We start from the raw sequence: 129659 nt of genomic DNA on the forward strand, positions 1-129659 counted from the left end.
ATGGATTTGCTTGTTCTGGACATTTCATATAAACGGAATTGTACAATATGTGGTCTTTTGTTACCTAGCTTCTTTCACTTGGCATAACGTTTTCAAGGTTCACCCATGTTGTAACATGTATCAGTATTTCATTGTTTTTTATGGATGAATAATATTCCATTGTATAGATATGCAGCATTTGGCCTATCCCATTTATCAGTTCATTGACATTTGGGTTTTTTCTGCCTCTTGGCTATTATAAATAATGCTGCTGCGAAAATTCATATACAAGGTTTTCTGTGACTGTATGTTTACAATTCTCTTGTGTACCTAGGAGTGGAATTGCTGGGTCATTTGGTAACTCTGTGTAACTTTTCCAGGTACTGTTGAAATGATTTCCAGAATGGCTGCACCATTTGACCTTCCCATCAACAATGTATGGAAGTTCCACTTTCTCAGCATCCTCACCAACACTTACTTCCTTTTTAAAAATATATTAGTAGTAGTAGTAGTAGTAATATAATCATTGCCAGGTACTACATTAAATGTCACCTTTTCAGAGAGGCCTTCCCCGATGACCCTGTCCACAGTGGGAAATCCACCCTGGCCCTGCAGTATTATATTATTCCACCCTGTTTATGTTCTTTATAGCACTTGTTACAATTTTTAGTTACTGTCTGTCTCCTTCATTAGGCTGTAAACTCCATGGAGCACGATCAGGTCTATCTGGTTCATTGTTTTATTCCCGTGCCAAATACAGGACCTGGCACACACCAGGTGGTTAATAAACATTCTGTTGAATGAATGAGTGAACGAACGAACAAATGAACGAATATTAAGGGAGGAGGAATGGATTGGGAACAACGTGCTCAGCAATGTCCCATTTGCCTCATCCGTGAAAAGCTCTCTAGCAGGCAGCCAAAAGCTGACTCCAGGGACCAGGAGAGAGAAGGGCTGCAGCTCTGGGAGTTATTTGTACAATCAGACACTGAGAACGAATTGAGCGCCTAGGCTACCTTGTCAGAGAATTACCACCATGAAACTTCTTTAAGCACGCAGATTCCTGGGCTCCACCCCAGCCACACTGGATCAAACCTCTGGGACTGGGTTCCAGGAATCTGCATGGATAACACGTTCCACAGGTGACTTTGATGCACCTTGAGGTTGGAGAGTTTGACTCTAGAGAATGGGAGGCGCAGAAGAGAGGAGGGACTAAGGCGGTGACTTCTAGTGACCAGGTGACAGGAGGCGAGGGAGGGGCCTGAAGCCAACGCCAGCCCAGCGAAGACCTTTGGTCTCACTTGGCGTCGGGCCGCGCCCCGCCCCGCCCCCGCCCCGCCCCAGCCACGCCTCTGCGCCTTTCGATTGGCCGCTCTTGGCCCCCGTCTCCGGGCCTCAGCCAATGAGGCCGGCGAGCGCCGGAAGACGGAAGCACGGCGGCAGCGGTGGTGGCATCTTCTGGATAGTTGCCACCTGTCGCCATGCGAGGCCTTGGGCCAGGTCTGGCGGTGCGGCGACTCCTCCCGCTGCGGCTTCCCCGGCAGCCGCAGCGGCCGCCTGGACCCCGGCTGTCGAGCGGGCCGGCGGCGGCGGGCACCCTGGAGCGGGCCATGGACGAGCTGCTACGGCGCGCCGTACCCTCAGTGCCGGCCTACGAGCTTCGGGAGAAGACGCCGGCGCCAGCCGAGGGCCAGTGCGCGGACTTCGTGAGCTTCTACGGCGGCCTGGCCGAGGTGGCCGAGCGCGCCGAGCTGCTGGGCCGTCTGGCGCAGGGCTTCGGCGTGGACCACGGCCAGGTGGCCGAACAGAGCGCCAGTGTGCTCCAGCTGCGCCAGCAGCCGCGGGAGGTAGCCGTTCTACTGCAGGCCGAGGACCGGCTGCGCTACGCCCTAGTTCCGCGCTACCGCGGCCTCTTCCACCACATCAGCAAGCTGGACGGCGGCGTGCGCTTCCTGGTGCAGCTGCGGGCCGACCTGCTCGAGGCGCAGGCCCTCAAGCTGGTGGAGGGGCCGCACGTCCGGGTAAGGCCCCGCCCGGGCCGCCCTGAACCCTTGGGAGCAGGGAAAGCCCGGGTCTCGCCCACGCTTTGCGCCCAAGTCCGCGGGCCCTTGGCAGTCTCTATATAGCCCTCACTGCCCCTCAAGCCCCAAACACTCCGCCTTCCCTGCCTGAAGCCGTTCACACATCACCATGAGTTACAGAGCCCCAAACCCTGTCCCCATCCTTACAGGATTTTCTGAATCCTTACCTCGGTCTAGTCGTGTCTTGCTCTAGTCCGTACTATGTAGTGCTTATTAGATAAGGCAATTGCCTACCTTTAAGATAACTGTCATGCCCCATTCGTGATTAGTATACTTCACAAAGACTTACTATTTTAGGTGAGAGGTTTCGCCTATGTGGTGTACTTGAACGAGTATCAAGCTCAGCATCAGGCAGCCTTTCTAAGAAACCTGGGTTGTGTCCGCAAAAGTTGATTGTGCACCCACTAGCTGTAAGCCATTGTCATAAGAGATCCCGTCAAACGTACAGAAATGACTAGAACTTGAGTTCTCCACTGTCTTAGATTCTGGGTGCCTTCTGGAACTTGACTCTTATTGCATAGGAATCTGGAGAATTAGGTAGAATGTCACCTGTCTCAGAATGAAATCATCCACCTGTCCACCCATCCTTCGACATGCAACCATCCAGCGTTTATCTTGTATGGGGCATGCCCTAGGCTCCAGGTCACTTGGTCCACGGGCTTCTGATCTCGAATGGGAAGAGTTAAGTAGAGGCATGGTAGTTGGTAAGCACTTTTCATACATTTGCTCATTTCCTCCTCAGCAAGTCATAGGAACTGTGCTATAGATGAGGTGATTAAAGCTTGTTGAGGTTAAGTGCAATGCCCAGAGTGGAGAGCTGGTAAGAGAGCCCCAACTCAAGCCAGGCTCAATGATTCCACAGTGAAGTACTTCATCACTACACAGTGACTCTTGAAGTTGACCATTTAACTAGATCTAAAATGGATTTGTTCTCTTAGAATTTGCTCTTTTCTCTAAAGTGGAGGGCAGACAAAGCGATCCAGTTAATGGGTGGCTTTGTTTTATTGAGTTTCACTGAATCAGGAGTTCAGTATTCTCTAGTCGTGGCTGTATTTACTTTCTGTGCAAGCTTCTGTCTTACCAGCAATCTCAGTGCCGATCTTTCTCTAAAGCCACAGGTCAGTCTTTACTCCCTTTTGAAAAATCATCAAGCCTCACAGGCCAGAAGGATTGCATTTAGTGTCTTTCCTTTGTCATTTATGAGGCACACCAAACCATCCTGGACAACATTCCCATCTTTAGTCTCCATTACTTGCTCCTCTCCATAGACTCACCTCCAGCCAAGCTGGCTCTTGGATGGAAAGTCCCAGAACCCACATCCCTGTGTGATTTCCACTTGGAAGGCCTGGTAGAATAAGAGCTGCACCCACCCTTAGCTCATGCACTCAGCTTTTCCAGTCACTCCAGCTCAAAGTTGTCTCACTCAGGTTTGAGCTTCATGGCATACATTTTTATCTGCACCCCTCACTTAGATTTTTATACATCAACCACAGAATTTAGGGTTTACAATGTATATTCCCCTTACCCCCAAGTAAATGAACAGCTCCTTGAAAACTGGGAACCCTGTCTTAAATTTCTTGCATAGCGAAGTGATGAATGACACATTAAGATAGACTCCTGGGTGCCCCGCTATAAGGCAAAGGCAGCGCACTAATCATTCCCATTTGTCTTGATGTCAGATTGCTCCACTCAGAGTTCTGAGCCTGGAAGGAAGCCCAGAGGGTCTGGGAGGTTTCTGCACAGCCAAGAGAGACATCGAATCAGACATTCAGACTGCCCGTAGCAGATTTCAGTGAGTGTTGGCCCTGGGTGATTTCTAATGCCTCAACCAGGTCTAAATCCTCTGGTTCTCTGACACATTACTGACTGTGTCCCCTCACTGTTGCCCACACGAGAAAATATGAGGTTCCCGGGCAGTGGAAAGGAATATCGTGGCAGCTGAAAGCTGTGACATTGAGGTTGGAAGAGCGGAGCTGGCCCTGGGGAAATCCAGAGCTGCCAGCAAGCCAGGCCCTCAGATGTTCAGGGTTCCCTTGTTCTTTTAACCAACTGTTCGCACGCATGAGGGGAAAAAGGTGGTATATCTACGGGCAAAAGGCCACATGGAACAAAGATATTTTTTTCAGAAAGGATAAATAACCGTAGCCTGGCCTTTGCCTCTGCACATGGTCTGGACACAGTAGGTCCAAAAGCCTTTTTTAGTGTCTATCATGCCTCTTCCGTTTTCTCTCCCTAGAAATTTTTTCCTTATATTTAGTGTGTCTGTTAGTGGTTGGTGATTCCCTTCTCTGTTGGTCTGCATAGTTGCATCCCTTTTTTAAAGCTCCCCATCATTGGAATCACTCAGAGAATAGTTCTCTTATATCCATAGATGTTGTCACTGGGGTCTGATCCTCTACTCTATCACCAGAGTCGTGTAGTTTCCCATCTTGATTCTTTTCTACCTCATTCTGGATTTTGCATCCAAGTTACAGAGGTGACACAGCCAGAACTTTTTGCTTTTAGGAATTCAGTGTTAGAAACCACCAGTTTGGCATGTGAAGCTTTAGGGCAGGAGTCGCAGACTCCCGGGGGCCTGTGTTGCCCCGTGATGCTGGGGGAGTGGGGAACTCCTCTGCAGTTGTCCCAGATGTCAGCACCCCTTACTGTGTGCACACAGCAGGTGCCCTGTCACAGACATGCTACTTGCCTGGGCCCCACTGATCTTAGGACTCGCTAGGTACATTCAGGTGCATACGCCCTGGTTTACATGAGCTGCTGTGGGCTTGGTCCTGAGCATTCACCTCGGAATGGATTCGGTCCACCATGTGTGTGGCAGGGGTTCTTGTTTACTGGAGCTGGTAGGGTGCAAAGGCACTTTAGAATAACCAGCACCGTGCGGCCCAACGTGCTGATTCAGCCTTAGAGCAGACAGTGAGTAGAGTGGAAGAGGCACTGGATGAGACAGGAGGCAGGTTCCCAGTCCTGTCTTTGCCATCCCGTTTAGAGACATGACTTTAGGTGACCTTAGCCAAGTCACTCTCCCTGGGCCAATTGGCCCTGCACGGAGGTGGGAAAGTGAGCTGGCAGTTGATTTGCTCCAGGTCAGCCTGCTTCTCTCCTAAGAAATGCCCGGAGGGATGTGGGGGAGCTTTGCTAAAAATTCATTTTACAAACGAGGGCAGGTTTGTCAAGACCTTGGCTCTGACCAAGGGTTGTGATTATCGGAACTGTGGGGAGAGTCTGGAAGGCTGACACCTCCATTTCAAGTGTAGCCCAGCGTGAAGACCAAAGGCAGGAGGCTAGGTGGGTGTCTGTCTCTCTTCCGGGGCGTTTTGAGTCAGACAGGTTTCCTTTCGCTCCCATGGGCGTCTTAGTCCTTTTTGAAAAGAGGTTCAGAGTCAGTTTCAAGTCTCTCCTGGGAACATACCAGTGCCACCTTGAAGAAAGTTTCTACAGCCTGGCAAAGGTCAAGTATCCGTGTTGTTTTTTGAGACAGCAGATCCAATACACAGATGCTTCCTGAACAAAATGCCCTGAGAATTTGTAGGAGTGTGCCCAGCTCTGCTTATGGGGTTGTCGGGGGAGGGTATGTGGTTTGTGCGTATTGGTTTATAGGCTTTCTCTTTTCTCCAGAGACATTCCCAAAGGCCCACTTGGGTTACAGAGTTCGGTTTCTTAGATAAAATTCCTGATGGAACTGAGCTGACCCCCATTACAGCAGGTCTGAGCACTGTTGAGGAGTCGTGGGCACAAGAGGGAAGTCGGCATTTAGAAAATGGAGGGTTTCTTGATGGGCAATTTAAGCACAGAAATTCCGGTGAAAGACAGGTGCGCAAGCCTTCAAGGAACTTAGATAGAACATAAGAGAAGGGACTGAATACGTGTCAGACACGGTCAGCATCCCCGCTGTTGCGTGCCCAGCCCTGGTGGACACTGTCGCACAACTTTTTTTGGTGGCTTGTCCTGCTTTTAAGTTAGTATAGGGGTCCTTCTTGGTTCTACTGAAGTCTGTGCTTAGCCAGACTTAAAAAGGCCTTATCTGTAGGTAGGAAAGTGTGCCCCAGCCACCTGGGGGTAGCAGCTTGCAGGAGTTGGAACTGCACCTAAAATGTAACCTCGGCACCATGGCCCTTTCTGATAGCTTTCTTCATCCTTCCCTGGGGCTTCTGAGCGACGAAAAGTAATTCTTCACATGCCAAAACTGGGAAGATCTTGATAGCCAAAAACTCCCGAGGGGAGTGTGGGAGACAGCCTTCTGCCTGCTGAGAGAGCGTTGGCTGGCCTCCTCAGCAGAATCGGCAGTATGGGAAAAACAGACCTAACACAACTTTGACATCGCCGCAGTATTCCCAGCAGTTGTATTGCGGAGTCTTGGGCGGTTGGTAAATGATTGCAGGATTAATGGGCAGAAAGCGTAAGTGATTTCTTTCCCTCCTGTTCTCTGTGATCCAGTAACCTTGCCACATGGGGTGGCTAATTCCGCCTGAACAGCTGTGGAGACTTGCAACCTTTAACCCAGATTCCCAGTTCTTGTGACCAGTGTCACATTTTATAGCTGTCAATAGCCCAAAATAGAATGAAGAGACTTTTAGACAGGGAGCTTTCTTCAGCCAAACCATTTCTTTAATAATTAATGCTGAATTAATACTGAAACTAGATAGTTCCAGCTTTTCTATAATGAATGTAATGGAGATGCCAGTACACCTTACGTGGAGCTGGACTCATCTATTTCTAACCATTCAGTGCAGATGTTCCTAAACCCGGGGTCCATGAACCCCTCGGGATAACCCAAAGATGTATCTCAAAGGCTCTATGAACCCCAGGCAGTTGTATGCAAAAGCTAATCAATGTGTTTAGCACCTACCCAAGAGGAGCTGCAGACCCCAGGAAGATTAAGAACCGTTGTAGTCAAATGAAGTAAATAGTTTTGTAAGGGGCCATTCTGTATTCCCTAGCAAATGATGTCTCGTATCCTCCCTTCCTGCTACTTCCTAATTCTCCAGTTTTTCCTCTCTTTTTTCTTTTTATTCTTTTTAAGATTTTATTTATTTTTAGGGAGAGGGGAAGGGAGAGAGAGAGGGAGAGAAACAACAATGTGTGGTTGCCTCTCGTGCGCCCCCTACTGGGTACCTGGCCTGCAACCCAGGCATGTGCCTTGACTGGGAATCGAACTGGTGACCCCCTTTGGTTCACAGGCCGGCACTCAATCCACTGAGCCACACCAGCCAGGGCTCTTCTCTTTTTTGTTTGCTATCAATCTGTTAGCCATCTTCCATATGGAAGGTCCCACTGAATGCTTTGGGAACTAGAGAAATAAAGTAGAAATGACCTCTGCCCTTTGAGAGCTTAGAGCCGAGTAAAGGAGACTAGATTACGGAATCCATCGAGAGTTCAAAGATATCGCAAAGGTAATTCTGTCCAACCACTATCGGATACTTAAATCCCTTTTAAAACAGCTTCACCGAGTTCTTGTTGACCCTGTGCCCGGTCACTTCCCGTGGGGTGGTTCCCACTCTCCCAGGATGACATCTAGCTATTCAGAAGCTCTTTCAGTTCAGTCCGAGTCTGACTCTGTGTGTCCCCCGGTTAGTCCTAGAGTTTCCCCCGCTCCTCACCACTCTGGCAATGAAAGGGTTACTGCTGTTAAATGTTCGGCGTGGTCACAGCAGGACAAACCAAGCGTTCTGCTCCTGTCCTTTCCTCAAGCACTTTCAAGCTCTTCTTGCTCAAAAGGTTTCAGTGCAAATGTATCTTTGATGGTAAAGTTGACTCAAACAATTTTCAGAAATAGGCTAGATATAAGTAAATGAAGTGAAATTAGAATAATTTTATCAAATCTGAGCACACTGATTGCCAGATACAATATTCTTTTGTGTCCCATTAAAGGAGAAAAAAAGCTACCAAGTAAATTGTGACCTGCCATCATTTGAAAGATGCATCTGACTTCAGAGATGTTAAAATGCAAAAATGGGGACCTTAGAGCAGATGAAGTACAGTACCTGGTCCCAGTACTTGCTTCTCCTGGGAAACCAGGAGTGACGTTCTGGCACATCCAAAACTGTTCTGCGGGGTGAGGGCTTGAGCTCTGTGCTGTCTGTGCCGGTGCTTCCCGTGCACCGTTCATCCTCGTGTTAACTTCAGGTGTTCAGCTGCGTTCGCTGCGGTGAATGAATTGGACCATATGATTTGATGTGGGAGACTTAATTCAAGTGGACTGCTCCCACTCAGGTATCTTACAGATTGAAGTAGTAAAGTCTGAATGGAGCACTGAATTCAGTGGGACTTGACTGAGATACAAGCTCAGTAGCGATATTTCACAGAAGGCCATTTAGAGAAGCATCTTGCACAGCCTCCTTTGATCTCACCTCTTGGTGCTTTAACTCACTGCTCTGAGGTTGCAGAGATGGGCTTGGAAAGCTGACGCTTTCTCCTCTCCCTTCCAGGAAATGAATGGAGTGCTGAAAGGCATGCTCACAGAATGGTTTTCCTCAGGGTTCCTAAACCTGGAGCGGGTGACCTGGCATTCACCGTGTGAAGTGCTGCAGAAAGTCAGTGAGTAAGTATTCAGGTTTTCACATTAGCTGAAAGCCAGTCTCCCTTTACATGTCCATTCTGTTCCAAGCCTACACAGCACTCACAAACATTGTGGCTGTCCAAGCAGGTGATGTCGAGATCATGGGGGGGCGGGGAGGTCACAGACAGAACCTGGTCATTCTACTGGCACACCTGTATACACAGGGTGTCACTTACGTCCTCATATTTAAAGCTCACGGCCCCCCTTTTCCCAGGACCCTGTTACCGGAGCTGTATGAATTCACTGGGCCAAGTGTTTGCAGTTGTCATCCAAACAGCACCTACCTCGTCTAGGTGTAGATATTTCCCCCTTGGATATAATCTCTAAATTACCAGTATCGTGCACAATTCCAGCATGTCCCACACACAAGAAAATGCAGGCTAGCACGGCGCAGTTGTTCTCACAAGTAGGGGGAGCTCTTCCACCTCAGGATCTTCACATTCCACGTTGTCTTACACTGCCTAAGGCTGGGGAGTGTGCCGGTATTGGCAGTGTAACCGCTGGAGGGGCTGACGGTGCCTGCTGCCGCTGCATGTGCCGGAAGGAAAATAGTGGGTGGCCGAGGTCGCCAGCCACACGGAACCAAGAGATGGGTGTCTGCCACATTGACTACAAGCTGCGGAGACTTAAAGGAAATAAAAGACATAGAATGTTCAACCACTAAGCATCTGGCTAGGCTTCTGCGTTACGGCCTGCTGCGTAACTGCTTCCCCAGGGCCTCGCAAACTAGTCTTAAGACCAGGTATTAAAAATCAGAGCACAATTTTGTGTGTAAAATGGTCATCAATTGTAGTTCCTTTCAGGCAGTAGTTTCACATTTAAATGATTTTCTTTAAATTTTCCTGAGGAGGCAATTGAAGCTGCATTTAAGGGATTTATTTGACTTGAGTGAATAATATGAATCAGAATCAGCGATGGTTATTTAACGTGTAAATTGAACATTTGTCTTACCTCTTCATAATCTTCTGGTCAGGTCGGAGGCTGTGCACCCTGTAAAAAATTGGATGGATATGAAACGGCGGGTCGGCCCGTACAGAAGGTGTTACTTCTTTTCTCACTGTGCGAGCCCCGGGGAGCCCCTGGTGGTCCTGCACGTGGCGCTGACCAGTGACGTCTCCAGCAACATCCAGGTACCTGCGGGCGCCCGCAGAGCCCCTCACGGTTTTTAAAACTTGGTTTTATGCCCCCTTTTCAAAAGCTTCAGGCTTTTGTGGGTGTTTGAACAGGCGATGTAAAATCTCTAATGTTACAGCTACACAGTGTAGAGGTGTGGTACACAGACAGTTCTGAAATGAGGAGAGCATTCACCTGGGTCTACTGGCTTCTAGTCTGTCACAGACTAGTCTGTCACAGAATGCTTTTGTGAGGCAGAAGAATTTTGAGGGCCCAAGAGAAGGAAGGGCGCATGGTTCAACTTTGCCGCATTTGCTAAGTGCCTGTGGGCAGTTTTAAATGACACGTGACTGGGAAGCAGACTCGGTGCCCTGGCCTCATACAGGCGCAGAGCTCTGCCCGATGAGTGGAAGCGATGGGAGCCAGGCTGACGGGCCTGCCTGTGGCGCACTCGGCTGCTCCCTGAGGAGGTGGCGAGAAGGTCTGAAACGCTCCTGCAGGCTCACGGGAGGCAGAAGAACCAGCACAGGGACTGGGAGTGGGAGAGCAGATCGCAGTGAAGGTTAAGACAGGTGAGGGGACATGGGGACACCTGGGTCACAGTGGGTTTGCTTAAACCAGGAGGCCGAGGTGGACAAGGACGTTGGCCTGGGAATGGCCTGTGTGGCAGCTAGAGAGAGGACAGCCCGTCACAGGATGGGCCCTCTGGGCAGCATGCCTGGTATCAGAAGGGAGAGAAAGCAAGTGGGCAAACCTTCATCACCAGGGAGAAATCCCTTACGATTTTGTGTCCGAAAGAGTCGGCACACTGCCGCACTAGAATGTATTACAGCCTTTCTGAGGACGGTTTGCTGATATCTATTAAACTGTCAAACGTGCATTCCTTTGGCCTAAAAATGCCACTCTCAGGAATTCATCCTAGAGAGATGCTCGGACCCGAGCGTTCAGGTGGCTGCAGCACTGTCTGTAGTTTTGAAGGCTAGAAGGGAGAGCCTGGGCGTCCACAGCAGGGCGTGTGTTAAGGAAGGGACGGTGTGCACATCCGATGCATCCACACGGGCACTGGGTTTCCACGAGTGTACTTAAGGGTTGGTTTGGTTGTATGTTTTTGACATGGAAAGCCAGCCTGGACAAACTAGTGCGTGAAAAATCAGGTTACAGGATGGCATGTTCAGTATGATCTTGTTGATAATATTAGTAATATCGATTGAGCATTTGCCCTGTGTCCATTAGCCTGTGAAGCACATTCCACGTATTACTGCTCGTAGTAATAGCCAATGAGACGGACCAAAAAGGTGTTCGTCAGACGGTTAACAGCAGGACTTGGGGTTAGGTTTTGGTCATTTCTTCTTCCTGCAGTTGTTTTTGCCTCTTGCACATTATGCATATCTCATTTGTATAACCAAAGAAAGGTTCATTTTTATTTTTGAAAACTTTAAAAAAAAAGATTTGCTGGAAATTTTTTAACAGGGAACCCACAAGGTAACCTGCAGACCTCTTGAAAAACAAAGGCAGTAGTTCACCAAGATGAAGGCAGCAATGAGGGCAGCTGAGCTCTGCCCTCTGAGGCACAGAGTTCTTCCGCTGGAGCCAGTGTGAGGGAGGGGCCCAGCCTAGCAAGTGCAGCTCGCCCGAGATGGTGTCTGTCTCACCGTCTGGCCCACTACCTTACGGCAGCAGTTCTTAACTTTTCAGGAGTCACAGAAAAGACCCTTTGAGCATCTGAAGAGGGTGAAAGCTGAGGACCCAGGCGATGTGTGCAGAGCCGCACGTTCCGTCCACAGTTTCAGAAAGTGTGTGAACTCCGGGCCTCATCGTGGGCTCTAGGCCAACCACCACAACCTCCAGAGTCCCATGTAGCTGGTGGAAGTTAGAGTAGTGTAAATGTGCCCTTCAGAAGCAAGCTGGCGTGCCCACATCAAAGCAAACTGAAAGGTAACCACCTGCTACTCCACTGTGGTCAAGTGACCTGCAGAGTATGAAGGTTCAAAAAACACTGCAGTCAAAACTCAGCGCTAATAAAATCAGACTTGACTGAGGGACTTCTGGTGCAAGTCCTATCTTAGGTTGCTTTGTGGATGTGTATTTTCACTGAGGAAAAACAGGAATGTGTCACAAAATCAAAAACGTACACACAAAGGTCAGGAAAAGGTAAATTTCCTCAAAGAAAAAATTATATAGGATTCACAGGTCTCTTCAGAAGTCTAAGAGTAGAGTTCAGAGAAGAGGAGTGAAAATAACCAAAGGGGGGCAGACAGGTCTTTGCAGAGAGCGGAGCCCTGTGGCCCAGACAAGGGTGGGGGCCTTCGCTCTGAGGGTTGAACGGAGAGAATTAATCAAGTTGCAGTTTGCACAAAGGCCTGAAGAAGACAAAAAGGACATGAATTGCCACTCACCAAAGTTTGCAGACTTTCAAAGAGGTGGAAATGACACAGCCTCGAGCAAACCGCCGGGGGGGGGGGGGGGGGGGGGGGGGGGAGCTGTGGAGATTTCCGAGCAGACCAGGCAGTGTTTGGTCCTTGAGCAGAGGGGACGAGGAGGTCTTTCAGCTCCCACCCCAGGAGGATTTTCTTGTGGCCTGAAGTGAAAGGGTGAGGTGCAGGGACGAGAACATCCAACCCCCTCACCGCCAGTGTTCATGTTTTGCAGGCAATAGTGAAGGATTGTCCTCCCTCGGAAACAGAGGAGAAGAACAAAATTGCCGCCGCCATCTTTTATTCCATCAGCCTGACCCAGCAAGGCCTGCAGGGGGTGGAGCTGGGGACCTTCCTCATAAAGCGGGTGGTGAAGGAGCTGCAGGTGAGTGAGGCACCACCGTGGGACCATTGGGTCAGAGCCCCCCGCTTACCCTGCTGCTGCAGTGCGGTCGGTTCCAGGTCAGGACTGGCGATATCACGGGGTGATGGTTTGAGCTGGGAGGAAGAAGGGTGGGAGAGAACACAGACACAGCTTTCTTCTCCTCATTGCCCTGGGAAGGACACTTTAACCATTCTGCGGCAGCAACGCTGAGGTTCGCTCTGGGTCTAGACTCTTTGAAACCATCTCATAAGGGGCTAGGGTAAACTGTAATAAGCAGAATCTAATTATTAGGTAAAATAATTAGATTGTTAATAATTGGCTCTGAGACTGGTGTTCTCTGCTTTGGGTTGTTTCAACACAGCTGCAGCCAAAGTTCTTCCTTAGAGTGGCAGAGTGGAATTAAAACATTTATGTGCTTTGTATTAAATTCATAATCAATTTCAGCCTAAGAACTCTAGATTCAATTGGCTATCAGCTTCATTAGAATCACTCTCTGCCCCTTTTCCCCAGAGGTGGTAAGAAGCCACATCTAATTAATACCAGTTCCTTCTTATTTCCTCCTCCTTTGCTGAAGGCCCAGATGAACTGAGCAGAGAGAGGGTGACTGTGTGACAGGTGATCACAGGGGAGCGGACCTGGGGTTCTGGGTCACTCGCCTGCAGGCTCTGTTTCTCAGTCAGAGTGGCCCCCGGGCCCGGCAGCCACCCAGACAGCTGGGCTGCGAGCCGGGCGGTCATCAGAGAGAACTCGAAGGGCGCGCGGTCCTCTCCTGCACAGAAGCGCCCGTGGGGTTTTGTAAAGCCAACGCTAACGGCCACGCCCAATGTCCGATGCAAAGAACATATTAGGAAAACAATGGTATAGTTTCATCTTTAGATATTATTCTGTTAAAGTTGTTTCTGAATTTTAGTGATAATGGGGAAATGGTCATGATGCAAGCTCCTGAAGCAGGATACGAAATAAATGTCTCGCCCATGTAAAAACTGCCTAGAGAAGACCAGGAGTTATACTTTAGTGAACTATTCAGAGCAGTTAGAGTAGAGGAGTGTTATGGTTTTCTTTGCTTCTGTCATAAATCTTTAAAAATTGTTTCTATAGCGAGCATATGCATTACATTTATAAACCACAACCCTGGGTTTTTTAAATGATCATTGAGAGCTCTATAATTTGAATAATGATTGAGCTGATGTAGAGAAAGACCCATTGCCTCCCCTTCTATCCCATCCTCTGCACCCACTGCTTTATAGCTGGGCAGTCAGTTATTCATTCAACAAACAGCCACTGGGCACTTGTGTGCCAGGCACCAAACCAGACTGTGTGGCCGCAAGGATGTCCACAGGAGGGGAATGTGTGCCAGAAAGGCAGGATCTGTATCAGGAGACGGCAGGCCCAGTCCCACCGCGCAGCGGCGAGCTCTGGTGCCTCTGATCAGTGGTGCGGATGGAGACCCCACGGGAAGGGCTTGCCTGGCGGCCTCAGGGTGCCTCCAGGGCCTGGCACACATCAAATTCTTAATAGAGGTTCCTTGAAAGAAGAAAAATGAATGCATCTCAAATACCGCTTCGTGAAGCAGCATGCACAGTTTAGTGACACATAGATGATAAATGGAGGTGTTTCTGTGTCCGTGACACACCTGCTAAACTGTCTGTGTGTTCTCGCTGCCTTCCTTTCCCCACCTCAACCGTGCCTTACAGAAAGAGTTTCCTCACCTTGGGACGTTTTCCAGTCTGTCACCTATACCTGGCTTCACCAAGTGGCTCCTGGGGCTCCTGAACTCACAAGCAAAGGATCATGGGAGGAATGAATTATTTACAGATTCTGAGTGTAAAGAAATCTCTGAGATCACAGGGGGTCCTACTAATGAGACCCTCAAGGTCTTTCTCAGCAGCAACGAATGGGTGAAGTCTGAAAAGCTGGTCAGGGCGCTCCAGGCCCCCTTGATGCGGCTCTGTGCCTGGTACCTGTACGGAGAGAAGCACCGGGGCTACGCCCTCAACCCCGTGGCAAACTTCCACCTGCAGAACGGTGCCGTGATGTGGCGCATCAACTGGATGGCCGACCTCAGCCTCAAGGGCATCACCGGCTCATGCGGCCTGATGGTCAACTACCGGTACTACCTGGAGGAGACGGCCACCAACAGCACCGCCTACCTTAGCTCAAAGAGCATCAAAGCCTCCGAGCAGGTGCTCAGCCTGGTGGCCCAGTTCCAGAAGAACAGCAAACTCTGAACCTTTCCCGAAGCAGACTGAGACGTCCCTGGCTCGGAAAAACATAGCTTTCTGGGTGTGTCGGGGTGGGGGGTCAGAAGGAGCACTGAGTCAAGCAGTCACACTGCGTTCTCTGCCGCAGCAGGGCTGCGTGGGCAGGCCGGGCCTCAGAGTTCATTTTGCATGGAAAGGTGCGATACCTGGCTGTAAGGCAGTGGCAGGTAACGTGGACATGGACCAGGTGGGGAGGCAGCGTTCTCTCCAGAAGATTCTGTTGTTGCCCTTGAGCTGGCTGCCTGCCCAGGGTCGGTGCTATGGTGCCTCTGTCTTCAGAAAGCCCAGAGCCTCAGCCGGCTGTCATCCCAGGTGGATCCGGCAGCCTCACAAGGACCCGGGCAGACGGCCCAGGTGCAAATGGATTTTCCTTCAAGCCTAGAACATAATTCAGCTGTGGCAACTCTCACCCAACGTCGCTCTCCAGCCACTGCAAAGGGACAGAGGGCTCTGCTCCATTTTACTGGTCGTGTTTCAGAGATCACAAATGTATGGGAAGGTTCATGACTTTATACACAATTTTCCAAGCAAAATCACTGCACACAAAAAGTTGCTTAGGGCTTCAATTCAGTTATGGACTTCTAAATTTTTAGTGACTCAAGTTCATAATGAACTTAATAGTAAAGAACAAGTGTGTTCTGCGAAGCATTAAATACATGGTTATTTAAGATGGCATGGTGGTTGTCTTTGAGACCCAAGACCGCACAAGCTGGAGCCTGCTCCGAAATGCCAGCTGCGCCTTGGGCCCCCAGCCCACCTGTGCACCCGTTTGGGTGCCCCATGGAGGAGGCCTGGAGTGTGCTGCCTTCTTCAGAGATGAGGGGAGGAATGATGCTGCGGTTAGGGGAAGGAGGGCATAGGTGTGTCTCTGCATGTCTGTTCGCCATGCTTGCACTGGCCCCAGTTCGGCAGACAGGTCGCCTTGCATCCTTTGGTTTTCATCCTCCACACTCGTCTCCTGGTCCTTTTCTGTCATCTCCTGCGTGTGACTTGTGGCCCAGTAACAATCAGCACGGTGGTGGTCACTAGCAGAACTTCTGCTTTTTCTGAATCCTGGTTGAAGCTGTCTCATGCTTCTTCGCAGTGCATTGAGCTAATTCTGAAAGCCCTTGGGCTCTGGAGTTACTCCAGGACCCTGGTCAGCAGCCCCGGCCTCCTGTTGGGCCCCTTTTACAGACAGAATTCCTGCTGGTGGATGAGGGGGCCTGCTAATGATCTTCACTGCATCCAGATAGATGGCAGCTAAGGGTTGTGTAGCTCTGCCCTCTCTTGGTCACCTGAGGGCATTACACTCCTGCAAATGGGCCACTGTCTCCTTGTTCTGTATGTGGCTTAAAAGAGGTTGGGGTATCTCTGTAACATTTTGCAAGCATCAGCTTATTCTGGGCTTTGTTTGAAATTAAGCATTAGATGCACTTAAGACTTAAATGGAGTGAACATCTCTTTCTGATTTTTAATTGGATTCTAAGACATTCATTGGAATATGAAATCCATTCTTATCTTTTCTTAGAAACAAACGCCTCCCAATGGTTTCTGTTCACCACAGAAATTCCTGCATTATCTGCAGTTTAGCGAAATTGATAGAGGTAAACCCAAGTCTCTTTCTCGCCTTTGCTTTTCTTTGTTTTTTTATGAATTACATTTGCATTTCTCAAATACCTAATATTTAATGATCGAGGAAAAAACAAAGAGACAGCATGTATCTCTGCTCTGGGCTGAGTGTTTTCCACTCCGTATTCTGAGGAGTGTTTCTCACTGACGGGTGAGGAGACTGAGGCTCAGAGAAGACTGAGCAGCGGCGAGGGCAGACCGGCACCTGGGCGTGCTTTCCACCACTGGGACCTGCCTCCCAACCAGAGGGCAGCAGAGCTGCAGAGGAGCCCAGAGGGACAGGCTCCAGAGCTGCTGCCCTCACAGAACTGCTGTGTGACCTGAGGCCTATCAGGGAAGTCCCCTTCAAACATAAAAAAGGGAAGTTAAAAAGCCACACTTCCAGTCTCACTTACACTTCTCCCAAGCAAGATAGTGTCCCCAACTCCTCCCCAGGTTAAGTGGGGCTCCCCCCCCCACCCCCTGTGAATGCAGGTCCGAAGCCTCACGTGGTGCCTGCTGCACAGCAGGTGGCTCCTTGGGTAGTGCCTTAGTTGGAGAGACCAGGAACTTGCAAATCCCCCCCGCTGCCTAGGGTCACTGTCGCAGGGGTCAGAGACTCATTCTGATGCTAAAAATGTTTCTGAGTAGGAACTGGATCCGGAACTGCCATCATGGGTGCTGTCCAACCCATCTGCCACTAGATGGCAGTGTTGTCTCTTCCTTTCCTCACCTTGGAGGTTAACCTAAGTTCTAAACCCAGTAACAAAGCGACCTTGGTGTGAAACCTGTTGCCCAGATCCCACACGTCAGGCTCCCTGTTCTCTCACAAGGGCAGGAATCTGAGCCGCCCGCCCAAGTCTGGCTTTCACATAACTTCCCCAACATGATCCTGGGAGCTTCCCTAACCGGCGCCACAAATTCAAAAGGTCCTCAAAAGATTTGAATGAACAAGAATTGGAAAAGGATGAAATGGGATGATCACTTTGTCCAAGAGCCACCAGACTAGCACACATCTCACAGAGGAAATGCTTTGAAGGGTCTGTCTCTGGGCACACAGAGTGAATTTTTCCCCTGGGCTTCTGAGGCAGGTTCTTCAGATACGTTCTCGAGAGCCCAGCGGTAAGTCCAAGGACCAGAAGGAAAGCCACTTGCAGGCAGAACTCAGAACCCAGTGTCCTGGCCTGGGGAGCTGCCCTCGGTGGCCAGGCGGTGGCAGCTTCCCAGTGTGACCTGGGAACTGCTTGGCATGGCGATGTTGGGAGCCTGGCTGGTCTCGTGGGCCTTTCGGAACTCCACCAATACTTCATTAAGCTTTCATATAAGACACGTATTTGTAACTATTTAACTGCAGAGAAACAATCTATTTGTCAGTGTGATGAATCGAAATACCAGCACACTGGCACCACCAACCTGTTGGCTTGCGGTCCAAGCTGATCTCAACTGCAGCCCTCAGAATACCCCAGCTTCTCCCAAAATCGCTGAGTTGAAGCACACTGAGAGACTGCATAAAACTGTGACACTTGGCAGCTTGTTATCAGCGTGACTCAGAGCTCACCCCCTGCACTGTGCAGTCACAGTGTGATCAGCCTGTCGAAGCGAGCACCGGACATCCCAAACCCCTCATTTCCAACCTTTGCTATTTTCAAAACAGCTTTGTTACTGAAAGTTAAGGTTTTTACCCAAGATCTCAGGATCATGCAGACCACATCCAGTGAAGCAGCTGAGAGCTGAACCTCTGGCGAGGAGTGTGATGTCTTAAAAGCAACAATGATCAGGATCCTGGCCTGAGACCTGGCAGGAGGGGCCTTACATACCACAAAACACACAGAAGAGAAGTTGGTTAGCAAGCACGTGGCACCGTGGCCCCTGCAAACTAAACCTCCACTCGAGCACCAACATCAGTCAGGGCCAGAGAAACACTCCACATCTCCTCCTTTCTGTTCTTGACTCGAAGGCCCGGGTGCCCAAACGGGGGAGGTTTGCTGCCGCCATCAGACACCAGGAGACGAACACTGCTTCAGGGCAGAGGTGGGATGTGAATGTCGGAAGAGGTAGGTGAGTGGGAAGTCACATCCATTCAGTCGTCAGGTCCTTCCTTTCCGTGAGAGGCAATCCGAGAGATTCTTATAAGACAAGGCATAGCTTCCCCCGAAGCCAGTACAGTTGATGAACTATGCATGCCTGTGCTTTATTACTCACCCCGACACCCCGGCCCAGCCACAGAACCCCCAGACATGACACCTGCGGACATACAGCAACCGTAGCTTTCACACAGCCGTTGTCCTCAATGTTGTCGTTACAAAGGACTACTTGTTTTTTTATTATATTTTACTGATTATCTTATAGTTGTCCCAATGTTTTCCCCTTTGCCCCCTCCACCTAGCTCCCCCCACTGCCTCAGGCAATCCCCACACCATTGTTCCTGTCCATGGGTCATGTGTATTAGTTCTGTGGCTACTCCATTTCCTATACTGCACTTTACATCCCCAGGGCTCTTCTGTAACTACCTACCTGTACTTCTTAATCCCCTCACCTCTTCACCCATCTCCCCATATCCCCCTCCCATCTGGCAACCATCAGAATGCTCTCTGTATCAATGATTCTGTCTCTATTCTTGTTTTCTTAGTTTGTTTTTTAGATTCAATTGTTGATAGATTTATATTTGTTGCCATTTTATTGTTCATGGTTTTGATTTTCTTCTTTTTCTTAAATAAGTCCCTTTAACATTTCATATAATAATGGTTCGGTGATGATGCACTCCTTTAGTCTTTTCTCCTCTAGGAAGCTCTTTATCTGCCTTTCGATTTTAAATGACATCTTTGCTGGGTAGAGCAATCTTGGCTATAGGTCCCCACTTTTCGTGACTTGCCAATATTTCTTGCCAATCCCTTCTAGCCTGCAAAGTTTCTTTTGAGAAATCAGATGACAATCTTATGGGAACTCCTCTGTAGGTAACTGCTTTTTTCTTCCTGCTTTTAAGATTCTTTATTTATCTTTAACCTTTGGCATTTTCATTATAATGTGTCTTGGAGTGGGTCTCTTTGCATCCATTGTGTTTGGGACTCTCTCTGCTTCATGGGCTTTCCTTCACCAAATTAGAGAAGTTTTCTTTCATTATTTTTTCAAATAGGTTTCCAATTTCTTGCTCTTTCTCTTCTCCATCTGGCACCCCTATGATGTGAATATTGGAACACTTGAAGTTGTCTCAGAGGCTGCTTACACTCTTTGTTTTTTTTGGATTCTTTTCTCTTCTTGTTCTGATTTGTTGTTTTTTGCTTCCTTATGTTCCAAATCAGTTAGTTACCTACTGGGGATTCTCAGCTTCATCCACTCTACTGTTGTTTCCTTGTAAATTGTTCTTTATTTTAATTAGTGTGTCTTTCATTTCTGACTGCATCTTTTTTATGCTGTTGAAGTCCTCACTAAGTTCCTTGAGCATCCTTATAACCAGCGTTCTGAACTCTGCATCTGAGAGACTGCTTATCTCCATTTTGTTTAGTTCTTTTTCTGGAGCTTTGATCTGTTCTTTCATTTGGGTCATGTTTCTTTGTCTCCTCATTTTGGCAGCCTCCCTGTGTTTGTTTCTATGTATTAGGTAGAGCTGCTTTGACTCTGTGTGTTGGTAGCATGGCCTATAGGGTCTGGTGGCACAGCCTCCCCTTCACCCAAGCTGGTTACTCAAGGTGCACCCTTCGTGTGGGCTGAGTACACCTCCTCTTGTAGTTGAGCCTTGGTTGCTGTTGGCAGATCAATGGGAGAGATTTACTCAGGCCAGTCAGCTGCAAGGATTGTCTGTGACCACTGACCACTAACCTCTGCCCTCCGTGGTGGATCAGCTGTGCAGGAGCAGGGTGGTGGTGTTCCAACGTGGTCTTTAGCTGTGCACTGGGTACGCAGGCTCTGGGGTTTCCTGGGTGGTGCAGGCCAAGGTCAGACCCTGCCTGTGTTGCCTGGGGCCACCCTGCCTGAGCTGTAAAGCAACCTGAGATGGCTGCTGCATGTGCTGGGCTTGGAGGTTCCCAGGTGAAACCAAGCTGTAAACTTAGGCTGACGGCTGCTAGTGCTGCACCTGGGGCCACTTAGCAAGAGGTACAGGGGCTGGGGGCTGGCTCGGGACCACTTGTTATGATAGAGGCTCGGACATATTTTATTTCAACCCAGATAGGGATTCTAATCATGGCTTCATTACTTACAAGCTGTGTGGCCATTACTGCATTTACAATAAGTAAATGTATTTATTTTAATTTATAAAATTGATATAAATCAGTGAAATACTTTTTTTTTACTTTAGAATTTTCATACTGGCACTCCCAAGTGAGATTTTTTGTTTATTAAAAGCCTCTGCAGCCCTGGCTGGTGTGGCTCAGTGGAATGAGCACCGGCCTGTGCACCAAAGTGTTGCAGGTTCGATTCCAGTCAGGGCACATGCCTGGGTTATGGGCCAGGTCCCCAGTAGGGGGCGTGCAACAAACAACCACACATTGATGCTTCTCTCCCTTTTTCCTTCCCTTCTCCTCTCTAAAAATAAATAAATAAAATATATATTTTTTAAACTAAATTAAATTTTTTAAAAAGCCTCTGCATCTGCTGGGGGAACAAGTTTGGAAATGTTGGACGAGATGCTTTGCGGGCCCTGAGTGGCAGCAACGACCCTGCCCTCTGGGCAGCCTCCTCCCCATACCCGGTCTGTTCTCACTTCTGCCCTCTGGGCAGCTGCTGGCTCCGGCCTGCTTTTGGAATGCTCCGTGATCTGGTTCTCCATTGCACCTCTGTCCAGACAGCTCCAGTAAATAGAGAATGGAACCTGCCCTGTCACAGGTGTGGAGGGCGCATAGGCCTGGCGTCCTGGGTACGGTCCCATGGGACAGATGAGGAGACTGCACCTGGCAGAGCTCAGACCTTGGCCCCAGACCTCACATCAAGGAGGCGGTGGCGCTGGCTGCCCCTAGTGATGCCTGCCCCCAGGCCGGAGTTCTGAGCACCCAGTTGCAGGGCCTCTCACCAGGCAACCTCCTGCCTTGGGCTCAACTTGGCACGGTGTGCCCACTGTCAAGGTGCCCCCATGGAGGCTGCCAGTGGTCTGGTGGAGCCACTGCGGGCAGGAGCTGGGCCTGGCCAGGCCCCTAGGGCAGAACCTCTCTGAGCCTTCCCCCTGCTGACCCCCAGCCAGACCAGGGCAGGACTTTGTGATGCAACAAACAAGCCAGCCTGGCCTCCAGTCCCACCACCCCCTTTCCTGTTGCCACATCTGAGTAGGGGGTCCCCTGGGGGCCAGCCAGCTCCGCTGTGCCTGCTCCTCTCCATCTAGCACTGGTCACCTCAGCCCCACAGCACCGGCCTGTTTGTTACCAGGTAAGGGGGGCAGGGCCTTCTCCAGGGGAGCCGTGGGGTCTGGTGTGGGGGCCTGATGGGGCAGAGAGGACGAGGGTCTCCAGAGAGGTTGCCCTCTGGCCCTGGAGTGATGATGGTTAAGCATGTGGGCTATGGAGTCAGGGAGCCTGGGTGGGAATCCCAGCACCACACTTGCCATCCTGCCATCTTGGAAAAGTGCTGTGACCCCTGAGCCTCAGTCTCCCCAGTAGTACAATGGGCTAACTCTGGTTCCTCCCTGAAAACACTGCCTGAAGGGCAAAGGGCACCCCTCCCTGGGAGGCCCCAGCACATACCCCATACAGAAGCTGATGAAAACCTGCCATCCGCCATTGTCATCAAGCCCCTTAAGTGACTCCACTCACTCCCATTGCAGCTCGGAGTGGGGGCTTTCAGAGCACTGGGCCCAGCACCACAGCCTGCCTGAGGAGCAGCCCTCCCCAGCGCCCTACCCACTTGCCACCCTGAGGCCAGTGAGAGGGAGGTGCTCCCCTTTGCACTGGGTCAGGCTGACCAAGATAGGCCTTAGGTTTTTTGACTCTACTGGCAGTCTCTAGGGTGTGGCCAGAATCTGACAGATGGTGAACAGTGAAGGAGCCGCCCCCAGCTCCTCTTCACATGCACCCCCACCCCACCTGCAACCTGTGCTTCCCAGTGTGGGCCTCTATCCCTGCAGAGGAATAGCAGACCTGGCAGAGATGACCAAGGCCCCAGCCCGCCTCACTGCAGCCGTGCTGAGCTTCTAGCTCTCAAAGGCTCACACCTGACCTTTGCTCACGCTGTTCCCTAAGCCCAGACTTCTCTGTCCAGCTAACGCCATTCAAGGCTCAGCCCAGACCCCACTTCCCCCATCCTTCAAATGAGGGCAGGGCTACAGTTTGAACCCTGATTTCTCTGGGTCCTCCACAACCCTGGGCTGCTCGCGAGAACCACCTGGAACTCAGCTGCCATGCCCAGACCCAATTAGAGTCCCATCCAGCCTTGTCACCCCAGTCTCCCCCAGGAGAACACACAGTAGGCTGGGCAGTAGCCCTGTCCCTGTAGGGTCACTCCAGCCCCGCTCCCACCCCTCCCAACTTTGGCCACTGCTCCCCCTGAACCCTCGGCCTCTGCTGTCCCACCCCAGGTCCTGGGCTTGGTCAGGAGCCCTTTTCATGCCTTCTCAGCTACCCTGCCAAGATTGGGCTCCTCCAGGTTCTGAGTCGGGCCCTGCCACTCACACACCTTGGGAAGGAAGCTGAGATGCCCTGTCTTGGAATGCATGTGGTGTGCTGAGCAATGTGGGCAAGGTGAATGCTCCGTACATAAATGGTGCCCCCATTTCTCACCCCTGGCCTCGCGGCACCCTCCCATCACCTTCCCAGGGAGCAGCATGATCCCTGGAATGCTCGGGTTCAGCCAGGAGCCGGGCGCCTCCCCCATGATTGGTAGGACAGCACTCCCCTGTGATCTGTTTTCCTGCTTTAAATGGCCTCCAGGGCTAACAGCGAAACTGCTGGGCTTCCAGGCCACAGCCATGGGCAGAAAAGGTCGAGCTGAGCCAGGCTGCCCGTCACACACTGCCCTGTGTGCCCTGGCCCCTTGTGAGTCCTCCTTGGGCAAACTAGAAGCCAGGATCTGGGTGGGAAGGGACACCTTGCTGCAGGGGACCTCAGGAGGAACCTCATCCTCTACCTGTGGATGCACCCCACCTCCCCGACTCCCAGGAGGGGGAGCTGGGTGCACAGCTGGGTGGCAACCATGGCAACCACACTTAAGCCCAGAAACTTGGAAGGAAAGATAACCCTAAACAAGATCACCTTTCAGTCAGGTTTAATCCCCCTGCAGTCCTTCCTGTAGGAGGTCCTGGGGCTGCTGTCACAAATGGCCAAAAACTGGGAGCTTAAAACAGCAAACATTTATTCTCTCTTGGTTCTAGAGGCTGCAGCATCCTAAATCGAGGTGTGGGCAGGGCTGTGCCCCCTCCAGAGGCTCTAGGGGAGGAGCCTCCTTGCCTCTTCCAGCCCCAGGCTTTCTGGCTTGGGACCGCATCTCTCCAGTCTCTGCCTCCTTTGTCTGCAGCCTCCCCTGTGTCTCCAGTCTCCCTCTCTCTTGTAAGGCCCTTAACTCGATTATGTCTGCAAAGACCCTCTTTCCCAATAAGGTCACACTCACAGGTTCCCGAGGTTAGGGCTTCCACATATCTTTTGGGGGTCACCATTTAACCCAGTGCTCCCCGTCTCCTCTCTCTCCAAGATGTGAAGATGTCTGAACACCAGCCAGGAGCCGCATGGGGTTTGCACTGTAACAGTTCACATGGATAAGCTTACACTCTTGACCAATAATTCCTATCACATACTCCCACCACTCCCCTAGCCACCTGATACCAAACAGGGGCAGAGAGCGGGAAGGGCAGATTTCCCGGATATCTGAGGTGGAAAGTCCCGTGGAGAGAACCCGGGCCGGCTCTGCTGTCCCCGCCCCTCCCAGGAGGCGGTCTCCCTCTCCCGCTCTCTTCGGCTTGCACTTCCCAGTCTTTACTCTTCACTCTTGAAGAAAGTGTCTCAACTCTGCTAGCTGGATCAGAGTCTTCCTCATCTGTTTTTCATTTGCCTTTTGCTGGTCGCAGTCCCCTCCCCCATCGGGGAGCTCCCCCAGCATTGCTCCCTGTTTTATCCCTGGCGCTGCCTGCGAGGAGCACTAGCCTTGCTGGCTGGATGGATGAAATGGGACCTGCCCAACCGGTGGCCGTGGCTGGAAAGAAGCCCAGCTTCTCCCTCCCGGCTCCCACTCTAGCAGTCTCCTGGGCCTCTGCTGGAGGGTGAGCCAGGGCTTCGGATGCACCCTCTGACATTGTGTCACTAGGGACAGAAAGGCCAGTCCCAGAGGAAGGAGCCCAGGGAACATGGCCCCAGCGGTGTCTTGTTTAGGGAATGCCAGTGGCTCAATTCATGGAGTAGTATTTGTTGAGCAGCTACTATGTGTCAGGCCCTATACTAGGCTTGAGATGGACCAGGGGACAGAACTGAAAGTAGCCTGCCCTCTGGGCACTTGCACCCCATTGTGGGGATTCAAACACCGAACAAGTAAGCACGCAGTCTGTAAAGTGGGGTTAGGGGCCATGCAGGAGCACAGCTGGCTCAGGAGGGTCGAGTTACTGTTTTACGAGCGGTGCTCTGGCCCCTGAGAATTCATGTGGGCGCAGACCTGAATGAACTGAGGAATGAGTCACGTGGCAATCTGAGGGAAGAGTGGTCTAGGCCGCAGGAGCAGCATGTGCCATGGCCCTGTGGTGGTGGAGTGTTTGGGCATGGTGGGGGCCCCGGAAGGCCAAAGTGGGAGGGGTCAGACCAGACGGGTTTACACCCTGGGTAAGAGGGAAGTCACTGCAGGGCCGGGGAGCAGCTGCGTGGAGGGTGGGCTGAGGTTAGGAGGCTTTGCAGCGATCCAGGACGGATCATGGCAGCAGCAGGTGTGGTGCAGAGGGCCGAATTCCAGATACATGAGCAGGTGGTTGGTGGGGTCTGTTGCTGGGCTGGGGTGTGAATGAAGAGGAGTCATGGCTGACTCTTTGAGCAGCTGGGAGGAAGAAAGAGCAATTCAGGGGGCCAGCTTTGGCACTCAGACAGAAGCGGGCTTCCTGATGCAAGGAGTGGAGGCACCTGGTAGGTCCTGCCTCCAAGTCTCCCCTTCTCCTCCTGGCCGCATCTTCCCTCTGCCAGTTGTTGCCTGCCCCGAGCCAGCAGGTCAGGCCAGGGCGTCAGGCACCCACCCAGCACTCAGCCCCACCCAGTGCCTGAGGGAACTCGGAGGATCATGCAAAGGGGCATGGTGTTCTTGAGCACCTGAGAGTCCTCCCCACTGCCCCAGAGCCCCAGCAAGGCCCCCGGGGCCCCTTAGCCCTCATGCCATCAGCACACAGCCTGGGGCCACTCTCCAGCTCCTTCCCACTCTGAGCAGGAAGCAGCAGGCCGACCTGCCAGGGCACTGGCGGGTAGGCACAGTGAGCCCTCTTTCCAAGAATGTGGTCATAGTGTTAGAGACACAGAAGCTCCCAATTAAGGGCTTGGACAGCATCCAGACCCTGGGCCTTGCCCAGCTGCAGACTCTTCCAAATTGGGGTGTGTGCAGGGAGAGGTGGGAAGGAGCAGTCAGAATGGAAAAAATACACAACCCCCAGTCAGGTGACTTGGTTTCTAGGCCTGGCTTTGTCTCCTGGGATCCTCCATTAATAATGATGATGATGATGATGATGATGATGATGATGATGATGATGATGGCAGCTGGCATTTCTGCAGAGCTTACCATGCACCAGGCACAGTTCTCAGTGAGATGCATCATTCCCAGTCCTGTGCAGTGGTCCTACTTTCATCCCCATTTCACCCTGAAGCAAACTAAGGCCCAGATCAGTAAAATCACTAGCCTGAGTTCACACAGCTGGGAAGTGGCTCCTGAGGCAAGTTCCTCACCACAAGCCATGTGGCTGGCCCTCTGTCTACCTTTTCAACTCCCCCCACCACCACCCCCATCCTCACCCCCTGAGTTTGGAACCCTGGGCCCTGCTGCTGTCTCACACACACCCACCCTTCCAGCCCCAGGGCCTTTGCCCATGCTGTATTCTCTGTCTGGAATGCTCTTCCCATGGCTGGCTTCTCACCCATTCCTCAGGTCTAGGTCTCAATGGAAAGGTCACTTCTTCAGAGAAGCCTCCCCTGACCACCCTAGGCCCAAACCCAGACTTCTTCTGCTCCTTCCACACCCCAGGCATTCAGGGAAGCCCCGCTCCTGGAGCTAGGAATGCAACAGTGAGCAGGAGAGCGGCCCCTCATCCAGCCTGTGCGGGGAAGCAAACTCCACCCCATCCTGATGTCCTGCCTTCACTCGTGACCGTGGAGCACCTTTCATGTCATTATGTAAAGAGTGACTGCAAAATGTTCCGTTTAAGAATGTGCCAGAACCTATTTAAGAATGTGCCAGAGTCTCTTCATGATTGACACTTGGGTTGTATTTGTTTTCAGCTCTTCTAAACAGTGCTGTAATGAATAACTTTAGGCAGACATCATTTCATACAGGTGTGAGTCGGTCTCTAAGACAAAGAGCTCACAAGGTATGCCAGGTCCAAGGCCATGTGCATTGTGATCATGGCAGATGAGGCCACAGCACCTCCCAACATGGCCTCGCCTGTTGGCCATGCCTGGGGTGCAGTCACCTTTGCTGAGTACCTTTGTCCTCCAGAGTCCGCCATGCCCCCATGGGTTTCTGGTCTCAGGATCATTCCTTCCAACGACATCTTCTGCAGAAGGTCGATAAGTTAAAGAAAATGGGAGCAGGCACCTGCTCTGCTATCCCCCACCCCTGGGATGCCACCTTTGCTCCTTGTTCCAACAAAGGAACGAGGAGCGCCCTTGAGGCACACTGGGGATAGCGCAGCAGGAAGCCAGTTCTGCCCAGCCTGGAGGGACAAGGGGGAGCACGTAAGCAGAGCCCGTGCAAGGCAGCCCGGGGCGGGGAGGAATCGCAGGGCTGGAGCAGGCACAGACGTCCCCCAGACAGGACAGCCCGGGCCTGCCTGGCCCAGTGGGGTGCCCAAACAGGCTCCTGCCCGTTTGCAAAAGCCGACTGTTGGCATTTCAGTAGTTTTGTGAGCCAGTTGTTAAATACACCCTTTATTAAAAATTAAACTATGTAAACCTACAATTAATAAATTATATTCAAAACAAAGATAATACTCAAAAGTCATTGCTCAGTGATTTTGCTAATTTTCTACTAGCTGTGGTCGTGAAACTATCCGTATCTGAGCATCCGTGTGGTGGAAATGCTTCTGTGTGTCTATTCACACCACAGAACTGGGCGAACGCCGCATATCAGGACTTTCCACGGCCCTCCCTCGAACCTGGTTGTGTAAAGTTTGCCGGCACACCACTGCACTTGCCACCCTGTCCTCCTGCCCTCTGACCCCTGCCACTGTCTCCCATGACCAAACCCAACCAGAAGCCAGCTGGCCAGGGCGCCAGCCTCCCTCAGCTCAGAATGGGGCCGGGCCGCATCAGCTCTGGCCCAGGTGGTCCGCCAGGACCTAGCTGGGCCACCACGAGGTCAGACCACATCAGCCCCGCGCACCAGAGCTGCTCCGCGTTCTGTAGAACGAGAACAGTGAACTTCTATCTACAGAAAGTGATGTTCCCATTTTGATTGGCTGGTCACCATCATGTTCCTTCTCATACTCCGAGTCAGCGGTTCTCACACTTGAGCTGCGTCAGAACCCCTGGAGGTTTTGTGGAGCACGTGTGCCGGGCCCCACCCCCAAGTTTCTGACTCAGTGAGTGTGATATTGTCACATAATAAGAATACGTAATTTGGTCACCATCCCCAGCTCCTGGCCAGAGCTCCAAAAATCTTTGTAATTTCCTAAATGATAAAGGTGCTTGGAGCACCTTTTATTCTAAGAGTTGATCTCAGACCCCAGTTCCTGACACGCAGCTCCTAAATCCCTTAGAATTCCCTGGTGACCATGTCTTTTGTTCGAATGAGGTAGCTGTGGGCTCACAGACCTTGATTAGAAACGCAGGACTTTCAGCCCCATTCCCAACCTGCAGGGAGCGGGGGAGGGGAGGGAGGCTGGAGGCTGAGTAACAACCAGTCATGCCCGAGCGCTGAAGCCTCCATAAACATCCCTAGAGCCCGAGCTTTAGAGCGCTTCCAGGCTTGAACAGACGGAAGTGATGGGCGGGTGGTGCACACCAAGTCCACGGGGACAGAAGCTCCAGTGCTCAGTCCCTCACCCTGTGTATCTTCATCTAGCTGCTCACTCGTCTCCTTTAAAATACCCCTCGTTGTAAATCAACAATAGCGAGTAAACTGTTTTCTTCCGCTCTGTGAGCCACTCTATGGCAAATTAGTGACCCTGAGGACAGCGTCGTGGGAACCTCCGATTTAAAGCCAAGTCGGACAGAAGTGAGGGTAACCTGGGCACCCGCTACTCGTGATGGGCACTTGAAGTGGAGACAATTGTTAAACACCTGCAAGGCCTGTGCCAAGTCCAGTTAGGGTCAGGATTGGCTTGTAGGACACCCAGCTGGTGTCTGAGACTTGGTCAGCGTGGGGAAAAACAGCCACACCTCAGCTTTCAGAAGAATTGTGAGCGTGAACGTAAATGAAAGAAACACTGAGTTTTTTCTAGACAATAAGTCTGGGGTGGAGCTCAAGAACCTGCATTTCTAAGTTCTCAGGTGGTGCCAATGCTGCTGGTCTGGGGACCGCACTTTAAGAATTCAGTGCTCAGAGTGTGCTGGCCTGTAAGCCCCACCCCCTGCAATAAAGTGTCTCACCACATTATCACACCGACAGGCCTGGAAGTGAGGGAAGTTGGACCGAGGTGACTGAAAGACTAAGTTGTTGCAAAGAGGAGACACGGGAGGCACAGGAAACAAGGCCGTCCCGACCCAGTGCTGGGCCATCTGTCAGCAGCTCCAGGGCAGTGCCCCCTGCATTTCAGGAATAACTTGCTGGTAACAGGAAGAGGTTAAGCCTGCACCTGGGCTGAGGACAGAAACAAGAAGTGGGAAAAGAAGTGTTGGCAGAGAGAGGGAAATGCTCACTTCGGGGCTGTCAGAGACACCAACCACCAAGGCAGAGGCGTTTGGGCCCAGGATGTGCCTCTCTGAGCAGGAGTCTGAAATGAGTAAAGAGAGCACCTGTGTGATGCCTTTCAGAGCAAGTTCAAGAGCAGGCAGCACTGATCAGGGACAAAGATCAGAGCGAGAGCTGGGCATTTCCACGTCTGGACCTGGTGGTGGTCACACCAGCATGCTCATCTGCACAACTTCACCAGGCCGCATACTTAGGATGCCTGGGCCCTGCCATTGGGGGGCCACACCCCTGCATGTGTCCCCTGCATTCGGCCTCACTGACAGACAAATTTCTCGCACGTCCACCAAGGCCTCCTGCGGACCAGGCATCTGCTAGGCTGTGCAGACAAGGCTGGGAGAAAGAGCCCCCTTCCTGCCCAGCCTACAGGTCTCTCCACCACAGTGCAGACCAGGTGCGCTCGGGAGAGCTCTAGCAAAGACGGCTTAGAGGGGATGGATGTGTGTGGGCCTGAGGACCCAGGTCAGGGCCTGGGAGACATCAGCAGGTCACCGAAATGTGACAGGAGGCCGTCCCCAGGAGGGGAGCGAGCAACATGTGCTCCAGGCAGAGAGGACAGTTCATGCAAAAGGACAGAACTGACGAGTGTTCCGTTGTGGACCTTCAGTATGGCTGGAATGTGAGGTTCAGGGAGGATGAAAGCCGGAGAGATGGTTGGGAGATAGCAGGACTGCTGGTGGAGGGCCCGGTGGGGCTGCTGGGTTTGAGCGTTTCCCCTAATGGAAGGGGCTGCCTTCGAAGCCTGGAGGGGCCGCCAGAAGGGGGAGGCTGCAGAAACCCAGATGGGGGCAGGGTGCACACCTCTGGAAGGCAGTGCGCAGTTTCTCGTAAACTCACGCGCTTGCCTTCCCATGACCTGGCAGTCCTACCTCAAGGCATTTACTTGAAAAAATGATAGCAGATGTCCACACAAAGCAACAAGATGGAAGCGGCCAAACATCCAGAAAACGGACAAACACACTGGTGGACGGTCGACTCTGTTCAGTAAGGAAAGGGAGGGGAGCACCCCACACCACAGCACAGGTGATCCCAGAGCGACGATGTCGAGCAAAAGATCCGGACATGAAAGAGCATTCTGTGTGATTCCATCACCATCAAGATCAAGAACAAGCACATGTTAGTATGCAGACAAAAGCCAGGATAAGGGGTGGCTGGGGAGATAGTGTGTTTCGTGTCTCCACTTGGGTGTGTTCACAGGGCGTGCATACCTGTACACTTAGGAGGTGTGCACTGCAACCCTGACCATTGTAGCTCAGTGGGTTGGGTATCTTCCCGCAAAGCGAAAGGTCACCAGTTCGATTCTCCATCAGGGCATGGCCTGGGTTGCAGGTTTGGTCCCCGGTCGGGGCAGGTGCAGAGGCAACCAACCGATGTTTCTCTGCCACATCAATGTTTCTCTCTCTTTCTCCTTCCCTCCCCCCTCTAAAAAATAAAAATAAAAATAAAATCTTTTAAAAAGAGGTATGCCCTATACTCTACATAAATTACAAATTATACCTCCTTTATTCAATGATGTTAATGCAGGCAAGAGATGAAGGGTCCTCAGGGAGCAGACGGATGGGGGGATGTGAAGGCTGAGGAAGCAACAGGACTCTGTGCTCCACTGGGGGAGGGCCGCCTGGGAGCAGTGCGTTCAGCCATTGAGTCCCAGGCACCCAAACTGCACTGTGCTTGGGAAGATGCCCAGTGAGTGCTCTGGGCTGGGTGGGGGTTGGGAGGCCGCTGAGGAGAGGCCATAGAAACCTGGTGTGGGGGGTGCTCAGCCAAGGCTGGCACAGAGTCAGACCCTGTATATCTCAGGTGTCTGGGCCTCAGCGGATTGTAGTGCCTAGCAGGCAGGAGCTTAGAACATGAATGAATGAATGTGCAAACGAATGAATAAGAGAAGGAGGTCAGGACCATCTTCTTCGAGGCATTTCTTGCCCTAAAAATGACTTCCTGGCAGGTGCCTCTAAATGGGCTCCAGCCAGGGCTGGCTTCACCGTGTGCAGCTCTCCTGCAAGCTCCTCGCCCACCCAATACACACAGAACATCCTGGAATCTGGCCTGTCCCAAATGGAGCATCTTCCTAGGGAGGAGAAGTGGCCGTGGCCTTGATGCTTTCTTGGGACAGCTGCCACAGCCCCTGGCCCACGCTTGCCCACATCCTCCCCAACATCTTTCAAGATGCAGGTCTGACCCTGTCACCCTCCTCTGGTGTCTTCCCTTTGCTCTTGGGACAAAAGACCCAACTCCTTCCACAGCCACTGAGTCTTGGCAATCCGGCTGCTGTTGGCCTCTCTAGCCTCAGCTGGAGCCCTGGCTCAGGCCCACACCCCTTCCCATTTCTCAGACTCCCACCAACTCCAGGGCCTGCGCTCCTGCTATTGTCCTCACCTGGGAGGCCTTTTCTTGCAAAGTCAATCCCTACCCTCCATCCATTCTCAGCTCAGTTGTCTCTCTCAGGATGGAATGTCCCCAACATGACCACACGGGTCAGTTAATGACAGGACATTATTCATGTGCTTTTCGTTCATCTCCTCCCTGGATCATCACCTTGAAGGGAAGACCTGTGTCTTTTTCTCCACCATCATAGGTCCCCCTCCTAGCACAGCGCCAGTGCGTCAGTTCCTGCTGACTGGGGCACAGAAGACGGGAGTTTTGAGCCCCCTCCCCACAGATCACAGCCATTTCAAGAGGGGCAGCAAGGGGCTGGATTCCAAGGCATATTCCTACGTGTGACCCTGGATGAACCACTTCCCCTTGCTGGACCTCAGCTTCTCCACCTAGGAAACGGGGCACTGGGCTGCTGAGACACCTCCCTCCTGGCACAGATGACCACGTGCCCAGGATTCTGTGCCTGATCACTCTGGAAATGTCTAGGTTCCAAGTAGGCCTCAGAGATCCCAGGATAAGAGGAGCACAGGAGCGGGCGAAGGTCTGGCCCTGCCCCTGGCCGGGGAGACAGAGACGGCCCACCCTGATCACATGCCGGAAGGAGGAAAAAAGCCATGGTGGCCTGGCGTCAGGTTGGGAACCCTCAGTGGCCAGCGGCAGACCGGCCTATCCTTGCACAGACTTTTGAGGACAGCAGAGCCAGGCCCAGGCTGACGATGTTGTGGCCTCGGATGCGACCATTCAAGCGTCATCGCCTGTAGTGCAGGAACTGCCCTGAGATGGGGACGGCCGAGGCCCCTGCTCCTGCAGCAGCCATCTCAGCAACTCTTCTCTCCACACCCAGTCAGGCCGCTCCTCCACCTGCACTCATGCCCAAACACGCAGCATCGCCAAGGCCCTGCCCAGCCTGACTGTGCGCACTGGCGGCACCCCAGCACCGCAGGGGGCAGGCAGCAGCAGGGTCTGCTGGCAGGTGGCCCAGCATGTAGGAGAGACGTCAGCCCAAGGGCCCCGGGCCTATCAGACCCCACTGGTGCGGCCCAGTGAGCAAAGCGGGGCCCTTGTCTACTCAGACAGGCATCCCCTTGTCCTGCAGGCCCCTTACCCAGCACTTGTCACAGCGCCTCCACACCAGCATCGGATGGCATCTTCTCTAAAAATGCACAAGTGGTATTTGGTCACAGCAGAAAACTAGGAGATACAGACAAGGAACAGCCCCCTGTTATCCCACTATCCAGTGATGCTACTGATGAAGATGATGGTGATGAAGATGACTATGAAGATGATGATGACCTGATGATGACAACTAACCAGAAGCTAGCTGTGGTTCAGTCTGGTCTCAACTCAGGGCAGTATGGAGGGAGACTAACTAGGTGCCATTTCCTCAGAAACCAAAACCACTCACAGAGGTGGCTCTGTCTCATGTTAGGGAAAAATTTGGGAAAACCAGTAAGAGAGGCTGCAGGGGGTGCTGCCAGCGCACTGCCTGGCTGGGCCCCTCGCTGTCCCTTCATTTTCTCATCTGTAAACGTGCTGATAGTACCACCTGCCTCTGAGAAAGCTGTGAACATCAATTTTACACAAAGTGCTGACCACAGGCCTGGCCTTTGGTTAGGATGTAGTAAGTCATAACTTCCGTGATTATCATTTTTATTCCAGCCCCTCCATTCTTCCTGGCTCACCCGCTGTCTGCCAGAGGTCCCAGTCCTCCCTCCCTCCCTGGGCTGCCTGCCCCTCTCACCTCGGCCCCAAGCCAGTGGGGCCTCTGAACTGGTTTGCAAGGTCTTCACGGGTTCTGCCTGTGGTCCAGGTAGCTCCAGAGTCAAAACCAAAAGGGGGAAGTCACCACCCTGTGAAAATGCAGCTGCTCAGCCGTGCTGGGCTCCAACAGGGAGCAGGACTGCTTCCTTACAGATCCGGCTGTGTGAGCACCCAAACAGGTGATTAGGATGAATCCATTTCTCTCGGCTTCATCCTGGTCTCTTCCCTCCTCCTTCTCCTCCTCTTCCTCCTCCTCCTCTGATCCCCAGGCTTTCAACATCATCTCTTTGCCAGCAGTTCTCACACTTATATCCCAGCCAGGACACCTTGATCCCCACACCCCAACCTCTGTACCCAGCCAGAGAGATCTACAGGCATCTGTTGAGGCCAGTGGCTTGAAATCCATTGTGGAAGGAACATTTACACCTCAGGAATTGGCAGACGGTACAAATCAGGGCTCTTGTTTTGGGGAAGTCAGTCAGTTGTTTCACATTTAGCAGGACGCCATTGCTCACTCTCCAATTTCAGTGTCTCACCAAGTCCCATTGATGCCAGCCCCCAAATGGGACAAGAACACCACTTCACTCTCTGCCTAAACCACCAGCATCTTGGTCCAAGGGGCTGCCAACTCCTGCTGAAGAGCCACCATGCCTGCCACCTCTCTCTGCTTCACTCTGCCCAGTCCCCCACTCCTGCAATTAAGACCCTGCAGGGCTCCCACCACAGCCCAGTAATACCCAAGGTTGTCTCTCAGCCTCCAAGGCTCCGCGTGGCCCAGCCTGGGCCAGCCCCTCGGAGCTCTGTCCACACCCCTTCCCTCCTTCCTCCATTTCCTCAAGGAAACAGCCCCATGCTCCTACCCTGTCTGGGGCCTCCTACCCAGCACTGTGAGTGTCTGCTCTGTTCTCCCTCACCTCCCCACCCCAACACTCAGGGGATCAAGCCCACCTGAGCTGAAGTGCCACCCCTCTGGGAGAGCTTCCATGACACCCATCATCCCAACCCCCTCTTATTTTTTTCACTCTAACTCAAGACACTCGGGTGTCAAGCACTTGTTGGCTTGTCTGGTCTGGGTCATGGGGACAGGGTCCCCATTCATTAACCAAGAACATGCTTATAAAGCCCTTAGTATAAACCCAGTACACAGCAGGGCTCAGGAAATGCAGGTAATCCCGCTTCATCTGAACAAACGAGAATCAGACGGATCTAGAGAGTTCTGCCCAGAAACAGGAATGCAAGGCAGGGTGTCTCAGACAGAACAGGGAGGCGGCAGGTGAGAATGGTCTCTCGAGCTCAGGCGCCTGCACCTGCAGGAGGCCGATGAGAGGCCGAGAGGCCGATGGGAGATGCCCTTCAGCTCAGCACCTGCAGGGCCTGTCGGGAACCTGAGGGCAGTGAGAAGCCCCTGGAGTTGGGCCAGCAGGGAGTGCACAGTCTACTTTGCAGTCTGCATGTTTGGAAGAGACTCTGGAGGCATGTAGGGCCTCAGTAGAAAAGGACAGGGCTCTGGAACCCTGCCGCTCACAACAACAGGACCCAAAGCCTTTCCAAAGCCCTCTTCCTGGGACTTCACTGCCGGGCACAGGTGCTCGTCCTGTCGCTGGGGAAAGGCATGGCTCACATGACACTGGACTAGCTCACCGAGGCCCTGACCCCACCTGCCCCAAAAGTCAAGGCCTGCAAGGTTTATAAAACTAGGTAAAGATGGCAAATGGCCTTTTTAAAAAGCAGAATGTAGGGCAAATAAATAAAGAAAGGGATGCCCCTGCTCCCAGGGCCAAGGAATAAACCTCCAATGTCAGAATGTAGCTCAGCAGCCCCAGGGCTGCTCCTGGCCTCTCTATTGAGGGCAATGAACTTGGAATAGATTGGACCACATGCCTCTTAGAAGGGTCTGGAAGCAGGGACCAATCGGACACCCTGGCAGCCTGGAGCCTGCAGGCCTCCTCATGTTGCAAAACATCTGAGTGCTGAGGAGCCTGGGACAAGCCCTCAGAGGAACCACAGGTCCGGGAAAGGTCTCCCATGCTGTGTTGCAGGGCTGTCTTCAGTCTTGACCACTTCAAAATTGTCATCCAAGATTTAAATAAATGAGAGGCATGCCAATCCATACGCATGAGATATAGAGCCGAGGGGCCATTCATGACCAACGACGTCTTAAGAGTCTATCAGGGAAGTTTGAAAGCAGCAAGAGTGATTCACTCATTCAGTTAATATTTATTGAGCCACTACTGTGTCCCAGGCACTGGGCTAGGCACTTGCGGTACATCAGTGAATAGAACATGTAAAAATCCTGGTCTCGAATTGTTTTTACTTATGATCATTATTTTTGTTCATTATATGAAGATATGGAGATTAGAATTTTAAAAATCTAAACTAAAACAATTCCCGGGCCCTGGCAATCATTCCAGCTTCCTTTTCTTTTTGTTTCTGATCCCCTTCCAGTCCCTGCCCACAGGCCCACTCATCAAGCATGCATCCCCATAATCTTGTAATCTGCTTCCCTCAGTTCTGTCCTAAAGAGTTCCCGCCTTGCCCCCTGGCTCTGCCACGGCCATGCCCAAAGGCTGCAGAATAGCCCTGCCTGAGCATTCGCCATCGTTTACCGAACAGTTCTCAGTAGCTGGGCACAGGAATTGCAGAGCTTACAGAACCGAGTCGGGGAAACCTAGTCACAGTAAATGAGCAAGATGACGTTGAGGTCACCCTAGTTAGTCAAGTTGATTATGCTTTGGGCTTCTCCTGAGACCTCCACCAGGGTCACCCGCTGGCCCCTGCTGGCCCAGTGGTCTGGCTTTTCTGCAGATATATTTCTCTTTTTTCTTTTTTTACTCTTGTTTGTTCTATTACAGGTGTCTCAATTTTTCCCCCTTTGCCCTCCTCTGTCCAGCCCACCTGCCTGCTCCCACAATCCATCCCCACACCTTTGTCCATGTCCATGGGTCATTCATACATGTTCTTTGACTAGTCCCTTCCTCTTCTTTCCACCATTAACCCCCTCCACCCCCCACCTCTGGCCACTATCAGTCTGTTCCAGGTTTCATGCCTCTGGTTCAATTTTGCTCATTAGTTTATTTTGTTCATTAGATTCCTCTTATAGGTGAGATCATATGGTATTTGTCTTTCACCAACTGGCTTATTTCACTTAGCATAATAGTCTCCAGCTCCATCCATGCTGTCACAAAAGGTAGGAATTCCTTCCTCTTTCTTTCTGCTATGTAGTATTCCATTGTGTAAATGAACCAGTTTTTTGATCCATTCAGCTACTGTTGGGCACTTAAGCTGTTTCCAACACTTGGCTATTGTAAATAGCGCTGCTATGAACATAGGGGTGCATGAGTTCTTTTGAATTGGTGTTTGGGGATTCTTAGGGTATATTCCCAGCAGTGGAATCACTGAGTCAAAAGGCAGTTCCACTTTTAATTTTTTGAGGAAATTCCATACTGTTCTCCACAGTGGCTGCACCAGTCTGCATTCCCACCAACAGTGCACTAGGGCTCTCTTATCTCCACATCCTCGCCAGCACTTGTTTTTGTTGATTTATTGATGATAGCCATGCTGACAGGTGTGAGGTGATATCTCATTGTGGTTTTAATTTGCATCTCTCTGATGGCTAGTGATTTTTCATATGACTGTGGGCCATCTGTACATCCTCCTCAGAGAAGTGTGGATTCAGGTCCTTTGCTCATTTTTTAATTGGATTGTTTATCTTCCTGGTGTTGAATTGTATGAGTTCTTTACATATTTTGGAGATCAAACCCTTGTCCAGTGTAGCATTAGTAAATATGTTCTCCCATATAGCCAGTTCATTTTCCTTTTTGATGCTGATTTCTTTAGCTATGCAGAAGCTTTTTAATTTGATGTAGTGTTATTTGTTTATTTTTTCCATTTATTTCCCTTGCCTTAGGAGATATACTAGCAAAAATATTGCTGTGTGGGATATCTGAAATTTTACTGCCTATGTTATTCACTAAGACTTTTATGGTATCATGATTTATATTTGTCTTTTACCCATTTTGAGTTTATTCTGGTCTATGGTGTAAGTTGGTGGTCTAGTTTCTTTCTTTTCTTTTTTCTGTCTTTTTTTTTTTTTTTTTTTTTGCATGTACCAGTCCAGTTCTCCCAACACCATTTATTGAAGAGGCTATTTTTACTCCATTTTACACTTGTGCCTCCTTTGTCAAATATTAATTGACCATAGAGACATGGTTTTATTTCTGGGCTCCCTGTTTTGTTCCATTGATCTATGTGTCTGTTCTTATGCCAGTACCAGACTGTTTTGATTACAGTGGCTTTATAGTATAGTTTGATGTCAGGTATTGTGATCTCTCCTACTTTGTTCTTCTTCCCCAAGATTGCTGTGGCTTATGGGGTCTTTTTTGGTTCCATATAAAATTTGTAATATATTTCATTGATTATGCTATTACAGTTGTCCCATTTTTTTCTCCCCTTTATTCCTTTCCTCCTTGTGCCCCCCTCCCACCATCATTCTCCCACCTTAGTCCATGTCCATGGGTCATACATATAAGTTCTTTGGCTTCTCCATTTCCCATACTATTCTTAACCTCCCCCTGTCTATTTTGTACCTACCATTTATGCCTCTTATTCCCTGTACCTTTTCCCCCATTCTCCTCCCTCCCCTTTCCTAATGATAACCCTCTACGTGATCTCCATTTCTGTGATTCTGTTCCTGTTCTAGTTGTTTGCTTAGTTTTAGTTTTTGTTTTTTAGGCTCAGTTGTTGATAGTTGTGAGTTTTTTATCATTTTACTTTTCATAGTTTTGTTCTTCTTTTTCTTAGATAAGTTCCTTTAACATTTCATATAACAAGGACTTGGTGATGATGAACTCCTTTAACTTGACCTTATCTGGAAAGCACTTTATCTGCTCTTCCCGTCTAAATGATAGCTTTGCTGGATGGAGTAATCTTGGATGTAAGTCCTTGCCTTTCATGAATTCAAATACTTCTTCCCAATCCCTTCTTGCCTGCAAGGTTTCTTTTGAGAAATCATCTGATAGTCTCATGGGAACTCCTTTGTAGATAACTGTCTCCTTTTCTCTTGATGCTTTTAACATTCTCCCCTTATCTTTAATCTTGGGTAATGTAATTATGATGTGCCTTGGTGTGTGCTTCCTTGGGTCCAACTTCTTTAGGACTCTCTGAGCTTCCTGGGGTTCTTGGAAGTCTATTTCCTTTGCCAGATTGGGGAAGTTCTCCTTCATTATTTTTTCAAATAAGTTTTCAATTTCTTGCTCTTCCTCTTCTCTTTCTGGCACCCCTATGATTCGGATGCTGGAATGTTTAAAGTTGTCCTGGAGATTCCTAAGCCTCTCCTCATTCTTTTGAATTCTTGTTTCTTCATTCTGTTCTAGTTGAATGTTTATTTCTTCCTTCTGCTCCAAACCATTGATTTGAGTCCCAGTTTCCTTCCCATCACTTTTGGTTCCCTGTACATTTTCCTTTATTTCACTTTTCATAGCCTTCACTTTTTCCTTTATTTTGCAACCATACTCAACCATTTCTGTGAGCATCCTGATTACCAGTGTTTTGAACTCTGCATCTGATAGGCTGGCTATCTCTTCATCACTTAGTTGTATTTTTTCTGGAGCTTTGATCCATTCTTTCATTTCAGCCATATTTTTTTGTCTTGGCACGCCTGTTACGTAGTTATGGGCAGGCCCTTAGGTGTTCACCAGGGTGGGGTAACTCACATCGCTGCATTGTGGTGCCGCATGTGGGGGAGGGGTCCAAGAGGGAACAATGCTGCTTGCTCAGCTCTCAGCCAGCTTTCAGTCACTTCCTCTGCTACCCACAAGCAAATTGGGCCCTTCTGGTGCTAATTCCCCAGTGGGTGGTTTTGTGTACATTCTAGGACCCTGTGGGTCTCTCCAACAAACTCTCCTGCAAGGCTGGGAGTTTCTCCTGCTGCCTCAACCCCTACAGATTTTTCCAGTCAGAAGTTTTCAGGCTTTATTTCCCTGCTCTGGAACGGTGGGATGTGCAGTCTGTCTCACTCCCCAGTTGTCCCTCCCGGTTTATCCACATGCAAATGTGGGACCTCCCAGTCCTCCAGCCACAGCCTTGCCATTAGTCCTCTCTGCCCCAGCTGCCCATCTCCACCCCTCCTAATGGTCTGGATCACAGGTGGCAAACACAAGGCCCGTGGGCCGAATCCGGGCCTCCACCTTGTTTTATCCGGCCTGGCACCTTGTTTCTACCTGTAGGCAGTACCATGCTCTCGCTTAACTGTTAAGGAGTAGTTACATTTATACAGTCCTGAAATTACATTCACCCCTTTGAAGGCAACTGTGAGGCTGATGTGGCCCCTGGTTAAAATGAGTTTGACACCCCTGGTGTGGATGAATGTTTCTTCTTTAACTCTTTGGTTGTCGGATTTCCATACAGTTTGATTTCCTAGCAGTTCTGGTTATTTTTTGTTTTTAAATTTGTTATTGTCCTTCTTTTGGTTGTGCAAGGAGGCAAAGTGTATATACCTTTGCCTCCATCTTGGCCTGAAATCTGGTGCCATGTAAATTTTTGAAGTACTTATTCTAGATCTGTGAAATACGCCCTTGGTATTTTAACAGTAATTGTGTTGAATCCATAGATTACTTTAAGTAGTATGGACATTTTGTCAATTCTTCCAAACCATGAACAGAGTATGTGCTTCCATTTATTTGTATCTTTCTCCATTTCTTTCTTCAGTGTTCTATAGTTTTGCGGGTATAGGTCTTTTACTTCCTTGGTTAAATTTATTCCTAGGTACTTTTTAATTTTTTGCTGCTATAGTAAATGTTGTTGTTGTTGTTGTTGTTGTTGTTTTAGTTTCTCTTTCTGGTAGTTCATTAGTGGTATACAAAAATGCCAACAATTTCTGAATATTGACTTTGTTTCCTGCTACTTTGCCAAATTCACTTATTAGGTCAAGTGGTTTTTTGGTGAAACTTATAGGGTTTTCTATATACACTATCATGTCATCTGCAAATAATAAGTTTTACTTCCTCCTTTCCAATTTGGATGCCTCTTATTTCTTTTTCTTGTCTGATCACTGTGGCTAGGATTTCCAGTACTATGTTGAGTAGAAGTGGTGAAAGTGGACACCCTTGCCTTGTTCCCGATCTTAAGGGAAACACTTTTAGTTTTTGCCCATTGAGTATGATGTTGGCTGTAGGTCTCTCATATATGACTTTATTATGTTGAGGTATGCTCCCTCTATTCCCACTTTGCTGAGCATTTTTATCATAAATGGGTGCTGGATTTTATCAAATGCTTTTTCTGCATCTATTGATATGATCGTGTGATTTTTGTCTTTCATTTTGTTTATATGGTGTATTGTGTTTATTTTTTTGCAGATATTGTACCATCCTTGCATCCCTGGACTAAATCCCACTTGATCATGGTGTATGATCTTTTTAATGTGTTGTTGGATTTGATTTACTAGTATTTTTTTGAGAATTTTAGCATCTGTGTTCATCAGAGATATTGGCCTATGATTTTCTTTCTTGTGTCTTTACCTGATTTGGGGGTTAGGATAATACTGGCCTTGTAAAAAGAGTTTGGGAGTCTTTCCTCCTCTTGAATTTTATGAAATAGTTTAAGAAGGAGAGTTGTCAGTTCTTCTTTGAATGTTTGGTAAAATTCACCTGTGAAGCCATCTGGACCAGGGCTTTTGTATGCCAGGAGATTTTTGATTACTGCTTCAATTTTGCTAGTTGCTGTTGGTCTATTAAGGTTTTCTGCTTCTTCCTGGTTCAGTTTTGGAAGATTGTATGTTTCTAGAACTTTATCCATTTCACCCAGGTTGTCCAATTTCTTGGCATATACCATAGTTGTTCATAGTAACTTCTTACAATCCTTTGTATTTCTGTGGTATCGGTTGTTACTTCTCCTCTTTCATTTCTGATTTTATTTGGATCCTCTCTCTTTTTTTTCTTGATGAGTCGGGTTAATAGTTTGTTAATTTTGTTTATCTTTTCAAAGAACAAGCTCCTGCATTCATCAATCCTTTGAATTGTTTTTTAGTCTCTATGCCATTTAATTCAGCTCTGATTTTCATTATTTCCTTCCTTCTGCTTGTTCTGGGCATTGTTTGTTGTTGTTTCTCTTGTTCTTTTAGATGTAAGGTTAAGTCGTTTGAGATTTTTCTGTCTTCTTTAGGTAAATCTGAATTGCTATGAACTTCCCTCTCAGGACTGCCTTCTCTGTGTCCCATAGATTTTGGGTTGTTGTGTGTTCATTTTCATTTGTTGCCAGATACTTTCTGATTTTTTTCCTTGATCTCATTGTTAACCCATTCATTATTTAATAACATGTCATTTGGCCTCCATGTATTTGAATGTTTGGGGGGGTTCCCCCTTGAGGTTGGTCTCTAGTATCAAGCCATTGTGATCTGAGAAGATGCTTGGTATGAATTCAATTTTCTTGAATTTGTTAAGGCTTGTTTTGTGTCCTACCCTGTGGTCTATCTTTGAGAATGACCCATGTGCATTTCAGAAGAATGTGCATTTTTCCTTCTTTGGAGTGAAATGTTCTATAACTATCAATTATGTCAATTTGATCTAGAGTGTCATTCAACTCTGCAATATTTTTATTGATTTTTTTGTTTGGAAGATGTATCCATTTTTGACAGTAGTGTGTTAAAATCCCCTACAATGGCTGTATTGCTGCCTATCTTTTTCTTAAAGTCCTCCAAGATTTTCTTTATATATTTAGGTGCACCTATACTGGGTGCTTATATGTTTGCAAGAGTTATAACCTCTTGTTGGAGTACTTTCTTAAGTATTATGGACTTCTTTGTCTCTCATGGCCTATGTTTTGAAGTCTATTTTGTCTGATAGAAGTAATGCTACCCCTGCTTTCTTTCATGTCCATTTGCATGGAATATTTTTTTCCATCCCTTCACTTTCATCCTGTGTAGGTCTTTTGTTCAGAAGTGGTCTCTTGTTGACAGCATATATGTGGGTCATCTTTTCTTATCCATTCAGCTACCCTATGTCTTTTGACTGGAGCATTTGATCCATTTACATTAAGGTTATTATTAATAAGTACTTATTCACTGCCATTTTTTCCCTTTGTACCTGTGGTCCTCCCTGTCTCACTCTTTTTATTCCTGTTCTTAAAGCAGTCCCTTTAGCATGTCTTGCAGTGCTGGCTGGGTGGAGGTGTATTCTTTTAGCCTTCTTTTATCTGGGAAGCTCCTTATTTCACCTTCCATTTTAATTGAGGGCCTTCCTGGATAGAGTAGTCTCAGTTATAGGCCTTTGCTTTTCATTACTTGGAGTATTTCTTGCCATTCCCTTCTGGCTTATAGTGTTTCTGTTGAGAAATCAGCTGCTAGTCTTATCGGGGCTCCCTTGTATGTTACTAGCTGTTTCTCCCTTGCTGCCTTTAAGATTCTCTCTTTGTCTTTAAATGTAGCCATTTTGATTGTAATATGTCTTGGAGTAGGCCTACTTGGGTTCATCTTGATTGGGAACTTCTGTGCTTCTTGGACTTGGTGACATTTTCCCTCACCAAGTTAGGGAAGTTTTCTGTCATTATTTTTTGAAATAGGTTCTCTATCCGATGATCCTTTTCTGAAGACATCTTTGTCTTTTAGACCTCATGACTATCTTGTACAGCATCAAGAATATAGTTCACAAAAAGACAGGCTGCTGCAGTGGAAAGGGGTCTAATGTACTGGCATCTCCTTGGGCTATGTGATTTCCACACTGTATCTCAGTTCATCTTTCCAACAGCCTCAAGAACACACATACCCAGCCAGTGACTCCCCACATCTAGCCACACTGCAGCCAATGATGTCAAAATCTCTGGGTCTGGGGCCTGGGTATTAGCGTATCTTCAAATACTCCCCCAAGTGATTCTGTTGTGAAGCAGGGAAGAGAAGCACTGCTCTGCCATTATGCATACCTCACATAGAAGAAAATCCTGGATGCTCAGAGAGGTCAAGTCACTTGCCCAGAGTCACACAGCTGAAGGAGATGGAGCAGAATCTTGCTTTGTCTGACATTAAAGTGGCAGCCTTTCACACCCCTGGGCAGGACTTCCTGCCCACCCTGACTGTGGGACAGGCACATTCACTTTCAGCAAAAACTTTCCCCTGGTTTTAAGGAAAAATGGTAATCCAGAAACAGAGAATGTGGCTGGAACACCTTCAAACTTACCCCTGTGCAGATGGTCCTCCTGAGGCCTATCCCACACTCCCTGTTTAGCTCCTGACCTTCCTTCTATCTCCGTGGGGGACCAGGGCACAGGCCTTTCCCAGCATTGACACTGTCTCCCCAGGGATCTACGGTAACTCCGCCATCATGAAGCCTGGCCACACACCATCATCCTGGAGCGGCATCTAGAATAGTAGTCTGAGTCTCCTCCCCCACTTCATGGCTATGTGGCCTTGGGCAAGGTGCTCTGGGTTTCTTCATCTGCAAACTAAATTTGTCATTGAAAATATTTGCCCACCTCTCTGGTTGTTGGTAAGATCAGTGAAGTAAAGTGAAATAACAAGACTGTAAACAATGAGGCACAGGGCAAATACTAGTCCTCCTGTTGTATACTGGAAGGGCCTGGTCTTGTCATGCCAGGGCACTGAGGAGAACCTGGTCACAGGCCCAGCTCAGCCACACGCCAGGACCTGAGGCCACATCTCACACTCTCAGGGCCTCAGTTTCCTCACTTGTAGAATGAGAGAATAATAACCCCGCCCGTTCCTTACTGGACTGGTGTATGGATCAAATGCAGGGGTCCCTGAAATGCCTTACAGTGAGGGCACCTCATAAAGGGGTGGCTGTGGGGATAGGCAGGTGCTTCAGGAGAGTCCCTGGGCCTGACTCTGCACCTGAGATAAGAGGAACGTTGTTCCTTAGTTAGTTCCTTGTCTTCCTTTTTCTTGAAGGTCCCCAGATTCTGCAGTAGCAGCCCTGGATTTGAGCCCCAGCTCTGTTGCTTGTGCTGTGTGACCTCAGGCTCAAGATTGGCTTCTGGGCCTCATCTGTGTATAAATAAACTTCTGTGCACAGTGCCCAGCTCCTAGAGGTGCCCAGCAAGTGACAGAGCTGCAGGAGTCACCAAAGGGAGAAGAGATGAGGAGGGCAGGTGGGAGGAGGGGCCTGGAGTGCTTCTGGGATTTCTAAGGGAGTAAGGAATGGCAGTTTCCACACAGGGGCAAGGGAGAGCCATTTCAGTACCAGGAGCCCCAGAGAAGCTCCCTGAGGCCACTCTTCCTTCCCTTCCAATGGTCCCCCAGCTCCCAAGCAATTGCAGGAGGGCAGGGGAAGCCTGGAGGGTGGGGGGATGGGGCTGCCATTACTTAGCAGGGCAGACTGCTGAGTCTGAGCACCCCCCAAGTGCTAGGTACCCCCCTCAGCCGCACCTTGTAAGCTCCACATTGGCAATATCACTGCACAGATGGGGAAACTGAGGCCCGCAAGGGAAGTGTCACACTGCCCAGCCCCTTGCAATTCTCCCAGGGGACCATCCAGGCCGTTCAGGACTGAGTGGGTTCCGGGACCACAGGGAGCCTTTCAGTGCCAGCCCTGGGAGTGCCCCGGTTGGCATAAGCAGCCCGCAGCAGGTGCCAGCACCGGGGGAAACCTAGTGAGAGGGGATGTGTAACTACAGGTCCCAGGAGCCACGTTAAAAAAATTTTAAAAATTGGGTGACATTAAAATTTAATAGTGTATCTTATTTAAGCCCAGATGTCCAAAATATTTTCACTTCAACGTATAATCCATGTAAAAATTACTAATGAGACATTTGTACCTTCTTCCTTTTTTTTATTGTACGACCTCTTTGAAATCTAGTGTGTATTTAACTCTTACAGCTGGATTTGCCAAATAAAATACAGGCTGCCCAGGTAACTTTTAATTTCCAATAAATTATTTTAAAAATTAGTGTAAGTACATCCCAAATACTTCGTGAGACATATTCATATTAAAAGTTTATTTCTTGTTTCTCTGAAGTTCCGTGTTACCTGGGCCCCTGCATTTTTATTTGCTGTATCTGCCACCCTAATTTCATCACATCTGAATTCAGAGGCTCAAGGTTCAGGGGTTTAACAGTCCCTTGAACTCGTGGTGGAAAAAGGGACAGAGCAGGACTGGAGGACCTGGGGTGCCCAGTGGAGTCCAGGAGCACAGCCCCCCAGGGTCAACCTGCTCCTCCTCTTTCCGTGGCCCCTCTTCAGCCACCACCCCTGTGTCTGTCTGTGACATCATCTGTCTTTGTCTTAGTCGACCTTTCTGGAAGCAATTCAATGCATTCTATTTCCGATAATTTCCTGGCCAGTAAACAGGTGGCAGGGGAGAAAGTCCACATCTTGTCCACAATTCTCTGTATCAGCAAACTTTCCAAATCCGGAAGAGTGGTCAGGGCCAGCGTGGGCGGCGGGGCAAGTCAGGGAGGAAACACAGGCCAGGGCCCCTCCTTCCCAGGCTCCCCACTCTGTATGTCCATCCCCAAGCCTCCCCAAGCCTCAGCCCCGCCTCCAATGGGAATCTCTGACCCTGGGGTGTCTCTCTCTGCCTCAGTTTACACACCAAAAGCACTGGGCAATTGCAGACCAGAGCCCTGGGATGGGGAAGTGGAGCCGGAGAGGCAGCTGCTGGGGGAAGATGCAGCCTGCACCAGAGGTACGTCACTGAAGCTGGACAGCCCCACTCTCTCGGGGCTCCCCGTGTGGTCAGACCCCCACTGGGTCCTGGTCTGCATGTCGGGCATGGGTTCAGAGTGTCAGAGAGTGGCGGTTGGTAACAAGGCCATGGCTGGAACAGAAGCCCAGAGAGGTAGACCCCTGGCCCAAGGCCACACAGAACACCTGCAGCAGAGCTGAGGCAGGAGCAGGGGGCTTCCCTCTAACCGCCCCCACACACATACCACACAGGCTACATGGCCCCAGGGGTCACTGCTGTCGAGGACCCCAGGGGGAAAGGACTACGAGTGCCATTTTCCCCTGGATAACATGAGGCTCCAAGGAGGCAGTGCCTCCCTGAGCTCACCCAACTCGTAGCGCTGAACCCAGAGACCAGCCCTCACCCCCCACATCCCGACACACGGCGGTGCTGCCCAGCCTGGACCAGTCACAAGATGTGTGGGGCCCAGAGCAAAATGACAATGTGGGACTGCTTGTTCAAAAATTGTTAAGGACTGCAAGGTGATGGCAACAGGACATTAAACCAGTGCAGGGCCCTTCTGAGAGTGAGGGCCTGGGCACAAGGCATTTTCCCAGGGCCCCCCGGGGACTGGGCAGGCAGAAGGGTGTGGCCCAGAGCAGGCCTGGCTCTGCGACAGCCACCCTCCCGCTCATCTCCCCAGGCCCTGAGACCCTTGGCCGTGGGCCCACCTGGTCTTAACATCTTCCCTAAGCCCAGGACCACACTTCTCACCCCAGCAGCTCAAACTGCCTCCAACCCTTTGTGTGCGGGGTGCTCATGCCCAGCCGCCGCCCCTCCCTGGGCCTTCACCCTGCTCCTCCTTCCTTCTCTCTCCCTCTCTCTCCCTCTCTCCCTCTCTATCTCCCTTTCCCCTCCCCCCCCCCCACAGCCCCTCTCTCTCCAGGTCCCATCAGGTCTCTGCATCCTCAGAGGTGCCCCACCCCCATCCCCAAAAGAACCCTGGAGTCACACCTGGTCCCCCGTCACCACCAGCACCGGGACAAGGAGAGAAATATCACCTCTGGCACAAAATGCAAGGGGCGCTCCAAAAATCAAGGCGCATAGCGTGTCTACGCAATATTTCTAAAGATCAAAAGTAATGCTCACTCCAGGGTGAAGGGAATAGCGGAGCTGCAAACAAAGACAGCGCCCGTGTTCTGATTCCCTGTGGCGGGCTTCGGTGCGGCTCAACATGGCCCTGCTTCAGACCCTGTCTTTATTTGGACTTCTAATATTTTGTTTATCCTAGATTTTATTGCATTAATTGTGATTTTTTTTAATCGCATTAAGATATTTTCTTGATCTTTCAGTGTTTGGGGCACCTCCTTGAGTTTTGCATGCAAAGTGAGTGCTTTACTTACCACCCATGGGCCCCCATCCACTGGGCAGGGCTGGCAAGAAAGTCCCCAGCTAAGAGGACAGCACATGGGGGACAATCACATGGACAATGAAAATAACAGCTAATGTGCACACTGAGGTCACGGGCCAAACACTGCCCCAACTCACTCCCTCCCTCCCTCCCTGCTTTCCCTCCTTCCCAAGTGCCTACTATGTGCTGAGCAGTATTCGAGACGCAGGATAAAACAGGCAAAGTTACACTTCCCTACCCACACAGAACCCACATCCTGGCTTGAGGACAGAGACAATAAAATAAGCAAGAATCAGCAAAATGTGAAGTGTGCACTGCTCCGTGCTGAGGAAAAGAAAGAACAAAGAAAAAAAGACAGAACCAGAGAGCCGGCTTCACGGTTCAGGCCAGGTAACCGAGGGTGAGGTCACTTCAATGCCACTCCCACCCCCAGCAGAAGAGTCTGTTACTTAACCCCATTTTTCAGATGAGGAAACTGAGGCAGCTTGCCCAGGACATGGCAGAGCTGGGTTCTCAGCTTGGACAGCGTGGTGCCAGAGGGCGTCTTGTGGGAGGGGGAGCAGAGTGCAGGCACCCGTGGAACCAGGTAGGATGAAGGAACAGAACTCTCCCCTTACAGGTGCCGCTCTACGTTGGGCAGGTCTGTCTCCTCCTCCCTAATGGAAAAGGCCAGGTTGGCTCATTCAGGGGGCCCTGGTTCCTCCATTCACTGACTGAGACCCAAGGGTAGAGCCAGCCTGGTCACCCCCAGTCCCTCTGCCACACAGACCGCCCCGTGGGTGGACCCCTTTAAGGCTGGCCCTGGGGCAGGCAGGATGACTGCCAAGTTCATTCATCCAGGGGCCCCTGCTGACTCATGCTTATGAAAGTGATTTTCCTGGCCCCGCCCACTGCCCGCCTCTTTCCAACCCTTGAAATACCCTCCCTTGCTAGGGCCTTTCACAGCCTCTGAGATCCCCAAGGGGTAATGGTTGACCTCCCTCAGCGGGCACCCTGACCTCCTGGCCCTCATAGTGTCTGACCAGGCCAAGCTCCCCGGTCTCCTTCATCCCCTGCTCGTCAGGTGAGTGGCCTCGGCAAGGCACTGAGGTTGGGAGTGGGAGGTGGCATATCCTGAGCAGGGGTGGCAGGCAGGGTCCTGGAGCCAGGCAAGGGAACCCCTGGTGGTCCTGGGAGGAGGCCCACCCTGGCTTCCCAGGCTGGCATGATTCTCCGCACCCCCCCCACCCCCTCCAGGTTCCCCCTTCCGGTCATGCCTATCTCCAGGTGCCTGGCAACCTCAGCTGGACAGCTGTCCTGCTGCCCGCCATCAGGACACGCCCTGGCCATGTGACGCTGCTCTTGGCAGGAGAGAGAGAGGTGTGGCCACGCCAGGCATGCTGCCCAGTGTCTCTAGGCCACTAGGCTCTGAAGCCAGACTAAGTGCTTCCCTTGGGGCCCCCACTTCTCCTATTCAAGTGGGGCAGAGCCCCCCCCACCCTGCATGCCCGAGCACGGCCTGCCCCATGGGTCCCAGGGACTTGGCTTCTTACGGAAGGCTAGAGTGCCAAGATCAGGGAGTCTGGGGAACCTCAGAGCTCTCGGGGCTCCTGGTGGGAGAGGCTCGGTTGACAGAGTGCCTCTTCATCCTCCCCCTGCCACAGCCTCATGTCACTTTCTTGGTGACACTGACAGGCATCAAGGGGCAGGATTTTTGCTTGTGGGCATGGCCTCACAGTTCTGGGCAGCCAGCAAGCCACCTCCTTCCTCCTGACCTCTGGTCCTCCCTCTGGTGAGGAAAGCCCATGCTGAGCAAGGGGCCACCCGAGGGGCTGACCCCGGCAGCCACGCAGGCGTCCCAGACACTTAGAGCAGTTTGAAGCTTAATGGCCTCAGAAGCACCAGTGCGGCACACGCAGAGGGAACGTCGTTGGAAGTGTGGTCGTTTCCATTTTGCTTATGTTCATCTGCTTTTGTGAATTTGAATCAGTTTTTAATGTTAACTTTCCCTAGATGACATTTTCCATCTTCAGCCAGAGGGACTTAAAACAAAAAGTTAACATTGAAAATGGACTGCTTTGGCTCCACAGAACTAAGAAGTGTAAAAGAAGTGCGAACAGAAAAACTTTCAAAGTATCTGTTGCAGTTTGGCAGTTAGCCTTCCTCTGCGGCCATTTGAGCCCTAAGCTGCTCAGGGAGTGACCTCTCCAGTCGGCTCTGGGTAGTAACCTCATGTGCATGACATCCAGAAGCTTCTGGGAGTGAGCACTGGGCCTGGAGTCCAAAGTCCTGGGCCGCCTGTGCAGCATGATAAGGGGCCACCAGTTCTGATCCCTCGCCTGTCAGGGAGGGTGCCTGCCTGTGCCCTCCTCACTGCGGGACGGGAGGAGTGGGTGAGGCAGGAGGTGAAGGGTGGCCTGCGGTGGGAGCGCCGGGCCAGCCTGGAGCAGGTTGGCGTGCTCACCTGGGGGTCGTGGATGTCTCAGTGGTCTCAGCCCACAGGGATCGAATGTTAGTTCCAGGGGCGTGGCCTCACCTCCCCCAACCTCAGTGTTCTCACCTGTAAAGTGGGTTACCGTGAGGTTTAAAGGAGCTAATGCTCAGGGGGCATTTAGCAAGGACATCACACGTGTCCCCTTTGCTGTTACTCCTGGGGACAGTGAAGACAAGGAATGGGTGCCCCAGGGCTGTTTGAAGGCACCAGGAGAATGAGAGGAAGAGCTCTGGGAGCTGCAGTCCTATTCGCAAGGGCCACCAGTGGCTACTGAGAAACTGTCCCATCCCAGCTAGGAACATCCGCCCCCTGGCTGCACCACCCCCCACCGCCCCACTGCCAGTGCTGGGACAGAGCCTAGGGTGATCGGGTCAGCGGGGACAGACACTGCGCTGCACTCACCCGGGCCAGGCAGGTCTGTGGCAGGGAGCTCTCGCAGCCTGTCACACCGCACTCCGGAAGGTGGCCTGGGCTCCAACCAGCTCAACCTGTGCAAGCCAGGGCAAAACTCCTCGCACACTGCACAGGGCTGTAGGAAGCTCGCTGGGCCTCAGTTTCCCCATCTGTAATACGGCAATGATTATAAGACTACCTCTAACAACCCGGTTAAATACAATTAAATTAGCTAATGTACACAGCGTGTTTAGGACATACTTGGCACCCAGCTAACTCTACAGAAGAACAGAAACGTTAGCTGGTTGTAATGAGTGGTGGTGGTGAACCCCAAAATCCTCTCCTCAGGCTCTCCCTGCGGGGAGCCAGGCCCGAGACCGTGCACCCCGATGTCAGCAGGGTGCCACCTTTTGTTTCCTCTGGGAGATGCTGGAGGACGCAGGCTCATCTCAACAGGAGAGGGGGGCCGTCGGGGGGCCTAGGCCCCGCAGAGGCGAGGAGCCCTGCCAAGTGGCATGCCCCAGGCAAGGCCTTGGCACCAGCTAGCCCTGCGCTTAATCGCCTGCTGCATGACACGGAGAGCTTGCGCGGCCTCTCTGAGCCCTAGTGTACACATTGTTAAATGGGACAGTAGCAGTAACGGCACTTTCTGCACGCAGTCAGCATGAGGAGGACTCCAGAAAAGTGCATTAAATACCCAGTAGATAGCGAGTGCCGAATGCCCGCCCGTCCCTCGCACACTCACGTGGGCGTTGCCTTGTGGCCCTCGGGACGGCCGGGCTGCTGCACAGTGGGTAAGGCGGGCCGCGATAAAGGGGTTGGGGGTGCGGAGGATGTAGGTCTGGACTCTCGAGCAGCAGCTACGCCCTAAGAACAGGATTTGGGTCCCGTCAAGTAATTTTGGCATGTGGCCAGCAGGGGGCGTAGATGCTCCAGAAATGAGCAGGTTTACAGGCATTCTCCCCAAATCAAATTACTCCAGGTTTCCAAAGTTGCCCCGAATCCCCGCCCAGCCCCTAGGGCAGGCAGTGAGCTCAGATCTTTCCCCATGGCTCCAGGCAGGTGCTTCACATATATGGCCTCACTGTCCCCGGCAGCCCTATGGGGTTAGGGACATTTTTCCCATTTACGGATGAGGAAACAGACCCAGGAATGTCCAGGACTGGGCCCATGGTCACCAGCTGGGAAGCACCTCAGTGGGGCCAGGCTATGGCTCCAAAGTCCACCAGGCTACACCCAAGACCTGAAGGCTGGCGCCATGGCTGGCACAGCCATGTGGAGCAGGCCTTGCCCTCTGGGTTGGGCAGAGGAGGCCCCATGGAAGGTGGCGAATAGGCTTCGGGTACTCCTACTGCCCCACTGGTGAGATGGGGAGAATGACCCAGACTCAGAGAGACAGAGGTGACCAGGCTGGGGACCCTGCCTGACTGGAGGAGGGGGAAGGCCTGACTGGAATACAGCACGTGTGAGGAAGCAAGAAGGGAGAGAAGTCAGGCCTCCTTATATGTCTCAGGGAGGACCTTGGACTTGACCCCAAGGGCCACAGGAGGACACCATATATGAGATAAGGGACCATATGACACCCAAGGCTCATCCAAGGGCACTTCCCTCCCTGTGCCTCCAGGTCAGCTACCAGCACCAAGCCCCCCACCCCCTGCAGCCATGAGCAGCTGGAGCAAGAACCACCTCGGCACCAGCAGCCTGGAGCCCCTGGAGGTCGTCATTATCGGTGAGTACCACCCTGGGCAGGGGAGGGCTGCACCCAACTCTCCGGGGTGCCCCTAGGATCAGAGGTCAGGGGTCAGGCAAGGCTCTATCTGGCCTTTTTTTTTTTTTTTTTTTTTTACAATTGTTGTCTTTAAAATCGGCCACTGAGTGCTCACTGTGTGCCCAGGGCTACGCTTACACCGTATGCAGTATTGTTTGATGTAACCCTTCTAAGAACCCGCAAGGCAAGAGCAGCGAGGGCGCAGGCCTGGTCCAGAGTCTGTGTGGCTGGTGCGTTCCCTGTGCCTGGCAACCCACTGGGTGCCTGAGGGACAGGGTGCACAGCTGTTGTGTGGTCCTTCCTGTCCTCAGGTCTGCCGAGAAGGGTGACAGACAGCCCCTCCTCCACACGAGCATCAGGTTGAACCACACGACATGTGGTTCATTTTTGTAAGTCCAAACTGTTGAACATCAGCAGTTTTGTGTGGTTCGTTCTTTCATAGTGCTGCACAGTGGGTAATATTCTAAATGGCACAAGATAAAGAAAGAGGGGATGATAATAATAGAAGCAATGTTACGAGGTTAATTGCCCAAGGAATGACACAGATAAGCTGTGTGACTCATTCAGCAGGACGCCCACAGGTGGTTTAGCACCCCTCCTGAGCACCCCTCCCCAAGCCCAGAGGCTCACCGCGCCCCCCCCCAACACACAGCAATCTGTGCCTCCGTATTTCGCTCCTCCACCTGACCAACCAGGCTGTGAGCTCTGGAAGGACAGGACTCCTTCTTAGTTAGCTCAGATTCTCTGAGTAGCTGTGTGGCCACCGGCAAGGTAATTAACATCTCTGTGCCCCAATTTCCTCCAGTATAAAAGGAGGAAAAGAGTAGCAGGTGCTTGCTGCAGTCACTGGGGGAGCTCAGTGGGATAACGTGGACACTCAGGGGACTGGCACGGTGGCCACAGCTGTCGGTTTATGATTAATTTATTATTAAAATCCCTTGACACAAAGCTTGGCACACAGTAAGCGCTCAATAAATGTCAGCGGTTACTACCACGAAGTTGTTTCAGCAGTACAGCTCCTGGCACCTAGTAAGCTCTCAGCAATTGTTCATTACTTTCTAGTGATTGTTAGTATATACTGTGCCTGGCGTGTGCTAAGGGCTTAATAGATGTTTTATTTTTATGAATGAAGAGTAATTCAATGACCGAGTCAGGTCAAGAACAAAGCCCTAGGCAGTTGTGAGCTCCCACACCTCAAAGTGCTGGTCCTCTGACCCCGCCCTCTCTCCCCAGGCAATGGTCCTTCCGGCATCTGCCTGTCCTACCTGCTCTCTGGCTACACCCCCTACGTGAAGCCGGATGCCGTCCACCCACTTCCCCTGCTGCAGAGGAAGCTGCTGGAGGCCCCGGGGGTCTCCATCCTGGACCAGGTGGGCCAGAGCTCCAGAGGGCAGGGGCCCACACCTCTGCCAGCTGGGAACTCTCCCAGCTTTCCCAGGGCAGAAACCAAAGTGTGCATTTGTTAGAAGCAGGACCAAACACGGGACAGGAGAGGCCACAGAATCAGCCATGGGAACTGAAAGAGAAACCAGGACTCTCTTTTGAGATCTACAAATGCCACATCAGCTTGTCTGACCCCCCTGGACCAGTGGTTCTAAACTGGGGACCCTTGGCAGCACCTGTAGGCAATGTCAGTTGTCACAGCTGGAGAGGTGCTGCCACTGGCCGAGAGGGTGGTGGCCAGGGGTGCTATTCAACATCCTGCTATGCACCGGACCACGCCAGTCACAGAGAGCACCCTGCCCTCAGTCCCCAGTTCCACTGCCTCCTGCCCAACTGGGCTCGCAGAGTCCCCCCCACCCCCACGCCCCTTGCCTCCCTAGAGGTCATCCATTTTGCACCTCCCTTCCAGGCAGCATCTGACCCCCAGGTCACCAACCCCCCAACCCCCCAACCCCCTTCGAGTTGGTGGGTGAGGAAGTAAGCCACGTTTGGTCCAGATCAGCATTTTTCAAAATGCTTTCTACAGAACACTAGTTCCTCAGTTAATACGCGGAGAAAATGTTCCTACTCCAGTCTGTCTGAGGAACACTGGGTTTGGCAAAATTAACCAGCTGCAGGACTTGTCAGAGCCTTTAACATGCCATGTGCATTGTCTCCTTCTGAGAGGCAGCCTTTCCCCACCTCTCCAACTGCCTGATATTAGGATGGGAAAGCGGGACTGGGCAGCCTGCCGCCAGCAGCCCCTCTGACTCGTGTGCCCCCTCCAGGACCTGGATTACCTGTCTGAAGGCCTCGAAGGCCGGAGCCAAAGCCCCGTGGCCCTGCTCTTTGATGCCCTCCTGCGCCCAGACACAGACTTTGGGGGAGACGTGGAGTCCGTCCTCACCTGGAAGCTCCAGAAGGAGCGAGCCATCCCCCACGTGGTCCTGGGTCGGAACCTGCCTGGGGGAGCCTGGCACGTAAGTGGGCCCAGAAGGGGTGCAAGGGGATTTGGGCCGAGCCTACATGAAGTCTTGGGGAGACTCCCTCCTCAGCTCAGGGTTCAGACTGTTCTGTTTCCTACCTTCCCCTATTCACTGCCCCCTCCACTCCCCCTCCCTCTCCCATTTCCCTGCATGAGTTCAGGCTTCCTGGACCCTCCAGCCTGAGTGGGTTGGGGGCTAGCAGGGGTCTGGACCAAAGGACCCTTTTCCACACAGTCCATTGAAGGCTCCATGGTGACCCTGAGCCAAGGCCAGTGGATGGGGCTCCCGGACCTGCAGGTCAAGGACTGGATGTGCGGGAAGCGAAGGTGAGGCAGCCCTGGAAAGCCCAGGGCGGGCAGGGAGGACCCAGGCCTGCCCCCACACCCAGCCCAGCAGCCAGAGGTAAAGGGGCTTCAGGGCTCATTCGTCTGCCTTTCTCGTACCCCAAGGGGAAACTGAGCTCCGATGGGGAAGGGACTTGCACAGACCCACACAAGAAGTGCTCAGCAGAGCTGGGCTGACCCAGGCCTCTGGTCCCTCCTCCCTCATGATGCACCCTCCCCCTGCTCCCCAGTCCTCTGGCCTCCCTGCTGCCCCTCCCCCAGTCTGAGCCTGGCCTGGAACAATCTCTTTCCTTCTAGGTCAGCTAAAAGGATACACTTCCTTCCTTTATTTATTTATTTCTAATGCTCTTGCATTAGGAACACAACCTCACTACTGAAAACTGAAAATTGAGAAAGAAAAGACAACTCACCCCAATCCCACACATCTTGGGGTATTTTCTTCCCTTCTTGTTTCCTGCTCCTTAACAACCTCCCTGCACACCGCCACCCTGGAGAAACACATCACTGAGTAAATGTGTCCCAGCCTCTGCTCCCCCTGGGGCACGAGACATGGAGTTGCCCAGTGGTCCAGGCAGAGGGTCACCCCCTGCCTGGTCGTCTGCCCTGTTTCCTCCACCCTCAGGGGCCATGACAGGGGGCACGCCGCCCCCACCTGGCAGGCACCCCGCCTCTCCAGGGTTCACTGTTCATCTCTCTGACATTCGTCCCTGAAGACTTGGTAGGAAAACGTCCAACACACAGCAATGTGTTAGCAGGCAGGAACTTAAATTTCACTCGTAGACATTACCCTTTTATATCCAACTTCTAAAATTTAACTTTATGTCACAGCACTTCACGTGGTGGTGACGGCATTTGCAACCAGCCTTTTACAAGGCCACATAATATTCCCCAGGGAGGGGGAGCGACTCCATGGCCCACTTCCTGTGTCCAGGGCCCTGCACTCAGACACCGGAGCCAGAAACCAGGCAGATGCACTCCCTGCCCTCGAAGTGCTGCCGCGGGCCCTAAGTCACTGCCCCGTCACGGAGCCTTTGTCCTTTCTAACGAGCCATTTCTAAGTGATACCGAGGTGACATCTCAGCCCAGGTCTTTAAAAAAAAGGGGGGGATGAGAAACCCCAGAGCGATTTCCAGAGCCCCAGTTTCAGTAGCCGACCCCCAAGCTGGGTTGACTGCAGTGGCCTTGGGGGATGTGTTGGCATGTCACTCAGGATTCCCGTTAGGTGAGTTCATCTCTAACATCCACAGCTGGGGCCAGTACCTTCCCTGAGGGCACCCAGGCAGACTCAGGGAGGGGCGGGAGGGTGCCGCGGCCTGCTGCCTGAGACAGTGGTGATAGTGACAATAAGTAGTCCCGGCTGTCACTGAGTGTGCTGGGGACCAGGCTAACAGGTGCCCTATAAGGGCGGCTTTTGTAATTAGCCTATTTACTGAAACATGTCATGTGTATAGAAAAGTCCACAACTCCTATGTGTACAGGTGGACGAAATTTCTCAGAGTGGACACACCTGGGTCCAGCCCCCCAGACTCAAGAAATAGATCCCCTCTCCCCAGAACCCCCTGGACCCTCCCAGTCCCCTCCGCTCACTCCTCCCCAGAGGCGACCCAGTCTTGACCTCTAACTCCATACATGAGTTTTGCCTATTTCTGAATTTATGAAAGTGCAATTCTACCATATCCATGTTTGATGCTATTTCATCCTTAGAGGTAATATTAACGGTGGCCGACCCTTTCCCGCTACTTACTGAATGTCCAGTTCTCTTCTAAACTCTTCATTTATATCACCATCGTCACCCTCACTTTGCAATGAGGAAACTGAGGCAGAGAGTTTCAGGAAACAGCTTACTGTGGCAGGGGCAGGATATAAACCCACGGCACCCGCCTCTAGAGGCCGCCCTGAGAAGATACTCTTACCGCCCCCGTTTTACCGAAGAGGAGACTGGAGCTCTGGAAACCACTAGGCCAAGTGTTAAGGCTGGTGGGTGCACAGCCGTAGTTGGCTCCAGGGCCTGGTGCCAGCCTCATCATCCCCTGTCCCACGTGATCGAGGCCCCCACCCTGGTCCACTCTCTGTCACTCACCCTTCCATGTCCTTCCCCGCCAGAGGTCTTCGTAACAGCCGTGCCACAGCCGGGGACATTGCTCACTATTACATGGACTACGTGAACAAGAAGGGCCTGGGCCACCACTTTGTGTCTGGCGCTGTGGTCACAGCTGTGGCATGGGGGATGCCCGAGCCCAGTGGCACTGGGGCCCAAGACCCCAGCCCCCTCTTCCAGGTGAGCGGCTTCCTGACTGCCGAGGACCGGAGCCCGCAGCCCTTCTCCCTCTGCGCCCACAACGTGGTCCTGGCCACAGGCACGTCGGACAGCCCGGCCCGGCTGGGCATCCCCGGGGAGACCCTGCCTTTTGTCCATTATGAACTGTCGGCCCTGGAGCTGGCCATCCGGGCCGGCACACTGACTCCAGCCTCGGACCCCATCCTCATCGTCGGCGCAGGGCTGTCGGCAGCCGACGCAGTCCTCTACGCCCGTCACTACAACATCCCGGTGATCCATGCCTTCCGCCGGCCTGTGGACGACCCCGGCCTGGTCTTCAACCAGCTGCCCAAGATGCTGTACCCCGAGTACCACAAGGTGCACCAGATGATGCGGGAGCAGTCCATCCTGTCGCCCAGCCCCTACGAGGGCTACTGCAGCCTCCCCGAGCACCAGCTGCTGCTCTTCAAGGAGGACCACCAGGCCGCGTTCCAGGACCCCAACGGCCTCCAGAAGGTCTTCGGCATCTCCCTGGTGCTGGTCCTCATTGGCTCCCACCCCAACCTGTCCTTCCTCCCTGGGGCAGGCGCTGACCTCGCCGTGGACCCCGAGCAGCCGCTGAGCGCCAAGAGGAACCCCATCGACGTGGACCCCTTCACCTACCAGAGCACACAGCAGCAGGGCCTGTATGCTGTGGGGCCACTGGCCGGGGACAACTTCGTGCGGTTTGTGCAGGGTGGGGCCCTGGCCGTGGCCAGCTCCCTGCTGAGAAGGGAGGCCAGGAAGCCCCCCTAGCACTCTGCCTGGCACCCTCACACCTAGGCCCTAAAGAAGAGGGGAGGCCACCACAGCCCTTCTGGACACAGGGTGCCCAGTGAGGGAGGGGCCTCTCTCGGCTCCTGCGGCAGTTTTCTCGTGTGAAGAGGAGTGGGAGCCTGGGCTGCCTGGACGCTGGGCGGTGCTCAGGCTGGGAGCGATGGCTGCAGCTCCACGGAGGCCCAGACCTGCGGTTTGGGGGAAAAGGTGACAGTGTGAGCGGGGGGCACCAGGGCCAGCTGGGTGCTGAGCCAGGACTCCAGGCCCACGCCTTCCAGATTCAGGTTCCAAATAAAACCAGCATCTGCCTCTACTCACGTGTCTGAGAACTCTGTGCTTGGGGAAGGGCCTGGTGTCCAGGGGGCTGCTCTAGGAGCTGGAGGTGGGGGTGAGGGAGCAGCACAGGGCCATATGGGAGGAGGGCCTTGGGCTGGGGGTGGGGAGACAAGGGACGGAGGTGTGGCAGATGAGAAGGCAGTGTTAGAGAAGTGAGGGGAGGGTGTGTGAGGAATGGGGTGCTGGGGAGGTTTTCCAAGGCCCCTCCCACTCTCCCTTGCAGCCTGTTGTTGCCCTTCAACCCTCATGCTCACCTGCTCCCTTCACCTGCCCCAAGGCCTTTGCTACGCAGCCTCTAGCCCACTTTCCCCTGCTTTCTTTAACCCTTCCTCCTCTTTCCACTCTCTCAGCGTAAGAATCACTTGCTCAAAGAAGCTTCTTCTGATACAAACCCCTCCACGAGCATCAGGGCAAATCCCCCCCTCATGGCCCAAGATGCCACCTCTTCATAGCAGTTTCGTTTTAAAGGTTCATTCATTTGTGGAATCTGTCCAGTTTCTGGCTCTGCCCACTCGGATGTAAGCTCCAGGAGGCGAAATATCCCTTTTGCCCATTATTGGGACCCAGGGCCTAGCACCTAGCTTTGCTCCTTAGCGCATCCACTGGAGTGTAAAGAGGATGATCGGGGGCGAAGACTGGTTCTGGGAGTGGACGGCTGAGGGGGCCTCATGCCCATACGAGGGAAGGATGGGTGCCCGCGGGAGTGGCGGTGGAAGCCCAGCGAGTGGGCACCGATGCCTGGAGCTGGGTCACTCCATACTCGGCAGAGGGCGCTCTGTACTCGCCGGACACCGCGCTCCGGCCCCTGCGGTGGCGCCACCGGCGGGGTTGGGGGTACCTTGGTGGAGGGGGGGGAATTGGGAGACTTTCAGGGAAAGGGGGAAACTCCCAGGGGCCCCTCCGCCCGCGCGCAGCCAGACCCCCACCAACCCAGCGCCTACTGGGCAGCCCCCTCCCAGGCTGAATCGAGGTTCAGTCCCCAGATCAGCACCCCCCGCGGGCAGCCCTCAGCCGCCGTGCGCGTCCTCCAGGGGAGGTGGGGCGGTGGAGACCAGGCACGTGGCTCGGGGTCCGGGCGGAGCGCACACCCCTCCCCGCCTGGTCCCCCGGCGCCCGCCCGTCCCCGCGGTGGCCGCGGCCGCGGGGGCCGAAGGAGGGAGGGCGGGGCAGCTCCGGCGGCAGCGCCAGGGAGGGGGTCGCGCGGGGGCGGGCCGCTGGCTGGCGGGCGGGGGTCGGCGGGCTTCCGGGCGGCGGCGGGCGCGGCGCGATGTGCGAGCGGGCGGCGCGCCTGTGCAGGGCCGGCGCGCACAGGCTGCTGCGGGAGCCGCCGCAGCAGGGCCGGGCGCTGGGCGGGCTGCTGCGCTGGGTGGGCGCCAGGATGGGCGAGCCCCGGGTGCCGCTGGTCCCCGACGCCCCCACTGCCCCCGACGCCCCCGCCGTAGACCCCGGCCCCTGCCTGGGCCCCGCCTCGCTGCGTGGGGGCACCGCTGTCATCCTGGACGTGAGTACACTCGGGCCGGGACCCAAAGACCCCTCCTCCCATGGGAAGACCCCCAACGTCGCCCTCCTTAGTCCTCTCCGGGACCCACGAGGCCCCCTCCTTCCTGATCAGGGGACCCCCGGCCCATCCCCCTCGGCAGATCGGAGCAGGATCTGCACCCGGCCACTCTGCATCCCAGAGCGCGAGCCCCCAGCCCTTCCAAGTTCCTATCGGTCCCGATCCCGGTCCATTCTCATCTCTTGACCCGGACGAACCCCCTCCTCCCGTCCCCTCCCTCAGCTTCTCGGGATTCCCCATCTCTCGGAGCCGGGATCCTGGAGCCCCCTGGACCCAGCCACCGCCCCCTTACTTTTGTCCAGGCCAAATTCCCGTTTTTCCAGTCCTGGACGTCAACCTCTACCCTCACTCCTTCCCAGGACTGGAGCCCCTGACGCCCCCAGCCCCCTCCTCCTTTCCATCCTGAGTCCCCGCTTGAGTTGCTACTTTCCTAAGACCACCTTTCTCTTCCTGAGCCCTTGTATTCTCATCCTCCATCAAAGACCCTTTCGCTCTGCCACCCTCTGAGAGCGAAGGCCCCCCCCTCTGGCTTTGCCTCTCCTTTCCATAGAGTGGGAGCCACCCCCATTGGCCCTTAGTCTGGACCCCCGCTCCCCCATCACCACCCCCACCCATTCTGAGTCTCCTCTGCTCTCCATTCCCTACCCCACCCCACCTTCCATCCCTACCCACCCCCTCATCCTCTCTGGACCCCTGCCCACCTCTGGGAAGCCGGCCCCACCTTCCCCTCCCCAGTGGGAGGGAGACTTTGCAGGGTGGGTGGCAGGGGATGGGGGCCTTGCCCTGTGGAGGGCTAGGGGAAGGTGGAGGGGCTTCATCTTGCCCACCCCACACCCCCAATGACAGACTGCAGGGCGATGGGACATGCATGTCCCGGTGAGGGTCCTGCCTGGTCGGTGGCTCCAGGGATGGGAGTGTTTAGCGTGTGCGTGGTGGGTGTCTGGGGTGTGTGTGTGTGTGTTCTGCACATCCCTGTGAGTGTGGGGGAGCGTGGATTTTATCTCTTCTTTCCTGGAACCCACAGCTGGCTCCGAGCAGAGAGGTCTGGGCAGGGCAGGGAAGGTGGAGCTTTGCTGGGAGTGCTTGCGGTCCTAGTGCCCCCCTTCCCGCACCCATGCACAGCCGGACACACAGGGAACCCTTCCTCCCAAGACCCCAGCAGAGTTCACAGCTGAAAGCCCTGGGCCCACTCGTGCAGGGAAGCCAGTCCAGACTCTTGGTTCTCTCCTCTAACGGTACAGGAGGGGGGCTCCCGGTCCCGGAGCGCCACGTGAGGGCTCTGAGCCTCCCTTTCCTTATCTGTGAAGTCGGGTGATGAGCAGAGGTGGAGACTCAGGGCTCATGCAGCCTCCTGGAGCCACATCATGTGACGTGTCATTCACTTAACACCCAGGCCCCAGACCAGGCACCTGAGGGTGGACCCCGGCCTCGAGGAACCTTGTCACCAGGAGCACAGGTGTGGGGTGCCCAGGTTGAAGCTTTGAGGAGGGCCTGGGGTGCTCTGATATCTGCTGCCCTTTCTGCCCCTGCCACGGAGGCTCCTGCCCAGTACCCTGGAATCAGGGTCAGCTAAGGAAGGGGGGTGATGTCTGAGAAGCCCTCCTGAGCTGCTGCTTCAGTTTGTCACAGCCCCAGGTGCCTGGTAATGGATGCCTGCCCCGCTGCTTGGAGGGGTGAGGGGCAGCTATCCGTTATCCCAGGGAAGGACCAAAGGTGGGATGGCCAGAGGGGCCAGTGCCTCCTCCTCCTCCCTCCATCATGGTTTACCTCGTCCCAAAATACCAGGAGGAGGAGTAGTCTGGTCTCCAAGCTCAAGCCGTGGTTGGGGGTGGGAGCATGGGCCATCCCCCATTCCTGCCTGATGCAGCAACTGGGTTTCTGAGCTCCCAGCGCACCTCCCCACCCAGAAAAATCCCATCCTGCTGTCGCTGGCCCAGGTGCCAAGCCTCAGGGTTCCCTTAGCAGACACTCCTGTTCAGGTTTAACCCAGCCTCCCTGAAGAACACTAGGGCTCCAGGGGTTGGCAGCGGTGTGAGGATGTAAAGTTTATGGCTGCGTCCATGGGACACAAATTCTGAGGGTGCGACAGTGTGTGACAGCGTGAAGCCACGTGGACCGACGGCTCTGCGAGTGCACCCCCAAGCATGTGGACTGCATGAGCCAGTCTCCACATGCGTGTGCGTGTGTCTGTCAGAGTGGCTGTGGGCAGGCTGGCGGCACAGAAGGGAGGGTGGGCGGCTGCTTCCGCTAGGGTAGCTGGGAGGGCCTCTGCCTGCAGTGTCCTTCCCCCGCCCCGCCCGGGGTTCTTACCAGCGGGGGCTCCTCCTGGGGAGGGAGAACGTGGGGGCTCTGCTTCCCAAGCCACCTGGGGAGGAGTGGGATATCTGTGTCAGGTCAGGAGCCGCTGGAGGGCGCCTGCTCCCCTGGCCCAGGGCTGACTCAACCAACCTCTCTTCTCTGCAGATTTTCCGCCGTGCGGACAAAAATGGTGAGTTTCCCTCCCAGGCTGGCCCCTGAATGAGGACCTGCTTTTTTTCAGGGCGAGGGATCATGGGTAGGGACTGGACAACCCTGAACCTAAAGGTGAAGAGTGCAGGTCTCTGGAGTCTGAAGGCCAAATCCTGGTTCTGCTGTGCCTCAGTTTCCACTCTGTACAGTGGGACTCCCATAGTTCCTGCCGAGCAGGGGTGCCAGGAGGGTTCTGTGAGCTGATGTGTGTGACGCCAGGATGGCCACAGTAGATGCTCGGTGTGCTTCAACCCTTATGCAGCTGGGCTGGACCAGGGCGGCCCAGGTGCAGGCCTAGAAACCGCTGCTGAAGGAAGCCCCCAGCCTCACTCGAGGCCCCTCACAGGCCCTGGCACACTTCCCTCCTCACAGCGGCCTGATGCAGTCGGTGCCGCGTCCTCTGCTCTGTCAGCTCCACGCTGGCCACTGGCCGAGAGGTTACGCGACTTGACCAGGGCAGCCCAGCTGCGTGAAGGCAGGAGAGGCGCTGTCGCAGACCCTGGCCCGTTTCCCCACATCACGCAGCCTCCCTAACAACGTGACTGGCACGTTCTTCTGCCAGAGAGGGTGCGACCCTCCACTTCTGACTGCTTGGAAAGGCGGTGTGTATTCTGATGAGCCTCCAGCCTCCCCTGCACGGGATAACCGGATAACCCAGCTTACTGAGCCCCACCCAAGCCTCGCAGGTGTGACAAAGAGCTGTACAACTTCCTATACATACTGTAGCCGTTATTCTTGGGCCCATAAGGACTCTACACGGCTCTAACAAAAGCACGTTCCCTCTCCAGGCCTCAGTTTCCCCATCTGTAAAGTGGGGTGACAACACTTAACCTGTCTTCTTCCCTCGGCTGTTGGGAAAATACGGGCGATGTGAGGATAGATGTTTTTACGGAGAATTAAGCAGGGCTCAGTGCTTATTTGCTTATTTACTTAAAAAACACTGATTGAATGTCGAGGTTTGTGCTGGGAAGAAAGTGGGGAACAGATGGTGCCTGCCCCTCAGGGTCCTCAGGTCCCCCAAAGCTTCAGGTCCCAGTTCCTCTCCTGCTCCAGCCTAGGTCCCAGCACTCCCTCCCTCCCTGTCCCTGGGAGTTGCTGTCGACCTGCCCCCCCCACACACACACTGTGGTGTTGGGGAACATGAGGCCTTGAGGGGTGGGAGGTGATGCACGGGCCTGGGCTGGGAGGCAGTTCTCAGGGGTCTCCACCTCTTCCTCCCATCCCTGGGAGTAATGGCCCCTCCCAGGCCTCTTGGGACAAAGGACCATCAGAGCAATTCCATATGGAGCAAGGAGAAAGGAAAGGGATGGGGGAGCTTCAATGGGGCTCAAGAAATTGTGGTGGCATCAAGATTAGAGAAGGGGGTGAAGGGACTTGTCCCTGTCGTGGGCCTCACACCCAGCACACAGTAGGTGCTCAGTGAATGCCTGTAGATTTAGGTGATGGATTTATTCATGGGTGCGAGTGTAGCCCTGGGGTGCAGTGGTATGTCTGGCTGTGGTTTTCATACATGCTGCCGGGAGTATGTGCGCCCAGGTGGATGTGGGGCTGTGTGTGCGTGCGTGGTGGGCGGCACCCTGATCTCCATTCAGGCACCAATGGGCTTTCGTCTTCATTACTTGTTCTCTCTCAGTCAGAAGCAACGGTTCAGCCCTGAGCATAGCCTCAGGGCCCTCAGTGTCATCCCTGCAGCTCCCCCCACCCCTGAGGCCCAGCCCACTCCTCATGGGGCCTCAAGTCTTCCCAGCCGCCACTCCGTGAGGGTTGTCACCAGGGTTAATGTGGAGGGGGGATACGGAGCCTATGGGAGAGAGGCGGGGCCCCTCTGCCACAGAGGCTGCCTGGGTCAAAGCCCTCACTCAGCCACTTCCCAGCCAGTCACCAACTCTCGGGCCTCAGTTTCCCCATCTGTACGTGGGGCTGTTGAAACTGGTATGCATCTCAGAGGGCTGTCGTGAGGCTGCAGAGTGGAGCCCTGGCCCCCTGTGGAGAACCGCTGAGCCCCTCAGCTGGGGAGGGCCAGGCGTTCCGATTCAGCCCAGCACGGTTTGAAAACGGTGTGTGGGCAGGGGCTGGGGGTGGTGCGCACGTGCGGGTGAGAGTGGGTGTAGTAGCAGGCAGAGACACACACATCACGTGCACACATTTGTTGAACACAAGCAGATGCTGCCCTCCCCAGGCATCCTCGGGAGTGTAAGATGCCTGGGGGCAGAAGAGGGGAGTGTGGTCTCCGGCTGGGCCCTGGGCGGGCGGAGGGCCCGAAGGAGACAGGCCCTCAGGGTTAGAGGGCAGCCTCTGGCCGCCCTCTCTGAGCCTGGACTTCTCCACAGAGACTGCACTTCTCTCCAGGGATGCAACTCCTGGCATTTGAAAGGTCACTGTCAGAAGAGGCTGAGCTCATGCTAATTAGGGAAGACACCTGCAAATGGCCCACTGGGGCGGAGGTGCCAGGCCTGCTGGCCTAATTGGCCAGGGCCTGGCTGGGCAGGAGAGGTCACTTCCCTCATTAGCTGATCTGGGTTCGTTAGGGCTGTGGTGGGACATTCATGGTAAATGTCAGCTGGGAAGGCTTTGTGCTCTGGAGGCCTGGCGGCCTCTCCTGCCTGCCCTCCTGACTACAGACTGGACAGAGGTACAGACAGGCAGGAAGACGCGGGTGGGGGCAGGGAGACTGCCCGCCAAGCCCGGGCAGACAGGAGTAATCAGTCATAGCACACTTGCCTGGTCTTGGCCTCAGCACTTCCATGGAGCCCTGGGGCTGGAGGTCTCACTACGAGACCCTGCCCCACGTTGGGTTGAGAGCGTGGACTCGGGAGCCAGACCGCCTGGGTTGGACTCCAGCTGTGGGGCCTGCGCAAGTTGCTTAACTGTCCTGCCTCAGTTTACGGAACTGTAAAACAGGGAGGGGGTGGTGCTACCATGCCACGGGGTGCGCTGAAGCATAGAGTGAATACACAGTAAGAGCCCCATGTGTCTGCCCTGATTCCACACTGTGGTTCCTGGTTTTCATTACCAATCTTGCCAAAGGGAACTTGGAAAGTCTGCCCAGACTGCAAAGAGCCACAGCTTAGAGTTTACGTATTTCACAGGTATCTGGCCCTATTCATGGTAAGTTTCTGGATCTTCTATGTGAGTGTATTGGGGTGGGGGGCTCTTGTGTTTGAAAGTTACAAACTCCTCCCTCTGTGTCATTGACGCCTGAGCCTCGAGGGTGAAGGGGTCCTGGGACCTCACCCCCAGCCCCCCATGCACGCACAGGTGCACACATTAGTAGCCTCGCTCTCTCCCAGCCCCTGATACTGTGTGACAGGTGGAGGGAAGTCTCCACAGGGTGAGGGTCTCCCTCCCCTGAGCTGGTCCTTTTGCCCTACTCTGAGCCCACACAGAGCTGCTGGGAGCAGAGATAGAAGCTCCAGAGCCTTTAAAATGTGAGAAGGACCTCGCTCAAGGAGTCTGGGCTCAAGGAGGTCTGCCAGGTACAGTGGGGCAGGCTGTGCCCTGCACAAGGGCATCTCCCTAAAAGATTTGAGGGCATCAGGTCCTGCCTGCACTCGGGCTCCCAACCCATGTGCCCTGAGGCTGGGCCTCATCCCCCACCCCCAACCAGGAAAGGGCACCTCCTTCTAATCCACACAGAGGTGCCCTGGGGGCTTGCCAGGGCTTTGATTGTAGCCTAGCTGGAAGTCATGGAAGGGGGTCTGCATAGAGGAGCAGGGCCTTGCAGTGCAGTGTTGTGGGCTTGCCATTCTCCCTGACCTCCACTGCCTCCCACAGACACAGCTCCTTTAAGGAGCAAGACCGATCCTGGAGGAGGGGGAGTTGGCTGCAGGGGGCTGGAGATGAGCTTGCCTGAGGTTCGTCCACAGGTGTGCTCAGGTAGGCGGAGCCAAGGGTGGAAACTTGAGGGCTCTTCCTCCTGAAGGCCCTGGAGTTCTGCGGTGAGCCCCTCCCTCAGTGGTCCTTCCACCCCCAACCAGGAGAGCTTCAACAGTTGTGCCAGGGTGACTGCAGGTGGAGGGAGAAGAGGCGAGATGGGGCAGGGGGAGGGAAGGGCAGGTGGCATGCGTCAGCTGCAGTGCCCTCTTACAGAGGCCCAGCCCCTCCCCATTCCAGAATCACAGCCCCCAGGCCTGAGGAGGGCAGTCCAGCACTGGGCCCAAGCCAGGCACCTCCTTTCCTTGTGGTTTGGCATCTTGACGGTCACATCTCAGACCACTCAAAGGCTTGGGTCTGAAGTTTGCCGAGTGGATTCGGCAGAACGGAGAGGGGTTGATCCCTCTCCCCAAATCAGGATGTGGGTGCTGGCACTGGAGATAATTTAAGTGTGGGGAGATTATCTGGGTATTTGGAAGAGAGAGAGGGATCATCAGACTTCCCGGCTTTGGACGTACCTCTTACGGGGACGGTGCTGCAGTGCACAGTGCCTGCCCTGGGTGACCAGGTGCATCACATGAGGGAAGAGGGCCTGGCAGTGAGCACGCGCTCACTGTTGAATTCCTGCAGAGCAGGCAAGCTACTTCTTGTTTGTTGGCTTGAGGATTATCTCTAAGTAGGTGTTGGTCTGTTGGTTTGGGAATTTGCTGAATGAGTCACTAACTCTCTGTGAGCTGGAGTTTACTGGTTAATTCAGGGATTAGCCTGCAGGCAGGGATTAGCTGCTGGGGTTTATCTGTTCCATAGTTTGGGAGTTGTCTGGATTTGGGGATATCCTATGGCTCAGACACCAGGCACTCTCCCTCCTTCCTCCCTCCTTTGCAGACGATGGGAAGTTGTCCTTGGAGGAATTCCAGCTCTTCTTTGCAGATGGCGTCCTCAATGAGACAGAGCTGGAGGATCTCTTCCACACCATCGACTCTGACGACACCAAGTGAGCTGGGCCCTGGTTGCTGGAGTGGGGCACCCAGTGGGTCTGGAAGGGACCTTCCTTCTCCCCCAGGGGCCAGTCTCCACTGTCCACGACCCTGGAGGCGCAGGGGCCCTGCAGTCCCCCAACTCATTAATCCATAAGTCAGAGGCCCCCCGCCCCACTTCTGGGGTGATTCGGGGAGCGGGCCAGTTGCTACCACATTGGCAAGTTGGTCTTTCTGAGCACACGTGGCTGAGCGGAGAGACCCTACATTCTGCAGAACAGACACAGGATGATGAAGGGAGAAGCTGGCGGTCACGGCACCCTTCTTCGAACTCAGCCCAGTTCTGACCCAGCGCCTGGCGCTTCTTCCTGGACCCAGCACTAACGCCGTTGCTTTGATCTCAGGGGATCCCATCTGCAACCAAACCTTATCCCAATCCTAACTCCACTTACTTTTTCCTTTCAAGTTTACTTTCAGTATTACTTTGTATTGGTTTAAGGTGTACAGCAGAGTGATTGGACAATCACATACGTTACAGAGTGTCCCCTGCCCCGTGTTTCCAGCACCCACTTGGCACCATACATAGTTATTACAGTGTTATCGACATTCCCTTTGCTTTGCCTTCGCATAACTCTGCTTCTTAACTTGAACCCTACTTCTAACTCAATCGAATCAGAACCCTAACCCACATCTCAGAATCAACCAAAGACCCATCTCTAAATCAAGAGTAAATTTCCCTAAATCAAGAGCAAATTCTACTCATGCTTACCCTGACCCCGCCCCAATCTTAATTCCTTTTCCTTGGGGTTCCCCAAGCAGGATGAGCCCCCTTCTCCACCCAATAGATACCTGGTCACCTTCCTCAGGCGCCCTCGGGGGAGGACGGCCACAGTTCCTGGGAGGGTGCTTGGGGCAGATTCAATGGGTTGAGGTCCCCTGAGACAGGCTAGAGAGGGCTCGAGCAAAGGAGCTGCCACCAGGCCTGTGGGCAAGGGCCCCAGCACAGTGGTGGCCTGGGACAGAGGTTGCGCCTGAGAGTGTCCTGGGAGGTGAGGGCTGGGGACCAGGGCAAGACAGATGGAGGGGTCCTGGCGACCCAGGGAAGGCCACTTGAAAGAAGGAGCTTCCTCCTGCCTTTGTATCTGGAGGTTTCTGAGAGGTTCCTGCAACCCCTGTGGAGCTTTGAGAGGGCTGGGGCCTGTTGGTTATGCATTCTCATTTGGTGCCTCTTGTGTTGGGCCGGATGGGTGGGCGAGAAAGAGGTGCCGGTTTGAGAATTTAGCCAGGACAGCATGCGGGTGGGGAGGACTCACCAATGTGTAGAAGGTCAAAACTCTGAGACCTTTAGGAATACTTCCTTCCTTCAACACTCGCCCGATTGGAACTGTAAACGTGCGCTCCTGGGACGGTAAATAGGCTTGCCATCCAAAACAGCGCACACGGATCCGAAAGATTGGTGAAATGCTAGTTTGAACACAATTAAACAGGCTTCCTTTCTGCAACACTTGACGGAACTTTGACTATGGCATGCAAATGAGGGGAACCTCCGAGACAGCTTACAAAGCCTCTGAACTGGATTTAATTGTCCATAGGAGCCTCTTCCCAGAGGCACCTGGTTGGACCCGGGTTGCGCTGAGCGCACTATTGCAAGCCAGGTCCTCCTTTCTCAGTGAGGACACTGGGTCCCAGAAGGGGAAGGTTTGGAACCTGCACAGATGCTCGGGGACTCTGGGTGCCCACCAAGCACACGCCACAGTCGCATCTCTGTCCTGAGCTGGCTGTGCTACATGCACCTTCACAGGCAGAGCTGGCTCTCGACTCAGCCTCCAACTGAGGAAAGACAGGCTCCTCTCCCTGCAGGCTGTAGGAACAGGATGCAGAGCCCGGGGCTAGGGTGAGATCAAGGAGGTGATCCCAGGCCCAGGACCCATAAGGCAGAATGCCCCAGGGGCAGCATGTCACTGGAGGGTTTTGTTTCGGCCTGGCCTGTAGTGGCCATGCCCCCCATCCCTTTCCCCTCCCTTCCCTTGGTCCCAGCTGCTTGTGATGTGGTCAGCAGACTTTGGGTGAGAAGATGGAGTGGATGGTGTGGGAGGGGGTCAGGTGGACAGAGGTGCAGGCATGGATCCCTGCTCTGTCCTTTGGAGGGGGTGGGGCCATTTACCTGCTGCACCCTCACCTATAAAGTGGGGCTCACGGTGCCGGAGAATGGAATGGAGGGAGAAGGCACTCAAATGTTGTACCAGCTGCATGGGCTGTGAGCGCTGCAGAGGGAGGGCAGGGGGATGGGACAGACCAGCTTCTGAGTCCCCCTCTCCTTTGTTCTCTGTGCAGCCACGTGGACACCAAGGAGCTGTGTGGTAGGTACCCAGCTAGGCTCTGCAGGGATGGAGAGGTGTGGGGGGAGGGCAGCTGGGGAAAGGGAATGGAGGGGCACAGGTGGGATTGGTGAGAGGGGCAGAATCCTCCTATGACACCTGACCTTTGCTTCCTTTTCCCCCAGATTACTTTGTGGACCACATGGGGGACTATGAGGACGTCTTGGCCTCCCTGGAGACGTTGAATCATTCTGTCTTGAAGGCCATGGGCTACACCAAGAAGGTCAGCAGGTGTGGGTGGCCTCTGGGGGTCCAGGCTTTGATTCCAGATTTTCTCTGGGGCATCCACACCCAAGGGTGCCTGGATTTGTGATAAGTATTGGGTGGGCCTGGCTCTGGGTAAGCTTTGCTTGGGGCTCTGAGAGGGAGCTGTGGTAAACTGTGAAGTTAGTAGAGCAGCTCTGTGAATGGCCCTGTCCCCCCAGTGTCTGGTATCCTGTTTGGAGGGTGAGACCCTTTCCCAGAATCAGGCACAGTCCTGGGGTGGAGTCCTGGACAGGGAGCAGCAGGCAGGCCAGGCCCTCCAGGGTCCTTGGACAAGTGTTCATACCTGACCATCTCGTTCCCTGCTATAGCAGGGTTATGAGACGGGAAGGGGAAGGGCAGGTTCACGCATGTGACCTGGACCGAGGAATCGGGCGGTGTCTGGTAAGAGAACGCGTGTCCAGGCCTGAAGCTGTGGGCTGGGCAGTGGAACCATTAGGAGTGCAGGGACTCCCTACATGTCCTGGAGAGAGGTCTCAGCCTTCAGTCCTGTCTCTTCCTCATTTGCATTTATGACCTGGAAGAGGACAGAAGGCCAGGAGATAAGGCCAGCTTGTGGTTGGGGGGAGGGGAGTGCCTTCTCCATTGCAGCTCAGGTGAGTGTAAACAGCCCACCCCAAGCTTCATTTCCTGCCCCTGAGTCTATACCCCCACTGGGCTGGTAGCTTCCGGAGAGGACAGGCAGGCTGTGTTCTTTCTCTGCATCCATGGAGAAGGGGTGCAGTGAATTTCCTCAGGCTCAGGAGGGTGAACCCTGCGGAGTTGTAGCCAGACAGCCATAACTGCTGGTTGAAACGAGGGGAAACTGAGTCAGGGACCTGTCAGGAGGTATAGAGCACAGAGTGGGACTTCAAGTCCACCCAGGAGTGACCGGAGTGTCAGTCAGCCAGGAGTAGGGGCCGCCTCGTGGACACAACTAAGGCACCCTGGGAGTGGGCTATGCTGTGAGGGACACCTAGACACCCAAGGGCTTGCAGCCACCTGTGGGAGCTCAGAAAAGGCCAGCCCCATCTGCTGGGTGAGGACAGGGAGCTAGGCTGTTGAAGTCAGCAGGCCAGACTGAAGGACCCAGAGCCAGTCACTCCCCTTTCTGAGCCTCAGTTCCTCCAGCTGTGGAATGGGAGCGTTCACTCTGTGGGAAGCTCATGAGAATTTAATGAAGGTCTCTGAGCTGCTTAGCATAGGGCCTGGCACAGAGCAAAGGCAACTGCTAGTTTTTATGATTAGGCTTCTATTGTATGCCTAGGCATGGGTAAGACTAGGTCTGTACATTTTTTCAAATGCTACTCAGCTACTGCTCTGTGGTGCATTAGAGAACTTTCTTCCCATACCCCGAAATAGCTGAGCCAGGCCCTGAGCCTCCACTAACCACATTTCCAGTGTCATGCTGTTTTGAGTCTTGGTGTTTTAAAGTCTCTTTTAATAACACATAGAACGCACTCCCTTTCCTCATTCATCCTGTGGGCTGTTTGATGTTTGAAAGTATCAAAGCAGGCGGTGGATTACAACAGAGCGAGGAAGACCCAGACTCTAGAATCCAAGTCACCCCATCAAGGGTGTCAGCCCCAGATCTGCTCCCAGCATGCTGTGCGAGGTGCACCATACGCCCACTCGGGTCTCGTCGGGGCTGAAACCATCTCCTTGAGCCTCTGTTTCCTCATCTTTGAACGGGGCCACTTCTCGGCAGTGTGGTCCTGAGCTGTGGATCACATCCGCAGTTGCTTCTGGCCGCAGACTCTGCAGAGATGTGCTCTAAGTCTTCACTCAGCAGAGGACTTTAGCATCTACCAGTGCAGCGTGGCCCCGTTTGGGAGACTCTGCTCTCAGTCGTCATGCACGGTTGCTGTTCAGTGCGGCCTGTGGAGTGTTACTGGTGGTGGCAGTAGGTTGTTGCCATGGCGACTGGCATTTCTTGCATATTTCCTAACCAATTTTGGGGTGTAGAAATGCAGCTTGTTGATTATTTCGCGTGCATCTCTTGCACCTGTTGGTTTCGGTTGACTCGCTTGCTTCTGTTGATGTAGAGTCAGACCATCAGCTGTGAGCTTCGTTTCTGCTGGGTCCCTTCTCGTTCTCCGTTGCGCCCTCTCGCACTTCCCCCGAACCCCAAACACTGCCGTGGCGCTGGGCCAGGCATCCCTGTTCTGCCTCTGATTTTCAATGCATCTCTCTAGTATTTCTCCACTAATTATAATATTAGTGCCAGCTCTTAATTTAGGATCCATTTCAGCCTGCTCGAAAATTATTTTTGCATTCCCTTCATTAAATTTTGTCTTTGAAGGTGGTAGTGAAATTTTTCAAATGCCTTTTTGGTCTTTGTAAAATGATCATATGAGTTTTCTGAAGCTATTGATGGGGTGGATTCTATTATTAGATTCACTCCTATTGAACAGCCCTTAGCTTGCTGTGATAAACCCTAATTGGGGCATTATTCTTTCATCACATTGCCGAGTCCTTGTCACCAGCTGAGCGTTTTATCTCTGTCTCAGATCGGGCACAGAAAATCGATGACAGTTTGGGAATGAATTGTGCGTGGCTTTGAATATTTTCTGGGTGTGAATCAATTTCTCTAACGGGATTACTTTTCTGTTCAAAAATAGAATTTATCTAAGCAGCTTGGGTCTAGGTACCAAACAGGAGGGGATTATTTTAATAGTTATTTTAAGGTCAATCCTAGTTTTAAATTTTTTACTTTTTCTGTCCATTTTAGTATAGTGTTTGAAAAACTGTCATGAACACGATCAGTTTTATGATCAATTATGCATCGGATATTCTTAGGATTTTTAAAAATTTACAATGATGCAAAATAGGCACATAATGCACATTAAGTTCAATAAAACGTCTCTTATAGCTCAGTTCTTACTTTAATTTTGGTCTTCTTTTGCTACATTTTAAAAACATATTTGACAGAGTTTTGCTCATTTTCATTAGTTTTCTAATATCAAGCTCCTGACACATGTATTTAAATTTCACGATGTTTTCCTCTTTATTTCTAGTTTTTATCATTATTATTTTCTTCCTCCTGTTTCCTTAGGTTTATTGTTGTTGCTATTCTTTTTTCACATGTGAACTAGAATGCTTAAGTTTTTTATAATAAAGTTTGAATTTACACATTTACCTTTGCACGATACATTCCCTGCAACCATAGATTTTAATGTTACTCTCTAACGGTCTGGGCCCTCGGTCATCCCTTATGTCGTGCTGTCAGGGCAAAACCGAGTGACCGGTAAGGTTCCCACTCTATTTTTTTAATGTGTTGTGATTTCTTTATGACATATTATTTCACTGATTTTTATAAGTATGTCGTGGATGCTTGAGAAGATGTGGACCGTATTTTCAGAATGTAAACTCGACTTCCATACTTTTTCCTCACCATGTCTTTTGCATTTTAATTTATCTGTCCTGTGGGGCAGTGATGAGCTAATATCTCACACTAAATTGTGGTTTGCAGCTTACGTTTTCAACATTTTTTCTTCTTATGTTTTTAGCCATGTAGCTTGAGAACTGTAGGCCTTTGGTGTAATATTTTTATTATTTAAGTGGTACGTATTCAACATGTAAATTTCAGAACGTAGAGAAAAGTATAAGGAAAAATTTCAAATCACTTCTAATTCCCACCATCCCTAACTGCTGTTCACATTTTAGTTTATTACCTTTGAACCTTTTTTCCATGTGTATTTTTTAAATATATTCAGTATTGTTCTGTGAACAAAAATTTGTTTTCTGCTTTTTTACCTAAGATTTTTAACCCTTTCCCCTTAAAATTGTTCAGAAGCCTCAATTTCAATAATATGACTTAGGTTTACTTCCTGTTCCTCTTTTGTTGGGCATATTAGATTTCCAGTTTTTTGCTGTTGAATAACACTGGGTCATAAATATGTGTCCGCATTTTGCATTATCTCTAAAGGAGAGATTGTCAAAAGTGGGGAATTACTGGGTCAAAGAATATGAGCAGCGCCAGGCTCTTGATAGAAGGCGGGATTGCTTTATGAGTGGCTGTGCCCATCTGAACCCCCAGAGCCACGTTTAGCGATATCCTCTCCCCCCCAGCCCGCCCCCGCGGGAAGATGTATTAATGTCAGGCCCTTGTTAGCCTCGCGCCTTTTGTCATTACCTTCTCACCCTTCTTCTCACCCTTGGCGTGTAACACCTTCTCATTTACATTCTGCCTTGAGAGTGGCATTGCAACTAACTCGCCCCGCTCATCTGATTAAATTTGGTTGCGGAATCTGCAGACCCTTCTTCGTCATTTCTCTGGTTTGTGGGTGCCTCCAGCTGGGTCTCATTGAAGCAAATCTGGGGCTGCGTCTCCATCAGGAATCCAGGCCGCTTCCCCTTACTGTGGCGGTCTGTGTGGTCCGCCCTGACTGCTGGCATTACCTTCATGCCCCCAGGTGTTCACGCTTCCTCTTTGACAGTCTGTCTGTCTTCTGATGGCTGGTTTGGTTTATGGCATTGATCATAGTTTCAAAGATGAACATTCTAGCTTTCATTTCACTGGTGACTTCTAAAACATACGTTATTAACATTCATAATTCTGTTTTTAAACCCAAATAAAAATTCTTCCTATTCCCTTTTGTGGAATTAAAGAGATTTTTGAGCATTTCAGTTATTTTTCCATACTTTCACACTCTTTATTGACTTAATCTGTTGTAGTTAAAATTTAACAATTATGATCAATGTTTCTTATTTCCTGACCGCTGCGACCTCAGTGTTTCCCATGGGCAAGCGCTGTCGCTTCACAACTTTCCTTTCCAAGAGTCCCTCTCTGACTCACTCTAGACAATTGGGGAGGAATCCCTAGGCATTTCTTCCAGGCACGGTGCTCATCTGGGAAAATTTCATGGATTTGCAGATTTCTGAATATCTCCCTGTTACACTGCAAACGAGTAATTTGTCCAAGAGATGCAAAATTCCTGGATCTGATCCTTTTCCTCTGGAATCTGTGGAGCTGGTTTCAGCTGAGGCAGCGATGGTGGTGGAAGAGAAATCTGTAAAAGCTGAATTTTGACTCCTTTGAAAATAACTTGTCTTTCTGGAAGTTAACTAACCAGCTACACTTGCTGACCCCTGACCAGACATACCCTCACTCACTGACCAGGGCACTTTTAACCCACTCACTGGAGCTCACTTTCCTGCTTGATGGCTTCCAACAGCCTTTCTCTTTGTGTTTAATTTTTTTTCACCACCGAGAAACTTGTTCATTTGTGGCCGTCGTTTGTCCAGAGCCCATTGGTCACCGGATTGCGTGTGAGTTCACTTGTCTGCCAGGAAGGATAATCAACCTCGCAGTGCGTCGGGCTCCCAGGAACTCACAGATTCCTTCTCTCCCCGGCATGCCTGGTCTCGTGGTCAGCCCAACTCATCCACCTCCACAGCGCTCCGTCTGTGTGCACCCCTCCCTTTAGCCTCTCTGCACCCCATCCCTCTGTCTCTGCTCCCCACCCCTGCCTCCATTTCTCTGCCTAGCCGTGTTTCCCATAGTGTAATTATTTCTAATTAATTCCTGGTCAGAGTGATGGATGGTTTAATTTGCTTTCCTTGAGAGCCCTGTGTTCCCTTGCCTCGCTGGAGACTGGGCAGAATTCCAGAATCCCCCAAGGCAGGTGGCTGTGGAAGGTCAGGCCTGGTGGGGGAGGCAGGAGAGCAGTGCAAGGGTTTGGGACCAGCATCTCTCAACACCACATCATTTTGATTGCTATCATCCTTCAGTGCCCCAGCTAAACCAGAGCCCTCTCCCTTCCGCTGTGAAGCCTTGTGCAGCCAAGAGAGACTCAGCTGGCTCCAGAAACCCGAAGAAATGTCTTTGCCGCAGTCTCTTAACAAATGGGGAAATTCTGTCTCAGGTCTCCAGAGCAAAACTTACAGAAATCCCTCTTCGTCCATCTTTTCCCCAGAGTCCTCTCCTCGTGGCCTCTGCTGCCCCTCCTTTCCCCCAGATTCCCCCCAGCCCCTCCCTCTGAGCGCTGAGTCTCAGGCACTTTCCTTGGGGAGCAGTGCAAGCTCTCAGCTGCTTTTCATTCTCTCCTCTCATTTCTGTAGTGGCGGGTTTGAGGGCCCAGGAGCCCGAAGTCCTCCCTGGAGGCGGAAGGGGGAGAGGAGGTTGTGAATTCTCCCCGAATACTTTACCCCTGTCCACAGCCACCTTAGGGACAGTCCCACTGATTGCCATCCCCACCGCCATCGTCATCACTTCATCATAACCACCGAGACCATCACTGTCTTCGTTAACGTCGTCACCACCTCCATCATGTCACCATATTCACTGTCACCCGTCACCATCTTTACTGTCATCACCACCATCATCTTTATCATAGCAGCTACTGTTTATTCATTTGCCATGTGACAGGCACTGTGCTGAGTGTTTTACATGTGTATGCATTTTGTCATTTAATCCTCACTATGACCTTGAAAGGTAGACACTGCAGTTACTGCTGGTCTGGCCACAGAGGTCCCCGAGCCAGTAAGTGGTGAAACCAGGGTTCAGACCTTGGTCCCTGAGTCCATGGGCAGTAGTGGATTGGGTCCCCCTTCCCACAAACCTCAGGTGTCCCCCAACTCTGTCCGACCCCACACCCGAGTTTCCTCTCCAACCCTTTCACTCCTTGTGTTCCTTCTTTTCCCTCCACAGGTGTATGAGGGCGGGAGCAATGTGGACCAGTTTGTGACCCGCTTCCTCCTGAAGGAGACAGCCAATCAGATCCAGTCACTGCTGAGCTCCGTGGAGAGTGCGGTGGAGGCCATTGAAGAGCAGACAAGCCAGATCCGGTGCGTCCAGGGGGCCTCCCAGGGTCACATAGGGGCACGCTGCTCACAGGCACGTGCCAGCCTACTGCTTGGGGCAGGGGGTGGGGGTGTCTGTGTGCCTGAGAGCTGGTGGCCATGGCAAGCTGCTGCACTCCCTGTGCCTCTGCTTGTGAAATGGGAGACAGTTGCACACCTACCTCCTCAGTGCCTGTGAGGACTGAACGAGGTAACGTCCACTTAGAAGAGCGCCCGGGGTGCAGGCAGTGCCCAGGGTGTAGGCGGCAGGACCTACAACGTGTACATACAGTTACTGCTATTTCCTAGACTCTAATCAGTTTGCCACGTCCCCACACCATGCACATTATTTTTTACCTGACTGTTCTGTTGCTTGACTTATTTTTGAAAACTGGCAATAAATTCTGGAAACTGTATGTGGTTACCATAACTGGAAAACAAGCATCGCGGGCCATAAACGAAGTCACTGTAGAACTCCGCACCTGCTGTCGGCAGGAGTCCCGAGGCCGCTCCCCTTTTGTTGGACAGAGACTGGGACACCCAGCCAAGGCCTTGAGGGCAGAGCAGCACCAAGTCAGGCCTTCTCAGAGGGGCTGAAGAGGAGTGAAGTGGAGCGATTTTCTCAGTGTTGCCTACTGTTCGTGAAGGCCTTGTTTGCATGCCCTTGAAGCCACGGAAGAGCTTCTGGGGTCCCCCCTCTGCTTGGAACACTGTGGAGGTGGCGAGCCTTGTGTCTAGGCAGGGATAATTCTCCTCCTGGATCGGCAGTGCCAGCTCTGGGGGGCTAAGAGCCCTCACATTTACTGTCCCGAGATGAGACCAACTTCTCCTCACCTCTTCTTTCTAGAATATCTGGTGTGCCTGGCATAAGGGTGAAATAAAGATAGGAGCAGGAGTCAGGCATCTGGGCCACGCATTACTGGTGTTTGAGTTTCTGTGCGTGGCCACAGGTTTCCTGGGCAGAGGCCGGGCGTGGCCGGGTGCCGGTCACTGTGGGGTAGGGGTGGGGGGGGGGGGGGGTTCAGTTGCTGAGGGGCTTGGTCGAAGTCAGATGTGGCTGCAAAGCCACTGGATGATACTGTTTTGAGCGCCTGCAGCCAAATCCCCTGGGAAATGGGGAATGCAGATCCCTGGGGCCCCCAGCTGTGCCGCCTGGATTGGATCCCTGGGAGCAGAGCCCAGAGCTCTGCATCCGTAATCAGTCTTGTGATTCTGAAGGTCCCCAAAGTTCGCCACAGCTCTGGAAGCTGACAGAGATTGCCTTCCTTTTTTGTCACTATCCTGATTCAAAACTTGCCATTTTTATCTTGCTGTAGAACAGATAAGACGGCTGCATGATTTTCATAGCCCATTTCCTACGCTTTCCTCGTTCTATCGCATGTCCGCCCCCACACCGGGACCTTACTGTGGGAGGCTGGTGGCAGGGGAGACACGTCTGCTCCACACTCACTCCCACCTCAGGCCGCCCCAAATCTCAGCTGTTTCAGCTCCCTTGGGCTGCAAGTCCCCTTAGGCCATTCTGTTTCCAGGCCCTGAGGACGTTGTGTTCCAGGCACCAGGAGTGGATCAAACCCCACCACCCGTTGCCCCAGGTCATGGTCACATTTAATTTGCTGCTGGTTTGTAGAGCCACCAGGATTGACACCCACCTCAAAGACTCCACGTCCTCCTGGTACTGTGGGGTAGCCGGTTTGCCCTCTGCACTGGGGAACTTGGGAGCTTTCAGTCCACAAATTCCAGAACGCACAAGGCAGCGCTGCCCGAATGCGGAAGAGGGCTGGGCCATGCACACGAGAGAGTGTGTGTGTTGTATGCAGACACACGTATTTGTATGCTTGTGCTGAGTTTTCCAGCCTCTTTGCACGTGGGTGTTCAGATGTTCACTGAGCACTGGTTGGGCCCCTGCTATTGTGCCAGGCACAGTGCTCGGTAAGCTGTGCGTGCCTGTCGGGGGCCGTGCACATGTGGGCACTGCAGTGTGCGTGGTGGGGGTGGGGTCAGGCCATCAGGCCGGCCCTTCTCTCTAGCACCTGGCTGAGGTCAGAATCACAGGTTTCACTCCCTTGTCCTGTGCCTACTCTGGACCGTGTCTTCAGGCTCCCCTTTGCCGAGAGGGTGCAAACCCAGCACCCTCCCCCCCACACACACAGGGCACTAAATTGACTCCTAGTGAGGCAGCCAGGGAGGGGGGGAACCATTGGGTGGGGGCAGGGGCCTGGAACCAAGCCTCCCAGGAACAGGGCATGGGCTGAGTCCCTATCCCACCTTCCTCGCTGGCTGCGTGGTCTCGGCCTTCACAGGGATGGGTTCCATGGAGTAAACTGAGCATGTTTCAGCACGCAGTGGGTGCTTAACATCTGTCAGAGCTATCCAAAGAGGTCAGGGCGCTACGGCCTCCCTCATGGTGTGTGTTTCTCCCACTCCCACTGCAGCCAGAACCACAGCAAGCCCAGCCCTGGTGTGGTGCAGACCTGGTATGGAAGCCCCACTGCCCCCTATGCCCCCAGCCACAAGCTCATGGCCACGGAACAAGAGAAGAGCCTGCCTTCTGGTAAGAGCTCATAGTGGCCCGGGCTCAGGGGCATTGGGTGGGAGTCCTGGGGGGAATTCTGACAGTAGCCCACATGGGACCTGGGCCTTCAAGTGGGACTAGAACTGTGAGGGAGAGGGCAGGGCTCGGCCCCTGGGGAGGCTGAGACCTCCCATCCCAGAGGCCTGGGCCTGCCCAACATCAAGATCTCTGGTCTTCTTTCCCAGTCACCTCAGAGCCCAAGGAGGAGGGCCTGGAAGCCCAGATCAGCCGTCTGGCAGAGCTAATAGGACGGCTGGAGACCAAGGTAAGGTTGCTGAACCCCACCTCCGCCCCTCCACAATCCCAGCCCCCAGGGAGGGCTGATAGGCCAGGAGTTTGGGATAGAAGTTGGGGAGCCTTGGAAAGGCATCACCCAGTGGGGTGTGGGAAAGGGCACGACACGGACAGACCCCGGAACTACGTCCCTTGTACAGGCTCAAGGAGAGGTGCCTGGGGGAAGATGGGGCCCTGGAGAGATGGGCGGGCAGCCAGGGAGGGTGCCTCAAGGAGCAGATGGTAGTCAGCAAGATTGTAGGTGGCAAGGGGACAGAGCTTCAAGGAGCTTGAAGGGGCCTGGGCCAGGAGAGCTAAGACACGGCCTGGTGGTGAGGAGGGATGGCGATGTCTAGGAAGGATGAGTAACAGCCTGAATGACCAGCAGCCTGCAGCCCTTGAAATACAATATGGCATGTCCACAGGTAATAGAAAATGACCCAGCCTGTACAGAATCATGTTTTCTGTGACCTCTCGTGACTCAGTAGGTACCCACAATAAGGCCGTGTCATTTCCCAGGGCTGCCATCACCATTTACCCTACATAAGCAGGGGCTTAAGCGATATCTATTCCCTCACAGCTCCAGGCTGGCCGTCTGGGATCAGGGTGTGGGCGGGGCTGGTTCCTTCTGAGCCCTCTCACCTGGGCTTGCAGACAGCGTCCTCTCCCCGTGTCCTCACATGGTGTTCCCTCTGTGTGTCTGTGTCCTGATCTCTTCTTATAAGGCCCCCAGGCATATGGGAATAGGGCCCACCCCTGTGACATCATTTTAACTTAAATACTTCAAAGGCCATATCTCCAAGTGTAGTCACATTCTGGGGTACTGGGGGTTGGTCCTTCACTTGGGGGAAAACACAACTCAGCCCATAACAATGACAATTTCCTGGAAGAAGGAAAACAGGTTGCCTTAAAGTTTCCAGACTCAGGCATCAGACTGCCCTCTTTGAATCCTGGCCATACCACTCAACAGCTGTGTGACCTTGGGCCAGTGACTTACCCTCTCTGAGCCTCAGATGCTTCCTGTTAACAATAGAGGGGAAAACGAGGACTATTACTGCTCCCAGGGTTGTTGTGAGGAATAAATAAAATAATGTCCTAATGGCTTAGCACAGAGCCTGCTGTGAAGTTAGCATTTAACCTTAGCAGTGTTAGCAATTATTATTAGGCATTCTGGCGCCGAAAACTATACAGATATACATACCCTTATGTAGGTATACCCTATCTGTATACCTACATAAACCAAGTATCTCCGGGCCCTGAGTTGCAGCAATTTCACATTTCTCTGACTTTTCTGAATTTCTTACATCTTTTGCAAAAGGGAAAAAAAAAAAAGTACTTTGATGGATTCGGGGGTTGGTTCTGAGGTATTTGTGGAGGTGGGGGAGACTTGGAGGGAAGCGGCAGTGATCCCTCCTGCAGGGCTGAGGCCAAGGTGGGATCACCCCCTAAGGGAGCCGCTGCTGGGTGGAGCGATTTGTGGACCCAGTGGCCCGGTTGTCATAACAACTCCACCGGAGCCTGCAGAGGGAGGCTCTTTGAAGCTTATTTTTAGCGCCCTGGTCGCCTTAACAACCGGCTGGCTGGCAACTGTGAGCACCTGGGTGTCCTGGAGATGGGGCGGGGCCCCACTCGCCGGCCTCTGATTGGCCCAATCCAGGGCCGGCTCCGGGCCCCGCCCCCCATAGACCAACCTGAGCCACTCCTGGCTCTGCCTGGGGCTGGAGGATGGAGTTCTGGGGTGGCCAGGCTGGGGGCAGGTACGAGGGTACCATTGTGACTTCCCCATCTTCCCCTCATCCTCATCCTCCTGTGGCCCTGCCGACCAGAAGAAGGGACCCAGTTACAACCCCTGCTCTCTAGGAGACCACCTACACGGATGGTTGTAAAACAATGGTAACAGACTTGCCTCTGGCAAACACACCTTGGCTCTTTACCTACAAACAGGGTACACTGTGTGTCCTGGAAAAGTCAGCACCCTCTCCAGGACCAGCTGTGTAATTTACAGCATCTAGTGCAAATTGAGCATGCGGGGCCCCTTGTTCAAACATTATTAAGGATTTCAAGGGGGTGACCGCACAGGTCACATGCCAAAAACAAGCCGGTGGGCCACACACATGGTCTGTGGGAGCAGAAAGACCTGGGTGCAGCAGAGACCCAGGCTGTCCTCGGGAAAGACAGACAGGGCTGGGCACAGAGGTGGTATCTACTGGGGGAGTCTCCACGCTATAGTGGGGAGAACCAGGACTCTGTGTCAGGAGGAGGGAAGCCCCCAGGTGAAACCCAGGCTCCCTCTGTGGCCTTTGGAGCCCAGACTTCTCTGCTAAAGTAGTGCCCACTGAGCATCCATGAGATCCTGGGCCCTGTTCTGGACACCAGCCTGTCGTTGTAAACATCGTGCAAGGGTCCCTGCTCCCTGGAGCTTACAGTGGGGCACACCCACCTCAGGGAGTCTGGAAAGTTAACGAAGGTGTATTTGGAAAGCTGTTAGCCCAGGGCCTGTGGAAGGCCAGGGCAAACAGACACCGCATTCAGACCGTTAGAGGTAAGAGGCACAGGGGTTGAGACTGAAGTGATTTGTAAGTCGATGTGGAATCACAGGGCTGTTGCTGGCAGTTATGGTAAAGCACCAGCATCTTGGATTCAAGACTCTTGCATCCCAATTGCTGCCTCTCCCAAGACCTGCCTGCCACCCGCCCCCCGAAACATAGAGCTTCCCTCATGGCTTCTGCAGTAAGTCCACTTGGTCTCTATGGCTCCCAGTGTCCCCAAATGCCAGGGCCAGAAAGGATCCCCGCCACTTCCAATATGGTTGGCCTCCCAGCCTGGCTTCCTGGGTCCCTCTGAGCCAGCACTGTACAGGGAGGGTGGGCTGAGCCCTGTCCAGTGAGGCGTGGCCCCTGGGAGCTCCCTCTAGCTTGGGGAACTCCCCAGGACCTTGGCACAGAGGGGCTGGAGCTGTGCTGGCCCTGGGTGCTCCAGTGTCACTGTGGTGGTTCTGGAGGCCTCCCGGATGGAGGTGGCCTTTGTCTCCAGCATCACTTCCTGCTTTGTTGTTCCAGACCCTCTGGTTTGACCTGCAGCAGCGCCTCTCAGATGAAGAAGGCAGCAGCATGGTGAGGGGCCCTCCCCTAAGGCCTCACTTCTCCTGTGGCCTCATCCCTGCCTGAGCCCAGGACTCAAGATGCAGCTGGCTCGATGGCCCTGCCACCCCACTCCCAGGGACCACCACGTGGGAAGATGGAACCCCAGCCCTTGGTCACCCTCCCCTTCCATGGGTGTTCTTTGAGACACCAGGGCTTTGATCAAAAAAAGACTGGCCTGGAACTAAGCGATCGACAGGACGGTGACATCCCAGCATGCTTTCAATCAGAAATGAGCTTCCTGGTCACTGGCTTTGTTGCATCTCGGACCCAACGCCTTGCAGGCAGCTCTGGACCCCACAGAGCCTCTTTAAACACCCTTGTCTGTTTTTCAGTGTTTGTGGGGCTCCTGCCTGCATTTGGCTTTTTAAGTTCTTATTCTTTTTAGCCAATGTTCATGTGTAGGAATGAAAAATGTGTGCACACAGGCCTTTGTTTATTTTGACCGAATTGCCCTGTCCTCTCTGGTGGGAGGTCCAGGGAGGCTGGGTCTTGGGCTCTACCCACAGGGCTGGGGATCGTGCGGGGGGAGGGTGCTGTCAGGGACTCACCCCGGCAGGGGCTCACCCGCCCTGTGGCCCCACAGCATCTGCAGCTGGTCCGGCAGGAGATGGCCGTGTGCCCCGAGCAGCTGAGCGAGTTCCTGGACTCCCTGCGCCAGTACCTGCGGGGCACCGCTGGAGCCAGGAACTGCTTCCAGTGAGTAGTTGCTGGGCTGGGTGGTGGTTAGGAGTTCGGCCTGGGAGTGGCAGACAGGGAAGGACCACCCCTGAGAACAACCTGTATCCCAGGGAAGCGCCTAGCAAGGGTGGTTAGGAAAGCGGGGTTCAAGTCCTAGGGCAGGCTCTTCCCCACTGAGCAAACGTGGCGAGTGACTTCATCTCAGCTTGCCCACCTGTGGATGGGACCACTGACTGGACCTCCTTCCAGGGGTTGCTGGAGCCGTAAACGGAAAACCGAATGTCAGGGGCTTAGGCCGGTGCCTAGTGTGCAGGGCTTGCTCAGTGTCAGCTGCTGCCCTTACTGTGTGGCTGCCCCTCGGTGTCTCACCTTCTGGTCCCAGCTGCTGAGGCCTGCATTGCTTCTTAGAAAAGCTGAACTAGGTGGCCCTGACCCCACCAGATTGGGTCACAAAAGATGACAGTCATCACCCTCGCTGAGGGTGGTCTCCAAGGGCTGTAGGCACAAGCTGCCAGATCCTCTCCCCTCCCGTCCGTGCCCAGGACAGTAGACATGGCCTCTGCACTGTTCTCTGCCTCAATTTGCTCTCCAGTTTGCTTTTTCCACCTTGAGAGCTCCTGTGCCTTCACCCTCTTCCTGGGGGCTGGGCCCTGAGGATACAGCTGTGAATCAGGTGGCTGCTCTTGCGGAACCTTTATTGTAGGCGGTAGGAGAGGAGCATACAGAGAGATGATTCTGAAGGGTGCTGGGTGCTGTGGAGGCCAGGAAGCAGGGCCCTTCTAGAGAAGGAAGGGGCTCTGGGGAGGGAAGAGGCTGCATGTCACTGAGCCCTGAGGACCCAGACCGCAGAATCTGAGTAAGGGCAGTTGGGGCGGGACAGGGGCGACACCAGGGCTGGTGGGCAGGACCCACTCACCTTTGCCCTGTTGTTTGGAGTGCCATGGACCCCATTGCAGATGCTGGAGGCAGGAGGGAGACACGGTCTGGTCTCCTTGGTGTGCAGGAGGGCTGGGTGGGGAACAGGGTACAGCAGAGTGGCCAGGGAGAGAGAGGCCCTGCTGCCACCTGGGGAGGGGGCCTGCCCTCGGCGAGATGTGGTTAGAGCTGGGATCTGTCTCGGAGTGTATATGTGACCAGACTTGCTGGTGGTGGGAGAAGGGGTGTGGGAGGAGGAGACGAGGCCTTTGGAATCTGAGATGCCCTGGCTTAGGAAACCGGGCGGAAGCTGGTGTCGTGTACTGACCTAGAGGAGTTGGGGCAGTCAGGCGTGTTGGTGCATGGGAGTCACACAGGTGGTTTGGGCCACATTAAATTTGTGACGCCAGGCGAGGTGCAGACACAGAAGCGCAGAGGTCCTGGGAGAGGGCAGGCTGGGAGTGGTGGGCATGCTGGGAGTGGTGGGCGTGCTGGGAGTGGTGGGCGTGCCACAGCGGCAGTGGGGGAGGAGGGGGCCAGGGCTGGGTGGGATGGAGTAGTGAGGGGCCCTGCTGCCCCTCCTCTGCACACAGGCAGCACACAGTAGGGCTTCATAGTGCGTCCTCCCTCTACCCCATGCCTGCCTGCTGTGTCTTCTTTCCCACCTAGAGGCAACCCCCCCACCCCCCGCCCAAAAAAGTCAGTGCCTCATGAGCTGAGCAAATTCAATCACGTGATTGCTTTCATCTTCTACAGTTACCACTTAGAGGCACCAAATCGCTCCAGTGACCTTTGTCGCAGAGGGAAGGGCCGCTAAGCAGCCCCTTCTGACTCTGGCAGAGGGCCATGGCTCTGTCTGATCAGCGGGCGGCTCGCATCCCTGGTCTCCCATCCTCTCATCGAATTACCAGCCCACAGCTCCGCCTGTAATTTCAGCTAGAGCATAATGAACTAATGATGCCATTAGCAGCCTTCTTTCCCTGCTTCTATCCTGGTGGCAAAACTTGGAATTGCCTGTAATTACACAGCAGCCGCCACCCAAGGCAGAGCTCTCCCCCCAAGGACGGCTCGGGGGCTCTGCTCTGCTGAGCTCGTGAAAAGAGAAGCAGCCGAGCAGCCAGGAGAGCAGGCGAGAGGCCAGAGGGGCAGTGTTACAGATGACCTACTCTTGGAGGTCAGCCCTCAGTTCCCCCAGGCCTGCCACGTTCTTGGAAACACCCCCTTGCCTTGTCTTGAGGTCCAGGTAGCACCAGTCCTATTTAAATCAAGGTGAGTGGCCTCCCACCATCACACAGGTAACATAGGAGTGACCTGGGACCTGCAGAACCACCCACCCAGGGCAGGGCCCTCCCCCAGCCCCAGTGAGCCAAGTCTGACTCCCTGGATTGTTTCAAGAATTAAATGAAGCAACGGTTGTGAAGGAGAGCGTGACAGGAGAAAATGAATATTAGGCCTTTAAAATAACATTTCAATATAATTCATTCAACAAACACGCATTGGCCATGATCTGGGGCCAGGCTTTGCTCTGGGCGGTGGGGTACGTGCTGAACCGATCGGATTCTGTGGCTGGTCTGGGAGGCTGTGGGTTGCTTCCCTCAGAAAGGCAGCAGCATTATGGGTCACGGCCTTGGGCTGGTGACAAACTGGTTGCCTGTCCTGGAACAGCCCTGGGTGCCCCAGCTTCTGCCAGGCTCACAGTTCGCGGAGCAGGCCCCTGGGCAGCACAGGCTAGTCCACTGATCTGACCTCTCCTCTCCTCGTGCAGCATCGCCGCCGGGAGGCTGTCGGACGGCTTCACCTTTGTGGTCTATGAGTTCTGGGAGACGGAGGAGGAGTGGAAGAGGTATGCACAGCCAATCTGCTGGCCCCAGGCCTGCAGCAGTTGGCTGGGTGATAGGAGGGCACAGGGAGGTGGGCCTGCCTGACTCCCCAGCCCTTGCCCCAGAGAGTGTGGGAGGGGATGAAGAGGGAAGGGAGGGGAGGGGAATAATGAGCCCAGGTTCCACCAGCATCTGTGACCCAGAATGCTGCCCTTGCTGGCTGAAGCGGGCCCTCCGAGCCAGTGGGAAGAAGCGTTTCTCAGCATGGGGTGCACCCTCCCTCCCTCCCACTCAGCCAGGCTCTGAATCCAGGTTCCTGGCCCTGGGATCTGAGGCCAAGGCCATTCCTGTTTGAAAACTGCTGCCCCAGCGGATAAAAACCAGAAAACTTATCTTATAAAGGACACTAATGGGGAGGCAAAAAACAAGCTCTTCTTCCCCTGAAACCCGCCATGCACTCTGGGGGCCGCAGTGATGGCATCCTGGGGCCTGACCATCTTCTCTTCACATGACGGCTCTGAGCCCTGAGATTGGCTGACTGGGGTTTAAGCCCCTATCCCAGGCAGAGCCAGGATTAGAATTGGACTGCAGCCCGAAGGACTGTCCCAAAGGCTGCCCCGCCCACTCAGCCCCAAGAGTTCACCATCGCCCTCTGGGTTGCAGGCACCTGCAGAGCCCCGTGTGCAAGGCCTTCCGGCACGTCAAGGTGGACACACTGAGCCAGCCTGAGGCCCTCTCCAGGATCTCGGTGCCAGGTAGAGGGCAGGTGGGGAGGGGCCTGGAACAGCAATGCAGATGCCACCAGTCCCTGGTCCCCCCAGGCACAGTGGCCATCTCCAGGCCCCAATGCTGAGTTGGAGGAAGGCCAAGGCCCAAATCATCCAGTGACCCTTTATTCTGCTCCCTTAGCTGCCAGGAATTAAAGTCTGCAAGGGAGTGCTCAACGTCAATGCCAGGTGTGCAGAGAAGGTCCTAGAGGGGAGGAGGCCAGGAACAAGAGTGCAAGGCTAACCCCCAAAGTCCCAAAGTGGAAGGATGGGGCCAGACACATAACTTGGCCCTACAACCTCAGAACAGAACAGAAACCGGGCCTCAAGTGAGACCAAAGGCCCAGAGCACAGGGAGGCGGCCCCAAGCCCAGTGTGTGCATCTGGGCCAGGGGCCCAGAAAGTGGCCTCCAGGTCAGGGCAGCCCAACTGACGTCACCTCCACAGATGGGTTTGCCACCAAACCAGCCAGCAAGCACCTTTGCACCCCCCAAAAGAGCCCAAAGCCTTGCTCCATGCAGCCTCCCCTGCACTGCGGGCAGCCTGGCCAGCGCCACACAGTGGGCCCTGGCTAGCACAGAGGCGCCTACAGGCGCTGCTCTCCCGCCCTGAGGCCCTGGTCCAAGGGTGCAGGGGAGGGAGGTCTGCCCTGCCCCTCAGTGTGGCCCCCGTGGGACACGGGGAAGGTGCTGCAAGTCCCCAACAACCTTCTCTCTTTTTCTCCTGTCCCATCACTAGCTGCCTGGTGCACGGTGGGCCGAGACTGACCGGCCCCAACACACACCCTGCGGATGAGCCTGGCACCCTGCCCTCCCTTCGTCTAAAGGACGTCCCTTCTTTTCTAGAGACTTTGGTACATGAGCTGTCTTTTCAATATACTTCCAGACAAGAATGTATTTTCCCGTTGTTTGACGTGAAGGCGAACCCCTTTTCCCAGTGTCCCTCAACCTCCCACCCCCCCGGTGTCTGAGCAGCTGGGCCCCTGCTGAAGCCAGAGCCTGCAGGGATGGGGAGGCTTCCTGGAGCCAGCACCCTCCACCCCTCACTCCAACCAAATGGCCACGCATGCCCAGCCCCCCACCGCACGGGCCTACTCTGGTCTCAGCAAGACTCACTCCCTCTGTAGTCCCCCCTGCCCCGCCTCTCCCTCCATCTCTTCCACTCCTGTTGACGTTCCTCTACCTGATAGGAGCCAAGACCCCGTAGTGCCCAAACGAGGCCTGTGCCGGGTCCCCTGCAGCAGCAGAGCCCCCGTAGCCGGTGCCATGCTAGGCAAACCGCCGCCGCAGCGACAAGCACCAAATAAACTCCAGTTGGGAACGGCCATGCGCTGTGTGTGTGTGTCTCCCACTTTCCAGGTGATGACCGCTGGGGGAGTGAGGCTGTCGGGGTGCCCAGGGCCTTGGGCCCCCAGTTAGCCACGAAACCTGCACCAGGTCACCCAGAGCCTCAGCTTTCTTCTCTGTAAAATAGAGGTGATAACCAGGATGTACATATTTTAAAAAATAACTTCATGCCTGTTACAAGTTCAGGGTCCCTCAGTTTCCTCAGTGAAACTGTGTGGAATCAGTTTCAATAACCCACTGGAAGGACTCACGGGACTCATCCAGGCCACCATACACATGGTCACAGATGATGGCAGCGGAAGGGTGCATGACAGGAGTCAGGTCCCGGAGGCACCCATTCACAGCCTGGAGTTGTCCCCTCCCAGTGCAGTGTCACAAAAGGCACCCATTTCTCCCGGCACCGGTGGGCGACACAACGCACGGGTATTGCACAGCAGGGATGCTCACCAGAACCTTAGGGACCAGAGTTTTCGTTTGCGTTTGGTCATGTAGACATGGCTGACCTTGACCTCCAGCCCCTCCAAAGGCTGGGCTGGTCCCAGTTGGCCCAAGGACCCCAGGTAAACAAACAAAGACACTCATATCAGGAAGGCAAGGCCAAGGTCCTAGAGCTCGCTTCCCAGGAGCCGAGCACAGGGCCAGACCTCTGGGCACAGTTTCTCCTCCCTGCACACCTGTCAGTGAGTTTTCCCAACCGGACAGGGCCCGAGACCCCAGCCTGGAAATAACGTTTAAATCCTGTTCTGGAACCTTTGTCACATCCCCACTTCTGTCTCCCTGTGGAGGTTAGCAGGAAGGATGTCACACAAAAATCCCAAGGGACAAAGGAGAGAGCCATGGGTCCCTCCCCTAAGGTGGGCTGGAGATGGAGCAGGTGGGGACAGATACTAAGAGCAGCAGAGGCCTGGGGAGGAGGAAGGAAGGTGACAGGCCCTAAAACGTGCAGCAGTGAGCAGGGCACAGTGGGAGCCTTGTGCAGGGAGGCAGGACCACGGGCGTGCGTTTTCCTACCTGCTCGGAGCCTGGAGCAGCCAGCCTGTGAAATGTGGTTGTTACTAAAGCCATCACATGGGGCGAGGTCTCTGCCCACCGTGCCCCGCCTCCTCTGGCTGCCTGGAACCTGGCCACCCTGCTCTCCGAGGCAGGTCCTTCCTGCCTGGGGTCCCGCCACTCCCAACCACCTCCTCACAAGGCTTGATGCGGCTGCTCGAGCAAACCAGTAAAACAACATGGGCTTATAGGAAGAGTTAAAGGCAGATTCAAGTCCCAGGGGTGCATCTCTGAGACGACTTTCCTTGCACCCAGCCTCTCAGGGCCTCTCTTCCTCATCTGTAAAGTGTGGAGAAGACCCCTACTTTGAAGATTAGGAACTGAGAACACCACTCGCCTGGGTCCTGCTGGCGGCATCAGTGCCTAAGTGCGGCTGCCCCCACCCCCCACCCTGAAGCTGGTGCTGTCCCAATCGGCTCAGCTATTTAAAAAGTACTACTCACAGGGGGCTGAAACTCTTTGGGGTGCAACTGAGGAACGCGGTCAGCTGGGCACGTTGCACTCCTGCCACGCATCACACCCGCTTGCCCCCACTGTAGCATCTCTGCCGCCTGCAGCCCACAAGCAACTTGGAGCCTCCTCGGTTCTGAGTGGGTGGAAACGGGCTCTGAAGAGAACAAATTTCAACCCTAAAAGGTATGAGTGCGCCCACTTAATTTACACTAGAGAGCCGGGCATGGAGCCAGGCGCTTGGAAGGCACCGTCTCCCTCAGTGCTGCCTGTGCCATCCTGTGATCAGCAGGTGGGGAAATGGAGACACACAGAGAGCAAGTCACTTACCAGGGGTCACACAGCAAGTGGTGCCCCACATCCAGACCTGGAGCTATCTGCCCCCAAACCTGTGCCCTAACCGCTGTGGCACACAGCATGGATACACGGGGGAGAAACACATGCAGACTAATGCATTAACATCCCAATGCATGTGGGGCCTCAAACAGTTAAAGACAGAATTACCGCGTGACCCAGCAAGTCCACTCCGGGTACGTCTGTGTACTAAGCCCAAAAGAATTGAAAATACGCATTGAAGCAAATGTGCAGACATTCATAGCAGCACCATTCCCAATGGCCAAAGATGGGAACAACCCGGATGTCCATCAGCTGATGGGCAAATACAATGTACTCTATCCAGACAATGGAATGGTACTCAGCCATAAAAAGGAATGGAGCTCTGAGACCCAGGACAACATGGGTGAGCCTTGAAAACATTATTCTAAGTGAAAGAAGCCAGACACAATGGACTACATGTGTATGATCCCATTCATACAAAATGTCTAGAATAGTTCAATTGACAGAAACAAAGATTCTCGGCCACCAGGGACTGGCGGAAGAGGAAGGAGGGAGTGACTGCTAATGAGTATGCGGTTTCTTGGGGATGATGAGAATGTTTTGGAACCAGATGGAGGCGGGGGCCACACAACATCGTGAATGTGCTAAATGCCACTGAATGGTACACTGATGTTACATGAATTTCATCTCAATTAACAACAACAAAAGTCTCAATCAACTCACCTGCCCAAACAGAGGAGTTGACCACCTGCGTCCAGTGGCTGGTCCACACCTCTGCCATGTCCAGGTCAAAGCCCAAACCTTCCCCAGGAGGCACGCAGGGCAGTCCTGTGGGAGGTGGGCAACTCTTTAGGTGCTCGGGGCCAGCAGTCCCCTGGGCTGGTGTCCCTGCACAGTTATTTGGGGGCACCTGAGCCGGTGGAAAGGGGCCTCTTCAGGAAACTCGGAGCCCCCTGCAGCCCATGCCACTCAGAGCAGCCCAAGTCACTTAGACTACAAAATGTCACTCAGACTACAAAATGTCACTCAGCCATGTTCACATTCGTCATATGAGACGTGTAGGTCTCTCCATTGCAGCTCAGGTGTCACCATTGACCTGGACCTGGTGCCAGGCCAGGCTCTGCGCCACGGGCTTTTGCAGATATATCTCAGCTCATCCTCTTGGCTACCCTGGGAGGGAGGAGCTGGCCTCAGCTTTGCATTAGAGGAGAATGAAGAGGATCTAAGCGAAGGTCCCAGAAGAAGAAGAAAGAGAGTGGCTACTCACCTAGGACTGAGGAAGGGTGTCCAGGCTAAGAAAAGCCTCGGTATCCTGAGCACAGAGGGCTGTTCAGGGGGGGCACAGGCCTGGCTAAGGTCACACAGCTGCTAAGTGGCAGGCAGAGTGAGCTCCGATCTTCCAGACCCAGAGCCCGTGCTTGAAGTCCAAGGATGCACTTCAGCCCTTCATTCATTCCGCGGCTGTCAAAAATTTGAGGCAACCAGTTAGTACTGGAGCAGGACAGTCCAAAGCAGAGCTCCTCCTTTCCCTTAGTAGGTCAAACATCTAGGGTGACATCCCAGCCGGCGTTGCTTTGGCTGCATTATGTTCTGCATTTTGATGGTTGATCTGAGGCTCAGTCCTATGAAGATCACATCTGTACCTGACACATAAGGAGATGGAAACTGTTGTCCCCAGTGGTGATATTTGTCACCCCTTAAAGAGCACCACCTCATCTCTTTTTAGCATTTAGTGCCATCCTACTTCCTTCCAGCTGTGCTAATTTTGGGTGAGACTTAGTGTCCACACATGTCCCTGTTTTCCTTTGCTGCCAGGAAGCTCAGTGTTTACTTGCTAATGTCCATCTAGGTTTTCTGGAAATAAATCTATTGTTTGGCTCCCCCACCAGCTGCTGTAGATACATTACCACCTTTAATTCTCACAGTGAGCCCACACCACATCATACACAATAAGCCTGCTCTAGATTGCTGGTGGAAAAACGGATTCTTGGAAGAAGTTTGTAAACTTCTCAAATCTTCAGATAGCAAACGGTAAAGCCAGTGTTTCACGCCAGCAGTCTAGCTCCAAAGCCAATGCACACACTGCCTGCTTCCCTGGCACAGCCGTTCCCCGTCATGCTTCGTTCCTGTCTCTGGCTCCCTGAGAATGGCCCTCGCACAGTCCCAGCCTTCCCGGCCAGCACCAGGGCACTTTCAGAAAGCACCCAGGATACCACTAGTAAATGACTGTCCCTTCTCAGTGCTGGCACTGGAGGGATAAGTGCTCCGGTAAAGCAATTCTGCCCCGACGCATATCCTCGTCTGGGAGGACGCTGTGACCACTGAACACAGGGTGGGCCAGGGCACAGGGCCCCATGTCCCCCTCACTGAGTCACAGTCTACGCCTGCAACCACAGCTTCCCGCCTCCACCAGCAGCCAGGGTGGAGGAGGGCAGGGTTCCATCCCTGCCCTTGGGTGCAGGCACACCAGTTCCCACCCCCTTGGCCACTCGAGGAGCAGAGTGTGAAGTGGAAAGGAAACAGACGAGGAAGTTTAACCCCAAATCGGTCCCGTCTCTAACTCCGTACCTCTCAGAACAGGCGGCCTTGATTTTCCCAAGCCTCAGTTGCCTTGCCTGTAAAATGGACGAGTTTGAAAACATTATGCTAAGTTAAAGAAGCCAAACAAAAGGCCACGTGGTATGTGTGTTCATCCATGTATAGGAGACATCCAGAAGAGGCAAGCCCGTAGAGACAGAAGCAGATCTGTGGCTGCCGGGGGCTGGGGGAGGAGTGGGGAGCGACTGCGAGGGGGTGCAGGTTGCTTGGGGGCAATATGCTGGAACTGGGTATTGGGGACAGCTCCACAACTCATTGCACCGACTAACCCCCTCTGAATTATATACTTTAAAAGGGTGACTGTGTTTGGTATGGGAATTATAGCTCAAAAAAATAATGCACGTGGACAAACTGGGCGGGGGACAAAAAATGGTTCTATCACCCCCATCCCCACACGGCCACATGCATGTCACACAACACAACACACAGAACCTACCCGCAGTCCTGGAACGACAGCTGTCCAGAGGTAGCGGAGAGTGGCCTGAATCCAGCAACACCCAGGATGTCCCTGGGTCCACGCAGGGTCCGTGCCGCACAGCAACACGGGGGAGCAGCTGGACCCCCTCCACCTCCGCACCCCTTCTCCCCACCCCCATCTCTTCCCCTGCCTGGCCCTGGGGCGGACCCTTAGCACCCTCATCTGCACTGCAGGTATGATCCCTCACTGCAGAATTGTTTGGGGGTCAGCAGGAAACCAAGAGCAAACAGTCCACTGGCTTGCAGGCTCTTCTTGTCCAGCCAGTGGAGGGAAAGGGGGCTCTCACAGGGCGCCCCCACTGGAGCAGAGGCTAGGTTGTGTGGCCATATCTGGGCACCCATCTCCTTGGGCACCTCGCAGTCACGGGAAGGATTTCTGCATTCCCCGTGCGCTCGCCGAGGACCAGCCTGTGTCCCCCCCATCCCCAGTGGACGCCACCTGAAGTCCCTTTCTGGGCTCCCCTCCACTGCGCACTACCTTCACCCCATGTCTCTGATCCCGGCACCCCAAAGCAGGGCTCTCTGAGCCTCAGCCCCTAGAGTTGTATTGTGAACCCCAGAAATATTAAGTCCTACTCCCTGGGACCTGAGTGCAACCTTATTTGGAAACAGGATCTTTGCAGATCCTAGTTAAGTAACTTAAGGGGAAGTCAGAAGGAAATAGGCTGGGCCCAAATCCAACCATGGCGTCCTTATAAGAAGAGGGGGTAGCGGTCACAGACACAGAGGGAGGAAGGCCATACAGAGATAAAAGCAGAGACTGGAGAGATGTGCCTATGAGCCAAGGAGCACCAAGGACCCCCAGCAACCCCAGGAGCTGGGAGAGGCAGGAAGGATCCTCCCCCAGAGCCTCCAGAGGGAGCATGGCCAGCTGACACCTCCACCTCTGACTCCTGACCCCCAGGACTCTGAGAGACTAAATTCTGCTGTCTTAAGCCACCAGACTGTGGTCATTTGTTAGCATTATCCTCGCCATTGCACCAGAAACCCTTTGCACCAGCAGAAGCCCCAATGAGCAGCCTAGGAAGGCAAAGGTGTTGGTTTCTCCAGCATCTTTATGATGGAATTACACTGGTCTCACAGCTGGGCAGCCCATGGGGGCCCCTGCTGCACAGGCGTGGCCACCCCTCACAAGAGCTCCAGGATGGCTGCCACGGTGCTCTGCCCGAAGATGAAGGTGCCGACGAGCACGGACACCACTCCCCAGACCTCCAAGCAGCACCTGCAAAGTCAACAAATGCACGTCAGCACGCACTTTCCCGGAGCTGTGCACAGACAAGCCCAGCACATGCAGAAAATGTATTATTTGAAGCCCAGTGGAGTCACCAATTTGGAAAAATATTCAGGGTATCCTCCCTGACCTGTGGGGATGTGTTTCTGAAACGACAGGAAAGAAGGTGCCTGAGGTGATTTAAAAGCCTCTGTTGTTTCAAAACGGATTCCCATCCACTGTTTCATCAAAGCCAAAGAAATGGGAGGAGGGAGACACTAATTCCAAACTCCCTTTCCGAACCCTATTCCTTCTAGGGTGGGAGGGATGAAGCCCCTGAAAATAAGGGAGAAGAAGAAAGCCCCAAGTCACACACGACCAGCACAGTGGCAAGGGGATGAGCACGCAGGAGACAGAGGTGGCTGGAACTGCTGGCCGCCATGGCCATACCTGGAGCTTCACAATGTAACCAGAAGAGACGGTGCAGACAGACAGACAGACAGACAGACAGAGAGACAAGAGTGATGATGATAAGATGCCCACAGCAAGGCAGGGCCGGCAGAGGTGTTTCCGGCCCCATCCAAGGATCCGTTGTCATGGAAAGGCAATCTCTAGTCCTGCAGCGGCCCAGAGTGGCAACTCACCTTGAGCACCCACCCACGTGAAGAGGGAAAGCGAGGTGAATGTGCCCCAGGGGTGCAGCTCTCCTCAGAGCGCTGGTGGGTCAGGAGGCCCTACGGCAGTTCTAGGATTAGAAATGTCTCCAAAGCCCATCACTAAAACTATTGTGAGCTGGGATCAAGGCACAGAATGAAAGCAGCAGGGCTTCAGAGAGTGCTCCAGGGCTGAGCCACCAGACAAGCGGGCGCTATGAGCCCCAGGCAGATTTAGAGGCCTCCAGAAAACCCCTTCTCAGCCCAGAAGGGAACCAAGCCGAGCCTGCTGCGTCAGGAAAACCAGGCTTGGGAAGTGGGAGACAGGCCCCAGCCTGCAGGGGGTACCCAAGACCATGGATGCTGTAACTTAGGAGAGCCTGTACTGGGCTGAACAGTGGTCCCCAAAATTCATGTCTACCTGGGACCCGTGAATATGACCTTACTTAGAAATAGGATTTTCGTCAGGAAGACCCTCAAGTCCACACGGTGCTCCAACCACAGGCCACAACCCTCAGTGCCAAAGGGAGGGCCACACACAGACTGAAAGACACCAGGCCAAGGTGCCGCTGGCCTGGGTTCGAGTCCCAGCTCAGACTCCCTCTCACGACATGCAGTGGCCCCAGCCCGTGGCCAGCAGGCCTCTCATCTGTGGGATGACAGGATCTCCACGGCCCCCATGGCATTCACCAGCTCCTCAGTCGGAGCCCCTTCGAAAGCCCCAGTTGCCACGCTGACTTGGAGACACCCACCTGGCTCGTGGTCCCATCGGCTCGGTGCTGATAGCACAGATGAGGCACAGACCTGCAAAGGGGATGGGGTCACCCCAGCTCTTCATTGTGGAACCCAACGCAGCCCCAGCCTCTTGAGAGCTCAGTCAACCCGCAGCAGTCCCCAGGGGCCCCCGAGGCCTGCAAGACCTTGGCTCGGTGGCCCCCCGCTCGCCCTGCTCATGGCACGGTGGCAGAGTGACAGGGTGAGGTGGCCAAGGGCCTGACTGATGTGGAGTCCCCGGTCAGCCTCTCCCTGAAGCCCTGGCCTCTCTGAGCCTCAGTCTCACAGGTGACAGTGACAGCACACCTGTACACCCGGGTCGCTGTGATGAGGTATTCAGGGCCAGGCACCTGGGATGAGTTCAGGAACTGGCAGCTGCCCTGTGACCTTTCCCTTTCTTCCTTTTTTATTTGTTTTTTAAATAATTCTTCTGGGGTTTGAAGCCAGACAGCTCTGCCTAAAGCCCCATGGCATGACCCCCACCCCAAACCTGCCCCAGCCTGAGAAACAGCTGGAGCTGATGCGCCACCCAGCACACCAGCACTGAGCCCGGCCTAGTGTGTGTCAGACGCCCAGTGAGTGTGGCTGACGCAGTGGCCCTGGGCCAGGAGCAGGGGTCGGGGGAAAGCAGTGAGAAGGCCATCTGACCTCAGCACTGTCATTTGAAAGCACTTCCCTGAACAGAGCCGGGCAGAGGAGCTGGGGTGTCCCCCTGAGCACCAGCGTCCCCTCCAGGGCTCCTCCTTATGGGCAGAAGGGTCTTCCAAGGTGCCGAAAGTATGGCGGCAAGGCCTTGGCCTCTGCGGTGTCCCAGCCCCAGTAACCCTCAGCACAGGCCGACACTCACTAACACTGGGAGGGTTCCTCAGAAACTGTCGGAACCAGTGTTTGCCTCCCGGGTCGGGGACGAGGGGGAACAAAGATTTCATGGGGTACCTTTGAGTGTGTGAACTTCAAGTAATTGAACGTATTTTTGCATGTCATGCAATTGAAAAACTTTTTAAAAGTAAAACAAAATCGTGCAGCGAGTGGCAGCTGTGGGAGGTGGGCCAGGCTGTGAGGGTGACTCAGGCCTGCTACCTGCTCGCCCTGCCCCCAGGGTGCCTTTGCGAGTCCATGTCCGGCTGCAGGTGGGGCAGTAACAGGCCTGTCCTCAGCCGCGTCCATCAGGGCGCACCGATGTTTAATGAGGGAAGGTCTGCAAGGCCTCCAGCCCATGCCTGGCCAGTAAACAGGGCTGGGAGCCACCCTGCCTCCTCGGGGCTCCCACCCTCCAGCCCCCTGACTCTCAGCACAGGGGCTCCTTGCTGAGAGGGGCACAGGAGGACAAGCAGGCAGCGGGCCCAGGAAGTGGGTGCCTCACCTGGGAAGATGAAGATGAAGAAGGAACTGATGCCACCGATGATGCCGATGATCTCACTGAGGTCTGGCAGGAACAGGGCCATGGCGAGTGTCACAGTGACCCACAGGACGGTCAGCAGCATCCGGACCCCCAGCTCTGAGGGGTCGGCCAGGGCTTGCAGCCCACACGCCTGGCAACAGCTCCTCCTCCAGAAATCCTGCATCACCGACCTGGAGGCCATGCCAGTACAGCAGGCACAGGCTCGCGGGGCTCTGGCCTTTGCCACCCACCTGTGGTCGGGCACCTGACAGTCCCCTCCCAATGGCCCTGCCCACCTGGCAGGGCTGCCCTCCCACACAGGGGCTTCTTCCCCAGGCACCATGCCAGAGCTCAGGTGGGTCAGTCCACGTCAGGCAGCCGACAGCGAGGGGCCACATGGTAGAAGGTCAGGGCAGGCTAGAGACCAGGCTCCTGACACCACTACCTGGTGGTGCTCGGCCAGGTACCTTTCCACCCCGTAAACTCCTCGGTGAGACCGATGATGGCCGCCCCACCACACACCAGCTCGAGGTGCCTGGCACGTGCTACACCACGATGAATGTCAGTGCCCCGCGCCAAACGGTGGCCCTACCCAGCCAGCCTCACCTCCCCAAGAAGAGCACAATGGGGTAGACGGTCACAATGGAGACGGCAAAGAGGACTCGGGCAATGATGATGGCTCCATCGTCCCTCGGGTAGGACATCAAGATGTCAGCAGAAACTTCTGTCCCGAAGGTCAGAAAGCCATAAACGCCTGGCAGGTGGGAAGGGTGGGAGCCCGGAGAGCTGATTAGAAGATGCTGTTCCCACTCACAACTCTGACACACTGGCAGCACCCAGCTCCTACCATCTCTAAACTTTTCCCTAGGAGGTGACAGGAGGAGTTCCTTGTTCTGCCATTTCCTGAGGCTTTTCTGTCCTCAGCCTATGTGACACTCTGTTCTTCTGATTCAAAATGCATGCTGGGCAAAGCTGTTGCTAACCCTTCTTTCAGACAGCTCACCAGGGGCCTGTGCACGGACTGGGCGCTGACGGAAGCACACAGCGCTCTGAGAACCCTGCCGATGCCTTCCACACCCAGCCCGGCCCACTCCGACAGCTAAAGACAGCCGCCGGCCAGGTCGGTGGCTCAGCTGGTTGGAGCACTGTCCCATACACTAAAATGTTGCTGGTTCAGTCCCTGGTCAGGGTGCATACAAGAGGTAACTGACTGATGTTTCTTTCTCACACTGATGTTTCTCTCTCTCTCAAATCAATAAGCATATCCTGGGTGTGGACTAAAAACAGAAAGCAGCTGGCAGTGCACCCATTTTCCTGATGGGGAAAACCAAGGCCCAGGGTGGCAGCAATTGCCAGAATACACAGACAGCTAGTTACCACAGTACCACGTCCAGCGCACCAGGCCCCTGGCCTGCCACCAGGGCTGCCTCTCACATCCTCGTCACCTGCCCTGTCCTGAGACACCCATCTCTAGCTTTGAGCTATGGCTCATTTTGGTCTCCTGATCCTGCTGACCCTGGACCTGAGCCATTGACCAGGTCGTGGCCCTCCAACCCAGGGGCCACAGACTGACAAGGACCTTCCCTGTCGGAGAGCAGTCACCCAGCAAGTTTCTTGAAACCATAGTGGCCAAGGCACCTGACACATTCTCTGTAGCCCAAGGGACTCCCAAGTCAGAGGCTCCAACAGGCCAATGAGAGAGGGACCCCCTGGGCTGGAGGAAGATGCCCAGCCTGAGCCTGGGACCTGGGCCGTGCTGGGGGCATGCTGTGTGACCTTGGGCACATCACGGCCCCTCTCTGAGCCACACTTCCATCACCTCTGAAGATCCTTTTGCCTACAGCACAGGTTTGTGAGCACACAAACCCATCAAGTCCATGAGAGCACTTTGCAAATTGCTACCCAGATGTAGCGCTAATGATGACCACCGTTGTTGCTGTCCCATCAGACAGCGGCAGGCAGCGCACAGAGCAGACACTTTGGAGATAGCCAGGCCAGGGGGATGGTCACAGTTTTGCCACATCTAGTTTGGAGATCTTGGCCAACCCATGGAGCCCTCAGAGCCTCAGTCTCCTCATCTATGAAATGGGGACTTTCCTATGGGCTGTTAAGGATTGCGTGAGCGAAGGCACTCACACTGAACAGTGCTATGCCTAGCACACAGTAAGCTCTCTATAAATACTCGTTACTATTGCCATTTCCCCTGCCTGTCCCGACCCAGCTCCGGGCGCTCCAGGCAGGGCCTTACCTGTCAGCGAGTAGACAAGGCAGCAGGCCAGCAGGGACAGCACGGAGACCAGGGCCCAGTGGGACAGGCTCTGGTTGCGCATGCTGCAGTAGATGGAGACAGCCGCTTCATGACACTGCAAGACAGAGGGGCCAGCTGGGCATTAGAATCACCAAGAGCAACCTAAAAGTATCAGTGTCCCACGATACAGGAAACTGCCCGAATGCCACCAACAGTAAAAGGCGTAAGCAAATCACCGGATAGTCACATGGCGGAATATTACATGGCGATGAAAAGGGACGAGCACACCGCACACTTCGACAAGAACCTCACAGCTCTCATGTGTTGCAAAGAAAGCCAGACACAAAAGAACATTGCCAGAAAAGAACTCGTACCTGGAGTTCGGATTGCGAGCCCGACGAGCCAGACCAGGGCCGTCCTTTGCGTTGTACGGTGTTGAGCAACAATCCTGTCCTTGACCCACTAGATACCAGGAACACCAGCCCCCAGTTGTTACAACCAACAACGTGTCCAGACATTGCGCAATCACCCCCAGACGAGAACCAGCTCTTAGGGCGACAGCAGGCAGAATAGTGGTGTGGGCAGGGTGGATACCACTGGGTGGGACATGGCATGAGGGAGCCTTCCACGGGGGCTGCTAGTGTTCTACCTCCTGACTGGGGAGATGGTTACATGGGAGTACACATACCTATGGTTATATATTTCATATGTACTGATTATACTGTCATAAGACAATTCAATATGATGTACTCTAGCCAATGCCAAGAGCAGACCTGCGATGGGGACATTATTGACCTGGAGCAGGTCCTGGGCAGTGGTGTCTCACACGTGCCAGGAGACCCTGATGCGCAGGCAGGTTGAGAGGCGCCCCCATGTCTGCATGTACCCTTAGGGTTCCGGGATCTTCCCAGGCTCCTGGGACAGGGTTCCCACTATCACGTCCCCTTACTCACTCACTTCCGATCAAAACCAAACTGTGTTGATCTGCTCCTACCCACACTCCAGGCTCCTTGAGGGCCACGTTCCTCCCACTCACCGAGCTCAGTCCACCTCTGTCCCTTGCACTATCTAAGGCCTGCAGCCGCCCGGGGGAGCGCCCTCAGACCTTCTAGGACCGATGAGCCTCAGGGCACCAGTGTGTCCTTGGCTTTCTGCCCAGGGGCTTCTCTGACCTCACAGGAGCCCACTGGCCTGCAGCCCCCGGGACCCTCAACCGAGGGACAGTGGAGCCCCATGGGTCAAGGCTCCCACGTCCTGTCTTCTGAACTCAGAAATGGGGAAAACACTGGGCGGTGGCTGGATGGAGCCCTGCCCTTCTTCCTCTGTCCTAAGACCCCTGGGTGAGTTTCTCTCGGGTCTGTAGGGAAAATATAGCCCGTCCCCTGAGGGCGGGGCTGCCCTGCTCGAACAGCCTGGGGGACGGGGCTGGCTGTGTGCAGGCTCACTACTCGCTCGGGGATGGGTGCCAGGCAGAGGTGCGCGTACTGGCTACGAAGTGGAGACAGTGTGGATGTGCACCAGCTGAGGAACGGCAAGCAAACGGTGGTCTGTCCCTGCAGTGGTCTATGACTCAGCCATAGAAGGGGACACACGCTACAACACGGATGAACCTCAAGAACATGATGCCGAGTAAAAGGAGCCATCGCAGAGGACCACGAATTGTAGGAGTCCATTTACGTGGACTGCCTGGGACAGGCAGATGCAGAGACAGAGCAGAGGTCTGTGGTTGCCAGGGCGGAGGGAGGGGTGGGGGCGGGCAGTGACTGGTAAGGAACGGGTGGGGTGGTGGGAGGCTCTGAAGCTGACCGCGGTGAGGGTTGCCCAGCTCTGTGACCACATGGAACGCCGCTGGACTTCACTCCTCAGATGGGTGAGATGCATGCGACGTGAGTTGTATCTCAGTAAAGCTGTTTTTAAAAAAAACCAACACCCAAGGAGTCTCGAGTGCAGCTAGGATGGCTGGGAGCAGAGCCCAACCCCCACCTCTGCTCCCCCAGACTCCTCTGACCCTGCTCTGTGCAGGCTGGTGGGGGCCCCATGGTGAAATGTGGGCATGGCGTTTGAACCAAGTCAGAGCTCTCGATGACAAGGCAACCCCCTTCCCTGCACAGCCCCTCCAGCCTTGCACCACTCCTCAGCCTACCTCCTATTCACCGTCTGCATCCACTCTCCTCCAGCCCGGATGCCTTCTCTCCAAGCCGCAGCCCTGCAGCCCGGCCTCTGGCCTCAGTCCCACCCCCCACCTGCACCTGCGATTCACATCTTTTCCTAACTTCCCATCACTGCACTCCTGTCCCTGGAAACCTCAGCCCAGGCCTCGGCTGCTAGGAGAATAGAATGGGGAAGCCGAGGCAAAGGTGAGGGGGGCGCCCCTGCTAAGCATCTGAATAGCAGCCCTCCAGTGCGAGCCTGTCACACCATATGGTGCTCAGCGCTGGAGAGAGGGGTAGTCAAAGCCACATCCCAACAGTTGGCAAAATCACTGCCTCAGATCTTTCAAAATATGGGTGTGCAGGAAAAAACATGAGAAATTCCTGTAAATGGCTTGCTAAGCCCCAGCAGCGATACCATCAACTCATTTATAAGGAAGAGAAATGGAAATGTTTCAGGAGTTTTTTCAAAAATGTTTCTGCAAGGAAATGAGGAGCAGAAATAGGAACTAGTTGATGGATGAGGGAAGATAAAAAACTTAGGTTAGGAAGCTGAGATACTGTCACTCCTGAACCACTTTCCCCGGGAACCTGACTGTGCTTCAGGGTGGTTTTGTTATCAGCGTGGTGGGTAGGTATTTGGGGGAGGGGCAAATGTCTCCTAAAGTAGACAGTGAAAGCATGGAGTCAGCTGCCACGGGCTGAGAGAGAGAGACCGGAAGGCAGGGAGCAGAGCCCACACTAGCTCTCCACCCTCGCCTTCAGCAGCCCATGGGGCACCCACCTAGCAGAGCCCTCTACGGCTCTGCGGCCCCACCAGGGACACTCTCCCTTCCCTGAGTCAGCTGTGCTGTCCTCTCCAGCTGGACCATCCTCCCTTCTCCTGGCAGCCTCCCACCCATCCTCCAGGGCGAGATCAGAAGCCCTCAGCTGGGCTGCCCTCGCTGAGCCCGCTCTTCCTCCATGACTTCCTATCGAAAATTCTGCACATCCTGCCCCGGACCTGCCACGCAGCCCCCTGCACGCCTCCCAGCCCTCCTGGCCCCCAGCCTCCCGCGGCAGGCTCTCTCCTCTCCAGAGCCCCCGGAGCAGAATCCGCCTGGCGTTCTGCACACGGAAGCGGGCAGGCCCAGGCGTCTGGGCATGCGAGGGTGCTGCGGAGGAAGGGACAGTTGCCAAATCCCCACCCCCCATTCTATCCTGGACCCAACACTTCTGCTGCCGCTGTTGGCTGCTGGTCGGGTTCCCAAGTTCAATGGCAATTCACCCACACTGAGCCCAGATCCCCACCCACGTGCCCAGTCTCTGAAGACAGCCTGTCTCATCCCAGGACGAGTCTTCACACAGCTCTCCTGCCAGGGAGGCCACCCTTTCCCGTGGGAACAGGGAGCCACCACAGCCTGAGAAGGCCACTCTCTTCACCACAGACACTAAGGTTACCTGAAATCCGAAGCAGATGGTGGGGAAGACACTAAACACGGAGGTCCAGGAGGAAGGACTGTAAACAGAGGAGGACAGGTGGTGATTACAAAAAGTTCGACTCAAGACAACCTTCAACGCGGAGATGAGTGTTAAACAATACAAGGAAGCGTAACTAGGCATGACTGTAAAACACGCTTTTAACCATTGCGTCCACCACCAGGTTTGGGGAGACGGAAAAGGATGCATTTTCACGGCTGCACTTTCCAAATGCTTTTGTGTCGACACTTTGGCAACTTGACCTTCTCTGCGAGGGCAGAACTTGGACAGGGCACGGCAAGCAGGTGCTCCCAGCCTCCCTCTGAGGCCGCCTGTCCCCAGGGAGGTTTGGGGCTGGAGTGCAGGCAGCCAGTGTCAACCAACGGTGGACAGACAGACCCCCAACAGTGCAAGGATGCTTGGACCTCTGTCCAAGCTCTCAAAAAGGACTGAGGTGTGCATGGGGCAGAATTTTCAGGATGGTGGCCCCCCGCTTCCTTTGACTAGAGGCTCTAGGTGCCAGCGTCCAGCACCTTTGGGGACATACGGTGGGATGCAGCATAAACAACACCTGCCACAGAGCCAGGGTTCCCTGGTTGTGCCAGAACAGTGGCCCCCAAGGCGTCCATGCCCTTCTCCAGGGACCTGTGCACATGTGACCTGCCGGGACAAAAGGGACGCTGCAGGTGTGATTAAGGGTAAGGACTTTGCAGCGGGAGGTTACCCCGCATCACCTAGGCCCAGCACGTCACATGAATACATGAAGTCAGAGAGCCTGTCCTGGCTGTGGTCAGAGGGAGCGGTGACTATGGGGGACGGCAGAGAGAAGGGGTGTTGCTGGCTTTAAAGATGGAGGCAGGGCTGCCAGCCAGGCTTGTGGATGTTGCCTAGATATTGGAAAAGGCCAGGACACAGGCTCTCCCCTGGAGTTTCCAAAAGGAGCGCAGCCCTGCAAACACCTTGCCTCTAGCCCAGGGAGACTCATGGCGGACTTCTGACCTCCGGAACTGAGACAGGAAAGCTGTGTGGTTTCAAGCCCCCCAGGTCGGTGGTGACTTGTTATGGCAGCCACAGGACCTTGACATGGCGGTGTCTCCCGTTCTGCGCTGGGTCTGGCTGACTTCACCCTGGACACCGCTTCTGGTGCCTGCCCACGCAGCTGGGCTTCCCTAACCCTCCTCAGCAGCACGTCACCTGACGCCCGGCTTCTTGCTCAGACCAGGAGCAAAGAGCCCATGTCTGCACTGCGCCCTCTGTCTGCCTGGGACCTCTGGGCCCGTGTGTGCTGTCCCCTCCTGCCTCTGTGGGAGAGACAGTCTGTGCCCCAGCCTCAGGCTGAGTCCCCAGAGCACAGGACCCTCCCCTGCGCCCGGCCCCTGACTCCAGGTTGTAGATCAGGTAGTGAGTCTGTCTCTCTCCACCCCAGCTTTTCCTTCTCTAAGGGGTTGCCCATCGGCATCAACAGGGGCTGGGGCTCTGTCCCCCTCAGTGCCTGCCCATTCCTCTCCTCCTCTCCTCAGAAGAACCGCTTCCTGCCTCCCTCTATCATGAGCCCAATCCACCTGGGCCTTCACCCCCTCTCCTGCCCTGACCTGGTAACGCCACCAGCGGCCTCCATGGCCACACTGATATCCAGGACTCAGTCCCACGTGACCCAGGAGCAGCATTTGGCAATGATCATGCCAACCTTCTGGAAATTTTGTTCACTGACATCTGAGACCCACCTTCCATCATCCTTTGTCCTGGCTGAACGGAGCTCCCCAAATTCACACCCACTGAGTGCCTCAGAACGAAGCCTTATTTGGGAACAGGGCCTCTGTAGATGTGATTAGTTAAATTAAGATGAGATCATGCAGGAGAAGGTTGGGTGCTAATGCAAGGACTGGTGTCCGGTAGGAAGAGAAAACAGACGCCCAGCGGGGGCTGTGGGACGAGGGTGGCAGAGGCTGCGTGAGGCAGCCATCCTTCAGCCAAGGGCCACGGGCAACTACCAGGAACCCACAGAGGCAGGAAGGGTCCTCCCCTAGAACTTTCAGAGGCAGCTTGGCCCTGCTCACACCTTGATTTTAGACTCCTGGCCTCCAGAACTGAGGACACATTCCTGTTGTGTGAAGCCACCAGGTTTGTGGGCAGTTGTCACAGCAGCTCCAGGAAGCTAGCACCTCTCCTGACTCCCCACCCTTCTCTGTCCTTCCCCAGCTCCTCCTCCTCCCCGGCTTCCCAGGGCCGGACAGAGCCTGTGGGTCCCGAGTACTGTTCTCACCAGGCACCTGGCCTTAAACGCCATCTCTGGGCTTGACACCAACCACCTTTCTCCCTCCAGGCCGGGCCTCTCTGAACCGCAGACCCACAGTTCTGACAAGCTGGCTGCCCGACACCTTCATTTAGAAGTTTCAAAGCCGACTCCGACGTTGCCCCTCCCACCTGCCCCTCTCCGTCCTACCCAACAGAGGAAGCAGCACCGCCAACCTTCCCAGTGCCCAGGCCCAAAGCTCAGAGTCACCCTGGACGCCTCTGGCTCTCTTGTGCTCCACTTCCAGTCTGTCCACCTGAAGGAGCCACATCATTTGCAGGGCCCAGTGCCCGGCCCCTGACTCCGGGCTGTAGATCAAAACAAACATACTGGACCCCTGTTGAACAATGCGACGGCGCCCTGGCCGGGTTCCTCAGTGGGATGGAGCGTCACCTGTACATACACCAAGGGGTTGCGGGTTCAATTCCCATTCAGGGCACATATCTAAACTGTGGGTTCAACCCCTGGTCAGGGTGTGAATGGGAGGCAACCGATCTAAGTCTCTCTTTCTCAAATTGAAAAAACATACCCTCACATGAGGATTAAAAAGCAAAAGAATGTTGGGATGGTGACCGAAGGGTGTTAGACCGAGTGCGAGGCCTTTCTGAGCACAGGGCCCTGGGTGACGTCATAGGTCATCGCCTATGGAGCTGTCCTGTCACCAGATCTGATTTCAAGCCCCTACTGTGCTCCAAACCCTGCAGTGGCTTCCCAGCAAAACCGATGTCCTCACTGAGGCTCCGCGTCCCCACAGGACACCCCCAGCCCCTCCCCCGGCCTTGCTCCAGCTGGTCAGGCCACGCTGGCCTCTTACATCCCCTGCCCTCTGCCCTAGCACCAGCATCCTGCCGACCAGTTCTGCTGCTTCCAGGCTGTGGGGACACTTCTGCAAAAGCCTAGCAGCCCCAGGGTGGTATGGCATGTAGTGTTTTGTGTCCCTTGGCTGGTCCCTGGTCCTTATGAACTACAGCTGTGTCCATTCTGAAGCAGGAAAGGGGCCTTTGCTGGGCCTTAGGGCATTAGAGACACCAAGGGGTTCACAGAGAGGAGCCATGGCTCTGTGCAAACCAGGGGGAGAAGTGCCCATGCTTCGGGGATCCCCCGCAGCACCCCGGAAGGTCATGAAAGGCCATTCCCTCAACTCACCTCAGGGCAGGGCGGGGCTCCCGCACGAGGGCCTGGGCCCCGAGGTAGTACTGCGCCATGACGACCAGGGCCAGGTAGCAGGCGGCCAGGGTGCCTAGGAAGCTGATGCACAGATGATGTGTGACCATAAATGCCAGGGGCCACCAGCCCCGCCACATGGAGTGCGGTCTGAATGCCAGCTGTGCTCACACCAGCATGGTGTCGGGCAAAGTTCTTCCTTCTCTGATCCTTGATTTCCTCACCGGCACCCCGGGGCCAGCAGCAGGCACTTCAGGCAGGACAGCGCTCAGGCCCAGAGGTCAGGTGGGCCAGCACCTGCGTGGCCCCTGGTACCCCCATCTCTCCAGCCACAGCCCCACAGACACTCAGATTTGGCATCTAAGTCAGGACGCCAGCTGTGGCGGAGGAGGACCCCTGCCACGGCCGGGCTTGACAAAAGAGGCTGTCGAGGGTCAGGGGCACCTGGGGGGCTCAAAGTCTCTGCCCATGTTTCTCTGTTTCTGAGGGGAAAAGTCCATTGTTGTTCTGGACTCAACAGGGAAATACAGGTTGCAAGTCTGTGTGGGTACTTTTGCCAGACTTAATTCTTTCAAAAACATACAGAAAGCCACACAGACCACAAAAGGAAGAAAAGCGTGTGCGCATCTGTGTCTCCCTGTGCCTGTGTGCACACATGTGTGCATATAAAGTCTGTACTAATTAAATAAAGTGTCCCAGCAGGTTATGCCAACATGGCAGTTTTCTTTGTTGCTTATGTATATTTTCTCTCACACATAGATGTTACCTGTGTAATTTTTAATTTTTGACTCCTTGTCTGAATGGGAAGGCCAACGTTAACAGCTGCCCTGTCAGAGGCAGACAGAAACCCCGCAACAAACACCGCCCACGGTGGGGACCCAGTCAAAGCCACTGCCCAGCCAGGGAGCGTCCGAAACCATGTACCTTGTGAATCTCTGGAACCCGATCTCCCTTGGGGCGGACAGGGGCAAGATGACCAGCATGGAGAGCAGGGTCAAGGTGAAGCGCTGGTCGACGTACCAGGGCGGCAGAGCCGGCGGAGCACTGGGCAGGAGGAAGTCACACACTGGTGGGAAGACGGGAAGGGGCTGCAGTGAGCCCCGCACGGCTCTCACCCAGTGGTCAGAGCCCTGGCCGTGGACTCCCAGCTGTAAGGATCCCTGGTAGTGTTCTCCACGGGCACTAAGTCAGCCCTGCGAGTCTAAAGGGACAAGTGTGATGGGGACTCTGTCACGTACCACTGCGAGGGAAGGAATCTGGCTGCAGGAATTCATTCAACAGATGTTCACTGAGCTCGGCTCTTAGTGCTGGAGTCTGGCAGTGAACGAGACCCAACGACCCACTCTTGAGGCACCTGGGCCCTTCATAAAAGACCTTTTTAGTTTCTGCTCTGGAGCTCAGTGGCACAGTGTGTGGCGTCCAGCTGGGGCCTGGCGTGGAGTTTTGGTGCAGGTACCAGGCAGAGCCACTGTTCTCTGTCACCGCTGCACAAGAAGCTGCCCCAAACAGTGGCCCAGAGTGACCACTTGCTTATCTGCTGTGAGCAGGATGTGAAGAATTGGGGTGGGGCTGAGCTGGCCACTCGTGCTCCATGTGAGCCTGACAGGGGGTCTCTTGGGAGTATTCAGCTGCTGGGAGGGCTGGTCTGGAGGGGTCTCGATGGCTCTCCCCACACCAGGTGCCTGGTGGGGACACCTGGACTCAGCGGGGCCTTCCCTGCAGCCTCAGGGCTCCTCCACATGGACACCCCAGAAGCCTAGTCCATGGCAACTGGGAGCTCCCGGAGACCACAGTGGAAATGGCCTGTCCTCTTGAAGACCAAGCCTGGAACTGGCGTGGTGTCACATCTGCCATACTCTCCTGGGCCACGCTGTCACAGACCCTACCCTGATCCAGGGCAGGGGACACAGACCCCCCCAACCTCTCAGTGGAAGGGACACCAGAGAACTGGGAACCGTTTCATCCCGCCACACTAAGAAGGGGAATTGGAGTTGGTATCAGAGGCAAGACAGATGGGGGAGGGGAGAGCAGAGCGGAGAAGGCAAGATGGCTTGAAGCCAGAACCCGTGGGGGCGGGGCTCCTTCAACCCCACTGAGGGTGGCTGAGAGCTGAGCACCTACACTGCCCTTTCTTTCTTCCCGCCAAATGCTCCACAAAGCCAGCCAGGCAAGAAAGAAATGCCTTATGAAAATAGCTTGTTTCTACTGAAGTGGCGCAAGGGGACTGTTCCGTGTCACAGTCACTGCACAGAGGCACCCATGCAGCTGGGGGAAGCAGGCATGATGGTCCAGACATGCCAAGAGAAGGTATGTACCCAAGCTGCACCGAGATCTCAGTGAGTGTCAGAGCGCGCACAACGTGGCATGAGGTGCAGGCCCTTCTAGCCCTCTGATCTCCTGCAGCCAGGAAACCCTGCTCTGACATCAGGGCTATCCTTCCTGAACCTGAACTTTCTGAGACATTCCTCGATGTCCTCAGTACCAGTCATTTATCGTCAACTCATCCGTACCCAGTACATTCGGTAACTGCCCCCACCTCCATTTAGTCCCCCTCCCAAGAAGCCTGGACTTTCCTACAGAAAGACCTAACCCGAAACACACAAACCATGCTCCCTCCATCCCAGTCAGCCCACCCAGAGCCAGGGTGACCTACATCCTAATCAATACTCTGACCACTCTGAGTGCTCTACTGCTGAGCCTGATTGCGGCTTCACGACCCTTCTCAACACAGCAGCACCGCCAGCTGACCAGAGCTGAAACTAATCCAACCTCTGCTTGCCACATGGAATCAGGGCATCTTGTACCCATTTGCTGACCGCAAGGTTCAGATCTACCAGCCTCGATGCTTTTGGGGGTAAAAGTGCTGCCCAAAACATAGAAGCCTTTAATTTCATTACCCCAGAGTCTGGGGCCTTTTCATTCATGGGTCAAGTGACAGAACAACCAAAGAAACAGCAAAATGCTGGACTGAAACCTAACCATATCAATAATTACATTCCAAAAAAATCAAGATGGTGGAGGAGTAAGTGGAAGCTACACTAAAGTCTTCCCAGGACCAATCTGAAGAATCCTAAATTGTGGAGAAATCATCCTGAATAACCAACTGAATACTAGGGGGATAGAAGCCTTATTACCAAGGACAGACGGAAGAAACTATTTCACCACAACGTGACTAGTAGGGAGTGAGGAGATTGTGTGAGAGGGCTGGCTGGGCTCCCACGGGAGGCAGCTGAAGCTCCGGAGGGATATTTCAGTGGCCAGAGGGGTTCTCCCTGAGAAGTGTGGGATCTAAACCCCAGGCTGGTCTCCCCAGCCTACAGCACTAGAACCAGAAGGGAACCCAGATAACATATAGCTGTGAAAAGCAGCAGGGTTTCTGCCTGCCAGAGAGATACAGCTGGAGATGCAGAGAGCCTCTGAAAGGGCCAACACACAAAATTTCATTTGCAGCCACCTACCCTGCGCTCTGGCAGAGGGAGGGCAGAGTGGAATAGAGTCCCTTGAGGAGAGTCTGGGGTTGGTGGCTCTGAGGAGAGAACTGAAGGAACAGCCACCAGGATCCCTGTGCCGGGTCATTCCCCATACTGTAGAAGCCATCTCTCTCAGGCAGAGCGTTCTTCACCCTGTACCTAAGGGAAGCAATGGCCCTGCCCACAGGAATTACTCTGCCCCATCCTGTAGTGCTTCTGCCAGGCTGCTTAAAGCTTGATCAGGTTAACGACTCATCAATTTAACAGCTAAGGCAGAAAATACAAAGAAACAGCCTAAATGGGAAGACAAAGAAACAGACCCCATGGACACAGACAACAGTGTGGAGATTACTGGGGGGAGCAAGGCATAAGGGGACTAAATGGTAATGGGAAAAATACAATAAAGATTAAATTTTAAAAAAAGGAAAAAGAAACAGACCCCAAATAAAAGAACAAGAGAATTCTGCAGAAGAACAATTAGATGAAGTGGAGGCAAGCAATTTATCAGATCGAGAGTTTAGAGTGATGATTATAAGGATACTGAACAGCATGAAAAAAGACATAGAAACCATAAAAAAGTACCAGTCAGAAAGAATGCAATATCTGAAATAAATTATACACTGGAAGGAATAAACAGTAGGTTAGATGAAGCAGAGGATCAAATCAGTGATTTGGAAAACAAGGTAGAAAAAACACCCAGGCAGAGCAGCAAAAAGAAAAATTAATTTTAAAAAATGAGGAGAGTTTAAGAAACATTTTGGACAACATGAAGCATATACATCCATATCATGGGAAAACCAGAAGGAAAAGAGAGCGAGCAAGGGATGGAGAACCTATTTGAAGAAGTAATGACTGAAAACTTCCCTAATCTTGTGAAGGAAAGAGATGCAAAAGTCCAGGAAACTCAGAGAGTCCCAAACAAGTTGGACTCAAAGAGGCCAGCACTGAGATACCTCATAATTAAAATGACAAGGCTTAAAGACAAGGAGAGAATCCTAAAAGCCGCAAGAGAAAAGCAGGTAGTTACATGCAAGGGAGCCCCAATTAGACTGGCATCTGGCTTCTCCACAAAAACATTTCAGGCCAGAAGGGAGTGGCATGAAATATTCAAGGTGATGAAATGCAAAGACTTACAACCAAGGCTACTTTACCCAGCAAGGCTATCATTTAAAATTGAAGGAGAAATAAGGAGCTTCCCAGATAAGAAAAAGCTAAAGGAGTTTGTTTAACCCCAAACCAGTACTGCAACAAATGTTAAAGGGCTTGCTTTAAAAAATAGAAAAAGAGAAAGAAAAAAAAAACCCAGAGGAAAATAGTCTAAGAATGAAATGGCACTAAATATGTATCTACCAATAATCACTGTAATTGTAAATGGCTTAAAATGTAAGCTTTAAATGCTCCAATCAAGAGACATAGGGTAGCTGAGTGATTAAGAAAACAAGACCTATATATATGCTGCCTCCAAGAAATCCATCTCAGATCAGAATATACACACAGACTAAAAGTAAAGGGATGGAAAAAGATATTTCATGCAAATGGAAAGGGGGGGGAAAGCTGGGATAGCTGTACTTATATCTGACAAAATAGACTTTGAAACCAAGGCTATGGTAAGAGACAGAGAAGGACACTATATAATGATAAAGGGAACAATCCAACAAGAGGATATAACCCTAGTAAACATTTATGCACCCAACATAGGAGCACCTAAGTATATGAGGCAAATCTTGATGTATGTAAAGGGAGAGACTGATAGAAACACAGTCATAGTTGGGGATTTTAACACACTAGTGACTTCAATGGATAGATCTTCCAGACAGAAAATCAACAAGGAGACAGTGGCCTTAAATGACACACTAGATCAAATAGATTTAATTGATATCTTTCAAACATTTCATCCCAGAGCAGAAGAATATATATACTTTTCAAGAGCACATGGAATGTTGTCCAGGATAGACCAGTGTTGGGACACATTGGTCTCAGTAAATTTTTAAGAAGACTGAAATCATATCAGTCTTCTCTTCTCTGACCACAATGCTATGAATCTAGAAATCAATCACAAGAAGAATACAAAAAGCACACAGACATGGAAGCTAAATAACAGGTTATTAAACAATGAATGGGTCAACAACAAGATCAAGGAAGAAACCAAAAGGTACCTTGAAACAAATGAAAATGAGCGCACAACAATCCAATATGTGGGACACTGGGAAAGCAATCTTAAGAGAGAAATTCATAGCATTACAGGCCTATCTCAAAAAAAAAAAAAAAAACCCAACAAGAAAAAGCTCAAATAAACAATCCAACTAACTTCTCACCTAAAGGAACTTGAAAAAGAACGACAAACAAAGGCCAAATTGAATAGAAGGAAATAATAAAGATCAGAGCAGAAATAAATGAAATAGAGTCTAAAAAATGATACAAAATATCAATGAATCCAGGAGCTGGTTCTCTGAAGAGATAAATAAGATTGGCAAACCTTTAACCAGACTCATCAAGAAAAAAAGAGAAAGGACCCAAATAAATAAAATCAGAAATGAAAGAGGAGAAATAACAATTGACACCAAAGATACACAAAGGACTGTAAGAAAGTATTATGAACAACTATATGCCAACAAACTGGACAACCTGGGCACAATGGGTAAATTCCTAGAAACATACAATCTTCCAAAACTAAATCAGGAAGAATCAGAGAATCTGAATACATAGATTGCACCTAGTGAAATTGAAGCAGTAATCAAAAAACTCCCAACAAACAAAAGCCCTGGACTGGATGTCTTCACAGGTGAATTTTACCAAACATCCAAGAAGAACTAACACCTCCCCTCCTCAAACTATTTCGTAAAGTTGAAGAAGAGGGAAGGCTCCCAAACTCATTTTACAAGGCCAGCATTATCCTAATTGCAAAACCAGATAAAGACACTACAACAAAAGAAAATTACAGGCCAGTATCCTTGATGAACATAGATGCTAAAATCCTCAACAAAATATTAGCAAACCGAATAGAACAATGCATCAAAAAGATCATACCACATGATCAAGTGGGATTTATTCCAGGAATGTAAGGTTGGTACCACATTCACAAATCAACAAATGTGATTCACATATAAACAAAATGAAGGATAAAAACCACATGACCATATCAATAGATGCAGAAAAAGCATATGATAAAATCCAGCACCCATTTATGATACAAACTCTCGCCAAAGTAGGATTAGAGGGAACATACCTAAACATAATAAAGGCCACATATGACAAACCCACTGCCAGCATCATACTCAATGGGCAAAAACTACAAGTGTTCTCCTTAAGATCGGGGACAAGACAGGGATGTCCACTTACATCTCTCTTCTTCAACATAGTACTGGAAGTCCTAGCCACAGCAATCAGTCAAGAAGAAGAAAGAAAAAACCTGCCTTTTGACCCAGCAATCCCACTTCTGGGAATATATCTGAAGGAACCCAAAATGCTAATTCAAAAGAACATAAGTACCCCTATGTTCATTGCAGTGTTATTTACAATCGAAATTGGAAAGGAAGAAGTAAAATTCATTATTTGCAGATGACATGATACTGCACATAGAGAACCCCAAAGATTCCACCAAGAAACTACTGGAACCGATCAATGAATTCAGCAAAGTAATTATCCAGGAATCAGTTGCATATTTATACGCCAATAATGAACTAACAGAAAGGGTCATTAAGAAAACAATCCCATTCGCAATTGCCACAAAAAGAAAAAGATGCCTAGGAGTAAACCTAACCAAGAATGTCAAAGACCTGTACTCAGAGAACTGTAAGACACTGAAGAAAGAAACTGAAGAAGATGTAAATAAGTAGAAGCACATCCCGTGTTCATGGATAGGAAGAATTAACATCATTAAGATGTCCATACTACCCAAAACAATCTATAGATTCAATGCACTTCCTATCAAGATTCCAATGGCATACTTCACAGAACTAGAACAAATATTTCAAAATTTATATGGAACCACAAAGGGCCCCACATTAGCAACAGTGATCCTGAGAAAGAAGATCAAAGTTGGAGGAATCGTGCTGCCTAATATGAAACTATACTCTGAGACCATAGTAATCAAAACAGTATGGTACTGTCATAAAAACAGACACATAGATCAATGGAACAGAATAGAGAGCCCAGAAATAAACCTACAGCTTTATAGTCAATTAATATTTGACAGAGGAAGCAAGCACATATAATGGGCTAAATCATGTTGGGAAAATTGGACAGATACATGCAGAAAAATGAAACTAGGCCACACACAAGAATAAATTAAAAATAGATCAAAGACTTAAATGTTAGATCCAAAACCATAAAAATTGTAAAAAAACATAGGAAACAAAATCTTAGACATTGCTTAGACAGTAATATTTTATTGGATAGACCTCCCCAGACAGGGGAAACAAAAGAAAAAAAATAAACAATAGGACTACATCAAACTAAAATGTTTTTGCACAGCAAAGGAAATCATCAACAAAATAAAAAGACAACCCACAGAATGGGAGACCATATTTGCTGATACATCTGATAGGGGTTAATATCCAAAATTTATAAAGAACTTACAAAACTCAACACCAAAAATGCAAACAACCCAATTTAAAAAAAAATGGGCAAAGGACCTGAGTAGACACTTCTCCAAAGAGGACATACAAGTGGCCAATAGACATATGAAAAGATGCTCAACATCACTAATCATCAGAGAGATGCAAATTAAAACCAAAATGAGATACCACCTCACACCTGTCAGAATGGCTACCATCAATAAATCAACAAACAACAAGTGCTGGCAAGGATGTGGAGAAAAGGGAACCTTAGTACACTGTTGGTGGGAATGCAGACTGGTGCAGCCACTGTGGAAAGCATGATGGAAATACCTCAAAAATTAAAAATGGATCTGCCTTTTTACCCAGCAGTCCCACTTCTGGGAATATATCTGAAGGAACCCAAAATGCTAATTCAAAAAATGTAAGTACCCCTATGTTTAATGCAGTGTTATTTACAATCTCCGAGATATGGAAGCAGCCCAAGCATCCATCAGTAGATGAGTAGACAAAACAATTATGGGACATTTACATGATGGAATACTACTCAGCTGTAAAAAAAAAGAAGAAAATTTTACCCTTTGTGACAGTATGGATGGACCTGGAGAACATTATGCTAAGTGAAATAAGTTGGTCAGAGAAAGACAAATACCATATGATTTCACTCATATGTAGAATCTAAAGAACAAACTGAATTAATAAGGAAAATGGGGACAGACTTGTAGATGGAGAGCAGGATGACAGCTAAGGAGTGGGCGGAGGTAGGGGTGGAGGGATCGTGCAAAAAGGAAAAAGGACTCATGGACATGGACAACAGTTGGTGACTGTGGGGAGGAACGGGTATAAGGGGACTAAATGGTAATGCAAAAAATAGAATAAAGATTAAATTAAAGAACATTACATTCCAGTTAAAAGTCTGTCTGAGCCCTGAGCGCTGTGGCTCAGCTGGCTGGGCGCTGTCCTGCAAAGGGAAGGGTCATGGGTTAGATTCCCAGTCAGGCCACTTGCCTGAGTTGGGGTTCAGTTCCTGATCGGGGCACATATGAGAGGCCACCAATCTATGTTTCTTTCTCATGTTGATATTTTTCTCCCTCTTTTTCTCCTTGCCTTTCTCTCTCTCTAAAAGAGAATAAAATCTTTTTTTTAATCTGTCTGAGATCATCACGATGATAAAAACACAAGAACCAGCCATATGCTATCTCCAAGAAATGTATTTTAAAACCCAGGTCACAGGTTCACCGCGAATGAATAGGAAGAGAAGTACTGCATAAACACTAATCTTAAGACAGCTGGAGTGCCTGTATTTATAGCAGAGGTTGATTTAATGACAAAGTATTACCAGAGACAGAAAGGGATATATCATAATAATGAAAGGGTAATTCATAGGTGTGTGCCTAATGACACCGCTTCAAAACCACGAGGGAAGAAATGGACAGAATTAAAGAGAGAAATAGATAAATCTGCAGTCACGGTTGGAGGTATTATCACCCCCTCTCTCAGACCGATAGAATAACTAGACCATAGAATCAGTGAGGCCGTGGGCAAGCTGCACAGAGCTGTGGCCCACCTTGAGCAGCTGCAGAACGCACATCCAGAAATGCTCACCAAAACCGAACCTGTGGGGCTCCACAGACAAGCTCCCAATCCCCACACATTGAAATCACGGAGTGTTCTCTGACCGTGATGCATGCGGTTAAGGTAGAACCCGAAAAGGGATGTAAAAGAACTCCCAAATAATTAGAAATCAAACCGCACAATGCTAAACATCCCATGAGGCAAAGAAGAAATCGCAGCAAAATTTAGCCCATGTTTTGAATGGGACAAAAATGAAAAGAGAACATATCAAAATTGGTGGGATGCAGCAAAAGCCACACTTAGATGGGAATTGTTAGCGGGGAGCTAGAGGCCAACAAGTGCACAGGGTTTAGGGTCTCTGACCTCCCCAGATTCAAGGTATCATTGTTTATCTCTCACAGGGGCTTCTCTGCAGTTGACCCACTGGACTCCCCAACCACAGCCCCTCCCCTACCGTGACCCTCCCTGCGCTGGTACTTACTAATTCCCAGTCTCCCTTGTCCAGGACATTAGGAGCTTGGGGGGCGGGGGGGAGGGGGGTCTTGGTCTCTGCTGTTACCCCAGGGTCCCGCTCAGTGTCCATGTCCTATTTGTCAACCAGGAGCCCCAGGGCATAAGGAGCACCAAACCCGAGGCCACCCCACCTGCGGCACAGGCACTTACGCTTGTCCAGTTGGTCCCCGATCACCCTGAGGAAGGCCACGGAGATCATGAGCAGGTTGACGATGAAGCAGGCCTCACACAGCTTCCCGACGGCAGGTCCACACAGCCCTCCGACCACGCCCTGGTAGGTGACCCGGCCACTGACGGAGGCAGCATAGCCCAGGATGACCAGCCCACTGATCAGGAAGGCCAAGGACACCTGCAGAGCAGGGTTGTGGGCCAGGGCGCTCCCATGAGCCACCGCCGCAGCCAGCTGCCCCTGGGGACTTCACTATGGTTCCCTCCACCTGGCCTCTCACCTGCAGAGGTCATGGCTGCCTATGGCCTGGGAGCCCCTCCCCTGCCCGGAGCAGAGCAGGTGGATTGTCCAGGCCTCGCTGGCCGTCAGTCTTTTACCTGGGATCCACACACACCATTCTGCCCAGTCGGGCACACTCTGGGCCTCAGAAACCCAGCGTCTACATGACCGTGCTAAAGTCGCACAGGCTACCTGTATGAAAGTGTATTACCCAAAGAGACACAACCAGTGTACCTCTATCAGGATACAGAGCATTCTACCACCCCTGTGAAGTGCCCCCCTGTCCCTGCCTGGTCACTTGCTGCCCCCATCCTGTCCCCAGAAGAAACTACGGATCAGGCGTTTTTCTATTTTTACATATTTTCGGGTCTGGCTTCTTCGACTCTGTCATGTCTGTGAGACCCAGCCCCACTGGACGCATCAGATGCCACCCCGTTGTATGGGTGTGGTCATGGCTGCTCCCCCCGTCTGCTGTCGACAGACCCCTGGGTTGTTTTTCATTTTTGGCCACTGTGATTGAAGTGCTGAGCCCTCCAGAACAAGTCATTCTGAGGACACTTTGTCCTCCTGGACACGCACTTGGGAGAGACGCTGGGTCATAGAGTAGACGTGTTTTTAACTCTAAGACATCGCCAAGCTGCTTTCCAAAGTGTCAGTGCCACTGGACGCTCCCTCGATGCATGGGAACCCCACTTGCTGCACAGAGTTCAATGGTTTTGAGTCTCTCCAGCACCGACGGCTACCGGCCTGCAAACTGAACTTGGTCTCCCGGCCTCAACACCCCTCCCCCGGGGCTGGGGGAGAGAATCATACAAGGGACCAGATGTGCTCAGCCGAGAGGCCCGGGGGAAGCTGCGATGGCCGTCCTCAGGCACAGTTCATGCCCCTGCACAAGCAGATCTGTCTGTACTAGTCCAGAAGCCACAGCTACAGCTTCTAAGGAGAGGCATCTAACTGAATTATGTGAAAGGAACTTGAACCTTCAGAGTCAGAAGGGACACATGGCTCCCTCTGGCCACCATACCCTGGTCCACCCCAGTTCCTACTCCTGGAATGCCCACCCGCCCCCACCACTTCCCCTCACCTGGGGAATGCTTACTTTTCTTTCCCCTCCTCTGCAAGGTCATTTCCTCCAGAAAGCCTCCTGACACGTCACCCCAAGGGGCTCTCATGCCCCCTGCCCCCAAGCCGAGGCTCTGAGAGAACCCTGTGCCTGCAATGGGCTGCATGGAGATGCCCCAGAGGACAGGCCTGCGGCCTCACTGCCAGGGCCTGTGGGAGTGACTTCCCGGGCAGTCTCTGCAGATGTAAAGGGAGAGGGATTACATGGAGAGGGGTCTTTGCAGGTGTCATTAAAGAATTTGAGATGAGGTCACCCTGGACCTTCTGGGTGACCCTGAAATCCAAAGACAAATGCCTCATGAGAGACAGAGAGAAACCATGAAGAAGGTGGTGCGATAGTGGGACAGGGGTTGGCGGGATCTGGCCACCAGCCAAGGGACAGCTGGGGCCACCAGGAGCTGGAAGAGGCAGGGGGGACCCTGGCCTGGAGCCCCCCGAGGGAGCAGAGCCCCTGCTGGCACCTTGATTTCAGACTCCTGGAGCCCGGGACCATGAGAGGACACATTTCTGCGGTTTTAAGCCACCCAGGACACAGTCCTCAGCCAAGCAGCCATCTCTAAGCTCTGTGAAGCCCAGGGTTGTATCATTTTTTTGCTCACCATTTAGCCCCCAGAGGACTGCCTGACACAGAGCAGGCACTAAGTAGCTATCTGCAGACAAAGTGGGGGGAAGTGGGAACAGAGAGACCCTGAGCCTCTGAGCGGCGGGACAGCAAAGAGCCCTCATCCCCCCAGGCCCAGGCTCTGCCTCTGCAGCTCCTGAGAAAGGGTCGAGGGTCACAGAATTTCAGTAATCCTCCCGTGCTAAGGGGGTCACGAGAGACCTTCCACCTTGCACCACTGGCCTCCTGGTGGTGGGGTTTTAAATGCACCCCCAGTCCAAGTTGGCACCTTGTAAAGGGGATGGGGCAGAAGTCTCGCTGGCTAAGAGGAGGGGAGAGGTGGAAAGGGCAGTGTGCCCAGCACCCGTGTCCAGGGTTTCTGTTATTTATGTCTTTAGACCACACTGCACAATGCACAAGCCCTACCAGCAAGCAGCAGCCGCATCCCCCAGGGCTCATCAGAAATGCAGTCTCAGACCCACCCAGCCCTGCTGAGTCGGCATTTGCATTGCAGCAAGGTGCCCAGGAGATGCTGCACACAGTGTGAGGAGGGAAGGTGCCCACAGCTCTGCCTGCCGCCCTGGGACTGGTCACCTCTGTGCTAACCACGGCCCGTCCCCTGCAGCCCCGCGGCTTTACAGTAGCCCTCATGGCTGGAGATGAGGCTCCTTCCTCACTGTTAGGATAGGGCAGCCTTTCTGCTGCCCACATCCAAACACAGCGATGCTGCCCCTCTCGCGCACCTGGACAAGTTCTTCCATCTCCACTGGGGCCCAGCTCAATGGCACCTCGCAGGTTGGCCTTCTCTGACCACCCGGTCATGTCATTCTACCCCTGTCACATGACCCTCCTAACACTCCCCACTGTCTGAAATACTTTATTTGACTTGTTGTATCTAGCCCTATGTCTTAAAACAGTTAGAACAGGACCATTAGCAGCTGACTGCCATAAAAACAGATTTGGGATCTGTTTTTAGAACTGTCAAAGAACTTACCACAAAACACAGGGGTTCCTATCAGCCAGAAGGAATCTTTGCAAATAAAGCTGTGCTAATCAGTTCTTCTCCACTAAAGGCACTCAGCCCCTGCGCTTTCTGGAAAGGGAATTCGGGCTGGAATGCAGCCTGCAGAAGCGGCTGACGACCCCTGACGACCCCCGACACGGCAGAGGGCCTGGCCCAGCTCCTGGCCCAGCTCAGCCTGGGGCTGTCACAGTCGGTCTGAGTCCTGGCCTGATCTGCACATGCACTGAAGCTCTAGTCACAGAGCTGAGACCACTAGTCACTTGGCCAGGCGGTTGCTCAGACGCTGTGCATTCTCGGTACCTTCCCTGCTGAGACGCCAGGTTCACTGGGTCCAGGTGCTGTGCCAAGACCCTCCCAGCCCTGGCCAGCAACAGAACCGGGAAGGCAGAGGACACTCTCTGAGGAGGTCCATAGTTATCTTCTCCCCTCATGAGCTCAGCAGGCAGAAAACCAACCCCACAGGTCTAGTTTCTAAGACAGGTGGCTCTGCAGACCTATACCCAAGGATCCCGCCTGGATCCTGCCCCAGGAGACCCCCCAAAATGCTTCCCAGGGGCTTACCAGCTCCACCAGGAAGGCAGGGGTCACCCCACCAGCCTTATGGAAGGCCCAGGGGAAGTTGAGCAGGCCAGCCCCCAGCGCTGATTTCAGGAGGATGAAGACAGCGCCCAGTGAGGACAGACTGGGGCTGGCAGTCGCCGGCTTTGCCGAAAGGCCTCTGCTTGCAGGGGTCAGTCCCTCCATGTCTAGAAGAAGCAGAAGGGTGGAGAGAGGGGACAGTGTTTGCACTTTCTTCCCAGTTCACAGATGGCATCATTCTCTGGCTGTGACAGGTCTTTCTCCCCAGTTGTCAGAGCTACCGCATCTGTCTCATCGTCCCCAAGCTGCCACCTGCCTCTTCCTGCGCCTCCACTCCCCCTTTACCCTATGTACTCCTGGGCCCACCCCTTCTGGGCCTCACCACTTTTCACCTCAAGGAATGCAGCCCCCACCCCTTCCCCTCTAGCTTTCTTCCTATTGTCATCCCTCCTGCCCTCCCACTCAATCCAAGGCCACCTGGACCCTCCCCTCCTTTCTTTTCCAAACCCCCAACTCCTTCCTGCCCATCACCGCCATCCCCCTCCCCCACCCCTCTGACAGACCTAGTCCTTACCACCAAATGCCAACTTCAAGGTGAGAGACCGTCCTTGGCCACCACAGATGGACAGGGACTCAGGCTCACTCCAGGTGGCTCAGCTGCATTTCTTGGACCTGGAGGAGTCAAAGAAGGAAGATTCTAGCACTGCTGGGGTGGCTAATGAGTCACAGACTGAGGGAGCCCTAAAGAGCATGTGTTTGGGTCATGTCCCAAAACCTAGGGGGACAGGGACATGAAGTCAGGGCCATCTGTCCTAAGAACTTGCAGCTTCTGAGACTTCTGGCCTGAGAAGGGGAATCTTAAGATGCTCTCCCCTCCCACACCCCAGTGCAGGCCCCTCCCTGGGGGTGGGGCGTTCCCCGACTGGCAAGGGTGAGAGGGAGCTCAGCTGGGAGAGATCAAGGGAGCATGCCTGCTCTGGTGCCCTGAAGGGGTCTGTTTCTCCATGCCTCCTCCCTCCATGCCTTTCTGAGACCCCCCAGTCTGAGGGAAAGGGCTTGGAGCTCAGTGTCTGTCAGTCTAGCTTCCCATCTGCACAAGGGAGCCATATGCCACCTCGCAGGGGGGAGGCAGGGAGCTGAAGACTGAGGCACACGAAGGCCCAGGCAGGCAGCAGGTACTTCATTCAGATGCTCCGCAACTGAAAGTGCACAGAAGCACCTGGGGATCTTGTTAAAATGCAGATTCCTATCCATTCCACCTTGAGAGGAGCTGAGACTCCACATTTCCCACAAGCTCCAGGGAGGAAGGTGCTGCTGTTCCCCGGACCACACTGAGTAGACACCACCAATCCAACCCCACATATTGTCAATTAACATGGCAGCGTAAAAAAATGGCCCCGTTCTGGGAAATGTAGGCCGGTGGAGGCCAGATCTTGAATTCAGATGTGACTGTGTTTATCCCTGGCACCCAGGCTCAACGTGCTCCCCGCCTTTTAAAGATTTTATTTATTTTTAGAGAGAGGGAAAGAGAGGGAGAGAGTAACATCGATCAGTTGCCTCTCGCACGCCTCCAACCGGGGACCTGGTCTGCAATCCAGGCATATGTCTGAACCGGCAACCTTACGGTTTGCAGGCGGGTGCTCAGTCCACTCAGTCACACCAGCCAGGGCTCAAAGGTCCTCGAAGGTATGTTCAAACACAGATCACAGGGCTCCATCCCTCAAATTTCTGATTCAGTGTGTCTGAGGTGGGGTCTGAGAATCTCCTTTTCTAACCAGCTCCCAGGTGGTGTCCATGCTGCTGGGCCAGGACCCCACTTTGAGAACTGCTGCCTGGCGTTAAACGTCTTCAATGCCCAGAGTCTCACCCGATCAGCCCTTACCCGCCGGCCACCGGCTCGGCCCCACTCTTTTTCTCCCTGTGGTTTCTCAACCTCCTGGCTGTGTCACCTCCTTGCTGCCGACCCTTTTCATATCTTTGCGTGTGGTCCATAAATGCTTGGCCTGCAGCGTGGACGGCCTCCCAGCATGCAGTGGTGAGAAGGGAGCAGGACTGTGGCCAAAGGGCTCAGACCTGGGCCAGGAATCCGGCAGGGCTGACGCGGACACCTCAGGAGCAGTGCTCACTGCGAACCAGCGCTCACAGCAGTGCTGTGCATGCTCACACCCGATCCCAAGGGGACGTTGACTTAGAGCGGGAACCAGGCTCAGCCAGGTGAAGCCAGTGGCTCAAAAAGTCATCGCTGAGAAGTGACCGGACTGGGATTCACCCCTGAGTATGAGTCTTCTCAAAGTCTGCAAAGTCACCTTGTCTCCCACCCCCTGCCCTGACTCTGTGAGTGCTCGGGACAGGAAGCGCCGAATGAATGAGTAAATGGGTGACTGAGTGAGTGAATGAATGAATAGGTGGTGGGATGAATACAGACTCCAGGAAAGAGAGAAATAGGAGAGTTGCATGGCTGCCCCCATGTGTCAGTCTCCTGAGTCTGCTGTCACAAATATCACAAACTGGGGGGCTTAGAACAACAGAAATCTAGCCCTGGCTGAGTAGCCCAGTTGGTTAGAGCGATATTGGCAAGGTTGCAGGTTCGATCCCAGGTCAGGGCACATATAAGAATCAACTAATGAATGAATAAATATGTGAAACAACAAACCAGTCTCTCTCTCCCTCAAAATAAATGTAAAATATTTTAAAACCCAGAAATTTGTTCTCCCAGGTCTGGAGGTTAGAAGTCTGCAGTCAAGGAGTGGGTAGGGCTGTGCTTCCTCTGAAGGCTCTAGGGGAGGAGCCTCCCTGCCTCCTCCTGCTTCCGGTGTCTCCAGGCGTTTCTTAGCTTGTGGCCCCATCATTCCAATCTCTGCCTCTCCTCACATGACCTTCTCCCTGTGTCTGTGCCCTCTCCTTTTCTTGTAAGGACAGTGGTAATTGGATTTAGGCCCCCTCGGGTGTTCCAGGAAGATCTCAGCTCAACATCCTTAATGACACCTGCGAAGCCCCTTTTCCTAAATAAGATCACATTCACAGGCTCTGGGGCATGGGCCTGTCTTTCAGGGGCCACATTTAGCACACTCTATCTGGGGTCTGATTGTGGTCTCGATCAGTCATTCAACAAACACGGATTGATTGATCACCTACTGCATGCTAGGCCTTGGGGATTCAGAGGTGAAAGAGAAAGTCTCTGCTCTGGAGGGGGGGCAGACAAATAACTGTGGTCCAATGGGAGAGGGAGTGGACCATGAGACTCAGGAGGGGAGGGAAATCTGGAGGAGCTTCTTGGAGGAGGTGCTGGGAGCTGAGGCCTCTATGCACCTTTGGGGAAAGGTGGCTGGGGGAGACCTTCAGGGGAGTGGTGAGTCCCTGTTCAAAGGGTCAGCCCACAGGATGAGCCATGTTCCCAGGAAGGCCAGGTGTTCTGGTGTTGGGGTCCCCTTGGTGGAGACCCAGGTCAGGGCCCCTGGGAAAGGACTTTGTTACGAGGAGGGCAGGTGGAGCCCGGGCAACAGCCAGCTAGGTGTAGGCTCCCCCAGGCCATCCCCACCATCTGCTTTCTCTCCCACAGCCCCCGCTGAGGCAGGGAGGAGGAAGTGGCTGCGGCTTTGTACTCCTTCATCTCAGCTCCTGGCACCTCTCTGCCCCTGCCTGGGCCTCTCATTAGCCGCCCATTAACACGCATGACTTAAAAATTGGCCACTGGGCTGTGAAACTCCACTCAATGGGAAAACCTCTTAATTCCGAGGGGCTTTCATATACTCTCTCTGCCAACATCCCAGGGCCCAGTGACCTTTTCCTAGCAGCAGAGAGGCGCCCTGTGAGGCCCCCCATCTGTGTGGGGGGCGGGCACTCTGGTACATAGGAAGGCAGGGAGGTGGCACACGGGTGGCCCTGGGAATGGGGCAGGTGGGGGCTTAGCCCAGCACTACACTCGGGAGCCAGCTCCTGTCTCCTGCGTCATCCCACCAGGTGAGCAACCGTCACCAGGGGTTGCTCCTGTGATCCCCTTTCCTACTCCACAGAGTATGGGTCACAAGACAGGTTAGAAAGTTCCAGGAGAAAGTGACCTCAGCTTGACTCCCAAGAAGTGGGATAAAAAGTTCTGGAAGACAGACAAGGGCAGGTGCCGGGAGCCAGAGTGCCTGGGACCGAAGGGTGACCTCGGCACGCACTGACCGTGATCTGGCCTCACTGCATCACCTGTAAAGTGGGATGGACAGAGCTGCCACCCTACGAAGCTGTTAGGAGGTTCAGGGAGAACATGCTCACGGCCCAGCAGTGAGCAGTGTGTCTCAGCTGTTGTTGAAACAAGGACACGTCAATTCCATTTCTGGCATTGATTTGTTTTTCCATCTGCTTGATTCTGAGCTTCTGGAACAGCGTTCTGAACCTTGGCCACATGAGAATACCCAAGGGACTCTCCCAACCACCAATGCTGACCCACCCTCAGGGCTGCAGATGAACTTGGCCTGGGGCCACAGGGTTCCGGATTTCTGTGAAGCTCCCAGGAGATGCTAACGTGCTGTGCAGAACCGCAGTTCTAAGCAGGTAGGGACTGTGTCTGACCCCTGTGTCCCTAAGCCCACAACCCCCCTTTCCCCTGCTGCTTTCTGCCAGGGCCTGGCCCAGAGAAGGCAGCTCAGTAAGATGCTGGGTGGAGTGACCCCGACACTGAAGGGGTAAAGCCTCAAGGCCTTCAGATGACAGGAGCCGTGGACTTTTAAAGGTGGCTCCATCTGTGCCAGTTAACCAGGAGGGACCCAAGTCCTCCTGCGAGAAATGTGTGACAGCTCAGGGACAGAGAAGCCCAGTGTGCTCAGCTGAACGATGGTCCCCGTAGGCCTCCTCAGACTAACTGCACGGCAAATGGCACTTTGCAAATGAGAGTGAGTTAAGGATCTTGACACGGGGCGAGTACCCGGGGTGGTCCGGGTGGCCCGAAGTGTGATGCAGTGTCCTTAAAGCAGGAATGCAGGAGAGGTCAGAGGTCAGAGGAGGGGATGCTGTGATAACAGAAGCAGAGGTTGGAGGGATAATAAAGGAAGTGTCCATGAGGCAAGGCATTTGGGAAACCTCTAGAAGCTGGAAAAGGCAGGGAAATGGACCTCCCCTGGAGCCTGCAGAGGGAACCAACCCTGCTGATCCCGATTTGGGCCCCAGGAGACTGTTTCTGGACTTCCATCCCCCAGGACTGAGTAGGAGAATGAGTGTGTTGTTTTCTGCCATGAGTTTGTGGTGATTTGTCTCAGCAGCAGCAGGGCACTGATACGCCAACGCCCTGAGGTCTGAGTGCTGGAGCCCAGCGGGACCCACCTCTCGGGGCTCAGCAGTGGGGGTCTCTTCTGCAGAGCAGAGCCTGGAGACGCCAGGTGAGACATGGCCCAAGGGCACGGGCCTTGCCAAATCCTGCTGTCCCCGCTCTGCAAGGAGGGGCTGGTGCCAGAGTTCTGCTCTGGGTGAAGGAAGGGGAATTGTATCTGAAAGGGAAGGGAAGCATCTTCAAAGTCCTTGCGCTGACCTTCCTCCTGCTCACTGCATCCTCAGGAGGCCGCTCCATAGAGGTTTCAGCAGGAAGAGAAGCTGGCTCGCAAGACCCTGAGCAGGGCTGGCTCGGGGCACAGAGCCCCTGTGGGGGCTTCATCACCTGGGGCCTGACCCCCAGAGAGCCCCTATCAGTCTCCAAGCCAGGGGCTCCCACCTTGCCTGTTCACAAGAATCCCCTGGGGGAACTTGGTGGTAAAATTTGTGGAACATAAATTCACCGTTTTAACCACTTTAAAGTGGACAGTTCAGTGGCACGCAGTACGTGCGCGACGCTGTGCAACCATCACCGCCGTCTGGCTCCAGCACACTTGCATCGCGCCAGAAGGAAACCCCACACCCTCAGCTATCACCTCTCCCCTCCCCTCCCCTCCCCCAGCCCTCGTCCATCGCAGGTCTGCGGTCTCTGGGTCTGCCTGTTCCCCGACAAGTGGACACGTAAGCAACTCGATGTCTTATGAGTCTGGCTCCTCTGACTGGGCACGACATGACGCCTTCAGTCCGGTCCACTTCGCAAGTGAGCGCAGCAGATGCAGTGAGATGGCTGGGTTCACCGACCGCAGGGCCTATCCTGTTCCCGTTCCCGATCCTGTTCCCGATCCTGTTCCCGTCCCCTTGGGGTCACAGTGAATGGGGCCTCCTCCTGCAAGAGTACAAGAAGGACAAGTGCACGTGCGGGGAAGACCTCATACCAGGGTGTCCCTGACAGCGGGTGGGGCTGAGGGCGGTGCAGCACCTTCATGCTTCCTGAAATCAGAGCCCCGCCTGACTCCCGGGACAGAGTGCTTAGGGATGAGTGCTGGGGCCCAACCTCCATGCCCGGCCCCTCTTGGTCCCACAGGGCTCCCAGGGTCTATCTGTGGTTGTGATGGGTTGGTTCCTCTTTTTTTTGGTTTTTAAAAAAGATGTCATCGTTCACTAGGACAGTGAGAGTCCACGCCACAAGAAGAAAATGCTCCCTCAAAGCAGGGCGTTGGCCTGGCCCGGGCCACAGCCTTTAGGCACACTGTCACTGTGATGGACCGCTGACCACGGCTGATGTGACTGAGCGCTGGCCCTGCGTCAGGCCCAGGGTCATGTGACGGCACATGGCCCGATGCAGTCATCAGTGACGGCCCACAAGCAGGAGGTGGCCAGGCTGGAACTGGACCCCAAGGCCAGAGCCCCAGTTCAACATCTGTGCCTTGAATTGTGACATCCTCTCTAGAACATTCCTCCCACGTGGGCCCAGGTATCCCATGGGAGCCACGGGGCAAGGCCTTTCTCCTTGGACAGCGCATCGCAAGCAAGCCGACCCCAGTGGTTGCGTCTTCCCAGGGATTTACTCCCCACCATGGAAGCTCTCCCCACCTGAGCTGCCCTCTCCAGCTCAATCCCAGCCACTCCTTTGTCCACCTCATTCCTCCCATGACTCTGTCCCAACAGCCCGATCAGTCACCCTCCCAGCTTGTCACACTGTCCCTGAAGTGAGGCAGACACAGGACATCACACAGAGGCCAGCAGGAGGGGCAGAGGTTGGGCACAGGGCTTGTGCCGACCCTGCCTGCACTGCTCCATGTGTGAATCTGGAAGGTGCCGCCTTCCTCCGTGAAGTGGGGCCAGTGATGCCCACTCTCTGAGTTTGTGTGTGGATGACATTAATGTCCTAGACATAGCACAGTGAGCCTGGCACCCAGCTGCCAACAGTGCTGCTCTGGCTGCAGACAGGGTAGGCCCCGCCTTCATTTTCTGTTACAGCTCTGGGCACAGCCCCTCTGGCAGGCACCCCATTCTATACCCGCGGGCATCAGTACTGCACAGACCTGCCCTTTACTCAAAGACCAACCACAGTCTTTCCATGTTGCCGCTGAAATTCACCTTGTTAGATTACCCCTTTGTAGGACCCCTTCTTGGAGCTGCAGTCGCGAGAGGTCCCTAAAGATCTTGGTATCTTAACAACTCTCTTCTGTTCTTAACTTAGCCTCCCCCTCTGGGTATCCATGCCTGTTCATCTCTGTCCTCTCCTGTCCCACCTGCGTGACCCTACAAACGTGCACCCTAAGACTGCCGTGCGTGTGCTCGGTCCTGGGGTGGGCAGGGCCACCCCATCTAAAGAGCAGGACCTGTCTCTGGAGAGGGCACGTAGGGCTGCAAGCGGCCTCAGCACAGGGAAGACGGTGGCAGGAGAGCCAGTCCCGAAGGCGAGTGACACACGTGGACATACACCTCGGGCAGAAAGGGGATGACCCGGGTTGAAGCACCATCTTCTGGAGGTGAGGCACCCAAGCTCCCAAGAGACAGGTGAGCCCGAGGCTGCAGCCAGCGTGGGGACTAGACCCCCAGCTCACTGCATGGGGCCCAGAACGTCATTCCGCCGTCACCACGCCTGCACACAGTGTCTGCATGACTGCACAACAGGGACGGAGAGGCTTTGTCTAGTTCACGTAAAACGGTCTCTAATTCAATCGTTTGCCAGCATTAAAACTGGGAGATTTCACACAGATTCCATGCTTCTCTAGAAAAGTCAAGATGTGGCCCTGGCTGGTATAGCTCAGTGGATTGAGCACCAGCCTGCGAACCAGGAGGTTGCTGGTTCCATTCTCAGTCAGGGCATGTAACTGGGTTGTAGGCCAGGTCCCCAGTTGGAGGCGTGCGAAAGGCTCCTTGATCTATGTTTCTTTAGCACATCAATGTTTCTCTCCCTCTCCCCCTCCTTTCTCATCTCTCTAAAATAAATAAAATCTTTAAAAAAGAAAAATCAAGATGTGCCGATCCTGAGACAGGGCCTGGGTGCTGTAACATGCACCACCCCTGCAACCTGCTGTTCTATGCTGGGGCCAGGTCCTCATTCCCCTGTGGGACAAGGATGGGCCATGACCTTGGCCTTCACAGTGCTGTGGAGCAGGTGGTGACAGGTGGCGAGCTGTCCACAATAGTGGAGGTCAGGCAGGGGCAACAGAAAGCTCTATAACAGACAGTGCACAAGCCCCTCGCTCTGAGACATCGAAGTGACACGCAGATCCACAGTCCACCTCAGAGGACAGCATGCTACTGAGCCTATATGCCTACGACCTCAGGGCTGCGTGGGATGGGGAGAGTTTCATGGGGCCCACAGCCATGCCTCCACAGCCTCAAAGCAATGGCAGCCCCAGAGAGCACTTACAAGTGCAAGGTCACCAACGCGACCTGCCAAGGAGAATCCCTCACAGCAGAAAACCCCTTGGTAGCTCCTCCCTCGTTCCTGGGCCCGGGTCTTGCTCTTTCCCAAACTTCACCAGCACCCTGATTCCACATGGCCTCTGCCCATCTCCTCTCCCGTCGGTCTGTCCTCGGCTGTGATATGAAGGCTGATGTTCAGCCAGTCGGCATACAGCCAAGAGACTGGTCAGGCAGCGGTTAAAAACTAAGAGGCTGCCTCAGATTGGCTCCTTAGAAATGATACCTAGTAGGTAAAATGGACTTGATCAAAATGAAACCTTTTATGCTTCAAAAGATACCGTCAGGAAATGAAAAAGACTGCAGTATGAGAGAAAATATTTCTAAGCCATGTACATGTTAAGAGACTTGTATCTAAAATATATAAAAACCTCTTACAAATCAGTCAAAGAAGGGCAGCCCAATTAAAAAAAGCGGGCAAAGTCTCTGAACAGACGTTCCTCCCAAGAAGATACACACGTGGCCGAGCAGCACGCGAAAAGGTACTGAACATCACTAGTCCTTAGGACAGAGCAAGTCAAAACCACAGTGTGACAGCACGTCACTCCAGCAGGAAGGTTAGAACCAAAAAGATGGGCAGCGCAAGCGTCAGTGAGGACGTGGAGGAACCAGAACCCTCACGCATGGCTGGTGAACGTGCAA

At 53.2% G+C, this 129659-nt stretch overlaps 4 protein-coding genes and 1 long non-coding RNA gene across 9 annotated transcripts; 3 read left to right on the forward strand and 2 right to left on the reverse strand.

The window, feature by feature from the left end:
- The first annotated feature begins 1408 nt into the window (after positions 1-1408).
- MLYCD (malonyl-CoA decarboxylase) lies at positions 1409-15464 on the forward strand. The gene is made up of 5 exons (XM_024556039.3): positions 1409-2000; positions 8486-8598; positions 9590-9746; positions 12379-12528; positions 14223-15464. The coding sequence occupies exons 1-5, from the start codon at positions 1461-1463 to the stop codon at positions 14754-14756; spliced, it is 1494 nt and encodes a 497-aa protein (XP_024411807.3). The 5' UTR covers positions 1409-1460; the 3' UTR covers positions 14757-15464.
- A 2702-nt stretch (positions 15465-18166) lies between these two features.
- OSGIN1 (oxidative stress induced growth inhibitor 1) lies at positions 18167-58293 on the forward strand. Of its 4 annotated transcripts, none has more exons than XM_053914769.2 (7): positions 18167-18433; positions 46040-46141; positions 52022-52126; positions 53399-53535; positions 54376-54567; positions 54808-54899; positions 57021-58293. In XM_053914769.2, the coding sequence occupies exons 3-7, from the start codon at positions 52060-52062 to the stop codon at positions 57967-57969; spliced, it is 1437 nt and encodes a 478-aa protein (XP_053770744.2). In that variant the 5' UTR covers positions 18167-18433; positions 46040-46141; positions 52022-52059; the 3' UTR covers positions 57970-58293. The 4 variants fall into 4 exon arrangements, with proteins under 4 accessions (XP_053770744.2, XP_071076082.1, XP_024411806.2 ...); XM_071219981.1 differs by lacking the exon at positions 18167-18433 and adding an exon at positions 47778-47921 and having other exon boundaries at positions 46063-46141; XM_024556038.3 differs by lacking the exons at positions 18167-18433; positions 46040-46141 and adding an exon at positions 48441-48594.
- A 1300-nt stretch (positions 58294-59593) lies between these two features.
- On the forward strand, positions 59594-88138 carry NECAB2 (N-terminal EF-hand calcium binding protein 2). Its single transcript, XM_045191717.3, has 13 exons — positions 59594-59827; positions 62348-62372; positions 67151-67259; positions 69577-69602; positions 69746-69843; positions 76516-76652; positions 79079-79197; positions 79404-79483; positions 82551-82604; positions 83218-83330; positions 85993-86070; positions 86711-86802; positions 87553-88138. The coding sequence occupies exons 1-13, from the start codon at positions 59594-59596 to the stop codon at positions 87579-87581; spliced, it is 1194 nt and encodes a 397-aa protein (XP_045047652.2). The 3' UTR covers positions 87582-88138.
- Positions 88139-90562: 2424 nt separating this feature from the next.
- Positions 90563-93156, reverse strand: LOC123479301 (uncharacterized). Its single transcript, XR_006654877.1, has 4 exons — positions 93031-93156; positions 92565-92611; positions 91264-91457; positions 90563-90824 (listed from the first exon to the last, which is right to left on the reverse strand). It is a non-coding gene; the product is annotated as an uncharacterized lncRNA (long non-coding RNA).
- A 975-nt stretch (positions 93157-94131) lies between these two features.
- Positions 94132-121101, reverse strand: SLC38A8 (solute carrier family 38 member 8). Of its 2 annotated transcripts, none has more exons than XM_024555839.4 (11): positions 120865-121101; positions 120273-120457; positions 116667-116865; positions 107327-107468; positions 106385-106486; positions 102928-102985; positions 99338-99452; positions 97696-97843; positions 97072-97280; positions 95687-95738; positions 94132-94293 (listed from the first exon to the last, which is right to left on the reverse strand). In XM_024555839.4, exons 2-11 carry the CDS (start codon positions 120453-120455, stop codon positions 94200-94202), a joined length of 1302 nt encoding a protein of 433 aa, XP_024411607.2. In that variant the 5' UTR covers positions 120456-120457; positions 120865-121101; the 3' UTR covers positions 94132-94199. The 2 variants fall into 2 exon arrangements, with proteins under 2 accessions (XP_024411607.2, XP_045047677.2); XM_045191742.3 differs by having other exon boundaries at positions 120854-121101.
- Positions 121102-129659: the final 8558 nt, after the last annotated feature.

The sequence above is a fragment of the Desmodus rotundus genome, chromosome 12, assembly GCF_022682495.2.
Source record: "Desmodus rotundus isolate HL8 chromosome 12, HLdesRot8A.1, whole genome shotgun sequence".
Taxonomy (NCBI): domain Eukaryota; kingdom Metazoa; phylum Chordata; class Mammalia; order Chiroptera; family Phyllostomidae; genus Desmodus; species Desmodus rotundus.

Coding starts and splice junctions, on each gene's coding strand:
- MLYCD (XM_024556039.3), top strand. CDS start 1,461: ATGCGAGGCCTTGGGCCAGGTCTGGCGGTGCGGCGACTCCTCCCGCTG. Junction 8,599..9,589: donor GTGCTGCAGAAAGTCAGTGA/GTAAGTATTCAG, acceptor TCTTCTGGTCAG/GTCGGAGGCTGTGCACCCTG. Junction 9,747..12,378: donor ACGTCTCCAGCAACATCCAG/GTACCTGCGGGC, acceptor CATGTTTTGCAG/GCAATAGTGAAGGATTGTCC.
- OSGIN1 (XM_053914769.2), top strand. CDS start 52,060: ATGAGCAGCTGGAGCAAGAACCACCTCGGCACCAGCAGCCTGGAGCCC. Junction 53,536..54,375: donor GGGTCTCCATCCTGGACCAG/GTGGGCCAGAGC, acceptor TGCCCCCTCCAG/GACCTGGATTACCTGTCTGA. Junction 54,568..54,807: donor TGCCTGGGGGAGCCTGGCAC/GTAAGTGGGCCC, acceptor TTTTCCACACAG/TCCATTGAAGGCTCCATGGT.
- NECAB2 (XM_045191717.3), top strand. CDS start 59,594: ATGTGCGAGCGGGCGGCGCGCCTGTGCAGGGCCGGCGCGCACAGGCTG. Junction 59,828..62,347: donor GCACCGCTGTCATCCTGGAC/GTGAGTACACTC, acceptor TCTTCTCTGCAG/ATTTTCCGCCGTGCGGACAA. Junction 79,484..82,550: donor TAGGACGGCTGGAGACCAAG/GTAAGGTTGCTG, acceptor TTGTTGTTCCAG/ACCCTCTGGTTTGACCTGCA.
- SLC38A8 (XM_024555839.4), bottom strand. CDS start 120,455: ATGGAGGGACTGACCCCTGCAAGCAGAGGCCTTTCGGCAAAGCCGGCG. Junction 107,469..116,666: donor CGGGGACCAACTGGACAAGC/GTAAGTGCCTGT, acceptor TCTTCCCACCAG/TGTGTGACTTCCTCCTGCCC. Junction 102,986..106,384: donor GAGCCCCGCCCTGCCCTGAG/GTGAGTTGAGGG, acceptor CTCTGTTTACAG/TCCTTCCTCCTGGACCTCCG.